The following is a 144,179-nucleotide window of genomic DNA, read 5'->3' as shown; positions in this document are numbered from 1 at the left end:
ATCAACTTAAGGAGATTGGAAAATATAAGAGCGTCTGAAACGTATAAGTACAGTACAGGTGGACGTAAAAGTAGTTAAACAGTTTTTGTATTATTATAAATTATTATAAATTGTAATTTATACAATTAGTTGCAATAGTGGAAACAATTTGGTTTTATTCGAATGTCTCGAAACCAGACATGCTGAAACGCTGTAGGTTTAGAATCGAGACTGGGGAGAATAACGTCTTGTGAGAAAATCTGTTTACCTAACGATTAGATCCTGTAAATCCCTTGTAGCCTCCCTAAGTCTGTCCCAGTCCAGTGGATAAAAATGTACTGTTAATGGAGTGTTGGTTTCTCTGTTAGGGGATACTGGAGCACTACTGTCCTGCTTGTTTCACTCCTCTGTTCAACAGTGTACTATAGAGCAATGTATATGGGAAGATGGCAGGAGGCCACAGGAGTATTGGGACAGCAAGTTTTACTTGCCGAGTACCAGATTTTAATGGGTGGTTTTATTCCAGATCTATTGGGTTGGAATATTATGCATTACAAAGAATGACTATGCAGAACAGGGTATCACGTGGCTTCAACTGGCTGTGATCACTCAGTATGTTGATGGTATTCTGAGTGCTTCCCCTGACGAGGAAACCCACAAGTCTGAGTTGCTTCAGCTTTTGAGTGTCTAATAGAAGCAGTTATGATAAGGCCCTATTGTGTCTAGCAATGTGAAATTTTAACAGGGCCTGGGTGCAATGTTTTTTACAGGGTGAGCACAACTCTTAACAGATCTGCTTAAGGGGGGAGTGCAGTACAAGGACAAGATTGCCTTGGTTCCTGCAGCAAAAGCCGCCTTTAATAATTTGAAACAAGTTCTCTTACAGGTGCTGAGACTGGGGTTTCCTCAGATGGATCAACCATTCCTTTGTATTATTGCAAGTAGCTGACAGAGGCCACCCAAGGAGCCCGCGAACAGGTCCTGGAGGCGTGGGGACCACCACCTGAAGGAGGGCACAACCTCATCCCAGGAGAGTGGGTGTGAATCAGGAAATTTCCTTCACAGGTTCTCCAGCCCAGGTGGGACGGACCCTACCAGATCCTGTTGACAACCGAGTCTGCGGTTCGAGTGGAAGGAAAAGATCGCTGGATCCACGCGTCACACTGCCGACGAGCCTCATCCCCATTTACAGACCCAGAATGAAATCATTTCTGTCAATAATGATAATTGTTGCTGTAAAACTATGTTCCGCAGGGATTAATGATCATCTCTCCCACAAAGGAGAACATGGAATTAATTCCTTTTTAGGCCTCTCCTATCTGACAGCTAAGAAAACCAACCAAAGTGCCTGCTGGGTGTGTGCAGCATTACCCAAATATGTACAGGGAGGACTTCCTATGGGAGCCATTCCTTGGCGTCTCGAGGAAGTCATAGGCATGATCATTTGGAGGGATAATTTAGGAGATTTTAATATGACAAACTATGGGGGGTTGCCATAACACGACTTTAACCTGCACAACATTACAATATCTACAGGAGCGAGGCTTAGAGCCCACGAGTTTCACAGGCTCTTACGCTCCTAAATATAACAGAAGCCATACACCACCATACCTGACTCTAAATAAGGAACGTGAGGGAAACATATGTTTTCAGCACACTAATTGGTCTGCACTTGGTTGGATGGAGTCGTTGCAACCTTACCATCGCTGCAAATATATCCACCTCTACCTTCCAAATTCCAGGATGGGATCGGCACACCCCACAATTCGGTATAAGTTTCTTATTTTCAGAGGCATGGGGAGCACCAAACGGAACATATTTCATTTGTGGAAAACGAGCCTACCCATGGTTGCCAGCCCAGTGGTCTGGCTCATGTTATTTAGGATATGTGGTTCCTCATATCCGTGTTCAAACCCACACCCCCTTCGGACCTCACCACAGACCACAAAGAAAATTGGCTGATTGGGAATATTATTTAGGTATAATATTTTCACAAGCCGGCATGAACTTTCTGAGTCGAGAGTTAATTCAAATGGCCTCGACTTTAGAAGAATTAGCAAATTCTACCTCATCTAGTCTGAAGGCTGTTAATGATGAGATGGTACCCCTCAGAACAGTGGCCATGCAGAACCGACTAGCTTTAAATTATGTACTGGCGGCCCAAGGAGGAACTTGTGCAGTAATTGGCACTGAATGCTGCACATATATCCCTGATAATTCTGAGCACATCTCAGATCCGGCCCAACACATTTACAATGAGGGACAGAAATATTAGGACTATTATACTGAAAATTGGGGAATTGGATCTTGGGTAAAGTCTGTGTTTGGGGCCTGGGGCGGAACTTTTTTACAGTGTTTATTTGTAGGAATAGTATTGTTTATATGTATAATTGTAATCATCACGTGCACAAAAACATGTATCACATCTTGCCATAACCGTGGAACGTACAATGTCATGGCAATACATACCTGTTCGCCAAGAAAGGAAAGATCTGCCCTGACATTGTATGTATAAAAATAGGCTACACTGGCGTATGCCATATTTTATAAGGGGGGAATGAAGAAAGATGTGAAGACAGGGGTTTGAATTTAATCTTTTCTGTAGGGGGTTTAGACTTCCAAGTCACAAGCTGGGGTTTATGGCAGGAAAGGGGGTTAACTGATAAGGATTGCAGATGCCAGCTAGGAACCCCCCTGGGTGTAATGTTAAACTGACCATTTGCCCAGAACATCATAAACTGGCCAAATACCATGAACCCCCCTCTTTACCATCATACCGAGTGACGTCAGAAACGGAGAAGAAAACACTATATAACCCAAAAGTTTGTAACAGTACGTTGAACAATACTTCGGTTTTGTTGTTTCTTGCGGGAAACAAGACTTCGGCTTTATTGTTCCTTGCATGCAATAAACTCATCTGTTTTACTTCATCTCGGGATCAAGAACCTTATTTCTTCTGTTACAACATATCCAAACCAGTTGATATCAATTTAATTCCTAAGAGTTATGTACTTGTTTTGAGTATCTAATGTAGAAGTTGTAACCAAGTTCACTTTACGAAACGGTCTTAATGAATGATATACTGAACGTATGTCCTCTTGATATGTGTAACTCTTTGTAACTGACCGAATATACCTTTTGTATTCTGATAACCCTCTCGATAAGATCTGTTAGGTTTATATGCATATTCTATGTATTAATCAATGTATCCTCGTGTATTAGTACCTGTGTGTGTGCGTTGTTTGAGTTATGTTGCATGATTGGATTCTAAAGCCATCAAAAAAATCAACTTTGTGATTTACTGCTACAATTAATAATTGTCTCAGTAAATGCCCAAACCCTACAGAACTGGCGCCTTCAGAGAGCCACTATGATTACATATTTGGCGTCCCTGAGCCGGTTTTCCCTTCACTGGTGTGTATTTTTGTACCAAGACCAGCCATATACAGTTTACATACTGTAATACTGTATGTTTATGTTCCAAAATTAATATCGGTTATGGCCTTCACACGCGTTATGCTCCTATTCTTTTTATGCTCAGCTACTAAGATTTCCCTTCAGTGGTAAAATTCCATATAAATATTTAATACTTAAATGGGCACAGTAAAGACATTAAATATACATATACATACTGTATACAGTACAGTTTGCATACAGTAATATGTTTATGTTCCTAAATCAATATCTCTTATGAGCACGCAAAAGGCATGGTGCATTGGAGATTCTCAAAAATGACTGTACTTTGCATGATTGGAAACAAATGCGTGATTGGATCAACGAAATGCTGTGGTGTTACTTTTACAAAGACGGTCAATGAAAAAAAGAATGTGGACCAGGGCAATACTTTGAGTTTACAGCTTGTCCAAGGTCATTCATTAGAACATGTGGTATAATGCGGTACTATGCGAGAATACACAGTATTAATATGGTAACTTGTGTTACACCGCGATAAGCACACCGCAAAATAATGCGGTATCGCCCGCTTGTTTTGAATGGCTGCATCTGTATATCCCTGCTAGTGATGATGACCATGGTCACCTCACTCTCGCAATACACCGGCTGAAAGAACTTAAGAACAGGGTAAATCAAGAACAGGGCATTGGCAATGAGTTCCCCTTCTTTTCATGGTTAAAATCATTTTTTGGGTCTTGGGGACTGTTTTTCTTAAAGCTATTCATGCCTGTTGTAGTGTTTTTGCTGTTGTGCTGTTGTCTGACTTGGGTGACCCCTATGAGGACTCTGTGGTATGAACACATTTAAGGATAAAAAGGAGGGAATGTAATGAAAAGTTACTGAGAAAAAGTGTTTTATTCTATGTTGTTTACGGACGGAGCTGTGCTGCAGAAGCAGCTGGATACTTAGAACAAAGTGTGATAGCACCCAACTTGTCAAGGGCACAGGATGTTTTAATACTGTTTATCTCGGCTGCTTGAAGAAGGGAGTGTGAGAAACCATTTGAATAACTGCTCTTCTTTGCTTAAAGCAAAAACCTATAAGGAATGGAAAATGACTGCTTTGCCTGTCCTTGAAATGTTGCATCAGCTTAAAAAAGATATTAAACAAGGGGTCTCCCTGCTTGCTTTTGAATCAGCTTTCACTTCTCTGCGCAGACAGGTGATGGCTTTTTCCCGTTTGCAAAATGAATAAAGACCTTACTGAGTGAATGAGAATACTCTCCTGGCTAAATCCCTTACAACTTGTTCGAAATGCAGTACGGCCATATTTCATATCAACCCACAGATGCATTGCATAAACACTAGAATTCTGGTTGTACTTAAATTGACCTTATACGTTTTGGATTATGTTTAACCTTCTTCAATTTCTTCAACCATATTTTGAGATGATTACGTTTACAGAAGCAAATATTATTCAGTGCTTTTTCTTCACTCCTTTAATCAAACCCACATTTCTATAAGGAGGGCCATTGTGAAACTCCCCAATGGCCCTCCTTATAGAATTAATCTTTGAGCTGAATTAATCTTTTATTCTTCACACCTGCAAAGTCATTCCTTCATTGTGTAATATGAAGGCCTTTCATTATTCACGTATACTACAACATCTGAAAATAATAGGTCTTGAAATAGTTGAATGAAAGAAAATCCTGAATAACTCCTCCAAATGCGTGTTACACTTTCATCAGGTACACACACTTTGAATGTGATGAACTATAAAAAGTTATTTTAACCATACCCAATGGAGCTCGGGAGTGCGATTACATACACAATCATGTTTTCAGTGTTTGGACATCAGCCGTACATCAGAACAATCATTTCACTAACACAGCTCCATGTTGAGTGGCTTCCCTCCAAAAACACAAAGTCACTTTCCCTTAGCAATTATTGCATGGACTTAGATTATCTGCCTTCTGCATCAAGCCCTGTATGATATAGTGTACAAAGCCAAGCATTGGGATAGTGCTTTGTTTGGATCCTTGTCTTGATCCTTTTGGATCCCAGGCTGCTCATTTGCAAATGAGTTTTGACATTAATTATAGTGACTATAGCAATGAGGTGGCACTGAGGTTCACAGAGCTGGGGTCCTGGGTTCAATTCCTGGGGTGCAGTCTGGATGGAATTGTATGTTCTCCCTTCATTTGTGTGGATTTCTTCCAGGTGCTCCAGTTTCTTCCCACAGTCCAAAGACATACAGTACTAGTAGGTTAAGGTGGAACTAGAGTCCCAATTTTGCAGACACAAAAGTATTTAATGTCAGTCACAAAATAAAATCATTGACATTATAGAAAAACTTTACAAACTCAAAATTGAGCACAAAATCATGAATTTTGTGAAAGTACTGTAAGTTACGCCATGTTCTAACAAATTCGCATTCAAGTTCCACACAAATTGCGATGTGATGCAGCCTTTCCTGCTCACTAATCACTATAATGACTAATGCAATTTGATGTAGGAGAGAAAAGGTATAGGTTATGCAGCAAACATTTCACTGCAAAAAACGTTCCATTCCAAGGTTCTTTATGCAGAGTTAACAATGTAATATTATTTATTGGCAAAAACGTAAAAAAGTTGAGAGCAATATTTCCATTGGATTAAACGAGATGTATTCACAAACCTGCTCCTTTACAATGTCACAGGGCCACATCAGATTACAGGAAGTTTTGCTGCCTCGTTCTGAATCGCAGAACATGGTAATTCTTTAACCTTGAAATGTAGTCTATTTTGTGATGTAAATTGGAGGTTTTACAAGTTATTGTGTGTTCCCCTTTAGATGGCTTCTGGGAAAACTGGCCTCAACACTGTATTGGATAAGGCACTTAGAAAACAGATTCATGCGTGGACCACAGCAATGTCCCTTTACTGAGAGCCAGCAATCAACGGATGTGTCTGATCGTGAATGGTTTTCCCTGTTGTTTGTTGTATTACTCTGTGTTGCATTTTAAGCTGTGCATGAGGCAGGACCCGGAGGCTGCTGCTTCTGCTGGGATTGAGGAAGAGCTGAGCGCCATGTAAGGCAAAGACACTGCGTTCCACTTTATCAGGTGCCTGGAGTGTAAGAGCTGCAGATAATATTGAGTCACATTAATCCCAACATATTTCAAATATTATGTAAATTAAATAAATTAAATCAAATAACTTTAATTAAAAAAATCAATCACTCTTTACCTTGCTTTTTCAGTTGTTTTAAAGGAAAATTGATGCAGAGAATGTGTGAATACTACTTTTTGATGGTTCCAAGGCCAATGTGACCTGTTCTATTGCCTGCTAATTGTACGTTCCAGGTTGAACAATTATTTTTAGGAGGTCAAGGTGTATGAATGATAAGAACAGCTTGAAATTTATTTCCCCCTACTGAATGAGCTGTTACCTCACACACGACAAAAGTAAATCTTAAAGAAACCAAACATGTGTGCTAATTGGGTGTTTGAGAAAGTGGTGGAAGTATCTGATTACATATCGGAAAAGTGTAAATTGACTGAAAGGGAAGAGAAATATAGGAAGAAGCTGAGTCTGTCTGCGAAACACACATTTTCGCAAGGGAAAAAAACTGAAATAACCACAGTTACGCAAACACCAGTCCACCAAAAAAAAATCATTTTATTAAAACAAGGTAACATTTTTTTTATCATCATACGGATGAACTGTGCTAAATATATTTCTAAAAAGAAAAAGCAGGACGTGAGTCGTGAGCCAAGATCATGACTCTTTTACTCTTCTTCACATCAGTTTTCATCTGTGAGGAGGAGGAGGGGGGCGGCTCCTGATGTGCTGACACTTGGGGATGTGCCTCTGTGCCGGCCTGAGGGCAAAGCGCCGGCCGCAGTGAGGGCAGGGCACGTAGTCGGGGTTTGGATTCGCGGGGGGCTGGGGCAGGTTCACAACCTTCCCTCCTTGCGTGATCACCTGCAAGGTGCACTCCCTGGCCTATTTGATGCTCCGAATGAAATCCTCGTGCTTCTGCCTCCAGTTGTTCTTTCTCAGCTGGGAACAGGAAATGAAACCAATGAAACAGCTTCCAGAAAAAGTCCAGACTAGCACTGCGTACACAGTCTGGTCGCAAACCATTCACAAGGCAAGAAAATATCAATACAGTAATAACGTAGCTTTCTGGGCCTACCTTTCATGTCATTGGGTAGAGAGTACAATTTAGTTATGGTTTTGTTTCCCGTGAGTGCTATTTGCTTGATATCTCATGTAGATTTTTACAACAGAATTCAGAAGTCACTAAGACCCATTTATTCTGTCTGGCAAATGTGCCTTTGCGGCAGTTTTTCAGAAGAGTACTTCATAAAACACTTATTTATTGTTTACATTGATTTATAAGCTGAGTCTGACTCTAGGAGAAAACAAAGGAAGCTTGGAAAGAGTTTAAGGATAGCCCTTACCACGATTGGCGGTCTAACCTTCTTCTTATGGATGTATGTCTCCAGTTCTGTTCCCTTGGCCCTGTGCTTGAAAGAGTCAAAAACCTTCCTCTTTGAATTCTGAAGCTTCTTGCAGATCTTGCTGTGTTTCTCCAACCTCTCTACAGCAAACTTCCTGTGACACAGTTCACAGGGCACCAGCTGAGGGTTTCCACTCTGGCTATTCTCATATGGAAATTGCTCAGCGATAGGGCACATCAGACTTGTAGGGGACAAATATCTGTTTTCCACTGACAGAGTTTGTTCATCCAGACATGCGGTGTTATTTCTGAAGTGGGCCTGCGCGGCCTGTGCCACTGACACGTCACTTTCAGGGAGCCTTGCTTTCTTGAGGTACTTTCTCCTTCCACAGGGGACGTCTTCTAGCCCACGGCTGCAAGGGCTCACTTGACGTCTCTCCTGATGGGAAAGCGCAGAGGGAAAGTGCGATTCTGCGCATCCGCCGTCTTCCATTGGAGAACCATAATCAAGGTTGTCTCCTTTGAAAGGAAGGGCTTTCCTTGGAGTGAAGGCTTTTTGCTTCTCCATTCTGCAGGTCAGAAGAGGCACGGCCTTAGAGCGGTGGTTGGCCCACGGTCCTATGGGGCGAAGCTCGCTCTGCCTCGCCTGGAGTGTCTTCCTTCGGGTCAGGAGTCCTCTATTTTCCCTTCCGGCCACCTCTCTGGAGTCTTCCATCTCTCTCTGAACCATCCTCAGCTCCTCCTGAGCTGTAAAGAGCTTCGCCTGCATCATGGCCTCCTTCTGGCGAATCTCGTCCTTCATCATGGCCTCCTTCCGGCGCATCACATCCTGCAGACTGGCCTCCCTCCGGCAATGCTCCTCCTTCAGCGCGGCCTCTGCCTCGGCCACTTTTCGTAGCTCCTCTTGCAACTGAAAGTGCTCCTTCCCATTGGCATGAGAAGGGCATTGCCCTGGAGGGGTCGCCACCATGGGGAGGACAGTCCTGTCCTTAGGTTTACGTACTCTTGAGCCCCTCCTGCCCGGCCTCTCGCAGGGCCTCTCATGACCATCCTGAGGCGGGGTGGGGGCAAACAAGGAATCACTCTGTGCTTCCGGGCGGTCCACAGCCCGAACCTCACCAGGGCCGGAGACTTTCCTGTTACCCATAGGCTTCAGGGGGTAAGACCGATCATACCCCACAATGTTCTTCTCGGGGCCCTGTTGGGTTTGGAAGCGATAGCTGTTCCCCGTCTTCTTCTCCGCAGCGTATTTGACATATTGGAAAGATTTTCTCATCTTCTGTAGAGCCGCCTCCTGCCGTCGATTGTATATGGCGATCATTTTTTTCTCCTTTTCCTGCATCAGTTTCTCTTGGAAGGTGTCCTTCAGAAGCTGTATCTTGGGAGGCGGGCAGTACGTGGAGATCAGATCCTGTCGCCTTAAGGGCGCGGGTCGATTCGAGTCTGTGTCCTTCGGGGAGGGGGACAGAGCACCAGGCTTAGGACTGGGCTCCATTGGCAAATGAGATATGAGCTTTGTTTCCCAGGTATCTGGAAAAGGCAAAAATGGCAAATAAATGATATCCTGCACAGTCTAGTATGGTCTAATAGAAAAGAATAAAAAAAACAATTCAGGAAATACACAACTTTTTAATATTAAACCTAATGGTGTTGAATGCTGCATGCTGACTCAGTAGGAGACAGATCCTAAACATAAACATTATAATAAACATTTGTTTCCCAAATAACATTCTCAATGTTCAGAATGCTTAAAGTCATGAGCTTTTTTAAAAATGTTTAACTGAAACCTGGAAATGTACTATTTCATTTCAAAGCTTGTATTATATCTATGATATAAATGTTTTTTATATAAAATTAATCCATTATGCAACAGGGGTTTGAGCAAAAGTCACTGTGAATAAGAGAATTTATCAATATTAATTAGCCGTTTCACTACATTATAGATAGCTGAAGGATTATGATACAGTATATCGATTTCGCTACAAATTGACAAGAATATTTGATGACACTTACCAAACAAGTCTCAAACAGCGGAGAAATAGTTCACCACGACGATAGCAATGCAATGTTTGACTGCATCTCCCTATGTGATATATCTGTATTTGGGTAAATACAGATCACGTAATTCAGGGAGCACTGTTACGTCAGGTCACCAACCATTATTACGACGCTCATATGTCATAGAGCTCCTTAGGATGTTTGTATAATCTTTATCCAAATTTTCATATGGCCGCAGTTACGGCGTTTATTTTACAGTTAATGTAACAGGGTGTCATTATATTTTTCTGTCTTTATGGTGGCAGACCACTTAACTAAATCTGAGTAGGCGGTTTCTACAAATGGGTCAGATAAAATATTAAATATACAATAAAAGCTCACACCTATTCATACCCTTTATGTACTGTATATCTACAATTACGTATACTGTATAATACGATAACTACCATTACAAAATGTCTCCCTTTTGATTTGAAGTGGTTCTTTTAAATAAGTAAATTGCAATCACTTAGCCTACATCTGAGCTCCTAATTCATCGCGACGACGGACTGAAACTCCAGTTGGATTTGTGAGAAGTAAAGGGGTGTGCCTGTTTTAAAACCGATTCATACGTCTTAAACACATGGACATTGATAGCAGTCTGTGTTATATAATTTATCTTTTTATTTTATTTAAATTTAAGTATCACATACACATTTTCAAAGTAACTGTACCCCTTTTAATTATGATCCCCATCGCTCACAGCTCCGAAGCTGAGACGAGGGCTACTTCAGATGGGATTTCCAACATTTCTCTCTTAGCTTGTATACCGGTGGAAAGGAGAGCGCTCTTAAAACGTGTTGATAGTAAGATTGGGATGTATTTGCAGTCTAGATATAGTTTTTTAATGTTCGGAGCCGCCACAGATTCATTTTCTTACGACTGCTTTTCTGGATGACAATAACAATGCAAACGATGGTGTTAAGGCGAGGCTGTGCCTTAACGCTCCTCTGCTTACAATATTCAGCGCGTAAATCGCAAACGAGCGCCTCTCTTACGATGAAAATGCGGCAAATAAGAACACGAGATTTAAACCTACAGCTTACAAATTTATTCGTAAACACTAAAACCGTATCTTTAGCAAAACTGGCGAGACAATGTGTTTTATCATTTAAAAAAGTACTGGAAAATAATTAAAGGTTATCACGATAAACAGAGGTTACTGATCTACTACTGTACGCTGTGACCATGAATGAGAGTCCCCCGATCCTCGCAGCCTTCATGCTTTGGTCTTGGCCTGGCCGTTTTTTTAAGATAATGGGGTCAAGTTAAGAAATTATGCAAGTTTCTAATCAAATCCAAGTGCGCCTCGATCTCCTAAACATCTTTAGAAGGCCGACGGACCAAACTGCACGGTCCGGGTCCGGGCCCTGACCCGGTTCTGGATAATGCCAGCTTAAAGTGAAAAATTCTACTGTACATATTATGTTTCTTATTATGGTATATATGTATAATATAGCGCGACCGCTTCACGAAGCTAGAAAGAAAGTTATCCGCCATTTTTATTTTACCTGCAATTGAATTTGCCATTAAAATCATTATTAATACCGCAGCTGCTAAATTACTTACCTAAAAGCGTTCAGATACAAAAGCACTTGAGCTGTAATGTTTATATACTGTTGGCCCGATGACCTACTTCGAGAAGAATTGTTACATAGACCGCCAAGGACTGTCATCACACTTTACGTCATAAAGCGCTTTAAAACTTTTGACAAGTTCAACACCTCATATTTTGTACTGTTTATCATGGTAAAAGCAACTCAAAGCAATTCTAAAAATGATCGAAAGGTAAAAATACAAGCTTATACGAGCTGTCGTTTTAACATTTATAACATATATTTAAACAAAACATATATAATCTATTTTAATAAAATAGAAAAGTGTTCTTAGTCTTCACTTAAAAGCTGTTAGAAGCTGCCTTTCTGACAAGAGAGTTCTGTGAGTTCCACAGTCTCAGTGCATTAAAGTCAAAACCAGTTGCTTTTTATTTCCTGTTTTACGATAGAGCAAGGAGGGTGTCCACAGACCACTGTGCACCTGCAGACTGATATGGGGGTAAAAAGTCTAGAAGTTAGTAAATAAGATTTTAGCACATGTTCTAAAACAAACCGGACACCTGTACAGTGATGCCAACACAGTGCTCTGAGCTCCTTCTTTGAGTTAAATCCTAGCATCTGCATTTTTTACAAGTTGTTGCTATGGCAGAGCATGACCAGAGCATAACAGAAACCACCCATTTTCTAACCGCTTCATCCAATTCAGGGTCAGGGGGTCAGGGGGTCGCGGGGCACGGGGGAGCCAGAGCCTCAGAAAGTAATAAGCAGGAGATACCTGGGACTGGATGGTAGTCCAATGCAGGGAAGACACAGACACTCACCAATTATCCCAGAAGCCAATTAACCTACCAGTAGTTCTTTGAAGTGTGGGAGGAAGCCGGAGCACCCAAAGCAAACTCATGCAAACATGGGGAGAACATACAAGCTCCATACAGATAGCACCCCAGGTCCAGAAGTGTACCCAGGGCCTCAGCACTGTGAGCTAGCAATGCTAAACGCTGGGCTACTGTGCATGCTAATTTCTAGGCATCAGGTGATCAATCAGGTAGTGTTTCTCAGATAAAAGGACACCAGTAATTTAGTATGAGATTCAAATTGACCTCAGAACAAAATATAACTTATGTTATATAACTTATATAGAACTTACTACAGCATAACTGTCTTATTTGGCTCTTGTAGAAAATATTAACAGCATGCCTATTAAACATACAGTATCTAGCAATCAGCAATCAAAATAAAAACATTTCCAAACATGGAAACTGCCCAGTTAATGAAGCATTTCAAAGACATTAATCTATTCAATAATTACAGTTTCAAGTAGATAACAGATTTATATTCAGATTACGAAAGTATCATAACAACGGCTGCTTGTGTAAGGAATCCACGAATACCACTGTACATGAGAATTCCACACCTATTTGTAATCAATACACAAAATCCTATTGAATTTCAGGTACTTGTTTATTCAGCATTGCTTGACTCCGCGGACTCCTTGTTGTTTCAATATTCTAGCAATAGGACTAATCGCCAATACAGTGCCGTTGTAATCTATTCCTTCTGCCAGCAGAGGACGGTATTCGCACAGCCCGTTCAGGATAAGATACGGTCCTCGCAGTTCACAGTACAACTGGCCACAGCCGTACTCGGAATATGCTCTCGATAACCTCGTTTAGTTTAAGTACGGCCGTATTTCATATCAACCCACAGATGCATTGCATAAACACTAGAATTCTGGTTGTACTTAAATTGACCTTATACGTTTTGGATTATGTTTAACCTTCTTCAATTTCTTCAACCATATTTTGAGATGATTACGTTTACAGAAGCAAATATTATTCAGTGCTTTTTCTTCACTCCTTTAATCAAACCCACATTTCTATAAGGAGGGCCATTGTGAAACTCCCCAAAGTGAGCTGAATTAATCTTTTATTCTTCACACCTGCGAAGTCATTCCTTCATTGTGTAATATGAAGGCCTTTCATTATTCACGTATACTACAACATCTGAAAATAATGGGTCTTGAAATAGTTGAATGAAAGAAAATCCTGAATAACTCCTCCAAATGCGTGTTACACTTTCATCAAGTACACACACTTTGAATGTGATGAACTATAAAAAGTTATTTTAACCATACCCAATGGAGCTCGGGAGTGCGATTGCATACACAATCATGTTTTCAGTGTTTGGACATCAGCCGTACATCAGAACAATCATTTCACTAACACAGCTCCGTGTTGAGTGATATATCTGTATTTGGGTATATACAGATCATGTAATTCAGGGAGCACTGTTACGTCAGGTCACCAACCATTATTACGACGCTCATATGTCATAGAGCTCCTTAGGATGTTTGTATAATTTTTATCCAAATTTTCATATGGCCGCAGTTACGGCGTTTATTTTACAGTTAATGTAACAGGGTGTCATTATATTTTTCTGTCTTTATGGTGGCAGACCACTTAACTAAATCTGAGTAGGCGGTTTCTACAAGTGGGTCAGATAAAATATTAAATATACAGTAAAAGCTCACACCTATTCATACCCTTTATGTACTGTATATCTACAATTACGTATACTGTATAATACGATAACTACCATTACAAAATGGCTCCCTTTTGATTTGAAGTGGTTCTTTTAAATAAGTAAAATGCAATCACTTAGCCTACATCTGAGCTCCTAATTCATCTCGACGACGGACTGAGACTCCAGTTGGATTTGTGAGAAGTAAAGGGGTGTGCCTGTTTTAAAACCGATTCATACGTCTTAAACACATGGACATAGATAGCAGTCTGTGTTATATAATTTATCTTTTTATTTTATTTAAATTTAAGTATCACATACACATTTTCAAAGTAACTGTACCCCTTTTAATTTTGATCCCCATCGCTCACAACTCCGAAGGTGAGACGAGGGCTACTTCAGATGGGATTTCCAATATTTCTCTCTTAGCTTGTATACCGGTGGAAAGGAGAGCGCTCTTAAAACGTGTTGATAGTAAGATTGGGATGTATTTGCAGTCTAGATATAGTTTTTTTAATGTTCGGAGCCGGCACAGATTCATTTTCTTACGACTGCTTTTCTGGATGACAATAACAATGCAAACGATGGTGTTAAGGCGAGGCTGTGCCTTAAGGCTCCTCTGCTTACAATATTCAGCGCGTAAATCGCAAACGAGCGCCTCTCTTACGATGAAAATGCGGCAAATAAGAACACGAGATTTAAACCTACGGCTTACAAATTTATGCGTAAACACTAAAACCGTATCTTTAGCAAAACTGGCGAGACAATGTGTTTTATCATTTAAAAAAGTACTGGAAAATAATTAAAGGTTATCACGATAAACAGAGGTTACTGATCTACTACTGTACGCTGTGACCAAAAATGAGAGTCCCCCGATCCTCGCAGCCTTCATGCTTTGGTCTTGACCTGGCCGTTTTTTTTTTAAGATAATGGGGTCAAGTTAAGAAATTATGCAAGTTTCTAATCAAATCCAAGGGAGCCCCGATCTCCTAAACATCTTTAGAAGGCCGACGGACCACACTGCACGGTCCGGGTCCGGGCCCTGACCCGGTTCTGGTTAATGCCAGCTTAAAGTGAAAAATTCTACTGTACATATTATGTTTCTTATTATGGTATATATGTATAATGTGGCGCGACCGCTTCACGAAGCTAGAAAGAAAGTTATCCGCCATTTTTATTTTACCTGCAATTGAATTTGCCATTAAAATCACGATTAATACCGCAGCTGCTAAATTACTTACCTAAAAGCGTTCAGATACAAAAGCACTTGAGCTGTAATGTTTATATACTGTTGGCCCGATGATCTACTTCAAGAAGAATTGTTACATAGACCGCCAAGGACTGTCATCACACTTTACGTCATAAAGCGCTTTAAAACTTTTGACAAGTTCAACACCTCATATTTTGTACTGTTTATCATGGTAAAAGCAACTCAAAGCAATTCTAAAAATGATCGAAAGGTAAAAATACAAGCTTATACGAGCTGTCGTTTTAACATTTATAACATATATTTAAACAAAACATATATAATCTATTTTAATAAAATAGAAAAGTGTTCTTAGTCTTCACTTAAAAGCTGTTAGAAGCTGCCTTTCTGACAAGAGAGTTCTGTGAGTTCCACAGTCTCAGTGCATTAAAGTCAAAACCAGTTGCTTTTTATTTCCTGTTTTACGACAGAGCAAGGAGGGTGTCCACAGACCACTGTGCACCTGCAGGCTGATATGGGGGGTAAAAAGTCTAGAAGTGAGTAAATAAGATTTTAGCACATGTTCTAAAACACACCGGACACCTGTACAGCGATGCCAACACAGTGATCTGAGCTCCTTCTTTGAGTTAAATCCTAGCATCTGCATTTTTTACAAGTTGTTGCTATGGCAGAGCATGACCAGAGCATAAAAGAAACCACCCATTTTCTAACCGCTTCATCCAATTCAGGGTCAGGGGGTCAGGGGGTCGCGGGGCACGGGGGAGCCAGAGCCTCAGAAAGTAATAAGCAGGAGATACCTGGGACTGGATGGTAGTCCAATGCAGGGAAGACACAGACACTCACCAATTATCCCAGAAGCCAATTAACCTACCAGTAGTTCTTTGAACTTTGGGAGGAAGCCGGAGCACCCAAAGCAAACTCATGCAAACATGGGGAGAACATACAAGCTCCATACAGATAGCACCCCAGGTCCAGAAGTGTACCCAGGGCCTCAGCACTGTGAGCTAGCAATGCTAAACGCTGGGCTACTGTGCATGCTAATTTCTAGGCATCAGGTGATCAATCAGGTAGTGTTTCTCAGATAAAAGGACACCAGTAATTTAGTATGAGATTCAAATTGACCTCAGAACAAAAAACTGTATAACTTATGTTATATAACCTATGTATAACTTACTACTGCATAACTGTCTTATTTGGCTCTTGTAGAAAATATTAACAGCATGCCTATTAAACATACAGTATCTAGCAATCAGCAATCAAAATAAAAACATTTCCAAACATGGAAACTGCCCAGATAATGAAGCATTTCAAAGACATTAATCTATTCAATAATTACAGTTTTAAGTAGATAACAGATTTATATTCAGATTACGAAAGTATCATAACAACGGCTGCTTGTGTAAGGAATCCATGAATAGCACTGTACATGAGAATTCCACACCTATTTGTAATCAATACACAAAATCCTATTGAATTTCAGGTACTTGTTTATTCAGCATTGCTTGACTCCGCGGACTCCTTGTTGTTTCAATATTCTAGCAATAGGACTAATCGCCAATACAGTGCCGTTGTAATCTATTCCTTCTGCCAGCAGAGGACAGTATTCGCACAGCCCGTTCAGGATAAGATACGGTCCTCGCAGTTCACAGTACAACTGGCCACAGCCGTACTCGGAATATGCTCTCGATAACCTCGTTTAGTTTAAGTACGGCCGTATTTCATATCAACCCACAGATGCATTGCATAAACACTAGAATTCTGGTTGTACTTAAATTGACCTTATACGTTTTGGATTATGTTTAACCTTCTTCAATTTCTTCAACCATATTTTGAGATGATTACGTTTACAGAAGCAAATATTATTCAGTGCTTTTTCTTCACTCCTTTAATCAAACCCACATTTCTATAAGGAGGGCCATTGTGAAACTCCCCAAAGTGAGCTGAATTAATCTTTTATTCTTCACACCTGCGAAGTCATTCCTTCATTGTGTAATATGAAGGCCTTTCATTATTCACGTATACTACAACATCTGAAAATAATAGGTCTTGAAATAGTTGAATGAAAGAAAATCCTGAATAACTCCTCCAAATGCGTGTTACACTTTCATCAAGTACACACACTTTGAATGTGATGAACTATAAAAAGTTATTTTAACCATACCCAATGGAGCTCGGGAGTGCGATTGCATACACAATCATGTTTTCAGTGTTTGGACATCAGCCGTACATCAGAACAATCATTTCACTAACACAGCTCCGTGTTGAGTGATATATCTGTATTTGGGTATATACGGATCATGTAATTCAAGGAGCACTGTTACGTCAGGTCACCAACCATTATTACGACGCTCATATGTCATAGAGTTCCTTAGGATGTTTGTATAATTTTTATCCAAATTTTCATATGGCCGCAGTTACGGCGTTTATTTTACAGTTAATGTAACAGGGTGTCATTATATTTTTCTGTCTTTATGGTGGCAGACCACTTAACTAAATCTGAGTAGGCGGTTTCTACAAGTGGGTCAGATAAAATATTAAATATACAGTAAAAGCTCACACCTATTCATACCCTTTATGTACTGTATATCTACAATTACGTATACTGTATAATACGATAACTACCATTACAAAATGGCTCCCTTTTGATTTGAAGTGGTTCTTTTAAATAAGTAAATTGCAATCACTTAGCCTACATCTGAGCTCCTAATTCATCGCGACGACGGACTGAGACTCCAGTTGGATTTGTGAGAAGTAAAGGGGTGTGCCTGTTTTAAAACCGATTCATACGTCTTAAACACATGGACATAGATAGCAGTCTGTGTTATATAATTTATCTTTTTATTTTATTTAAATTTAAGTATCACATACACATTTTCAAAGTAACTGTACCCCTTTTAATTATGATCCCCATCGCTCACAACTCCGAAGGTGAGACGAGGGCTACTTCAGATGGGATTTCCAACATTTCTCTCTTAGCTTGTATACCGGTGGAAAGGAGAGGGCTCTTAAAACGTGTTGATAGTAAGATTGGGATGTATTTGCAGTCTAGATATAGTTTTGTTAATGTTCGGAGCCGCCACAGATTCATTTTCTTACGACTGCTTTTCTGGATGACAATGACAATGCAAACGATGGTGTTAAGGCGAGGCTGTGCCTTAAGGCTCCTCTGCTTACAATATTCAGCGCGTAAATCGCAAACGAGCGCCTTCCCTTACGATGAAAATGCAGAAAATAAGACCACGAGATTTAAACCTACGGCTTACAAATTTATGCGTAAACACTAAAACCGTATCTTTAGCAAAACTGGCGAGACAATGTGTTTTATCATTTAAAAAAGTACTGGAAAATAATTAAAGGTTATCACGATAAACAGAGGTTACTGATCTACTACTGTACGCTGTGACCAAAAATGAGAGTCCCCCGATCCTCGCAGCCTTCATGCTTTGGTCTTGGCCTGGCCGTTTTTTTTTTAAGATAATGGGGTCAAGTTAAGAAATTATGCAAGTTTCTAATCAAATCCAAGGGCGCCTCCATCTCCTAAACATCTTTAGAAGGCCGACGGACCACACTGCACGGTCCGGGTCCGGGCCCTGACCCGGTTCTGGATAATGCCAGCTTAAAGTGAAAAATTCTACTGTACATATTATGTTTCTTATTATGGTATATATGTATAATATAGCGCGACCGCTTCACGAAGCGAGAAAGAAAGTTATCCGCCATTTTTATTTTACCTGCAATTGAATTTGCCATTAAAATCATTATTAATACCGCAGCTGCTAAATTACTTACCTAAAAGCGTTCAGATACAAAAGCACTTGAGCTGTAATGTTTATATACTGTTGGCCCGATGACCTACTTCAAGAAGAATTGTTACATAGACCGCCAAGGACTGTCATCACACTTTACGTCATAAAGCGCTTTAAAACTTTTGACAAGTTCAACACCTCATATTTTGTACTGTTTATCGTGGTAAAAGCAACTCAAAGCAATTATAAAAATGACCGAAAGGTAAAAATACAAGCTTATACGAGCTGTCATTTTAACATTTATAACATATATTTAAACAAAATATATATAATCTATTTGAATAAAATAGAAAAGTGTTCTTAGTCTTCACTTAAAAGCTGTTAGAAGCTGCCTTTCTGACAAGAGAGTTCTGTGAGTTCCACAGTCTCAGTGCATTAAAGTCAAAACCAGTTGCTTTTTATTTCCTGTTTTACGACAGAGCAAGGAGGGTGTCCACAGACCACTGTGCACCTGCAGACTGATATGGGGGGTAAAAAGTCTAGAAGTGAGTAAATAAGATTTTAGCACATGTTCTAAAACACACCGGACACCTGTACAGCGATGCCAACACAGTGATCTGAGCTCCTTCTTTGAGTTAAATCCTAGCATCTGCATTTTTTACAAGTTGTTGCTATGGCAGAGCATGACCAGAGCATAACAGAAACCACCCATTTTCTAACCACTTCATCCAATTCAGGGTCAGGGGGTCAGGGGGTCGCGGGGCACGGGGGAACCAGAGCCTCAGAAAGTAATAAGCAGGAGATACCTGGGACTGGATGGTAGTCCAATGCAGGGAAGACACAGACACTCACCAATTATCCCAGAAGCCAATTAACCTACCAGTAGTTCTTTGAAGTGTGGGAGGAAGCCGGAGCACCCAAAGCAAACTCATGCAAACATGGGGAGAACATACAAGCTCCATACAGATAGCACCCCAGGTCCAGAAGTGTATCCAGGGCCTCAGCACTGTGAGCTAGCAATGCTAAACGCTGGGCTACTGTGCATGCTAATTTCTAGGCATCAGGTGATCAATCAGGTAGTGTTTCTCAGATAAAAGGACACCAGTAATTTAGTATGAGATTCAAATTGACCTCAGAACAAAATATAACTTATGTTATATAACTTATATAGAACTTACTACAGCATAACTGTCTTATTTGGCTCTTGTAGAAAATATTAACAGCATGCCTATTAAACAAAATAAAAACATTTCCAAACATGGAAACTGCCCAGTTAATGAAGCATTTCAAAGACATTAATCTATTCAATAATTACAGTTTCAAGTAGATAACAGATTTATATTCAGATTACGAAAGTATCATAACAACGGCTGCTTTTGTAAGGAATCCATGAATACCACTGTACATGAGAATTTCACACCTATTTGTAATCAATACACAAAATCCTATTGAATTTCAGGTACTTGTTCATTCAGCATTGCTTGACTCCGCGGACTCTTTGTTGTTTCAATATTCTAGCAATAGGACCAATCGCCAATACAGTGCCGTTGTAATCTATTCCTTCTGCCAGCAGAGGACGGTATTCGCACAGCCAGTTCAGGATAAGATACGGTCCTCGCAGTTCACAGTACAACTGGCCACAGCCGTACTCGGAATATGCTCTCGATAACCTCGTTTAGTTTAAGAACGGCCGTATTTCATATCAACCCACAGATGCATTGCATAAACACTAGAATTCTGGTTGTACTTAAATTGACCGTATACGTTTTGGATTATGTTTAACCTTCTTCAATTTCTTCAACCATATTTTGAGATGATTACGTTTACAGAAGCAAATATTATTCAGTGCTTTTTCTTCACTCCTTTAATCAAACCCACATTTCTAAAAGGAGGGCCATTGTGAAACTCCCCAAAGTGAGCTGAATTAATCTTTTATTCTTCACACCTGCGAAGTCATTCCTTCATTGTGTAATATGAAGGCCTTTCATTATTCACGTATACTACAACATCTGAAAATAATGGGTCTTGAAATAGTTGAATGAAAGAAAATCCTGAATAACTCCTCCAAATGCGTGTTACACTTTCATCAAGTACACACACTTTGAATGTGATGAACTATAAAAAGTTATTTTAACCATACCCAATGGAGCTCGGGAGTGCGATTGCATACACAATCATGTATTCAGTGTTTGGACATCAGCCGTACATCAGAACAATCATTTCACTAACACAGCTCCATGTTGAGTGACTTCCCTCCAAAAACACAAAGTCACTTTCCCTTAGCAATTATTGCATGGACTTAGATTATCTGCCTTCTGCATCAAGCCCTGTATGATATACTGTACAAAGCCAAGCTTTGGGATAGTGCTTTGTTTGGATCCTTGTCTTGATCCTTTTGGATCCCAGGCGGCTCATTTGCAAATGAGTTTTGACATTAATTATAGTGACTATAGCAATGAGGTGGCACTGTGGTTCACAGAGCTGGGGTCCTGGGTTCAATTCCTGGGGTGCAGTCTGGATGGAATTGTATGTTCTCCCTTCATTTGTGTGGATTTCTTCCAGGTGCTCCAGTTTCTTCCCACAGTCCAAAGACATACAGTACTAGAAGGTTAAGGTGGAACTACAGTCCCAATTTTGCAGACACAAAAGTATTTAATTTCAGTCACAAAATAAAATCATTGACATTATAGAAAAACTTTACAAACTCAAAATTGAGCACAAAATCATGAATTTTGTGAAAGTACTGTAAGTTACGCCATGTTGTAACAAATTCGCATTCAAGTTCCACACAAATTGCGATGTGATGCAGCCCTTCCTGCTCACTAATCACTGTAATGACTAATGCAATGTGATGTAGGAGAGAAAAGGTATAGGTTATGCAGCAAACATTTCACTGCAAAAAACGTTCCATTCCAAGGTTCTTTATGCAGAGTTAACAATGTAATATTATTTATTGGCAAAAACGTAAAAAAGTTGAGAGCAATATTTCCATTGGATTAAACGAGATGTAGCCTGCTTCTTTACAATGTCACAGGGCCACATCAGATTACAGGAAGTTTTGCTGCCTCGTTCTGAATCGCAGAACATGGTAATTCTTTAACCTTGAAATGTAGTCTATTTTGTGATGTAAATTGGAGGTTTTACAAGTTATTGTGTGTTCCCCTTTAGATGGCTTCTGGGAAAACTGGCCTCAACACTGTATTGGATAAGGCACTTGGAAAACAGATTCATGCGTGGACCACAGCAATGTCCCTTTACTGAGAGCCAGCAATCAACGGATGTGTCTGATCGTGAATGGTTTTCCCTGTTGTTTGTTGTATTACTCGGCGTTGCATTTTAAGCTGTGCATGAAGCAGGACCCGGAGGCTGCTGCTTCTGCTGTGATTGAGGAAGAGCTGAGCGCCATGTAAGGCAAAGACACTGCGTTCCACTTTATCAGGTGCCTGGAGTGTAAGAGCTGCAGATAATATTGAGTCACATTAATCCCAACATATTTCAAATATTATGAAAATTAAATAAATTAAATCAAATAACTTTAATTAAAAAAATCAATCACACTTTACCTTGCTTTTTCAGTCGTTTTAAAGGAAAATTGATGCAGAGAATGTGTGAATACTACTTTTTGATGGTTCCAAGGCCAATGTGACCTTTTCTATTGCCTGCTAATTGTACGTTCCAGGTTGAACAATTATTTTTAGGAGGTCAAGGTGTATGAATGATAAGAACAGCTTGAAATTTATTTTCACGGTCGACACACATTTTCGCAAGGGAAAAAACTGAAATAACCACAGTTACGCAAACACCAGTCCACCAAAAAAAAATCATTTTATTAAAACAAGGTAACATTTTTTTTATCATCATACGGATGAACTGTGCTAAATATATTTCTAAAAAGAAAAAGCAGGACGTGAGTCGTGAGCCAAGATCATGACTCTTTTACTCTTCTTCACATCAGTTTTCATCTGTGAGGAGGAGGAGGAGGGCGGCTCCTGATGTGCTGATACTTGGGGATGTGCCTCTGTGCCGGCCTGGGGGCAAAGCGCCGGCCGCAGTGAGGGCAGGGCACGTAGTCGGGGTTTGGATTCGCGGGGGGCTGGGGCAGGTTCACAACCTTCCCTCCTTGCGTGATCACCTGCTGCACCTCCCTGGCCTATTTGATGCTCCGAATGAAATCCTCGTGCTTCTGCCTCCAGTTGTTCTTTCTCAGCTGGGAACAGGAAATGAAACCAATGAAACAGCTTCCAGAAAAAGTCCAGACTAGCACTGCGTACACAGTCTGGTCGCAAACCATTCACAAGGTAAGAAAATTTCAATACAGTAATAACGTAGCTTTCTGGGCCTACCTTTCATGTCATTGGGTAGAGAGTACAATTTAGTTATGGTTTTGTTTCCCGTGAGTGCTATTTGCTTGATATCTCATGTAGATTTTTACAACAGAATTCAGAAGTCACTAAGACCCATTTATTCTGTCTGGCAAATGTGCCTTTGCGGCAGTTTTTCAGAAGAGTACTTCATAAAACACTTATTTATTGTTTACATTGATTTATAAGCTGAGTCTGACTCTAGGAGAAAACAAGGGAAGCTTGGAAAGAGTTTAAGGATAGCCCTTACCACGATTGGCGGTCTAACCTTCTTCTTATGGATGTATGTCTCCAGTTCTGTTCCCTTGGCCCTGTGCTTGAAAGAGTCAAAAACCTTCCTCTTTGAATTCTGAAGCTTCTTGCAGATCTTGCTGTGTTTCTCCAACCTCTCTACAGCAAACTTCCTGTGACACAGTTCACAGGGCACCAGCTGAGGGTTTCCACTCTGGCTATTCTCATATGGAAATTGCTCAGCGATAGGGCACATCAGACTTGTAGGGGACAAATATCTGTTTTCCACTGACAGAGTTTGTTCATCCAGACATGCGGTGTTATTTCTGAAGTGGGCCTGCGCAGCCTGTGCCGCTGACACGTCACTTTCAGGGAGCCTTGCTTTCTTGAGGTACTTTCTCCTTCCACAGGGGACGTCTTCTAGCCCACGGCTGCAAGGGCTCACTTGACGTCTCTCCTGATGGGAAAGCGCAGAGGGAAAGTGCGATTCTGCGCATCCGCCGTCTTCCATTGGAGAACCATAATCAAGGTTGTCTCCTTTGAAAGGAAGGGCTTTCCTTGGAGTGAAGGCTTTTTGCTTCTCCATTCTGCAGGTCAGAAGAGGCACAGCCTTAGAGCGGTGGTTGGCCCACAGACCTCTGGGGCGAAGCTCGCTCTGCCTCGCCTGGAGTGTCTTCCTTCGGGTCAGGAGTCCTCTATTTTCCCTTCCGGCCACCTGTCTGGAGTCTTCCATCTCTCTCTGAACCATCCTCAGCTCCTCCTGAGCTCTGAAGAGCTTCGCCTGCATCATGGCCTCCTTCTGGCGAATCTCGTCCTTCATCATGGCCTCCTTCCGGCGCATCTCATCCTGCAGGCTGGCCTCCCTCCGGCGATGCTCCTCCTTCAGCGCGGCCTCTGCCTCGGCCACTTTTCGTAGCTCCTCTTGCAACTGAAAGTGCTCCTTCCCATTGGCATGAGAAGGGCATTGCCCTGGAGGGGTCGCCACCATGGGGAGGACAGTCCTGTCCTTAGGTTTGCGTACTCTTGAGCCCCTCCTGCCCGGCCTCTCGCAGGGCCTCTCATGACCATCCTGAGGTGGGGTGGGGGCAAACAAGGAATCACTGTGTGCTTCCGGGCGGTCCACAGCCCGAACCTCACCAGGGCTGGAGACTTTCCTGTTACCCATAGGCTTCAGGGGGTAAGACCGATTATACCCCACAATGTTCTTCTCGGGGCCCTGTTGGGCTTGGAAGCAATAGCTGTTCCCCGTCTTCTTCTCCGCAGCGTATTTGACATATTGGAAAGATTTTCTCATCTTCTGTAGAGCTGCCTCCTGCCGCCGAATGTACATGACGATCATTTTTTTTCTCCTTTTCCTGCATCAGTTTCTCTTGGAAGGTGTCCTTCAGAAGCTGTATCTTGGGAGGCGGGCAGTACGTGGAGATCAGATCCTGTTGCCTTAAGGGCGCGGGTCGATTCGAGTCTGTGTCCTTCGGGGAGGGGGACAGAGCACCAGGCTTAGGACTGGGCTCCATTGGCAAATGAGATATGAGCTTTGTTTCCCAGGTATCTGGAAAAGGCAAAAATGGCAAATAAATTATATGCTGCACAGTCTAGTATGGTCTAATAGAAAAGAATAAAAAAAACAATTCAGGAAATACACAACTTTTTAATATTAAACCTAATGGTGTTGAATGCTGCATGCTGACTCAGTAGGAGACAGATCCTAAACATAAACATTATAATAAACATTTGTTTCCCAAATAACATTCTCAATGTTCAGAATGCTTAAAGTCATGAGCTTTTTTAAAAATGTTTAACTGAAACCTGGAAATGAAATTATTTATATGATATAAATGTTTTTTATATAAAATTAACCCATTATGCAACAGGGGTTTGAGCAAAAGTCACTGTGCATAAGGGAATTTATCAATATTAATTAGCTGTTTCACTACATTATAGATAGCTGAAGGATTATGATACAGTATATCGATTTCGCTACAAATTGACAAGCATATTTGATGACACTTACCAAACAAGTTTTAAACAGCGGAGAAATAGTTCACCACGACGATAGCAATGCAATGTTTGACTGCATCTCCCTATGTGATATATCTGTATTTGGGTATATACAGATCACGTAATTCAGGGAGCAATGTTACGTCAGGTCACCAACCATTATTTCGACGCTCATATGTCATAGAGCTCCTTAGGATGTTTGTATAATCTTTATCCAAATTTTCATATGGCCGCAGTTACGGCGTTTATTTTACAGTTAATGTAACAGGGTGTCATTATATTTTTCTGTCTTTATGGTGGCAGACCACTTAACTAAATCTGAGTAGGCGGTTTCTACAAATGGGTCAGATAAAATATTAAATATACAGTAAAAGCTCACACCTATTCATACCCTTTATGTACTGTATATCTACAATTACGTATACTGTATAATACGATAACTACCATTACAAAATGTCTCCCTTTTGATTTGAAGTGGTTCTTTTAAATAAGTAAATTGCAATCACTTAGCCTACATCTGAGCTCCTATTTCATCACGATGACGGACTGAGACTCCAGTCGGATTTGTGAGAAGGGGTGTGCCTGTTTTAAAACCGATTCATACGTCTTAAACACATGGACGTAGATAGCACAGTATGTGTTATATAATTTATCTTTTTATTTTATTTAAATTTAAGTATCACATACACATTTTCAAAGTAACTGTACCCCTTTTAATTATGATCCCCATCGCTCACAGCTCCGAAGGTGAGACGAGGGCTACTTCAGATGGGATTTCCAATATATCTCTCATAGCTTGTATACCGGTGGAAAGGAGAGGGCTCTTAAAATGTGTTGATAGTAAGATTGGGATGTATTTGCAGTCTAGATATAGATTTTTTAATGTTCGGAGCCGCCACAGATTCATTTTCTTACGACTGCTTTTCTGGATGACAATGACAATGCAAACGATGGTGTTAAGGCGAGGCTGTGCCTTAAGGCTCCTCTGCTTACAATGTTCAGCGCGTAAATCGCAAACTAGCGCCTTCCCTTATGATGAAAATGCAGAAAATAAGACCACGAGATTTAAACCTACGGCTTACAAATTTACGCGTAAACACTAAAACCTCGGTTTTACGGATGAGACGTAAAACCGAGGTCCTGACTCTCTGTGGTCATTAAAAATCCCAGGGCGCTTCTCGAAAAGAGTAGGGGTGTAACCCCGGTGTCCTGGCCAAATTTCCCCCCTGGCCTTTACCCCATCATGGCCTCCTAATAATCCCCCTCTATGAATTGGCTACATTACTCTGCTCTCCTCCCCACTGATAGCTGATGTGTGGTGAGCGTTCTGGCGCACTATGGCTGCCGTCGCATCATCCAGGTGGATGCTGCACATTGGTGGTGGTGGAGGGGAGACCCCAATACCTGTAAAGCGCTTTGAGTGGAGTGTCCAGAAAAGCGCTATATAAGTGTAAGCAATTATTATTATTAATTAAAACCGTATCTTTAGCAAAACTGGCGAAACAATGTGTTTTATCATTGAAAAAGTACTGGAAAATAATTAAAGGTTATCACGATAAACAGAGGTTACTGATCTACTACTGTACGCTGTGACCAAAAATGAGAGTCCCCCGATCCTCTCAGCCTTCATGCTTTGGTCTGGGCCTGGCCGTTTTTTTTTAAGATAATGGGGTCAAGTTAAGAAATTATGCAAGTTTCTAATCAAATCCAAGGGCGCCTCGATCTCCTAAACATCTTTAGAAGGCCGACGGACCACACTGCACGGTCCGGGTCCGGGCCCTGACCCGGTTCTGGATAATGCAAGCTTAAAGTGAAAAATTCTACTGTACATATTATGTTTCTTATTATGGTATATATGTATAATATGGCACGACCGCTTCACGAAGCTAGAAAGAAAGTTATCCGCCATTTTTATTTTACCTGCAATTGAATTTGCCATTAAAATCATTATTAATACCGCAGCTGCTAAATTACTTACCTAAAGCGTTCAGATACAAAAGCACTTGAGCTGTAATGTTTGTATACTGTTGGCCCGATGACCTACTTCGTGTGTGGTCTGACGCAGTGGTGGCACCTGTGTGATGCCGTGGTGGCTGGGCATGGTGAGGTGCGCTGGTAGATGTGTGATGCAGCTGTGGCAGGGTTCAGTGAGGTGCGCTGGCAGCTGTGTGACGCAGTTGTGGTCTTGTACGGTGAGGTGCGCTGGCGGCTGTGTGGTGTGACGCAGTGGTGGCCTGGCACAGTGAGGTGCGCTGGCAGCTGTGTGGTGTGACGCATTGGTGGCCGGGTACTTTGAGGTGCGCTGGCAGCTGTGTGGTGTGACGCAGTGGTGGCCTGGTATGGTGAGGTGCGCGGCAGCTGTGTGACGCAGTGGTGGCCTGGCATGGTGAAGTACGCTTGCAGCTGTGTTGTGTGACGCAGTGGTTATCTGGCACGGTGAGGTGCGATGGCAGCTGTGTGACGCAGTGGTGGTCTAGCACTGTGAGGTGCGCTGGGATCTCTGTGGTGTGACGCAGTGGTGGCCGGGCACGGTGAGGTGCGTTGGCATCTGTGTGACGCAGTGGTGGCCTTGCATGGTCAGGTGCGCTGGCAGCTGTATGATGAAGAGGTGGCCGGGCACGGTGAGGTGCACTTGCAGCTGTGTGGTGTGATGCAGTTGTGGCCGGGCAGGGTGAGTTTCGCTGGTAGCTGGGTGACGCATTGGTGGCCTGGAACGGTGAGGTGCGCTGCCAGCTGTGTGGTGTGACGCAGTGGTGGCCTGGCACGGTGAGGTGTGCTTGCAGCTGTGTGACGCAGTGGTGGCCTGGTACGGTGAGGTGCGCTGGCAGTTGTGTGATGCAGTGGTGGCCGGGCACAGTGAGGTGCTCTCGCAGCTGTGTGGTGTGACGCAGTGGTGTTCATCAGGCACAAGTTCATCAGTGAAAAGACCACTGGCATTTTTCCTTCCCCCTACATTCTCAGAGCAGAATCGAATTTAATATTAGCATAATTTATTACAGTGCTAAGTTTAATATTATTTATTATTAATAGTTTATGCTAACACCTAACTTTTTTAACGCGAGAAGTACTAATGTAAGTACCTACTGTACTGTACTTAAGTACTACCATAAGAAGTACTGCTGTATGCAAAAAAAATAAAGGAGTGGTGAAACAGCCCTACTCATACAGTATCAGTATCAAAAGACATTGTATCAGTATCAGTTCTTGCTTTGTGCTGGGTTTAGCAGTTTTCCAAACATAGTCTTTCAGCGAATGCCATACCATCTCTATTGGATTTAAATCTGGAGATTCGGCTGGAGTTTTCACCCAGTTCACTCGTTCTTCTGTAAGCCTCGCCCTTGCTGCTTTGTGTTTTGGATCGTTGTCTTGAAAGAGACGGTGCCTTGATCCAATGTGCTCCCTGATATATGGGGCGGCATGCTGTGTGACCACGACTTCCTCGAAGAATTCCCGATCCATAATTCCTTCGAAATAAAATTGTTTTTCAAGCAATGTAATGCAAGGTGCTTTCTAACGTTGGGCAATGTGTTTTTTCTCGAAATTTTGTTTCGAGAGACTAGATAAGTAATTCAAGTGTTTATGATATGTCGCTGTTGTGAATGTCTGTGGAGTGTATCTTATTAGCCTGTCCTGACTGGTGGAGCTCATCCAGCTGTGTCTGGATATCTTGGTCAAATATTCGGGTAGTATGTTTTGTCTGTTTAGGGTTCTGTAGCATTTCACATGGCTGGGCAGCTTGTTCCCCCCTCCCTCCCCTCTCTGTGTACAGTAGAGCCTCCTGTCCTGGCTGGTAGAGCTCATCCGGCTGTGTCTGGCTAATATTAAAGCCAGTACTTTAATATTGTTTTATGTATGTTTATCAATAGTGGGTACTGCCCTAATTCGGTCCTGCACCCGTTGTTAGGTGTTTTTTAGGTGTTGTTAGGGCTTCTACCAAATATGAACACATGGCTTTAAAATGTATACAATTCTAATATTTCCTTTTTTCCCATTGAAAGTATAACATATGTGGTGTGAGAAAGAGGTCCTCATTTAAGTGCATAAAACTCAGGCACTGGCGCAACAAACTGAACAAAGTTCAAGGGGGTATACGCTTTCTGTAGACACTTTATTTCCTCTTTTTCCATACTTTAAGAAATGATTTGGGAAACCTGTGGGACACTGGAGGTCATTATACATGAGCCTCTTTATGCACCTTTTAAGCTATTGAAACCTAGTTGCCTTGTTAAAAGGTCTAATATTACAGTAGGTGTGGTTTCTGTCTCCTAATTTCTGAGAATGATCAAATTGGGGAATAAGTTGTAGGGAATACCACTCTTGCACTTCTAAGAAAAGACTATCTCAAATGAAACTCGCTATAGAAAGACATCTTGTTGAAAAATTCTTTATTTTTTGTAATTGCTAAAGAAAAAACATTCATCAAGTCCTTCACAAATGTTTTGTTTGTGACTTTCTCTGTCGTTCCCTCAACTGAACTATGTGTTATGTCTTGTAAACGTAATCAAACATTTCACTTAGGTGTGTGGGTTAACACAAACCCATATTGTATGAAACATTCAGTTTTTCATTCACGTTTTTTCTAACAATTGCATCCATGCTAGGACTACAGTAAACAACACTTTTTACTAAAGTAAATGAAATTGTTCATTAAACAAGACACATTGTTTTAAATGTATGCAATACGACGACACTAAAAACAACACTGAAACTTTTCATTGAAATACTGGACGAGATTGTGCATATTCAATGGATTTCTCCTGGTGCTTTTTTTCATCAGTCTTTTCATATTCTTGTTCTCTACTCAGGTGTCTCCTGTTCCTTTGGTGATGTCTGCTGTACACACATGGTATCATACACTTGAGCAAAGTGTGATACCACCGTTTGTTCTTCTCCTAAAATAAAGATGAACATTGACAAAAGTCAGAAGCACTCTTTTCTTTGACAGACGAACAAAACAATGCAAGAATAACCATACTCTCTGTTCCTTACTCATTTCTACCTACCTGTTTGACCACTTTGTCTGCTTCAGTCAGGAAAGGGTCCTGGGGCTGACTCTGAGCAATCTGAGAAGAGCTCTCTGTGATCTTCTCCCCTACAGTGGCTACATTGTACTCTGTTTGAAATCCAGGTATCGCCTCCGGTAAGTTCCTCGATCCTTTTTGGGACTTGAAAGGGTAGAATCATTTTGTGACTACATTTCATTGTCATGCACTGATATGTTCTGGTTTGTGTTCGATTACTGCAGGCGTTCAAGTACTTTCTTTTTGTTCTAGATTGGCAGTGTTTGAGATGGTAGGAAGTTGTCATATTCTCAACTTATTTTCTCTATGAGACTCTGAATGCTCTGTAAACATACTATTTTAGCAATTCTTAGAAATCTGAAAGCAGTGTTACCTGTATCATTTTTTGTCTTGGTAGTAGTATTGCAGCTCCAACATCAGCACTTAAATAATGGTTTGTGATGTTACTTGTCCTTGGAGTTAGTATACTCCTGAGAAGTCAAGAGAAATCTTACGTAAGCATTATGTTTCACTTTTGAAAGCAAAGTACGTGTCAAGTACTTTGAAGGCATTTGTTGATACTTTTAAGCGCTTTCGTTGATTATTATTATCCTTCAATTAGTTATTACAAGTCCAACATTCTTACATGATCTCACTCCATATTCAGAATGTGGGAATACAGTTGTTTTAAGGAAATGCCACTGAATAGATAGTAGCTGCACTCTACAAAGATGAATTTGCTAATTAATCAGTCAGGGACACAGCTTATACTTCAGTAGTCTTAGATCATGTAATGATGATTATTGTACTTTATAACTAGCAAAATCCCCATATCCTGTTCATTGCCCCTTTTTCAGTCATGTGGATTGACTTGTGCCTGAAGTGGTTAATTCTCACCTTGACATCTCATAGAACAACTGAATCTCTACCAAGGGTGAATGTGTCCTTCCTCTTAATGTCTAAAAGAAAAGGTTAAAATTAATTGAAACAAAATGCAACAACCCAAAATGTTGGGGAAGTCGTTTCCACAGTTATTTCATATGACAGTGCTTGGAGTGAAACTACATGACCATGGTGAAGAAGTAAAAACACTTTACCTTGTTCCTCCTGACTGATGTCCTTATGCGTGTTTTGCACAGTTGAGCGTTTTGTGTCTTGTCGTCTGTGTAGGCAACAGCCCTCTTCCCTGGGATAGAACTAGATGATATTTAGACACGTTAATTTGACTTCTCCATTGCTCACATTGATGTGGATATGATTATAATGCTCGGTTTTGTGGGCTTCCCAAGAAAACAATAAATCCCTTACTACTTGTTCGAAATGCAGTAGCACAGATCCTAACAAATACAAGAAAGAGAATATCATTCCTGTTTTGAAAAAACTTCACTGGTCACCTGTATTATCTAGGATAAATTTGAAAGTTCTTTTACTTGTTTTTAAAGCTTTAAGCGACCTAGCACGTCTGTACCTTACTGAATGTCTGTCTTCATATGTTCCTATACGTGACCTGAGATCTGCACATTCTGGCCTACTGCAAATACCACATGTGAAATGCAGAAAGAGTGGAGAGGCTGCTTTTTGTTTTTATGCTTCTAAATTATGAAACTCACTTCCACTTTTTATTAGGCAGTCAAGCTCGGTACATTGTTTTAAAAAACATTTGAAAATGTTGCTTTTAGTTAAAGTGGTTTTTTGTTCTTTCTATTTATGTTTCTTTTTTTAGTTCTCTTTAATTGTTCTTATTTTATTACGACTTTCCTAATTTTTATTTATTTAATTGACATGTATGTTGCTTTACTGTATTGCTGTATTTTCCTTTACAACTGAAAGTATATCTCTCAATTTTAATATTTTATTTTACGCTTGGTTTTTAAAGCACCAAAGCACTATTTGTATGAAAGGTGCTCTATAAATAAAGTTTATTATTATTATTTTTAATATTATTATTATACTTTGTTACATTTTTGGTTAGGACAAAGATTCTAGTAGAGGTGGCCTCTTTTACCCCGTTCCAAAAAATTGGAAAACTACCTTCAGAATACACTGACAATGACCATCTACTGTCTCCTCTAACTGTGTATTGTCATCATGCATATCTTGTGTATTATTTATTGTAGTTGGTTTTGTCATTCTGTAAAGAAGCCACCTTTCAAGGCACTATATAAAATAATGTTTGTTATTATTATTTACATTTTTCATCGTAAAATCTGGCGAAGATTCTTAAGAGAATATCAAAGAACACGTTGCTCTTACCTTTCCATTCCAAGAAATGCCCTCAGCTCGGATTGCAGAGATTGACCTCTCTGTCTCAAATTCTGAGAAACATAGACTCGATTGAAAAATGACCATTTCCTAAGATTCACATAACATCACCAGTCAACATTTGCCACTTGACATCAATAGAAACCATAAAGTACATGACATTTCCAATCAGTTTTCTTTCAAGGTACAATACCAATCGCCTTGCTAGAAGAGTTATACTGCGGTAGATAAATATTACAAATGTCAGATACACGCAGAGTTGTTTGGATTACTATGAAAAGATTGGCAAATATATTTATGTTCATTATATTTCTTGGAGTGACAGAGCTAAAGAGAAAAAAATACTTACCTTTATCTCTGCAGACAGGATTGCAAGGGATTCCCTTATACTGGGTTTCTATATAACAAATAATACATTATTCAAAAAACATGATATTTCTCTGTCCATTGGCAGCATGATTGTTTATCATTACAGTTTTAGTTAGCTTTAATTTTGTAAACCCCAAGTAAACATAGTTCGTGCCTTTCTCTGAACTTTTTGGCATTTCAATTCAGTTGTTTGTAAGCTTATTTTACAGTTGCTAGGTTGATGAAGTTCCTGAACTGTGCAGTATTTCTTTTGGGTTTGGTGCGAATCATATTCTAGCGGTTGGGGGAAAAAAGCACAGGTGCCATCCCACCATTAAACCCTGAAACTTACCTTAGCCGATTCTTCAACTAAACCAGACATGTTAACTAAGTGTTACAGTATGTTTCAAAGTGTGTATTTTAGCAAACACAACTGAAGTTCTGTTGTCTCCTTGGAGACACCTGGAACTGGTGTGATGCTGGTTCTATGACAACAATCGTTCTAAATGTAAATGCAGGTGTTGGCACAACATAGTAAATTGATGTAAAGTTATGGATCCATTTATGATTTTCACTCAGTTTGAAAGAGTTCCTGTCGTGTGGTTAAACTTTGTGTTACGGAGGGTTAACTGGGGTTCTGGCTACTAGTTAGGCTTGGTCATTCAGTCATCTGGTTCATGAAATAGGAAGCTAAGAGATCTGTGTTTTAGTTTTACTGTTTGTTTTTGTTCCATAGAATAAGAAATGTTTCATTAATATTAGTAATAGAGTAGCTGTTTCTCTAAACAGTGTGTGTCAGTTTGCACTGCAGGTGTGCCAGGTAGAGACCATTTAAGAACCCAAAAATATGCTGTCATTTACTGCCGTGGCTAATTTCTGTTAACCTTGTCTCTCACTCACTTTGATGAGCAAAATGTTCATACATAAAGCATACATTTCTGATTGGTCAGAAGAAGCTTCTTAACATATAAGGTATAAAGAAAGTCAGAAAGTTAGGCACTTAGGTCAGCCTTAGGCAGTTAACCAAGACCATAATCCGATAAGAAGCTATTCCCTTTCATGTTGCTAAATCACATGTAGGATACATGAGTTACACCTCCACTTAAGAGACCTTAAAGAGACCTTGGCCAGCCAGGAGTGTAGAAAACCGTAAAACAGTTCTTGAGGACCTAATTGTTAACTCTTAACAGGCAAAGGTTCCTTCAGTCCTATGAGAAATATTTTAGAATTGAACTAAAGTGTGTTTCCGATACAGGAGCATATGTCTGTCAGGGCCTGTTGGAGAGGCCCTGCGTGAGAACCCCTGGCTGCAGTTCCACATCCCCCTGAAAGTAAATAGAGCCATAAGCACGGAGCTAAGGACACTGCTCCAGGACATGCTGGCTGTCGATCCTGACCAGCGACCAGAAGCCATCCAGCTGGAGAAGCAAGTCAGGCAAGCCATGGCACGAGAGAAAACATCTTTGTAGTGACTGATAGCAAGATGTCCGTGACCAAGGGCAATTCGTCTGAGTAAAGTCTGATTTCATTTTTATGTCCCGAAAGGCCACTGCCTTTGTGCTGTAGACTTCTGATTTCTATGGACAACTTTGACTTTTCTGTGGGTCCAATGAAAATAAGTTTTTTAACTTATTCTTTGTTACAGTTTTCGAAAGTTTAAAGACATTCACTGAGTTGATGATAAAGGAAAAGTTTCATCTTTCACCTCTTCGATGGTAGGCTGGTCAGAGGTATATGTGTCTACATGTCTTCATTCTCCATGTTTGTAAGTATGGAGATTTTGTATTGTGTGCTTTTGCACTGTTCTGCTTTATTGAAAGAAATCAGATGCTCTTCCTGAAGTCTGAATTTTTGGTGGGGGATTTAAAAACTTTTTTACAATTTTAACTGTTTCAAAACATTTTAAGGTATAATACCATTCATCTTGCCAGAAAATATATACTCCAGTAGATTAAACGTAGAAATGTCAGATGCATGTAGAGTTTGTTTATACAGATGCAGCCATTCAGAGTTCGCGATACAAACCCGTACCGCTGTGCATCTACGCCCTACCGCGGTACGTGATTGGCTGGCCAAAATGACCGACGGGCACTCGTGGTGCGTTGGTCGGTCGTGGAAGGATCTAATCATATAATGTCTTTACTGTGAATTTTTTTATCCGCTTAGTATTGAGTATTTATATGGAATTGTACCACTGTAGGGAAATTTTAGTAGCTGAGCATAAAAAGAATAGGAGCATAACGCATGTGAAGGCCATAAACAATATTAATTTTGGAACATAAACATATTATGTAAACTGTATATGGCTGGTCTCGGTACATTAAAGAAAAAATACACAGCAGTCTTCCATTTCTCCCTAAACATTTTAAGCATCAAAATTTTCAAAAACGGTCCCCAAATATGCGATTGCTGTATAGAATGAATTTTAATTTAAAAAAATTATTTAACACGAAAATTAAGCTTTTTACGTTCCTCCGCCTGAGAATATAGTCCCTTGTTGCTGCGCAACGCAGAAACACAGCCACGAGTAAGTAGCAAAGAGAGGACACTAGCTAGCCAATATGATAAAGGAATAAACTACTTTTTTTATTTCTTCAGCACATTTATTTGAACATTTCCATCAATTCTACAAGCACTGAAAAACTGTCCAATCCCTAGTTCGTGAGGAATTTTCTTTTACCATAACAGACATAAAAACTTCCTTGCTTTTAACAGAGCATTTCATAATTTCTAACAACGCAAATGATTTACACTGCGACACTTATCATTCAACGAGAGCTCAAAATATCACAAGTATCCTCAAGAATGCAACAGACAGCAGCAAAACATACATGAGAATCCAAGGTTTTTTATCTACGCTAAGACGTAGTCTTAAAGATTTCTTTATCAAACAGTGAAGTCAAAATTCCGGTGTGCGTATATTAGAGAATATAGCACTCCTTCGAATGTGTTTCAGCCAATCAGATTTTAGGACCGGAATTATTGGTTTTGTAATAGGGAATATAGTATGGAATCACGTATCTAAAGACATGAATAATGATATTAATTAGGATCTGAATCTAAAAAAGTTTCACACAACAAGGCAAGACTGTGAAAGGTCAATAGGCCTGACTAGTGTGCACAACACGGTGCAGTGTGCTGGCAGCTGTGTGTTGTGACGCAGTGGTGGCCTGGCACGGTATGGTGCGCTGGTAGCTGTGTGATGCAGCTGTGGCCGGGCACGGTGAGGTGCGCTGGCAGCTGTGTGATGCAGTGGTAGCAGGGCACAGTGAGGTGCACTGGTAGCTGTGTGGTGTGACGCAGTGGTGGGCTGGCACGGTGAGGTGCGCTGGCAGCTGTGTGGTATGACGCCTTGGTGGCCTGGTACAGTGAAGTGCGCTGGCAGCTGTGTGATGCAGTGGTGGCCTGGCACATTGAGGTGCGCTGGCAGCTGTGTGACGCAGTGGTGGCTGGGTACAGTGAGGTGCGCTTGCAGCTGTGTGGTTTGACGCAGTGGTGGGCTGGCATGGTGAGGTGCGCTGGCAGCTGTGTGGTGTGACGCAGTGGTGGCCTGGTACAGTGAGGTGCACTGGCAGATGCGTGACGCAGTGGTGGCCTGGCACAGTGAGGTGTGCTGGCAGTTGTGTAGTGTGACGCAGTGGTGGCCTGGCACGGTGAGGTGCGCTGGCAGTGGTTTAGTGTGACGCAGTGGTGGCCTGGTATGGTGAGGTGCGCTGGCAGCTTTGTGATGGAGTGGTGGCCTGGCACGGTGAGGTGCGCTGGCAGCTGTGTGGTGTGATAGAGTGGTGGCCTGGCACGGTGAGGTGCACTGGTAGCTGTGTGGTGTGACGTAGTGCTGGCCTGGCACGTTGAGGTGCGCTGGCAGCTGTGTGACGCAGTGGTGGGCTGGCACGGTGAGGTACGCTGGCAATTTTGTGACGCAGTGGTGGCCTGGCACAGTGTGGTGTGCTGGCAGATGTGTGGTATGACACACTGGTGGCCTTTCATGGTCAGGTGCGTTGGCAGTTGTGTAGTGTGACGCAGTGGTGACCTGGCACGGTGAAGTGCACTGGCAGCTGTGTAGTGTGTCGCAGTGGTGGGCTGGCAGGTGTGTGACGCTGTGGTGCCTCGTACGGTGAGGTATGCTGGCAGCTGTGTGACGCAGTGGTGGCCTGGCACAGTGTGGTGTGCTGGCAGCTGTGTGGTATGACGCTGTGGTGGCTTTGCACGGTGAGGTGCGTTGGCAGTTGTGTAGTGTGACGCAGTGGTGGGCTGGCATGGTGAGCTGCGCTGGGAACTGTATGACACAATGGTGGCCGGGCACGGTGAGCTGCACTGCCAGCTGTGTGGTGTGACGCAGTGGTGGCCGGGCACGGTGAGGTGCGCTGGCAGTTGTGTAGTGTGATTCAGTGGTAGCCTGGCACAGTGAGGTGCACTGGCAGCTGTGTGCTGTGAAGCAGAGGTGGCCTGGCACGGTGAGGAGCGCTTGCAGCTCTGTGACGCAGTGGTGGCCTGGCACGGTGAGGTGCGCTGGCAGCTGTGTGATTCAGTGTTGGCTGGGCAGCTGTGAAGTGTGTCGCAGTGGTGGGCTGGCATGGTGAGGTGCGCTGGGAACTGTATAACGCAGTGGTGGTCTGGTACGGTGATGTGTGCTGGCAGCTGTGGGACGCAGTGGTGGCCTGGCACGGTGAGGTGCTCTGGCGGCTGTGTGGTGTGACGCAGTGGTGGTCTGGTACGGTGAGGTGCGATGACGGGTGTGTGATGCAGTTGTGGCCGGGTACGGTGAGGTGTGCTGGCAGCTGTGTGATATGTTATGCAGTGGTGGCCTGGCACTGTGAGGTGCGCTGGCAGCTGTGTGGTGTGACGTAGTGCTGGCAAGGTAAGGTGCGCTGGCACTTGTGAGACGCAGTGGTGGCCTGGTATGGTGAGATGCACTGGCAGATGTGTGATATGTGATGCAGTGAGTGGTGGCTTGGCACTGTGAGTTGCACTGGCAATTGTGTGGTGTGAGGGAGTGGTGGCCTGGTACGGTGAGATGCGCTGGCAGCTGTGTGATGCAGTGGTGGCCGGGTACAGTGAGGTGCACTGGCAGCTGTGTTGTGTGATGCAGTGGTGGCCTGGCACTGTGAGTTGCACTGGCAATTGTGTGGTGTGAGGCAGTGGTGGCCTGGCACGTTGAGGTGCGCTGGCAGCTGTGTGACGCGGTGGTGGCTGGGCACAGTGAGGTGCACTGGCAATTGTGTGTGTGACGTAGTGGTGGGCTGGCACGGTAAGGTGCGCTGGCAGTTGTGTAGTGTAACTCAGTGGTGGCCTGGCACGGTGAGGTGCACTGGCAGTTGTGTAGTGCGACACAGTGGTGGCCTGACACAGTGAGGTGCGCTTGCAGCTTGTGATGCATTGGTGGCTGGGCACAGTGAGGTGCACTGGCAATTGTGTATGTGACGCAGTGGTGGCCTTTCATGGTGAGGTGCATTGGCAGTTGTGTAGTGTGACGCAGTGGTGGGCTGGCATCGTGAGGTGTGCTGGCAGCTGTGTGCTGTGACGCAGTGGTGGCCTGGTACAGTGAGATGTGCTGGCAGCTGCGTGATGCAGTGGTGGCCGGGTACAGTGAGGTGCACTGGCAGCTGTGTGGTGTGATGCAGTGGTGGCCTGGCTCTGTGAGGTGCACTGGCAGATGTGTGATGCAGTGGTGGCCTGACTTGGTGAAGTGCACTGGCAGATGTGTGATATGTGACGCAGTGGTGGCCTGGCACTGTGAGGTGCGTTGGCAGCTGTGTGATGCACTGGTGGCTGGGCACAGTGAGGTGCTACTGGTAATTGTGTGTGTGACGCAGTGGTGGCCTGGTACGGTGAGGTGCGCTTGCAGCTGTGTAATGCAGTGGTGGCCGGGTACAGTGAGGTGCACTGGCAGCTGTGTGGTGTGATGCAGTGGTGGCCTGGTACGGTGAGGTGCGCTGGCAGCTGTGTGATGCATTGGTTGCCTGGCACAGTGTGGTGTGCTGACAGCTGTGTGGTATGACGCAGTGGTGGCTTTGCATGGTGAGGTGCGCTGGCAGGTGTGTGACGCTGTGGTGCCTGGTACGGTGAGGTATGCTGGCAGCTGTGTGATTCAGTGGTAGAACGATCACAGTGAGGTGCACTGGCAACTGTGTGGTGTGACATAGTGCTGGCCTGGCACGTTGAGGTACGCTGGAAGCTGTGTGACTCAGTGGTGGGCTGGCACGGTGAGGTGTGCTGGCAGCTGTGTGGTGTGACGCAGCTGTGGCCGGGCACGGTGAGGTGCGCTTGCAGCTGTGTGGTTTGACGCAGTGGTGGGCTGGCATGGTGAAGTGCGCTGGCAGCTGTCTGGTGTGACCCAGTGGTGGCCTGGTATGGTGAGGTGCACTCGTAGATGTGAGATATGTGATGCAGTGGTGGCCTGGCACTGCGTGGTGCACTGGCAGTTGTGTGATGGATTGGTGGCTTGGCACAGTGAGGTGCACTTCCAATTGTGTGGTGTGACGCAGTGGTGGCCTGGCACGGTGAGATGCACTGGCAACTGTGTGGTGTGACATAGTGCTGGCCTGGCACGTTGAGGTACGCTGGAAGCTGTGTGACTCAGTGGTGGGCTGGCACGGTGAGGTGTGCTGGCAGCTGTGTGGTGTGACGCAGCTGTGGCCGGGCACGGTGAGGTGCGCTTGCAGCTGTGTGGTTTGACGCAGTGGTGGGCTGGCATGGTGAAGTGCGCTGGCAGCTGTCTGGTGTGACCCAGTGGTGGCCTGGTATGGTGAGGTGCACTCGTAGATGTGAGATATGTGATGCAGTGGTGGCCTGGCACTGCGTGGTGCACTGGCAGTTGTGTGATGGATTGGTGGCTTGGCACAGTGAGGTGCACTTCCAATTGTGTGGTGTGACGCAGTGGTGGCCTGGCACGGTGAGATGCGCTGGGAACTGTGTGGTGTGACATAGTGCTTGCCTGGCACGTTGAGGTACGCTGGCAGCTGTGTGACTCAGTGGTGGGCTGGCACGGTGAGGTGTGCTGGCAGCTGTGTGGTGTGACGCAGCTGTGGCCGGGCACGGTGAGGAGCGCTGGCAGCTATGTTAATATTTGGTAGAGGCCCTTTTCACAGCAATTTCAGCTGTGAGTCTGTTGGTAATGGGCTCCACCACCTCTGCACCAACAAGATTTGATAATATTTGAGAATTTCAGAAGTCTGTCTGGTTTAGCTGAAGAATCAGCTAAGGTAAGTTTCAGGAAGAGCATCTGATTTCTTTCAATAAAGCAGAACAGAGAAAAAACACACAATACAAAATCATGAGAATTTGTATCCATATGACACTTTGACTCAAATACTTTTATCAGACCTACACAGAGTATATACTGTACACACTTTTTCAGCCCAGGTTTATACATTTGATACATTTGGAACTGCCACTTGTAGGTGTTTTTGTGTCTTAGCTCAACACTGTGAAACCTGTAGTTACAAACATGGAGGATGAAGACATGAAGACATATATTGTACCTCTGACCGGCCTACCTTCGAAGAGGTGAAAGATGAAACTTTTCCTTTATCGTCAACTCAGTGAATGTCTTTAAACTTTCGAAAACTGTAACAAAGAATAAGTTAAAAAACTTATTTTCATTGGACCCACAGAAAAGTCAAAGTTGTCCATAGAAATGCCCGTCTAAATCAGAAATCTACAGCACAAAGGCAGTGGCCTTTCGGGACATAAAAATGAAATCAGACTTTACTCAGACGAATTGCCCTCACGGACATCTTGCTATCGGTCACTACAAAGATGTTTTCTCTCGTGCCATGGCTTGCCTGACTTGCTTCTTCAGCTGGATGGCTTCTGGTCGCTGGTCAGGATCGACAGCCAGCATGTCCTGGAGCAGTGTCCTTAGCTCCGTGCTTATGGCACTATTTACTTTCAGGGGGATGTGGAACTGCAGCCAGGGGTTCTCATGCAGGGCCTCTCCAACAGGCCCTGACAGACATATGCTCCTGTATCGGAAACACACTTTAGTTCAATTCTAAAATATTTCTCATAGGACTGAAGGAACCTTTGCCTGTTAAGAGTTAACAATTAGGTCCTCAAGAACTGTTTTACGGTTTTGTACACTCCTGGCTGGCCAAGGTCTCTTTAAGGTCTCTTAAGTTGAGGTGTAACTCATGTATCCTACATGTGATTTAGCAACATGAAAGGGAATAGCTTCTTATCGGATTATGGTCTTGGTTAACTGCCTAAGGCTGACCTAAGTGCCTAACTTTCTGACTTTCTTTATACCTTATATGTTAAGAAGCTTCTTCTGACCAATCAGAAATGTATGCTTTATGTATGAACATTTTGCTCATCAAAGTGAGTGAGAGACAAGGTTAACAGAAATTAGCCACGGCAGTAAATGACAGCATATTTTTGGGTTCTTAAATGGTCTCTACCTGGCACACCTGCAGTGCAAACTGACACACACTGTTTAGAGAAACAGCTACTCTATTACTAATTTTAATGAAACATTTCTTATTCTATGGAACAAAAACAAACAGTAAAACTAAAACATAGATCTCTTAGCTTCCTATTTCATGAACCAGATGACTGAATGACCAAGCCTAACTAGTAGCCAGAACCCCAGTTAACCCTCCGTAACACAAAGTTTAACTACACGACAGGAACTCTTTCAAACTGAGTGAAAATCATAAATGGATCCATAACTTTACACCAATTTACTATGTTGTGCCAATACCTGCATTTACATTTAGAATGAATGATGTCATAGAACCAGCATCACACCAGTTCCAGGTGTCTCCAAGGAGACAACAGAACTTCAGTTGTGTTTGCTAAAATACACACTTTGAAACATACTGTAACACCTAGTTAACATGTCTGGTTTAGTTGAAGAATCGGCTAAGGTAAGTTTCAGGGTTTAATGGTGGGATGGCACCTGTGCTTTTTTCCCCCAACCGCTAGAATATGATTCGCACCAAACCCAAAAGAAATACTGCACAGTTCAGGAACTTCATCAACCTAGCAACTGTAAAATAAGCTTACAAACAACTGAATTGAAATGCCAAAAAGTTCAGAGAAAGGCACAAACTATGTTTACTTGGGGTTTACAAAATTAAAGCTAACTAAAACTGTAATGATAAAAAATCATGCTGCCAATGGACAGAGAAATATCATGTTTTTTTAATAATGTATTATTTGTTATATAGGAACCCAGTATAAGGGAATCCCTTGCGATCCTGTCTGCAGAGATAAAGGTAAGTATTTTTTTCTCTTTAGCTCTGTCACTCCAAGAAATATAATGAACATAAATATATTTGCCAATCTTTTCATAGTAATCCAAACAACTCTGCGTGTATCTGACATTTGTAATATTTATCTACCGCAGTATAACTCTTCTGGCAAGGGGATTGGTATTGTACCTTGGAAGAAAACTGATTGGAAATGTCATGTACTCTATGGTTTCTATTGATGTCAAGTGGCAAATGTTGACTGGTGATGTTATGTGAATCTTAGGAAATGGTCATTTTTCAATCGAGTCTATGTTTCTCAGAATTTGAGACAGAGAGGTCAATCTCTGCAATCCGAGCTGAGGGCATTTCTTGGAATGGAAAGGTAAGAGCAACGGGTTCTTTGTTATTCTCTTAAGACTCTTCGCCAGATTTGACGATGAAAAATGTAAATAATAATAACAAACATTATTTTATATAGTGCCTTGAAAGGTGGCTTCTTTACAGAATGACAAAACCAACTACAATAAATAATACACAAGATATGCATGATGACAATACACAGTTAAAGGAGACAGTAGATGGTCATGGTCAGTGTATTCTGAAGGTAGTTTTCCAATTTTTTGGAAAGGGGTAAAAGAGGTCACCTCTACTAGAATCTTTGTCCTAACCAAAAATGTAACAAAGTATAATAATGATATTAAAAATAATAATAATAAACTTTATTTATAGAGCACCTTTCATACAAATAGTGCTTTGGTGCTTTAAAAACCAAGCGTAAAAGTAAAATATTAAAATTGAGAGATATACTTTCAGTTGTCAAGGAAAATACAGCAATACAGTAAAGCAACATACATGTCAACTAAATAAATAAAAATTAGGAAAGTCGTAATAAAATAAGAACAATTAAAGAGAACTAAAAAAAGAAACAGAAATAGAAAGAACAAAGAACCACTTTAACTAAAAGCAACATTTTCAAATGTTTTTTAAAACAATGTACCAAGCTTGACTGCCTAATAAAAAGTGGAAGTGAGTTTCATAATTTGGAAGCATAAAAACAAAAAGCAGCCTCTCCACTCTTTCTGCATTTCACATGTGGTATTTGCAGTAGGCCAGTATGTGCAGATCTCAGGTCACGTATAGGAACATATGAAGACAGACATTCAGTAAGGTACAGACGTGCTAGGTCGCTTAAAGCTTTAAAAACAAGTAAAAGAACTTTCAAATTTATCCTAGATAATACAGGTGACCAGTGAAGTTTTTTCAAAACAGGAATGATATTCTCTTTCTTGTATTTGTTAGGATCTGTGCTACTGCATTTCGAACAAGTAGTAAGGGATTTATTGTTTTCTTGGGAAGCCCACAAAACAGAGCATTATAATCATATCCACATCAATGTGAGCAATGGAGAAGTCAAATTAACGTGTCTAAATATCATCTAGTTCTATCCCAGGGAAGAGGGCTGTTGCCTACACAGACGACAAGACACAAAACGCTCAACTGTGCAAAACACGCATAAGGACATCAGTCAGGAGGAACAAGGTAAAGTGTTTTTTCTTCTTCACCATGGTCATGTAGTTTCACTCCAAGCACTGTCATATGAAATAACTGTGGAAACGACCTCCCCAACATTTTGGGTTGTTGCATTTTGCTTCAATGAATTTTAACCTTTTCTTTTAGACATTAAGAGGAAGGACACATTCACCCTTGGTAGAGATTCAGTTGTTCTATGAGATGTCAAGGTGAGAATTAACCACTTCAGGGATAAGTCAATCCACATGACTGAAAAAGGGGCAATGAACAGGATATGGGGATTTTGCTAGTTATAAAGTACAATAATCATCATTACATGATCTAAGACTACTGAAGTATAAGCTGTGTCCCTGACTGATTAATTAGCAAATTCATCTTTGTAGAGTGCAGCTACTATCTATTCAGTGGCATTTCCTTAAAACAATTGTATTCCCACATTCTGAATATGGAGTGAGATCATGTAGAGAATGTTGGACTTGTAATAACTAATTGAAGGATAATAATAATCAACGAAAGTGCTTAAAAGTATCAACAAATGCCTTCAAAGTACTTGACACGTACTTTGCTTTCAAAAGTGAAACATAATTAATGCTTACGTAAGATTTCTCTTGACTTCTCAGGAGTATACTAACTCCAAGGACAAGTAACATCACAAACCATTATTTAAGTGCTGATGTTGGAGCTGCAATACTACTACCAAGACAAAAAATGATACAGGTAACACTGCTTTCAGATTTCTAAGAATTGCTAAAATAGTATGTTTACAGAGCATTCAGAGTTGAGAATATGACAAGTTCCTACCATCTCAAACACTGCCAATCTAGAACAAAAAGAAAGTACTTGAACGCCTGCAGTAATCGAACACAAACCAGAACATATCAGTGCATGACAAGGAAATGTAGTCACAAAATGATTCTACCCTTTCAAGTCCCAAAAAGGACCGAGGAACTTATCGGAGGCGATACCTGGATTTCAAACAGAGTACAATGTAGCCACTGTAGGGGAGAAGATCACAGAGAGCTCTTCTCAGATTGCTCAGAGTCAGCCCCAGCACCCTGTCCTGACTGAAGCAGACAAAGTGGTCAAACAGGTAGGTAGAAATGAGTAAGGAACAGAGAGTATAGTTATTCTTGCATTGTTTTGTTCGTCTGTCAAAGAAAAGAGTGCTTCTGACTTTTGTCAATGTTCATCTTTATTTTAGGAGAAGAACAAACGGTGGTATCACACTTTGCTCAAGTGTATGATACCATGTGTGTACAGCAGACATCACCAAAGGAACAGGAGACACCTGAGTAGAGAACAAGAATATGAAAAGACTGATGAAAAAAAGCACCAGGAGAAATCCATTGAATATGCACAATCTCGTCCAGTATTTCAATGAAAAGTTTCAGTGTTGTTTTTAGTGTCGTCGTATTGCATACATTTAAAACAATGTGTCTTGTTTAATGAACAATTTCATTTACTTTAGTAAAACGTGTTGTTTACTGTAGTCCTAGCATGGATGCAATTGTTAGAAAAAACTTGAATGAAAAACTGAATGTTTCATACAATATGGGTTTGTGTTAACCCACACACCTAAGTGAAATGTTTGATTACGTTTACAAGACATAACACATAGTTCAGTTGAGTGTGAAAGGGAACAACAGAGAAAGTCACAAACAAAACATTTGTGAAGGACTTGATGAATGTTTTTTCTTTAGAAATGACAAAAAATAAAGAATTTTTCAACAAGATGTCTTTCTATAGCGAGTTTCATTTGAGATAGTCTTTTCTTAGAAGTGCAAGAGTGGTATTCCCTACAACTTATTCCCCAATTTGATCATTCTCAGAAATTAGGAGACGGAAACCACACCTACTGTAATATTAGACCTTGTAACAAGGCAACTAGGTTTCAATGGCTTAAAAGGTGCAGAAAGAGGCTCATGTATAATGACCTCCAGTGTCCCACAGGTTTCCCAAATCATTTCTTAGAGTATGGAAAAAGAAGAAATAAAATGTGTCTACAGAAAGCGTATACCCCCTTGAACTTTGTTCAGTTTGTTGCGCCAGTGCCAGAGTTTCATGCAATTAAATGAGGACCTCTTTCTCACACCACATATGTTATACTTTCAATGGGAAAAAAGGAAATATTACAATTGTATACATTTTCACCCACATGTTAATATTTGGTAGAAGCCCTTTTCACAGCAATTTCAGCTGTGAGTCTGTTGGTAATGGGCTCCACCACCTCTGCACCAACAAGATTTGATAATATTTGAGAATTTCAGAAGTCTGTCTGGTTTAGCTGAAGAATCAGCTAAGGTAAGTTTCAGGAAGAGCATCTGATTTCTTTCAATAAAGCAGAACAGAGAAAAAACACACAATACAAAATCATGAGAATTTGTATCCATATGACACTTTGACTCGAATACTTTTATCAGACCTACACAGAGTATATACTGTACACACTTTTTCAGCCCAGGTTTATACATTTGATACATTTGGAACTGCCATTTGTAGGTGTTTTTGTGTCTTAGCTCAACACTGTGAAACCTGTAGTTACAAACTTGGAGGATGAAGACATGAAGACATATATTGTACCTCTGACCGGCCTACCTTCCAAGAGGTGAAAGATGAAACTTTTCCTTTATCGTCAACTCAGTGAATGTCTTTAAACATTCGAAAACTGTAACAAAGAATAAGTTAAAAAACTTATTTTCATTGGACCCACAGAAAAGTCAAAGTTGTCCATAGAAATGCCCGTCTAAATCAGAAATCTACAGCACAAAGGCAGTGGCCTTTCGGGACATAAAAATGAAATCAGACTTTACTCAGACGAATTGCCCTTGGTCACGGACATCTTGCTATCAGTCACTACAAAGATGTTTTCTCTCGTGCCATGGCTTGCCTGACTTGCTTCTTCTGCTGGATGGCTTCTGGTCGCTGGTCAGGATCGACAGCCAGCATGTCCTGGAGCAGTGTTCTTAGCTCCGTGCTTATGGCTCTATTTACTTTCAGGGGGATGTGGAACTGCAGCCAGGGGTTCTCTTGCAGGGCCTCTCCAACAGGCCCTGACAGACATATGCTCCTGTATCGGAAACACACTTTAGTTCAATTCTAAAATATTTCTCATAGGACTGAAGGAACCTTTGCCTGTTAAGAGTTAACAATTAGGTCCTCAAGAACTGTTTTACGGTTTTCTACACTCCTGGCTGGCCAAGGTCTCTTTAAGGTCTCTTAAGTGGAGGTGTAACTCATGTATCCTACATGTGATTTAGCAACATGAAAGGGAATAGCTTCTTATCGGATTATGGTCTTGGTTAACTGCCTAAGGCTGACCTAAGTGCCTAACTTTCTGACTTTGTTTATACCTTATGAAGAAAGATGTGAAGACGGCGGTTTGAATTTAATCCTTTCTGTAGGGGGTTTAGACTTCTAAGTCACAAGCTGGGTTTATGGCAGGAAAGGGGATTAACTGATAAGGACTGCAGATGCAAGCTAGGAACCCCCCTGGGTGTAATGTTAAACTGACCATTTGCCCAGAACATCGTAAACTGGCCAAATACCATGAACCCCCCTCTTTACCATGAGACCGAGTGACGTCAGAAACGGAGAAGAAAACACTATATAACCCAAAAGTTTGTAACAGTATGGCGAACAATACTTCGGTTTTGTTGTTTCTTGCGGGAAACAAGACTTCGGCTTTATTGTTCCTTGCATGCAATAATCTCATCTGTTTTACTTCATCTCGGGATCAAGAACCTTATTTCTTCTGTTACAACAAATTTGGCGTAGTCGGCGGATGCTCCAGAAGGCGCAGAACTTCCCATCTGCAGGAGAGACGGTCAGCGCTCACATTACTAAGAGGTAAGGACTCCTCTTTTTTAAAAAAAAGTCCCGACTCTCTCTGACCGATTGGGAAATCTCTGCTCCCTGCGAGAATCGCCCGAGATGACGGAGTAAACGTGAGTTTCTGAATTCCTCTGGCCCGGGGAAGACACCGGTGTATGTAATGGGTTGTTTGCTGTAAGCCCAGAATTTGGTCTGGCAGGGGTTCCGCGGTATTGTGTACAGGCGTTCGAAGCTGGTGTATGCCTTAATTGCGCGTGGAGTTTTGAACGGGTTTTGGACCCTTACCGTGAAGTTCAGGACTGGTGTGGGCCTTAATTGCGCCCGGAGTTCTGAAGGTCAGAACTGGTTTGGGCCTTAATTGCGCCCGGAGTTCTGAGGCTCAGAATCGGTGTGGGCCTTAATTGCGCCCGGGGTTCTAGAGCAAGTGGTGCATTAAATGCACGTATAATCCAGGATTGGTGTGGGCCTTAATTGCGCCCAGGGTCCTGAGATTAGCTACGCCTTGATCGTGCACAGATTGGAGTGGCGTGGTTTCTGGCGTGGCGTGGTTTTTTTTTGTTTTAAAGGAAACAGGAGTAGAAGAGATATATGTATGCATGTTTTTGGTGTTTTCCTTGTTTGTGAAATACATATACACACGCACGACACTAACATAAACACACCTCATAATAAAAGAGCAAAGCATTAAGTAGCAGGATTTAAAGGACGTTGAGACCCGAGAATCGCCCTGATTGAGCTCAGTGCGTAAGTCCACCCTGGGGCAAAAGCAGCGATGCTGGCGTTCTGGGGATGGTGAATTATTGATCAAGAAAGGGGGTTTTCGAGGTCTCGTTTCTTACCTGTGAACAGTGCGGTGTAAGTCCTCTCTAAAGTCTCGGAGAGGCATTTAGATCTGGAGGTAACAGACGCCCTTAGCTGAATGAGTGCAGTAATGCACAGGTTTTTCCAAGTGAAAACATCCCCCTACTGAATGAGCTGTGACCTCACACACGACAAAAGTAAATCTTAAAGAGACCGAACATGTGTGCTAACTGATGGTTTGAGAAAGTGGTGGAAGGGTCCGTTTAAATATCGGAAAAGTGTAAGTTGACGGAAAAGAAGGAGAAAAATATGGAAAAAACATGACGAAAAAGAAAGAAATTGGGATGTGACTTAAAAGTGTGTTTACGGGGAAAATAAAAACCCGGAAGAAAATATACTTTACTCGCTACGAAAGAGTATAGAAAAAAAGTTAAAAGAGGCAGTACAGGAGAATGAGAAACTAAAGAAGGAATTAACTCCTGGTCAAGGTGCACTGGTTAATGTGCTGCAGCCAGCGAGTAAGTTATATCCTGCTCTCCCACAGGGGAACAAACAGGAAGGAAACGAAAATAATTGGGATCAATTCCCTCAGTGGCCATATGGAGAAGGGGGGTCTGATTGGGATAACACTTGGTATGAGTGTGATTAAGACGGATCAGGGTCTCCCCTGTTAGAGGGAGGGCGCCCGCAGATCTGTACTCTCACTCGAAGTGGGAAAGGACTTGATGTAGCAGGGGCTGGCGCCGTTGATGACAGCGCCACTCTAACACTGTCTCGCACTCCGTCGAGGGGGTCTGCAATCGCACCTACCTTCCCTGATTTCCCCCATACGATCAAATCCAAAACCGTAAGATATTGACCGGTGGGCTAAAGTACCGCACCCGAAATTAGAAATGCAGCGAACCTGGAGTGCGCTTCAGGAATTAAAAGGATTCATGTAGAAGTAAAACAAGAATACAGCACATTGTATTACGAAGAGAAAAATATATTCTCGATGTGTATGTGTGTTTTATGAATTTGTGTGCCGGCATGTATGTGTGTAACTGTGAGTTTTGGTCTACTAAATGACGGTGTGAGTGTGTTTAGCCAGCGGGACTGGCTAGAGACGTAACTAAAGAGACTTGACGAAAATCAACTTAAGGAGATTGGAAAATATAAGAGCATCTGAAACGTATAAGTAAAGTACAGGTGGACGTAAAAGTAGTTAAACAGTTTTTGTATTTTTTATACAATTAGTTGCAATAATGGAAACAATTTGGTTTTATTCGAATGTCTCGAAACCAGACATGCTGAAACGCTGTAGGTTTAGAATCGAGACTGGGGAAAATAACGTCTTGTGAGAAAATCTGTTTACCTAACGATTAGATCCTGTAAATCCCTTGTAGCCTCCCTAAGTCTGTCCCAGTCCAGTGGATAAAAATGTACTGTTAATGGAGTGTTGGTTTCTCTGTTAGGGGATACTGGAGCACTACTGTCCTGCTTGTTTCACTCCTCTGTTCAACAGTGTACTATAGAGCAATGTATATGGGAAGATGGCAGGAGGCCACAGGAATATTGGGACAGCAAGTTTTACTTGCCGAGTACCAGATTTTAATGGGTGGTTTTATTCCAGATCTATTGGGTTGGAATATTATGCATTACAAAGAATGACTATCCAGAACAGGGTATCACGTGGCTTCAACTGGCTGTGATCACTCAGTATGTTGATGGTATTCTGAGTGCTTCCCCTGACGAGGAAACCCACAAGTCTGAGTTGCTTCAGCTTTAGAGTGTCTAATAGAACCAGTTATGATAAGGCCCTTTTGTGTCTAGCATTGTGAAATTTTAACAGGGCCTGGATGCAATGTTTTTTACAGGGTGAGCACAACTCTTAACAGATCTGCTTAAGGGGGGAGTGCAGTACAAGGACAAGATTGCCTTGGTTCCCACAGCAAAAGCCGCCTTTAATAATTTGAAACAAGTTCTCTTACAGGTGCTGAGACTGGGGTTTCCTCAGATGGATCAACCATTCCTTTGTATTATTGCAAGTTGCTGACAGAGGCCACCCAAGGAGCCCGCGAGCAGGTCCTGGAGGCGTGGGGACCACCACCTGAAGGAGGGCACAACCTCATCCCAGGAGAGTGGGTGTGAATCAGGAAATTTCCTTCACAGGTTCTCCAGCCCAGGTGGGACGGACCCTACCAGATCCTGTTGACAACCAAGTCTGCGAGTGGAAGGAAAAGATCGCTGGATCCACGCGCCACACTGCCGACGAGCCTCATCCCCATTTACAGACTCAGAATGAAATCATTTATGTTAATAACAATAATTGTTGCTGTAGGACTATGTTCCGCAGGAATTAATGATCATCTCTCCCACAAAGGAGAACATGGAATTAATTCCTTTTTAGGCCTCTCCTATCTGACAGTTAAGAAAACCAACCAAAGTGCCTGCTGGGTGTGTGCCGCATTACCCAAATATGTACAGGGAGGACTTCCTATGGGAGCCATTCCTTGGCGTCTCGAGGAAGTCATAGGCATGATCATTTGGAGGGATAATTTAGGAGATTTTAATATGACAAACTATGGGGGGTTGCCATAACATGACTTTAACCTGACAAGACATTACAACATCTACAGGAGCGAGGCTTAGAGCCCACGAGTTTCACAGGCTCTTACGCTCCTAAATATAACAGAAGCCATACACCACCATACCTGACTCTCAATAAGGAACGTGAGGGAAACATATGTTTTCAGCACACTAATGGTCTGCACTTGGTTGGATGGAGTCGTTGCAACCTTACCATCGCTGCAAATATATCCACCTCTACCTTCCAAATTCCAGGATGGGATCGGCACACCCCACAATTCGGTATAAGTTTCTTATTTTCAGAGGCATGGGGAGCGCCAAACGGAACATATTTCATTTGTGGAAAACGAGCCTACCCATGGTTACCAGCCCAGTGGTCTGGCTCATGTTATTTAGGATATGTGGTTCCTCATATCCGTGTTCAAACCCACAGCCCCTTCGGACCTAAACCACAGACCACAAAGAAAATTGGCTGATTGGGAATATTATTTAGGTATAATATTTCCACAAGCCGGCATGAACTTTCTGAGTCGAGAGTTAATTCAAATGGCCTCGACTTTAGAAGAATTAGCAAATTCTACCTCATCTAGTCTGAAGGCTGTTAATGATGAGATGGTAGCCCTCAGAACAGTGGCCATGCAGAACCTACTAACTTTAGATTATGTACTGGCGGCCCAAGGAGGAACTTGTGCAGTAATTGGCACTGAATGCTGCACATATATCCCTGATAATTCTGAGCACATCTCAGATCTGGCCCAACACATTTACAATGAGGGACAGAAATATCAGGACTATTATACTGAAAATTGGGGAATTGGATCTTGGGTAAAGTCTGTGTTTGGGGCCTGGGGTGGAACCTTTTTATAGTGTTTATCTGTAGGAGTAGTATTGTTTATATGTATAATTGTAATCATCACATTCACAAAAACATGTATCACATCTTGCTCTAACCGTGGAACGTACAATGTCATGGCAATACATACCTGTTCGCCAAGAAAGGAAAGATCTGCCCTGACATTGTATGTATAAAAATAGGCTACACTGACGTATGCCATATTTTATAAGGGGGGAATGAAGAATGATGTGAAGACGGGGGTTTGAATTTAATCCTTTCTGTAGGGGGTTTAGACTTCTAAGTCACAAGCTGGGGTTTATGGCAGGAAAGGGGGTTAACTGATAAGGACTGCAGATGCAAGCTAGGAACCCCCCTGGGTGTAATGTTAAACTGACCATTTGCCCAGAACATCGTAAACTGGCCAAATACCATGAACCCCCCTCTTTACCATCAGACCAAGTGACGTCAGAAACGGAGAAGAAAACACTATATAACCCAAAAGTTTGTAACAGTACGGCGAACAATACTTCGGTTTTGTTGTTTCTTGCGGGAAACAAGACTTCGGCTTTATTGTTCCTTGCATGCAATAATCTCATCTGTTTTACTTCATCTCGGGATCAAGAACCTTATTTCTTCTGTTACAACAAATTTGGCGTAGTCGGCGGATGCTCCAGAAGGCGCAGAACTTCCCATCTGCAGGAGAGACGGTCAGCGCTCACATTACTAAGAGGTAAGGACTCCTCTTTTTTAAAAAAAAGTCCCGACTCTCTCTGACCGATTGGGAAATCTCTGCTCCCTGCGAGAATCGCCCGAGATGACGGAGTAAACGTGAGTTTCTGAATTCCTCTGGCCCGGGGAAGACACCGGTGTATGTAATGGGTTGTTTGCTGTAAGCCCAGAATTTGGTCTGGCAGGGGTTCCGCGGTATTGTGTACAGGCGTTCGAAGCTGGTGTATGCCTTAATTGCGCGTGGAGTTTTGAACGGGTTTTGGACCCTTACCGTGAAGTTCAGGACTGGTGTGGGCCTTAATTGCGCCCGGAGTTCTGAAGGTCAGAACTGGTTTGGGCCTTAATTGCGCCCGGAGTTCTGAGGCTCAGAATCGGTGTGGGCCTTAATTGCGCCCGGGGTTCTAGAGCAAGTGGTGCATTAAATGCACGTATAATCCAGGATTGGTGTGGGCCTTAATTGCGCCCAGGGTCCTGAGATTAGCTACGCCTTGATCGTGCACAGATTGGAGTGGCGTGGTTTCTGGCGTGGCGTGGTTTTTTTTTGTTTTAAAGGAAACAGGAGTAGAAGAGATATATGTATGCATGTTTTTGGTGTTTTCCTTGTTTGTGAAATACATATACACACGCACGACACTAACATAATCACACCTCATAATAAAAGAGCAAAGCATTAAGTAGCAGGATTTAAAGGACGTTGAGACCCGAGAATCGCCCTGATTGAGCTCAGTGCGTAAGTCCACCCTGGGGCAAAAGCAGCGATGCTGGCGTTCTGGGGATGGTGAATTATTGATCAAGAAAGGGGGTTTTCGAGGTCTCGTTTCTTACCTGTGAACAGTGCGGTGTAAGTCCTCTCTAAAGTCTCGGAGAGGCATTTAGATCTGGAGGTAACAGACGCCCTTAGCTGAATGAGTGCAGTAATGCACAGGTTTTTCCAAGTGAAAACATCCCCCTACTGAATGAGCTGTGACCTCACACACGACAAAAGTAAATCTTAAAGAGACCGAACATGTGTGCTAACTGATGGTTTGAGAAAGTGGTGGAAGGGTCCGTTTAAATATCGGAAAAGTGTAAGTTGACGGAAAAGAAGGAGAAAAATATGGAAAAAACATGACGAAAAAGAAAGAAATTGGGATGTGACTTAAAAGTGTGTTTACGGGGAAAATAAAAACCCGGAAGAAAATATACTTTACTCGCTACGAAAGAGTATAGAAAAAAAGTTAAAAGAGGCAGTACAGGAGAATGAGAAACTAAAGAAGGAATTAACTCCTGGTCAAGGTGCACTGGTTAATGTGCTGCAGCCAGCGAGTGAGTTATATCCTGCTCTCCCACAGGGGAACAAACAGGAAGGAAACGAAAATAATTGGGATCAATTCCCTCAGTGGCCATATGGAGAAGGGGGGTCTGATTGGGATAACACTTGGTATGAGTGTGATTAAGACGGATCAGGGTCTCCCCTGTTAGAGGGAGGGCGCCCGCAGATCTGTACTCTCACTCGAAGTGGGAAAGGACTTGATGTAGCAGGGGCTGGCGCCGTTGATGACAGCGCCACTCTAACACTGTCTCGCACTCCGTCGAGGGGGTCTGCAATCGCACCTACCTTCCCTGATTTCCCCCATACGATCAAATCCAAAACCGTAAGATATTGACCGGTGGGCTAAAGTACCGCACCCGAAATTAGAAATGCAGCGAACCTGGAGTGCGCTTCAGGAATTAAAAGGATTCATGTAGAAGTAAAACAAGAATACAGCACATTGTATTACGAAGAGAAAAATATATTCTCGATGTGTATGTGTGTTTTATGAATTTGTGTGCCGGCATGTATGTGTGTAACTGTGAGTTTTGGTCTACTAAATGACGGTGTGAGTGTGTTTAGCCAGCGGGACTGGCTAGAGACGTAACTAAAGAGACTTGACGAAAATCAACTTAAGGAGATTGGAAAATATAAGAGCATCTGAAACGTATAAGTAAAGTACAGGTGGACGTAAAAGTAGTTAAACAGTTTTTGTATTTTTTTATACAATTAGTTGCAATAATGGAAACAATTTGGTTTTATTCGAATGTCTCGAAACCAGACATGCTGAAACGCTGTAGGTTTAGAATCGAGACTGGGGAAAATAACGTCTTGTGAGAAAATCTGTTTACCTAACGATTAGATCCTGTAAATCCCTTGTAGCCTCCCTAAGTCTGTCCCAGTCCAGTGGATAAAAATGTACTGTTAATGGAGTGTTGGTTTCTCTGTTAGGGGATACTGGAGCACTACTGTCCTGCTTGTTTCACTCCTCTGTTCAACAGTGTACTATAGAGCAATGTATATGGGAAGATGGCAGGAGGCCACAGGAATATTGGGACAGCAAGTTTTACTTGCCGAGTACCAGATTTTAATGGGTGGTTTTATTCCAGATCTATTGGGTTGGAATATTATGCATTACAAAGAATGACTATCCAGAACAGGGTATCACGTGGCTTCAACTGGCTGTGATCACTCAGTATGTTGATGGTATTCTGAGTGCTTCCCCTGACGAGGAAACCCACAAGTCTGAGTTGCTTCAGCTTTAGAGTGTCTAATAGAACCAGTTATGATAAGGCCCTTTTGTGTCTAGCATTGTGAAATTTTAACAGGGCCTGGGTGCAATGTTTTTTACAGGGTGAGCACAACTCTTAACAGATCTGCTTAAGGGGGGAGTGCAGTACAAGGACAAGATTGCCTTGGTTCCCACAGCAAAAGCCGCCTTTAATAATTTGAAACAAGTTCTCTTACAGGTGCTGAGACTGGGGTTTCCTCAGATGGATCAACCATTCCTTTGTATTATTGCAAGTTGCTGACAGAGGCCACCCAAGGAGCCCGCGAGCAGGTCCTGGAGGCGTGGGGACCACCACCTGAAGGAGGGCACAACCTCATCCCAGGAGAGTGGGTGTGAATCAGGAAATTTCCTTCACAGGTTCTCCAGCCCAGGTGGGACGGACCCTACCAGATCCTGTTGACAACCAAGTCTGCGAGTGGAAGGAAAAGATCGCTGGATCCACGCGCCACACTGCCGACGAGCCTCATCCCCATTTACAGACTCAGAATGAAATCATTTATGTTAATAACAATAATTGTTGCTGTAGGACTATGTTCCGCAGGAATTAATGATCATCTCTCCCACAAAGGAGAACATGGAATTAATTCCTTTTTAGGCCTCTCCTATCTGACAGTTAAGAAAACCAACCAAAGTGCCTGCTGGGTGTGTGCCGCATTACCCAAATATGTACAGGGAGGACTTCCTATGGGAGCCATTCCTTGGCGTCTCGAGGAAGTCATAGGCATGATCATTTGGAGGGATAATTTAGGAGATTTTAATATGACAAACTATGGGGGGTTGCCATAACATGACTTTAACCTGACAAGACATTACAACATCTACAGGAGCGAGGCTTAGAGCCCACGAGTTTCACAGGCTCTTACGCTCCTAAATATAACAGAAGCCATACACCACCATACCTGACTCTCAATAAGGAACGTGAGGGAAACATATGTTTTCAGCACACTAATGGTCTGCACTTGGTTGGATGGAGTCGTTGCAACCTTACCATCGCTGCAAATATATCCACCTCTACCTTCCAAATTCCAGGATGGGATCGGCACACCCCACAATTCGGTATAAGTTTCTTATTTTCAGAGGCATGGGGAGCGCCAAACGGAACATATTTCATTTGTGGAAAACGAGCCTACCCATGGTTACCAGCCCAGTGGTCTGGCTCATGTTATTTAGGATATGTGGTTCCTCATATCCGTGTTCAAACCCACAGCCCCTTCGGACCTAAACCACAGACCACAAAGAAAATTGGCTGATTGGGAATATTATTTAGGTATAATATTTCCACAAGCCGGCATGAACTTTCTGAGTCGAGAGTTAATTCAAATGGCCTCGACTTTAGAAGAATTAGCAAATTCTACCTCATCTAGTCTGAAGGCTGTTAATGATGAGATGGTAGCCCTCAGAACAGTGGCCATGCAGAACCTACTAACTTTAGATTATGTACTGGCGGCCCAAGGAGGAACTTGTGCAGTAATTGGCACTGAATGCTGCACATATATCCCTGATAATTCTGAGCACATCTCAGATCTGGCCCAACACATTTACAATGAGGGACAGAAATATCAGGACTATTATACTGAAAATTGGGGAATTGGATCTTGGGTAAAGTCTGTGTTTGGGGCCTGGGGTGGAACCTTTTTATAGTGTTTATCTGTAGGAGTAGTATTGTTTATATGTATAATTGTAATCATCACATTCACAAAAACATGTATCACATCTTGCTATAACCGTGGAACGTACAATGTCATGGCAATACATACCTGTTCGCCAAGAAAGGAAAGATCTGCCCTGACATTGTATGTATAAAAATAGGCTACACTGACGTATGCCATATTTTATAAGGGGGGAATGAAGAATGATGTGAAGACGGGGGTTTGAATTTAATCCTTTCTGTAGGGGGTTTAGACTTCTAAGTCACAAGCTGGGGTTTATGGCAGGAAAGGGGGTTAACTGATAAGGACTGCAGATGCAAGCTAGGAACCCCCCTGGGTGTAATGTTAAACTGACCATTTGCCCAGAACATCGTAAACTGGCCAAATACCATGAACCCCCCTCTTTACCATCAGACCAAGTGACGTCAGAAACGGAGAAGAAAACACTATATAACCCAAAAGTTTGTAACAGTACGGCGAACAATACTTCGGTTTTGTTGTTTCTTGCGGGAAACAAGACTTCGGCTTTATTGTTCCTTGCATGCAATAATCTCATCTGTTTTACTTCATCTCGGGATCAAGAACCTTATTTCTTCTGTTACAACAAATTTGGCGTAGTCGGCGGATGCTCCAGAAGGCGCAGAACTTCCCATCTGCAGGAGAGACGGTCAGCGCTCACATTACTAAGAGGTAAGGACTCCTCTTTTTTAAAAAAAAGTCCCGACTCTCTCTGACCGATTGGGAAATCTCTGCTCCCTGCGAGAATCGCCCGAGATGACGGAGTAAACGTGAGTTTCTGAATTCCTCTGGCCCGGGGAAGACACCGGTGTATGTAATGGGTTGTTTGCTGTAAGCCCAGAATTTGGTCTGGCAGGGGTTCCGCGGTATTGTGTACAGGCGTTCGAAGCTGGTGTATGCCTTAATTGCGCGTGGAGTTTTGAACGGGTTTTGGACCCTTACCGTGAAGTTCAGGACTGGTGTGGGCCTTAATTGCGCCCGGAGTTCTGAAGGTCAGAACTGGTTTGGGCCTTAATTGCGCCCGGAGTTCTGAGGCTCAGAATCGGTGTGGGCCTTAATTGCGCCCGGGGTTCTAGAGCAAGTGGTGCATTAAATGCACGTATAATCCAGGATTGGTGTGGGCCTTAATTGCGCCCAGGGTCCTGAGATTAGCTACGCCTTGATCGTGCACAGATTGGAGTGGCGTGGTTTCTGGCGTGGCGTGGTTTTTTTTTGTTTTAAAGGAAACAGGAGTAGAAGAGATATATGTATGCATGTTTTTGGTGTTTTCCTTGTTTGTGAAATACATATACACACGCACGACACTAACATAAACACACCTCATAATAAAAGAGCAAAGCATTAAGTAGCAGGATTTAAAGGACGTTGAGACCCGAGAATCGCCCTGATTGAGCTCAGTGCGTAAGTCCACCCTGGGGCAAAAGCAGCGATGCTGGCGTTCTGGGGATGGTGAATTATTGATCAAGAAAGGGGGTTTTCGAGGTCTCGTTTCTTACCTGTGAACAGTGCGGTGTAAGTCCTCTCTAAAGTCTCGGAGAGGCATTTAGATCTGGAGGTAACAGACGCCCTTAGCTGAATGAGTGCAGTAATGCACAGGTTTTTCCAAGTGAAAACATCCCCCTACTGAATGAGCTGTGACCTCACACACGACAAAAGTAAATCTTAAAGAGACCGAACATGTGTGCTAACTGATGGTTTGAGAAAGTGGTGGAAGGGTCCGTTTAAATATCGGAAAAGTGTAAGTTGACGGAAAAGAAGGAGAAAAATATGGAAAAAACATGACGAAAAAGAAAGAAATTGGGATGTGACTTAAAAGTGTGTTTACGGGGAAAATAAAAACCCGGAAGAAAATATACTTTACTCGCTACGAAAGAGTATAGAAAAAAAGTTAAAAGAGGCAGTACAGGAGAATGAGAAACTAAAGAAGGAATTAACTCCTGGTCAAGGTGCACTGGTTAATGTGCTGCAGCCAGCGAGTGAGTTATATCCTGCTCTCCCACAGGGGAACAAACAGGAAGGAAACGAAAATAATTGGGATCAATTCCCTCAGTGGCCATATGGAGAAGGGGGGTCTGATTGGGATAACACTTGGTATGAGTGTGATTAAGACGGATCAGGGTCTCCCCTGTTAGAGGGAGGGCGCCCGCAGATCTGTACTCTCACTCGAAGTGGGAAAGGACTTGATGTAGCAGGGGCTGGCGCCGTTGATGACAGCGCCACTCTAACACTGTCTCGCACTCCGTCGAGGGGGTCTGCAATCGCACCTACCTTCCCTGATTTCCCCCATACGATCAAATCCAAAACCGTAAGATATTGACCGGTGGGCTAAAGTACCGCACCCGAAATTAGAAATGCAGCGAACCTGGAGTGCGCTTCAGGAATTAAAAGGATTCATGTAGAAGTAAAACAAGAATACAGCACATTGTATTACGAAGAGAAAAATATATTCTCGATGTGTATGTGTGTTTTATGAATTTGTGTGCCGGCATGTATGTGTGTAACTGTGAGTTTTGGTCTACTAAATGACGGTGTGACAGTGTTTAGCCAGCGGGACTGGCTAGAGACGTAACTAAAGAGACTTGACGAAAATCAACTTAAGGAGATTGGAAAATATAAGAGCATCTGAAACGTATAAGTAAAGTACAGGTGGACGTAAAAGTAGTTAAACAGTTTTTGTATTTTTTATACAATTAGTTGCAATAATGGAAACAATTTGGTTTTATTCGAATGTCTCGAAACCAGACATGCTGAAACGCTGTAGGTTTAGAATCGAGACTGGGGAAAATAACGTCTTGTGAGAAAATCTGTTTACCTAACGATTAGATCCTGTAAATCCCTTGTAGCCTCCCTAAGTCTGTCCCAGTCCAGTGGATAAAAATGTACTGTTAATGGAGTGTTGGTTTCTCTGTTAGGGGATACTGGAGCACTACTGTCCTGCTTGTTTCACTCCTCTGTTCAACAGTGTACTATAGAGCAATGTATATGGGAAGATGGCAGGAGGCCACAGGAATATTGGGACAGCAAGTTTTACTTGCCGAGTACCAGATTTTAATGGGTGGTTTTATTCCAGATCTATTGGGTTGGAATATTATGCATTACAAAGAATGACTATCCAGAACAGGGTATCACGTGGCTTCAACTGGCTGTGATCACTCAGTATGTTGATGGTATTCTGAGTGCTTCCCCTGACGAGGAAACCCACAAGTCTGAGTTGCTTCAGCTTTAGAGTGTCTAATAGAACCAGTTATGATAAGGCCCTTTTGTGTCTAGCATTGTGAAATTTTAACAGGGCCTGGGTGCAATGTTTTTTACAGGGTGAGCACAACTCTTAACAGATCTGCTTAAGGGGGGAGTGCAGTACAAGGACAAGATTGCCTTGGTTCCCACAGCAAAAGCCGCCTTTAATAATTTGAAACAAGTTCTCTTACAGGTGCTGAGACTGGGGTTTCCTCAGATGGATCAACCATTCCTTTGTATTATTGCAAGTTGCTGACAGAGGCCACCCAAGGAGCCCGCGAGCAGGTCCTGGAGGCGTGGGGACCACCACCTGAAGGAGGGCACAACCTCATCCCAGGAGAGTGGGTGTGAATCAGGAAATTTCCTTCACAGGTTCTCCAGCCCAGGTGGGACGGACCCTACCAGATCCTGTTGACAACCAAGTCTGCGAGTGGAAGGAAAAGATCGCTGGATCCACGCGCCACACTGCCGACGAGCCTCATCCCCATTTACAGACTCAGAATGAAATCATTTATGTTAATAACAATAATTGTTGCTGTAGGACTATGTTCCGCAGGAATTAATGATCATCTCTCCCACAAAGGAGAACATGGAATTAATTCCTTTTTAGGCCTCTCCTATCTGACAGTTAAGAAAACCAACCAAAGTGCCTGCTGGGTGTGTGCCGCATTACCCAAATATGTACAGGGAGGACTTCCTATGGGAGCCATTCCTTGGCGTCTCGAGGAAGTCATAGGCATGATCATTTGGAGGGATAATTTAGGAGATTTTAATATGACAAACTATGGGGGGTTGCCATAACATGACTTTAACCTGACAAGACATTACAACATCTACAGGAGCGAGGCTTAGAGCCCACGAGTTTCACAGGCTCTTACGCTCCTAAATATAACAGAAGCCATACACCACCATACCTGACTCTCAATAAGGAACGTGAGGGAAACATATGTTTTCAGCACACTAATGGTCTGCACTTGGTTGGATGGAGTCGTTGCAACCTTACCATCGCTGCAAATATATCCACCTCTACCTTCCAAATTCCAGGATGGGATCGGCACACCCCACAATTCGGTATAAGTTTCTTATTTTCAGAGGCATGGGGAGCGCCAAACGGAACATATTTCATTTGTGGAAAACGAGCCTACCCATGGTTACCAGCCCAGTGGTCTGGCTCATGTTATTTAGGATATGTGGTTCCTCATATCCGTGTTCAAACCCACAGCCCCTTCGGACCTAAACCACAGACCACAAAGAAAATTGGCTGATTGGGAATATTATTTAGGTATAATATTTCCACAAGCCGGCATGAACTTTCTGAGTCGAGAGTTAATTCAAATGGCCTCGACTTTAGAAGAATTAGCAAATTCTACCTCATCTAGTCTGAAGGCTGTTAATGATGAGATGGTAGCCCTCAGAACAGTGGCCATGCAGAACCTACTAACTTTAGATTATGTACTGGCGGCCCAAGGAGGAACTTGTGCAGTAATTGGCACTGAATGCTGCACATATATCCCTGATAATTCTGAGCACATCTCAGATCTGGCCCAACACATTTACAATGAGGGACAGAAATATCAGGACTATTATACTGAAAATTGGGGAATTGGATCTTGGGTAAAGTCTGTGTTTGGGGCCTGGGGTGGAACCTTTTTATATTGTTTATCTGTAGGAGTAGTATTGTTTATATGTATAATTGTAATCATCACATTCACAAAAACATGTATCACATCTTGCTATAACCGTGGAACGTACAATGTCATGGCAATACATACCTGTTCGCCAAGAAAGGAAAGATCTGCCCTGACATTGTATGTATAAAAATAGGCTACACTGACGTATGCCATATTTTATAAGGGGGGAATGAAGAATGATGTGAAGACGGGGGTTTGAATTTAATCCTTTCTGTAGGGGGTTTAGACTTCTAAGTCACAAGCTGGGGTTTATGGCAGGAAAGGGGGTTAACTGATAAGGACTGCAGATGCAAGCTAGGAACCCCCCTGGGTGTAATGTTAAACTGACCATTTGCCCAGAACATCGTAAACTGGCCAAATACCATGAACCCCCCTCTTTACCATCAGACCAAGTGACGTCAGAAACGGAGAAGAAAACACTATATAACCCAAAAGTTTGTAACAGTACGGCGAACAATACTTCGGTTTTGTTGTTTCTTGCGGGAAACAAGACTTCGGCTTTATTGTTCCTTGCATGCAATAATCTCATCTGTTTTACTTCATCTCGGGATCAAGAACCTTATTTCTTCTGTTACAACAAATTTGGCGTAGTCGGCGGATGCTCCAGAAGGCGCAGAACTTCCCATCTGCAGGAGAGACGGTCAGCGCTCACATTACTAAGAGGTAAGGACTCCTCTTTTTTAAAAAAAAGTCCCGACTCTCTCTGACCGATTGGGAAATCTCTGCTCCCTGCGAGAATCGCCCGAGATGACGGAGTAAACGTGAGTTTCTGAATTCCTCTGGCCCGGGGAAGACACCGGTGTATGTAATGGGTTGTTTGCTGTAAGCCCAGAATTTGGTCTGGCAGGGGTTCCGCGGTATTGTGTACAGGCGTTCGAAGCTGGTGTATGCCTTAATTGCGCGTGGAGTTTTGAACGGGTTTTGGACCCTTACCGTGAAGTTCAGGACTGGTGTGGGCCTTAATTGCGCCCGGAGTTCTGAAGGTCAGAACTGGTTTGGGCCTTAATTGCGCCCGGAGTTCTGAGGCTCAGAATCGGTGTGGGCCTTAATTGCGCCCGGGGTTCTAGAGCAAGTGGTGCATTAAATGCACGTATAATCCAGGATTGGTGTGGGCCTTAATTGCGCCCAGGGTCCTGAGATTAGCTACGCCTTGATCGTGCACAGATTGGAGTGGCGTGGTTTCTGGCGTGGCGTGGTTTTTTTTTGTTTTAAAGGAAACAGGAGTAGAAGAGATATATGTATGCATGTTTTTGGTGTTTTCCTTGTTTGTGAAATACATATACACACGCACGACACTAACATAAACACACCTCATAATAAAAGAGCAAAGCATTAAGTAGCAGGATTTAAAGGACGTTGAGACCCGAGAATCGCCCTGATTGAGCTCAGTGCGTAAGTCCACCCTGGGGCAAAAGCAGCGATGCTGGCGTTCTGGGGATGGTGAATTATTGATCAAGAAAGGGGGTTTTCGAGGTCTCGTTTCTTACCTGTGAACAGTGCGGTGTAAGTCCTCTCTAAAGTCTCGGAGAGGCATTTAGATCTGGAGGTAACAGACGCCCTTAGCTGAATGAGTGCAGTAATGCACAGGTTTTTCCAAGTGAAAACATCCCCCTACTGAATGAGCTGTGACCTCACACACGACAAAAGTAAATCTTAAAGAGACCGAACATGTGTGCTAACTGATGGTTTGAGAAAGTGGTGGAAGGGTCCGTTTAAATATCGGAAAAGTGTAAGTTGACGGAAAAGAAGGAGAAAAATATGGAAAAAACATGACGAAAAAGAAAGAAATTGGGATGTGACTTAAAAGTGTGTTTACGGGGAAAATAAAAACCCGGAAGAAAATATACTTTACTCGCTACGAAAGAGTATAGAAAAAAAGTTAAAAGAGGCAGTACAGGAGAATGAGAAACTAAAGAAGGAATTAACTCCTGGTCAAGGTGCACTGGTTAATGTGCTGCAGCCAGCGAGTGAGTTATATCCTGCTCTCCCACAGGGGAACAAACAGGAAGGAAACGAAAATAATTGGGATCAATTCCCTCAGTGGCCATATGGAGAAGGGGGGTCTGATTGGGATAACACTTGGTATGAGTGTGATTAAGACGGATCAGGGTCTCCCCTGTTAGAGGGAGGGCGCCCGCAGATCTGTACTCTCACTCGAAGTGGGAAAGGACTTGATGTAGCAGGGGCTGGCGCCGTTGATGACAGCGCCACTCTAACACTGTCTCGCACTCCGTCGAGGGGGTCTGCAATCGCACCTACCTTCCCTGATTTCCCCCATACGATCAAATCCAAAACCGTAAGATATTGACCGGTGGGCTAAAGTACCGCACCCGAAATTAGAAATGCAGCGAACCTGGAGTGCGCTTCAGGAATTAAAAGGATTCATGTAGAAGTAAAACAAGAATACAGCACATTGTATTACGAAGAGAAAAATATATTCTCGATGTGTATGTGTGTTTTATGAATTTGTGTGCCGGCATGTATGTGTGTAACTGTGAGTTTTGGTCTACTAAATGACGGTGTGACAGTGTTTAGCCAGCGGGACTGGCTAGAGACGTAACTAAAGAGACTTGACGAAAATCAACTTAAGGAGATTGGAAAATATAAGAGCATCTGAAACGTATAAGTAAAGTACAGGTGGACGTAAAAGTAGTTAAACAGTTTTTGTATTTTTTATACAATTAGTTGCAATAATGGAAACAATTTGGTTTTATTCGAATGTCTCGAAACCAGACATGCTGAAACGCTGTAGGTTTAGAATCGAGACTGGGGAAAATAACGTCTTGTGAGAAAATCTGTTTACCTAACGATTAGATCCTGTAAATCCCTTGTAGCCTCCCTAAGTCTGTCCCAGTCCAGTGGATAAAAATGTACTGTTAATGGAGTGTTGGTTTCTCTGTTAGGGGATACTGGAGCACTACTGTCCTGCTTGTTTCACTCCTCTGTTCAACAGTGTACTATAGAGCAATGTATATGGGAAGATGGCAGGAGGCCACAGGAATATTGGGACAGCAAGTTTTACTTGCCGAGTACCAGATTTTAATGGGTGGTTTTATTCCAGATCTATTGGGTTGGAATATTATGCATTACAAAGAATGACTATCCAGAACAGGGTATCACGTGGCTTCAACTGGCTGTGATCACTCAGTATGTTGATGGTATTCTGAGTGCTTCCCCTGACGAGGAAACCCACAAGTCTGAGTTGCTTCAGCTTTAGAGTGTCTAATAGAACCAGTTATGATAAGGCCCTTTTGTGTCTAGCATTGTGAAATTTTAACAGGGCCTGGGTGCAATGTTTTTTACAGGGTGAGCACAACTCTTAACAGATCTGCTTAAGGGGGGAGTGCAGTACAAGGACAAGATTGCCTTGGTTCCCACAGCAAAAGCCGCCTTTAATAATTTGAAACAAGTTCTCTTACAGGTGCTGAGACTGGGGTTTCCTCAGATGGATCAACCATTCCTTTGTATTATTGCAAGTTGCTGACAGAGGCCACCCAAGGAGCCCGCGAGCAGGTCCTGGAGGCGTGGGGACCACCACCTGAAGGAGGGCACAACCTCATCCCAGGAGAGTGGGTGTGAATCAGGAAATTTCCTTCACAGGTTCTCCAGCCCAGGTGGGACGGACCCTACCAGATCCTGTTGACAACCAAGTCTGCGAGTGGAAGGAAAAGATCGCTGGATCCACGCGCCACACTGCCGACGAGCCTCATCCCCATTTACAGACTCAGAATGAAATCATTTATGTTAATAACAATAATTGTTGCTGTAGGACTATGTTCCGCAGGAATTAATGATCATCTCTCCCACAAAGGAGAACATGGAATTAATTCCTTTTTAGGCCTCTCCTATCTGACAGTTAAGAAAACCAACCAAAGTGCCTGCTGGGTGTGTGCCGCATTACCCAAATATGTACAGGGAGGACTTCCTATGGGAGCCATTCCTTGGCGTCTCGAGGAAGTCATAGGCATGATCATTTGGAGGGATAATTTAGGAGATTTTAATATGACAAACTATGGGGGGTTGCCATAACATGACTTTAACCTGACAAGACATTACAACATCTACAGGAGCGAGGCTTAGAGCCCACGAGTTTCACAGGCTCTTACGCTCCTAAATATAACAGAAGCCATACACCACCATACCTGACTCTCAATAAGGAACGTGAGGGAAACATATGTTTTCAGCACACTAATGGTCTGCACTTGGTTGGATGGAGTCGTTGCAACCTTACCATCGCTGCAAATATATCCACCTCTACCTTCCAAATTCCAGGATGGGATCGGCACACCCCACAATTCGGTATAAGTTTCTTATTTTCAGAGGCATGGGGAGCGCCAAACGGAACATATTTCATTTGTGGAAAACGAGCCTACCCATGGTTACCAGCCCAGTGGTCTGGCTCATGTTATTTAGGATATGTGGTTCCTCATATCCGTGTTCAAACCCACAGCCCCTTCGGACCTAAACCACAGACCACAAAGAAAATTGGCTGATTGGGAATATTATTTAGGTATAATATTTCCACAAGCCGGCATGAACTTTCTGAGTCGAGAGTTAATTCAAATGGCCTCGACTTTAGAAGAATTAGCAAATTCTACCTCATCTAGTCTGAAGGCTGTTAATGATGAGATGGTAGCCCTCAGAACAGTGGCCATGCAGAACCTACTAACTTTAGATTATGTACTGGCGGCCCAAGGAGGAACTTGTGCAGTAATTGGCACTGAATGCTGCACATATATCCCTGATAATTCTGAGCACATCTCAGATCTGGCCCAACACATTTACAATGAGGGACAGAAATATCAGGACTATTATACTGAAAATTGGGGAATTGGATCTTGGGTAAAGTCTGTGTTTGGGGCCTGGGGTGGAACCTTTTTATAGTGTTTATCTGTAGGAGTAGTATTGTTTATATGTATAATTGTAATCATCACATTCACAAAAACATGTATCACATCTTGCTATAACCGTGGAATGTACAATGTCATGGCAATACATACCTGTTCGCCAAGAAAGGAAAGATCTGCCCTGACATTGTATGTATAAAAATAGGCTACACTGACGTATGCCATATTTTATAAGGGGGGAATGAAGAATGATGTGAAGACGGGGGTTTGAATTTAATCCTTTCTGTAGGGGGTTTAGACTTCTAAGTCACAAGCTGGGGTTTATGGCAGGAAAGGGGGTTAACTGATAAGGACTGCAGATGCAAGCTAGGAACCCCCCTGGGTGTAATGTTAAACTGACCATTTGCCCAGAACATCGTAAACTGGCCAAATACCATGAACCCCCCTCTTTACCATCAGACCAAGTGACGTCAGAAACGGAGAAGAAAACACTATATAACCCAAAAGTTTGTAACAGTACGGCGAACAATACTTCGGTTTTGTTGATTCTTGCGGGAAACAAGACTTCGGCTTTATTGTTCCTTGCATGCAATAAACTCATCTGTTTTACTTCATCTCGGGATCAAGAACCTTATTTCTTCTGTTACACTTATATGTTAAGAAGCTTCTTCTGACCAATCAGAAATGTATGCTTTATGTATGAACATTTTGCTCATCAAAGTGAGTGAGAGACAAGGTTAACAGAAATTAGCCACGGCAGTAAATGACAGCATATTTTTGGGTTCTTAAATGGTCTCTACCTGGCACACCTGCAGTGCAAACTGACACACACTGTTTAGAGAAACAGCTACTCTATTACTAATATTAATGAAACATTTCTTATTCTATGGAACAAAAACAAACAGTAAAACTAAAACACAGATCTCTTAGCTTCCTATTTCATGAACCAGATGACTGAATGACCAGGCCTAACTAGTAGCCAGAACCCCAGTTAACCCTCCGTAACACAAAGTTTAACCACACGACAGGAACTCTTTCAAACTGAGTGAAAATCATAAATGGATCCATAACTTTACATCAATTTACTATGTTGTGCCAATACCTGCATTTACATTTAGAACGAATGATGTCATAGAACCAGCATCACACCAGTTCCAGGTGTCTACAAGGAGACAACAGAACTTCAGTTGTGTTTGCTAAAATACACACTTTGAAACATACTGTAACACTTAGTTAACATGTCTGGTTTAGTTGAAGAATCGGCTAAGGTAAGTTTCAGGGTTTAATGGTGGGATGGCACCTGTGCTTTTTTCCCCCAACCGCTAGAATATGATTCGCACCAAACCCAAAAGAAATACTGCACAGTTCAGGAACTTCATCAACCTAGCAACTGTAAAATAAGCTTACAAACAACTGAATTGAAATGCCAAAAAGTTCAGAGAAAGGAACAAACTATGTTTACTTGGGGTTTACAAAATTAAAGCTAACTAAAACTGTAATGATAAACAATCATGCTGCCAATGGACAGAGAAATATCATGTTTTTTGAATAATGTATTATTTGTTATATAGGAACCCAGTATAAGGGAATCCCTTGCGATCCTGTCTGCAGAGATAAAGGTAAGTATTTTTTTCTCTTTAGCTCTGTCACTCCAAGAAATATAATGAACATAAATATATTTGCCAATCTTTTCATAGTAATCCAAACAACTCTGCGTGCATCTGACATTTGTAATATTTATCTACCGCAGTATAACTCTTCTGGCAAGGCGATTGGTTTTGTACCTTGAAAGAAAACTGATTGGAAATGTCATGTACTCTATGGTTTCTATTGATGTCAAGTGGCAAATGTTGACTGGTGATGTTATGTGAATCTTAGGAAATGGTCATTTTTCAATCGTGTCTATGTTTCTCAGAATTTGAGACAGAGAGGTCAATCTCTGCAATCCGAGCTGAGGGTATTTCTTGGAATGGAAAGGTAAGAGCAACGTGTTCTTTGATATTCTCTTAAGACTCTTCGCCAGATTTAACGATGAAAAATGTAAATAATAATAACAAACATTATTTTATATAGTGCCTTGAAAGGTGGCTTCTTTACAGAATGACAAAACCAACTACAATAAATAATACACAAGATATGCATGATGACAATACACAGTTAGAGGAGACAGTAGATGGTCATTGTCAGTGTATTCTGAAGGTAGTTTTCCAATTTTTTGGAACGGGGTAAAAGAGGCCACCTCTACTAGAATCTTTGTCCTAACCAAAAATGTAACAAAGTATAATAATAATATTAAAAATAATAATAATAAACTTTATTTATAGAGCACCTTTCATACAAATAGTGCTTTGGTGCTTTAAAAACCAAGCGTAAAATAAAATATTAAAATTGAGAGATATACTTTCAGTTGTCAAGGAAAATACAGCAATACAGTAAAGCAACATACATGTCAATTAAAGAAATAAAAATTAGGAAAGTCGTAATAAAATAAGAACAATTAAAGAGAACTAAAAAAAGAAACAGAAATAGAAAGAACAAAGAACCACTTTAACTAAAAGCAACATTTTCAAATGTTTTTTAAAACAATGTACCGAGCTTGACTGCATAATAAAAAGTGGAAGTGAGTTTCATAATTTAGAAGCATAAAAACAAAAAGCAGCCTCTCCACTCTTTCTGCATTTCACATGTGGTATTTGCAGTAGGCCAGTATGTGCAGATCTCAGGTCACGTATAGGAACATATGAAGACAGACATTCAGTAAGGTACAGACGTGCTAGGTCGCTTAAAGCTTTAAAAACAAGTAAAAGAACTTTCAAATTTATCCTAGATAATACAGGTGACCAGTGAAGTTTTTTCAAAACAGGAATGATATTCTCTTTCTTGTATTTGTTAGGATCTGTGCTACTGCATTTCGAACAAGTAGTAAGGGATTTATTGTTTTCTTGGGAAGCCCACAAAACAGAGCATTATAATCATATCCACATCAATGTGAGCAATGGAGAAGTCAAATTAACGTGTCTAAATATCATCTAGTTCTATCCCAGGGAAGAGGGCTGTTGCCTACACAGACGACAAGACACAAAACGCCCAACAGTGCAAAACACGCATAAGGACATTAGTCAGGAGGAACAAGGTAAAGTGTTTTTACTTCTTCACCATGGTCATGTAGTTTCACTCCAAGCACTGTCTTATGAAATAACTGTGGAAACGACCTCCCCAACATTTTGGGTTGTTGCATTTTGCTTCAATTAATTTTAACCTTTTCTTTTAGACATTAAGAGGAAGGACACATTCACCCTTGGTAGAGATTCAGTTGTTCTACGAGATGTCAAGGTGAGAATTAACCACTTCAGGCATAAGTCAATCCACATGACCGGAAATGGGGCAATGAACAGGATATGGGGATTTTGCTAGTTATAAAGTACAATAATCATCATTAAATGATCTAAGACTACCGAAGTATAAGCTGTGTCCCTGACTGATTAATTAGCAAATTCATTTTCGTAGAGTGGAGCTACACTGAATATGGAGTGAGATCATGTAGGGAATGTTGGACTTGTAATAACTAATTGAAGGATAATAATAATCAATGAAAGTGCTTAAAAGTATCAACAAATGCCTTCAAAGTACTTGACACGTACTTTGCTTTCAAAAGTGAAACATAATTAATGCTTACGGAAGATTTCTCTTGACTTCTCAGGAGTATACTAACTCCAAGGACAAGTAACATCACAAACCATTATTTAAGTGCTGATGTTGGAGCTGCAATACTACTACCAAGACAAAAAATGATACAGGTAACACTGCTTTCAGATTTCTAAGAATTGCTAAAATAGTATGTTTACAGAGCATTCAGAGTTGAGAATATGACAAGTTCCTACCATCTCAAACACTGCCAATCGAGAACAAAAAGAAAGTACTTGAACGCCTGCAGTAATCGAACACAAACCAGAACATATCAGTGCATGACAAGGAAATGTAGTCACAAAATGATTCTACCCTTTCAAGTCCCAGAAAGGACCGAGGAACTTACCGGAGGCGATACCTGGATTTCAAACAGAGTACAATGTAGCCACTGTAGGGGAGAAGATCACAGAGAGCTCTTCTCAGATTGCGCAGAGTCAGCCCCAGCACCCTGTCCTGACTGAAGCAGACAAAGTGGTCAAACAGGTAGGTAGAAATGAGTAAGGAACAGAGAGTATGGTTATTCTTGCATTGTTTTGTTCGTCTGTCAAAGAAAAGAGTGCTTCTGACTTTTGTCAATGTTCATCTTTATTTTAGGAGAAGAACAAACGGTGGTATCACACTTTGCTCAAGTGTATGATACCATGTGTGTACAGCAGACATCACCAAAGGAACAGGAGACACCTGAGTAGAGAACAAGAATATGAAAAGACTGATGAAAAAAAGCACCAGGAGAAATCCATTGAATATGCACAATCTCGTCCAGTATTTCAATGAAAAGTTTCAGTGTTGTTTTTAGTGTCGTCGTATTGCATACATTTAAAACAATGTGTCTTGTTCAATGAACAATTTCATTTACTTTAGTAAAAAGTGTTGTTTACTGTAGTCCTAGCATGGATGCAATTGTTAGAAAAAACGGGAATGAAAAACTGAATGTTTCATATAATATGGGTTTGTGTTAACCCACACACCTAAGTGAAATGTTTGATTACGTTTACAAGACATAACACATAGTTCAGTTGAGTGTGAAAGGGAACAACAGAGAAAGTCACAAACAAAACATTTGTGAAGGACTTGATGAATGTTTTTTCTTTAGAAATGACAAAAAATAAAGAATTTTTCAACAAGATGTCTTTCTATAGCGAGTTTCATTTGAGATAGTCTTTTCTTAGAAGTGCAAGAGTGGTATTCCCTACAACTTATTCCCAAATTTGATCATTCTCAGAAATTAGGAGACGGAAACCACACCTACTGTAATATTAGACCTTGTAACAAGGCAACTAGGTTTCAATGGCTTAAAAGGTGCAGAAAGAGGCTCATGTATAATGACCTCCAGTGTCCCACAGGTTTCCCAAATCATTTCTTAGAGTATGGAAAAAGAGGAAATAAAGTGTCTACAGAAAGCGTATACCCCCTTGAACTTTGTTCAGTTTGTTGCGCCAGTGCCAGAGTTTCATGCAATTAAATGAGGACCTCTTTCTCACACCACATATGTTATACTTTCAAAGGGAAAAAAGGAAATATTACAATTGTATACATTTTAAAGCCATGTGTTCATATTTGGTAGAAGCCCTAACAACACCTAAAAAACACCTAACAACGGGTGCAGGACCGAATTAGGGCAATACCCACTATTGATAAACATACAGAAAACAACATTAAAGTACTGGCTTTAATATTAGCCAGACACAGCTGGATGAGCTCTACCAGCCAGGACAGGAGGCTCTACTGTACACAGAGAGGGGAGGGAGGGGGGAACAAGCTGCCCAGCCGTGTGGAATGCTACAGAACCCTAAACAGACAATACATACTACCCGAATATTTGACCAAGATATCCAGACACAGCTGGATGAGCTCCACCAGTCAGGACAGGCTAATAAGATACACTCCACAGACATTCACAACAGTGACTTATCATAAACACTTGAATTACTTATCTAGTCTCTCGAAACAAAATTTCGAGAAAAAACACATTGCCCAACGTTAGAAAGCACCTTGCATTACATTGCTTGAAAAACAATTTTATTTCGAAGGAATTATGGATCGGGAATTCTTCGAGGAAGTCGGGGTCACACAGCATGCCGCCCCATATATCAGGGAGCACATTGGATCAAGGCACAGTCTCTTTCAAGACAACGATCCGAAACACACAGCAGCAAGGGCGAGGCTTATAGCAGAACGAGTGAACTGGGTGAAAACTCCAGCCGAATCTCCAGATTTAAATCCAATAAGGATGGTATGGCATTAGCTGAAAGACTATGTTTGGAAAACTCCAAAACCCAGCACAAAGCAAGAAGTGATACTGATACAATGTCTGTTGATACTGATACTGTATGAGTAGGGCTGTTTCACCACTCCTTTTTTTTTGTTGCATACAGCACTACTTCTTATGGTAGAACTTAAGTACAGTACAGTAGGTACTTACATTAGTACTTCTCACGTTAAAAAAGTTAGGTGTTAGCATAAACTATTAGTAAATAAAAAATATTAAACTTAGCACTGTAATAAATTATGCTAATATTAAATTCGATTCTGCTCTGAGAATGTAGGGGGAAGGAAAAATGCCAGTGGTCTTTTCACTGATGAACTTGTGCCTGATGAACACCACTGCGTCACACCACACAGCTGCGAGTGCACCTCACCGTACCAGGCCACCACTGCGTCACACAGCTGCAAGCACACCTCACCGTGCAAGGCCACCACGGCGTCACAACACACAGCTGCCAGCGCACCTCACCATGCCAGGCCACCACTGTGTCACACCACACAGCTGCCAGCGCACCTCAAAGTACCCGGCCACCACTGCGTCACACCACACAGCTGCCAGCGCAGCTCACCATGCCAGGCCAGCACTGAATCACACCATACAGCTGCCAGCGCACCTCACCGTGCCAGGCCACCACTGCCTCACACCACACAGCCGCCAGCGCAGCTCACTGTGCCAGGCCACCACTGCGTCACACAGCTGAAAGCGCACTTCACCGTGCCAAGCCACCACTGCGTCACACAGCTGCCAGCACACCTCACCGTACCAGGCCACAACTACGTCACACAGCTGCCAGCGCAACTCACTGAACCCTGCCACAGCTGCGTCACACATCTACCAGCGCACCTCACCATGCCCAGCCACCACTGCATCACACAGCTGCAAGCGCACCTCAAAGTTCCCGGCCACTACTGAATCACACCACACAGGTGGCAGCGCACCGTACCAGACCACCACTGCGTCACACAGGTGCCAGTGCACCTCACCGTGCCCGGCCACCACTTCATCATACAACTGCCAGTACACCTGACCGTGCAAGGCCACCACTGAGTCACACAGCTGCCAGCACACTTCACCATGCCAGGCCACCACTGTGTCACACCACACACCCGCCAGTGCACCTCACCGTGCCAAGCCACCACTGCGTCACACAGCTGCCAGCACACCTCACCGTACCAGGCCACAACTGCGTCACACAGCTGCCAGCACACCTCACCGAGCACGGCCACAGCTGCATCACGCAGCTGCCAGCGCACCTCACCGTATTATGCCACAGCTGCGTCACACAGCTGCCAGCGCACCTCACCGTGCCAGGCCACCACTACGTCACACATCTGCCAACGCACCTCACCGTGCCAGGCCACCACTGCGTCACACAGCTGCCAGCGCACCTCACCGTGCCAGGCCACCACTGCGTCACACAGCTGCCAGCACACCTCAAGGTGCCAGGCCACCACTGCGTCAAACCACACAGGTGCCAGTGCACCTCACTGTGCCTAGCAGCCACTGCATCACACAGCTGAAAGCACAACTCACCGTACCAGGACACCACTGTGTCACACCACACAGCTGCCAGTGCACCTCACCATGCCAGGCCACCACTGCGTCACACCACACAGCTGCCAGTACACCTCACCATGCCAGGCACCCACAGAGTCACACCACACATCTGCCAGCACACCTCACCGTGCCAGGCCACCACTGCGTCACACCACACAGCCGCCAGTGCACCTCAGCGTGCCAGGCCGCCACTGAGTCACACCACACAGCCACCAGCGCACCTCACCGTGCCAGGCCAGCACTGAGTCACGCCACACAGCCACCAGCGCACCTCACCGTGCCAGGCCACCACTGCGTCACACATCTGCCAACGCACCTCACCGTGCCAGGCCACCACTACGTCAAACCACACAGCCGCCAGTGCACCTCACCGTGACAGGCCACCACTGAGTCACACCACACAGCCGCCAGCGCACCTCACTGTGCCAGGCCACCACTGCGTCACACAGCTGAAAGCGCACCTCACCGTGCCAAGCCACCACTGCATCACACAGCTGCCAGCACACCTCACCGTACCAGGCCACAACTGCGTCACACAGATGCCAGCACACCTCACCGTACCAGGCCACAACTGCGTCACACAGATGCCAGCGCACCTCACCGAGCCCGGCCACAGCTGCATCACACAGCTGCCAGCGCACCTCACCGTGCCAGGCCACCACTGCGTCACACCACACAGCTGCCAGCGCACCTCACCGTGCCAGGCCACCACTGCGTCAGACCACACACAGCTGAAAGCGCACCTCAACGTGCCAGGCCACAACTGCATCCCACAGCTGCCAGCACACCTCATGCCTTGTTATGTGAAACTTTAATTCTCTTTTTAGGAGAATTACAATTCGTGAACCACAATTCACGCTCAACCACATCACTGATCTACTACACACACCTCAGGATGGTGACGTCACTGCCTTTCATATGGAAACATTTTGACACCGCGCTCAACAATCTTAGGAAGATCACAAAAGAAGCCTGCTAGCCTGGATTTTACCTAAAAAAATCACGCCCGAGAAAGTGAAGTACTGTAGCATTAACTAGCAAAGGTGTATTGCAGACATAGGCATAGTACGTAATACAGGCTTTATGAACTCTAATAATATTGTTTCGGCTGTGAATCCTTCTTCAGCTGTGAGGGTCTTCAGCTCATAATGAAACGCTTGGAGTTTGCAATGTACGGCGCTCTGAACGAGTTCAACTTTAATGCAGGTAAAATGGATTTCCCAGAAGCTATACTGATTCTTATGGAAGCCCGTTTCTGCCAGGGAGTAGAAAAAATGCGCCCTGGTATTCTCTGGGATGCAGTGCAGTTAAAACTGTTCACTGTTACTGACCATACTGCCTGCCTGCGGGCACTTTTCCTTTCCGTGGGGGAGGGTGGACTGTCTTTCATTAGAAGGTTAGCCTATTCTACTCGGAGAATGTAGAGGGGGTGGAAAGTGCCCGCGGTCATTTAATTAGTATTACAATTCGCACTGATTCCCCTGCGAAGATATGGACATAAGAATATTCGTGTGTGGTCAAAAAATGCCATAAAAACGACAAAATGAAGGCTGTGAAAACATTCACAATGTGCTGTATACACAAAGCACGTGTTCTCACAACTCGAGGAGGTTTCGTGAAAACTTTATATCGTCACACAAAATAAAGTTTTTTTGTTTACAAAGACGATTACAAAGAATGTGGACCAGGGTAATACTTTGAGTTTACAGCTTGTCCAAGGTCATTCATTATTAATACTATTAGGGATATCTTCGGTAAAGACTGACAGCAGGAACATTCCTGTTCTTTACTCAGCAGCTTATTAAAAACAGGGTGTTCAAAACGTCTTTTTTTACCCAGAAGAGTGACACAGCTTCGCGTTGTGAATCTGTTATTCCGTATTTACAAAGAAAGTGGAATACAGTAATACTACCTGCTATATAGATACATATTTTTAGATATTCAGATCCTTAAATTAATATCATTATTCATTTCTTTAGATACGTGATTCCATACTATATTCCCTATTACAAAACCAATAATTCCAGTCCTGAAATCTGATTGGCTGACACACATTCGAAGAACATACTGTAACACTTAGTTAACATGTCTGGTTTAGTTGAAGAATTGGCTAAGGTAAGTTTCAGGGTTTAATGGTGGGATGGCACCTGTGCTTTTTCCCCACAACCGTTAGAATATGATTTGCACAAAACCCAAAAGAAATACTGCACAGTTCAAGAACCTAGCAACTGTAAAATAAGCTTAAAAACAACTGAACTGAAATGCAAAAAAGTTCAGAGAAAGGCACAAAATATGTTTACTTGGGGTTTAAAAAATTAAAACTAACTAAAACATTCCAAACAGAAGCCGGCCTACCTTCTTTTCTTTGTACCTGATAAAGATGAGGATGGCTTTAAAGATACAGCTAAACTTTTGCAGAACCATTCAAGCGCATTGTTACTGTTTGTTGTAGAAGCCAAAAATATGAGAATCTCAAAATCTAAAAATCTCATTGCGTCAGAATGTACAACTTTAAAAAAATAAATAATAATAATAAACATTAATTTATATAGCGCCTTGAAAGGTGGCGTCTTAATAGAATGACAAAACCAACAACAATAAATAATACACAAGATATGCATGCTGACAATACACAGTTAGAGGAGACAGTAGATGGCGGTAATAAACACAGTGAGAGCAGAAAGATAAAGAACAGGGGTGAGTTTCCCGAAAACAACTAATCTTGGAGACTTTCAAGCAACTTTACGATGTACGTATGTACGTATGTAAACAATCGATTGACAATTCTTTCATTATATGGTGTCGGTTTTGGTCCTTCAGTGGGATGAAATAAAGTTGTGAAAAGGAATATGAAGTAAACTTGACATCATAGTTTAAGCAAAAGCATATAGATAGGCACAAAAAGGGACCTTATTGTTTCTAAGAGCAAAGAAAAGAAATGACTGACATGCCGTAAAAGAAAACCAAGATTAACTGCGTGGACAGTGTATGCGTCCCGCACGACGTCCTTGATTTAAAGCAATATTTTTTGGCGCGCTGCCATAGTTAAGAATCAATATTTCATGAGAAAAACTGTTATTTATAGTTATTGGGTGTACTGGAACTCAATGGAAACATTAACTACTAAGCTTGGCATGTGTCACTCAACAAATACAGGACCTATAATCAAATTTAAAAACAAGTAGATCTAAGCTTTACCGTCAACAATCACGACAGAACATCAAACGGTGTTGAACTACGCGGTATCGACCGCGGGTTTGGGTACGGAATGGAGCAGGCGTGGGACTCAGGACTGGGGCTGAACAACACATTTATTAACTCGAATCGGGAAAGGTACACACACAGGACAGGGGTTACAGCGCTGCACCTTCACTAACACACACACACACCTGAAGGGAAGAGACTGTATCCCAGCCTCCGTCCCGCTATACAGTCCGGTAGAACCCAGGTGCTGTTCTCAGCCCGCCCTGCGTTTCATACTGAAAATAATATCATCTAGTCAAGTATAAAAATGAATATGAAATATACCCAAGATGACTCATAAATTCATGAGTATAAATAAATGTTCTTTTTTCGAATTTCCTCTGACACAGTACAACACAATATCAAAGTCCTTCATATAAACTCTTAGTGTCCTGTATTCCCAGAGGATGCCCCTGCCGTGAAGTGACTGTGCTCTGTCTGGCGATCTCTGGCGCTCAGGGTGGGCAGGAGGAGGCCAGTTTAAGAAGCACTTAGTGATGAACGAGCGGGTCGGGGAGCACGTAGATGACGAAGGATTTAACGTGCTACTTCAGTTACGATGGGTTTTGGGAAACACTCGTCAATTAACGATCGAGCTTAAGAGCGAGTTTACGATGTTCTTAGCGCTACGATGCTTTCGGGAAACAGAATCATAATATCTAGAAGGATTACCATATATAAAAATAGAAAGAATGATATATGATATATACAAGTAATTATATCATATCATATATTATTAACACCATACCCACCATCTATGTACATTCACATGACCACACATATCAGATCAATATCAAATCAATCACAATGATTAGAATGCGCGCAGAAATCGCCCCTTTCTCTTCCCATCTTTCAGCACATTATACGTCCTCTCCACGATACAAGCCGATATCCGTTATCTTACTCTACAATGCACCTTTTCCCGTGTTGTACGTTAACATTTGGTTCATAAAATCGACACACCTGAAATACTAAATAAGAAAGAAAACAATTATAACACAACGGATGACAGAGCCTCTAGAACAGAAAACCCGTTGGCGTCACACACGCTGAATGTCTCTCTCTCTCCTGCTCAGCAAAACACAACATGTGGGTCAACACCGTGTGAGGCAGTAAACATCACCTTCGTGCATTACCGCGATTCATCTGGCACACAACTGTACTACTACAGAAATAATATATATAATGTCGCCACACGAATCTGTAATGAAAATAAAATTAAAAATGCCGCTGGCGTCTCACCCGACTGGCGGCCACAGCGCGTCTGAGGGCTCCCCAGAGAAACGAGCCGCCTGTGACCCCAGGGGCACCTTCACAAACCCCAAGGGCTGTCGCAAAGCCAACTCCATACAGAAAAACGGAACTCATCTGGGGGAAGTTCACAAAATAAAATAATAAAATAAAAGATGACATCATATAACCACGGCTCAACGCAGCTGGCTACACGTGTGAGAAGGTGCAGTACTTGAAGTGCGCTGGGCAAACTTCCGAGGTCAAATTCTTCCAGCACGGTTGTACCTTTAAAGCGGAGACGACGGCACCGACATTTTTTGGCGCGCCTTCTCTTTAAAGCCCTGGCCAAATATGAAGACAGTACGTACAGTTATAATTCAAACGGAATTAAAAACTACACATCCCAGTTACCATGGTGGTGCTTGTGATCATTGCGTTTAACCAACGAAACAGGGCGAAAAATCAGTCACATGAATTTGGGGCAGAGTTTCGAAAGCTTAACCTATCAGCAACAAAGCGAAATTTACACGATAGGCTACCTCAAACTGTCAGTTACACGACTGTGTATGTCGCTTAAGCCACTCCTATTTGGCATTTTAGTTATGGAGGCGAGAAGACGCCCCCCCCCCCCCCTCTGGGTGCCTGATTTGCCGCCATCTTTAACCGCTTCGTGTCCAAATCGCAGTAGCTACGCGTACGAAATAAAGTTCATCCCAGCTACAAAACATATATATTTTTGTGGTAAGAGGGAGCAAAACATCAGTATTCACTGCTATTAATTAGTGTACGATTTATAGTTGAAATCTGAGCCTAAATATAAAGTTAAAATCTCGACAAAGCAATGTAGGAAATACAGAGAAAATAAATCCTTTCTGACATCTAAAATCAGTTTCGATCAAGGTCTCTAAAACGAACAAGAAAAAGAGGATTTTCGGAGGGCAATTACGGTGTATTTATATAGAATAAGTGATTTATGAGCAATCTAATTTCTTGTTCGTTTAAAACAGTGAAATGTCAGCTGCAAAATATCGCACCAGAAACAGCACTCTCTCTGCCTGTCATAGACGTTCAGGAAAGGCTGAATGAAGTCATGGTGATCAATAATAACAGTTGTAGGACAAGAAACAAAAGATAGTGAAAACTTAAGATTTTTAAGGCTAAAACTCAAATTCATTCTACAAATTAAGGCAAATGAAAATTCAGGACGTTAAAGTGCTAGAGGTGTAAAAAAATACAAAAATGCACATGAGCAAAAAGTTTTAGAAATGGAGCAAACAGAATAAAAGCCATGCCTATAGTGCAGAAGAGGGATGCAGGAAGACTGGCTTAGATATACAACAACATTATTTTATTAAACCTTTACAATTTCTTGCATTCGTAATTATCTTTTCGCATACCCCAGCTTGCTCTCCATGAGATACACAGACACACAGATGAAAGAGATAGGGAGAGAGCCTGTGGTCAGAGTACAGGGTCAGCCATTGTACAGCGCCCCTGGAGCAGTTGGGGTTAAGGGCCTTGCTCAGCAGCCCAACGGAGTAGGATTCTTCTGCTGGGTGCGGGATTTATTGTTAAATTATTACTTTAAATGAATACTTTGAGTTACTGAAACAGCCTGCTAATAAAATTGTCGCAATTTTGTTCTCGTTTGGAAGAGAGAATCAAAAATTAGACATAATGATGGTTTCCGGCTTAGACCTTTAAAGGTACCCCCATCACGGAAGAATTTGACCTCGGAACGTTTACCCAGCGTAATATTGTATTTCATTTCACTTTGACCGATTGTCTTTAAATCAATTGTCAGAATATCCCCACCTCCAAACAAGAACAAAATTGCAACGATTTTATTAACTGGCTGTTTCAGTAACTTAAAGTACATATTTAAAGTAATAATTTAACAAGATATGTAAATGTTTTAAGATATGTATATGTTGTGAATGTCTGTAGATTGTATCTTATGATTTAAATACTTTTATTTTTTCACAATCTGGCAATGCCAGACAGAATTCAAATGGCCTTGCAGATCAGAAAATCAAGGAACAAAACAATTATTGCGCCCAGCTCCTCAATGGGATAGCTTTAACTTGCTAATGCGTTGGTGTAACAGTCCGGGTGTGGCAAGCTTCTAATGTCTCCAGACTTCGCGAAAGGAACCCGTCTTTCATAGGCACTCTTTCCCCTAGTTTAACAGTCTGTCCAGAAACAAAACATTCCTGTTAAACAAGAGGAATGTAAAACAAATTGTACAAAAGTAAAAAACAATTACTTTTTGACAATGAAAACTGGTGTGTATCTCTCTCTTTGCTGGCGCGCGGTCACATTAAAGTGACCCTTTCCATTCAATGGGTGTCTGAGTTGCTGTGTCCTATCTTCTGACAGTCGCTGTTGTGAATGTCTGCAGAGTGTGTCTTATTTTTAGCATTGTAGCGCTTTCGCCCTGGGGGGCGGCTGAAGAACACCCGGCTGGGGTGTGCGGTGAGGGGCAGGACAGGAGTGGTCAGGGCGGGGTTTAGGTAGGCCGCTGACTATTGCAGCTGCCACACAGTGAAAGGGGCATACGGGCTGGGGAGATCGCCCGTTTTCCATGAAAATAGTTCCCTGGTTCCGCACCCCTCTCTCCCTCCCTCTCCAGATACAGCTGTATGAGCTCCACCAGTCAGGACTGGAGGCTCTACTGTACGCACAGAGGGGTGGTAGAGGGGAACAAGTTGCAAGCCGTGGGGTTGAAGCTGATACCCTGGATCTCTCCAGACACAGCTGTATGAGCTCCACCAGTCAAGACAGGAGGCTCTACTGTACACAGAGAGGGGCGGGAGGGGGGAACAAGCTACCCAGCCATGGGGTTGAAGCTGATACCCTGGATCTCTCCAGACACAGCTGTATGAGCTCCACCAGTCAAGACAGGAGGCTCTACTGTACACAGAGAGGGGCGGGAGGGGGGAACAAGCTACCCAGCCATGGGGTTGAAGCTGATACCCTGGATCCTCTAGAGACACAGCTGTATGAGCTCCACCAGTCATGAGAGAATGCTCTACTGTACACAGAGGGGGGCAGGAGGGGGGAACAAGCTGCCCAGCCGTAGGTTTGAAGCTGATACCCCGCTTGATCCTCTCCAGATACAGCTGAATGAGCTCCACCAGTCAAGACAGGAGGCTCTACTGTACACAGAGAGGTGCAGGGGGGGAAACAAGCTGCATAGCCATGGGGTTGACCCTGATACCATGGATCCTCTCCAGACACAGTTGTATGAGCTCCACCAGTCAGGACAGGAGCCTCAACTGTACAGAGAGAGGTGCGGGAGGGGGGAACAAGCTGATACCCTGGCTTCTCACACAAACCTTAAAATCACGTAATAGGTTTATTCCATGCTGAAAAAAAGAAGAAAGAATACACATTCCATAGGAATCAGTGCCTTTATATAGCGCCTTTAAAGGTGGCTTCTCAAAGTGCCTTACGGGATAAAAACAACAAAAACAAAAACAATATTGTTTTCCATTACACTTTGACAGATCATCTTTAAATCAATTGTTGATTTAAAGTTTGACAGTAAATGTTTATATTGTAAAGCATACAGCCACCATTTCTTTCTAAAAATTAAAAAAATTGTTTGCGCAGTCTAAGAGGGGGGGGGGGTCTGCTGACAATCCCCCATACACTCAAGTGAAATATGAATAACCCCAATGTAAACAGCATATTTACAATTTGTTGATAATAAAAATGTTAAGTTCTCTAAGACTTTGTGATACTTTACCCAGGGAGCTGTGTAAGCATGCGTGGTGACTATTCATTGTTATTAAAAAATGACTTAGATTCGAACATGTTGTGATATTTAGAAATATAAAAAGTCAATTAATTGTCCATAATATTGCTATTTTATTTCTTCAAAGAAATGCTTGTTAAAAGAAAAGTCATGGCACAGGCTGGATTTGAACAGTCAACCTCTCGCTTACAAGTTCAGCACATGAATAGAATTATATCATTATTAATTTCTTTAGATATGCGATTCCATATTATATTCCCTATTAATCAAATTCTTAAAGTATGCTTGTTTGCTCCTGTATTGAGCGTATTTGCAGAAAAGCTTAAAACTACCACTTTTTATACACACGTTATTTCACATGTTAGTTAAAGACTTCGATGCTTAATATTGTTTAGGGAGAAATGGAATACTGGTGTGTATTTTTGTACCGAGACCAGCCATATACAGTTTACATACTGTAATACTGTATGTTTATGTTCCAAAATGGCCTTCACACGCGTTATGCTCCTATTCTTTTTATGCTCAGCTACTAAGATTTCCCTTCAGTGGTAAAATTCCATATAAATATTTAATACTTAAACGGGCACAGTAAAGACATTAAATATACATATACATACTGTATACAGTACAGTTTGCATACAGTAATATGTTTATGTTCCTAAATCAATATCTCTTATGAGCATGCAAAAGGCATGGTGAATTGGAGATTCTCAAAAATGACTGTACTTTGCATGATTGGAAACAAATGCGTGATTGGATCAACGAAATGCTGTGGTGTTACTTTTACAAAGACGGTCAATGAAAAAAAGAATGTGGACCAGGGCAATACTTTGAGTTTACAGCTTGTCCAAGGTCATTCATTAGAATATGTGGTATTATGCGGTACTATGCGAGAATACACGGTATTAATATGGTAACTTGTGTTACACCGCGATAAGCACACCGCAAAATAATGCGGTATCGCCCGCTTGTTTTGAATGGCTGCATCTGTATATCCCTGCTAGTGATGATGACCATGGTCACCTCACCCTCGCAATACACCGGCTGAAAGAACTTAAGAACAGGGTAAATCAAGAACAGGGCATTGGCAATGAGTTCCCCTTCTTTTCATGGTTAAAATCATTTTTTGGGTCTTGGGGACTGTTTTTCTTAAAGCTATTCATGCCTGTTGTAGTGTTTTTGCTGTTGTGCTGTTGTCTGACTAGGGTGACCCCTATGAGGACTCTGTGGTTTGAACACATTTAAGGATAAAAAGGAGGGAATGTAATGAAAAGTTACTGAGAAAAAGTGTTTTATTCTATGTTGTTTACGGACAGAGCTGTGCTGCAGAAGCAGCTGGATACTTAGAACAAAGTGTGATAGCACCCAACTTGTCAAGGGCACAGGATGTTTTAATACTGTTTATCTCGGCTGCTTGAAGAAGGGAGTGTGAGAAACCATTTGAATAACTGCTCTTCTTTGCTTAAAGCAAAAACCTATAAGGAATGGAAAATGACTGCTTTGCCTGTCCTTGAAGTGTTGCATCAGCTTAAAAAAGATATAAAACAAGGGGTCTCCCTGCTTGCTTTTGAATCAGCTTTCACTTCTCTGCGCAGACAGGTGATGGCTTTTTCCCATATTGCAAAATGAATAAAGACCTTACTGAGTGAATGAGAATACCTCTCCTGGCTAAATCCCTTACAACTTGTTCGAAATGCAGTACGGCCAAATTTCATATCAACCCACAGATGCATTGCATAAACACTAGAATTCTGGTTGTACTTAAATTGACCTTATACGTTTTGGATTATGTTTAACCTTCTTCAATTTCTTCAGCCATATTTTGAGATGATTACGTTTACAGAAGCAAATATTATTCAGTGCTTTTTCTTCACTCCTTTAATCAAACCCACATTTCTTTAAGGAGGGCCATTGTGAAACTCCCCAAAGTGAGCTGAATTAATCTTTTATTCTTCACACCTGCGAAGTCATTCCTTCATTGTGTAATATAAAGGCCATTCATTATTCACGTATACTACAACATCTGAAAATAATGGGTCTTGAAATAGTTGAATGAAAGAAAATCCTGAATAACTCCTCCAAATGCGTGTTACACTCTCATCAGGTACACACACTTTGAATGTGATGAACTATAAAAAGTTATTTTAACCATACCCAATGGAGCTCGGGAGTGCGATTGCATACACAATCATGTTTTCAGTGTTTGGACATCAGCCGTACATCAGAACAATCATTTCACTAACACAGCTCCATGTTGAGTGACTTCCCTCCAAAAACACAAAGTCACTTTCCCTAAGCAATTATTGCATGGACTTAGATTATCTGCCTTCTGCATCAAGCCCTGTATGATATACTGTACAAAGCCAAGCTTTGGGATAGTGCTTTGTTTGGATCCTTGTCTTGATCCTTTTGGATCCCAGGCTGCTCATTTGCAAATGAGTTTTGACATTAATTATAGTGACTATAGCAATGAGGTGGCACTGTGGTTCACAGAGCTGGGGTCCTGGGTTCAATTCCTGGGGTGCAGTCTGGATGGAATTGTATGTTCTCCCTTCATTTGTGTGGATTTCTTCCAGGTGCTCCAGTTTCTTCCCACAGTCCAAAGACATACAGTACTAGTAGGTTAAGGTGGAACTACAGTCCCAATTTTGCAGACACAAAAGTATTTAATTTCAGTCACAAAATAAAATCATTGACATTATAGAAAAACTTTACAAACTCAAAATTGAGCACAAAATCATGAATTTTGTGAAAGTACTGTAAGTTACGCCATGTTGTAACAAATTCGCATTCAAGTTCCACACAAATTACGATGTGATGCAGCCCTTCCTGCTCACTAATCACTGTAATGACTAATGCAATGTGATGTAGGAGAGAAAAGGTATAGGTTATGCAGCAAACATTTCACTGCAAAAAACGTTCCATTCCAAGGTTCTTTATGCAGAGTTAACAATGTAATATTATTTATTGGCAAAAACGTTAAAAAGTTGAGAGCAATATTTCCATTGGATTAAACGAGATGTATTCACAAGCCTGCTCCTTTACAATGTCACAGGGCCACATCAGATTACAGGAAGTTTTGCTGCCTCGTTCTGAATCGCAGAACATGATAATTCTTTAACCTTGAAATGTAGTCTATTTTGTGATGTAAATTGGAGGTTGTACAAGTTATTGTGTGTTCCCCTTTAGATGGCTTCTGGGAAAACTGGCCTCAACACTGTATTGGATAAGGCACTTAGAAAACAGATTCATGCGTGGACCACAGCAATGTCCCTTTACTGAGAGCCAGCAATCAACGGATGTGTCTGATCGTGAATGGTTTTCCCTGTTGTTTGTTGTATTACTCGGTGTTGCATTTTAAGCTGTGCATGAGGCAGGACCCGGAGGCTGCTGCTTCTGCTGGGATTGAGGAAGAGCTGAGCGCCATGTAAGGCAAAGACACTGCGTTCCACTTTATCAGGTGCCTGGAGTGTAAGAGCTGCAGATAATATTGAGTCACATTAATCCCAACATATTTCAAATATTATGAAAATTAAATAAATTAAATCAAATAACTTTCATTAAAAAAATCAATCACACTTTACCTTGCTTTTTCAGTTGTTTTAAAGGAAAATTGATGCAGAGAATGTGTGAATACTACTTTTTGATGGTTCCAAGGCCAATGTGACCTGTTCTATTGCCTGCTAATTGTACGTTCCAGGTTGAACAATTATTTTTAGGAGGTCAAGGTGTATGAATGATAAGAACAGCTTGAAATTTATTTTCACGATCGACACACATTTTCGCAAGGGAAAAAAACTGAAATAACCACATTTACGCAAACACCAGTCCACCAAAAAAAAATAATTTTATTAAAACAAGGTAACATTTTTTTTATCATCATACGGATGAACTGTGCTAAATATATTTCTAAAAAGAAAAAGCAGGACGTGAGTCGTGAGCCAAGATCATGACTCTTTTACTCTTCTTCACATCAGTTTTCATCTGTGAGGAGGAGGAGGGGGGCAGCTCCTGATGTGCTGACACTTGGGGATGTGCCTCTGTGCCGGCCTGGGGGCAAAGCGCCGGCCGCAGTGAGGGCAGGGCACGTAGTCGGGGTTTGGATTCGCGGGGGGCTGGGGCAGGTTCACAACCTTCCCTCCTTGTGTGATCACCTGCTGCACCTCCCTGGCCTATTTGATGCTCCGAATGAAATCCTCGTGCTTCTGCCTCCAGTTGTTCTTTCTCAGCTGGGAACAGGAAATGAAACCAATGAAACAGCTTCCAGAAAAAGTCCAGACTAGCACTGCGTACACAGTCTGGTCGCAAACCATTCACAAGGCAAGAAAATATCAATACAGTAATAACTTAGCTTTCTGGGCCTACCTTTCATGTCATTGGGTAGAGAGTACAATTTAGTTATGGTTTTGTTTCCCGTGAGTGCTATTTGCTTGATATCTCATGTAGATTTTTACAACAGAATTCAGAAGTCACTAAGACCCATTTATTCTGTCTGGCAAATGTGCCTTTGCGGCAGTTTTTCAGAAGAGTACTTCATAAAACACTTATTTATTGTTTACATTGATTTATAAGCTAAGTCTGACTCTAGGAGAAAACAAGGGAAGCTTGGAAAGAGTTTAAGGATAGCCCTTACCACGACTGGCGGTTTAACCTTCTTCTTATGTCTCCAGTTCTGTTCCCTTGGCCCTGTGCTTGAAAGAGTCAAAAACCTTCATCTTTGAATTCTGAAGCTTCTTGCAGATCTTGCTGTGTTTCTCCAACCTCTCTACAGCAAACTTCCTGTGACACAGTTCACAGGGCACCAGCTGAGGGTTTCCACTCTGGCTATTCTCATATGGAAATTGCTAAGCGATAGGGCACATCAGACTTGTAGGGGACAAATATCTGTTTTCCACTGACAGAGTTTGTTCATCCAGACATGCGGTGTTATTTCTGAAGTGGGCCTGCGCGGCCTGTGCCGCTGACACGTCACTTTCAGGGAGCCTTGCTTTCTTGAGGTACTTTCTCCTTCCACAGGGGACGTCTTCTAGCCCACGGCTGCAAGGGCTCACTTGACGTCTCTCCTGATGGGAAAGCGCAGAGGGAAAGTGCGATTCTGCGCATCCGCCGTCTTCCATTGGAGAACCATAATCAAGGTTGTCTCCTTTGAATGGAAGGGCTTTCCTTGGAGTGAAGGCTTTTTGCTTCTCCATTCTGCAGGTCAGAAGAGGCACGGCCTTAGAGCGGTGGTTGACCCACGGTCCTCTGGGGCGAAGCTCACTCTGCCTCGCCTGGAGTGTCTTCCTTCGGGTCAGGAGTCCTCTATTTTCCCTTCCGGCCACCTCTCTGGAGTCTTCCATCTCTCTCTGAACCATCCTCAGCTCCTCCTGAGCTCTAAAGAGCTTCGCCTGCATCATGGCCTCCTTCTGGCGAATCTCGTCCTTCATCATGGCCTCCTTCCGGCGCATCACATCCTGCAGACTGGCCTCCCTCCGGCGATGCTCCTCCTTCAGCGCGGCCTCTGCCTCGGCCACTTTTCGTAGCTCCTCTTGCAACTGAAAGTGCTCCTTCCCATTGGCATGAGAAGGGCATTGCCCTGGAGGGGTCGCCACCATGGGGAGGACAGTCCTGTCCTTAGGTTTGCGTACTCTTGAGTCCCTCCTGCCCGGCCTCTCGCAGGGCCTCTCATGACCATCCTGAGGCGGGGTGGGGGCAAACAAGGAATCACTCTGTGCTTCCGGGCGGTCCACAGCCCGAACCTCACCAGGGCCGGAGACTTTCCTGTTACCCATAGGCTTCAGGGGGTAAGACCGATCATACCCCACAATGTTCTTCTCGGGGCCCTGTTGGGTTTGGAAGCGATAGCTGTTCCCCGTCTTCTTCTCCGCAGCATATTTGACATATTGGAAAGATTTTCTCATCTTCTGTAGAGCCGCCTCCTGCCGTCGATTGTATATGGCGATCATTTTTTTCTCCTTTTCCTGCATCAGTTTCTCTTGGAAGGTGTCCTTCAGAAGCTGTATCTTGGGAGGCGGGCAGTACGTGGAGATCAGATCCTGTCGCCTTAAGGGCGCGGGTCGATTCGAGTCTGTGTCCTTCGGGGAGGGGGACAGAGCACCAGGCTTAGGACTGGGCTCCATTGGCAAATGAGATATGAGCTTTGTTTCCCAGGTATCTGGAAAAGGCAAAAATGGCAAATAAATGATATCCTGCACAGTCTAGTATGGTCTAATAGAAAAGAATAAAAAAAACAATTCAGGAAATACACAACTTTTTAATATTAAACCTAATGGTGTTGAATGCTGCATGCTGACTCAGTAGGAGACAGATCCTAAACATAAACATTATAATAAACATTTGTTTCCCAAATAACATTCTCAATGTTCAGAATGCTTAAAGCTTTTTTAAAAATGTTTAACTGAAACCTGGAAATGTACTATTTCATTTCAAAGCTTGTATTATATCTTTGATATAAATGTTTTTTATATAAAATTAACCCATTATGCAACAGGGGTTTGAGCAAAAGTCACTGTGAATAAGGGAATTTATCAATATTAATTAGCCGTTTCACTACATTATACATAGCTGAAGGATTATGATACAGTATATCGATTTCGCTACAAATTCACAAGAATATTTGATGACACTTACCAAACAAGTCTCAAACAGCGGAGAAATAGTTCACCACGACGATAGCAATGCAATGTTTGACTGCATCTCCCTATGTGATATATCTGTATTTGGGTAAATACAGATCACGTAATTCAGGGAGCACTGTTACGTCAGGTCACCAACCATTATTACGACGCTCATATGTCATAGAGCTCCTTAGGATGTTTGTATAATCTTTATCCAAATTTTCATATGGCCGCAGTTACGGCGTTTATTTTACAGTTAATGTAATAGGATGTCATTATATTTTTCTGTCTTTATGGTGGCAGACCACTTAACTAAATCTGAGTAGGCGGTTTCTACAAATGGGTCAGATAAAATATTAAATATACAGTAAAAGCTCACACCTATTCATACCCTTTATGTACTGTATATCTACAATTACGTATACTGTATAATACGATAACTACCATTACAAAATGTCTCCCTTTTGATTTGAAGTGGTTCTTTTAAATAAGTAAATTGCAATCACTTAGCCTACATCTGAGCTCCTAATTCATCGCGACGACGGACTGAGACTCCAGTTGGATTTGTGAGAAGTAAAGGGGTGTGCCTGTTTTAAAACCGATTCATACGTCTTAAACACATGGACATTGATAGCAGTCTGTGTTATATAATTTATCTTTTTATTTTATTTAAATTTAAGTATCACATACACATTTTCAAAGTAACTGTACCCCTTTTAATTATGATCCCCATCGCTCACAGCTCCGAAGGTGAGACGAGGGCTACTTCAGATGGGATTTCCAATATTTCTCTCTTAGCTTGTATACCGGTGGAAAGGAGAGCGCTCTTAAAACGTGTTGATAGTAAGATTGGGATGTATTTGCAGTCTAGACATAGTTTTTTTAATGTTCGGAGCCGCCACAGATTCATTTTCTTACGACTGCTTTTCTGGATGACAATGACAATGCAAACGATGGTGTTAAGGCGAGGCTGTGCCTTAAGGCTCCTCTGCTTACAATATTCAGCGTGTAAATCGCAAACGAGCGCCTCTCTTACGATGAAAATGCAGAAAATAAGACCACGAGATTTAAACCTACGGCTTACAAATTTATGCGTAAACACTAAAACCGTATCTTTAGCAAAACTGGCGAGACAATGTGTTTTATCATTTAAAAAAGTACTGGAAAATAATTAAAGGTTATCACGATAAACAGAGGTTACTGATCTACTACTGTACGCTGTGACCAAAAATGAGAGTCCCCCGATCCTCGCAGCCTTCATGCTTTGGTCTGGGCCTGGCCGTTTTTTTTTTAGGATAATGGGGTCAAGTTAAGAAATTATGCAAGTTTCTAATCAAATCTAAGGGCGCCCCGATCTCCTAAACATCTTTAGAAGGCCGACGGACCACACTGCACGGTCCGGGTCCGGGCCCTGACCCGGTTCTGGATAATGCCAGCTTAAAGTGAAAAATTCTACTGTACACATTATGTTTCTTATTATGGTATATATGTATAATGTGGCGCGACCGCTTCACGAAGCTAGAAAGAAAGTTATCCGCCATTTTTATTTTACCTGCAATTGAATTTGCCATTAAGATCACGATTAATACCGCAGCTGCTAAATTACTTACCTAAAAGCGTTCAGATACAAAAGCACTTGAGCTGTAATGTTTATATACTGTTGGCCCGATGACCTACTTCAAGAAGAATTGTTACATAGACCGCCAAGGACTGTCATCACACTTTACGTCATAAAGCGCTTTAAAACTTTTGACAAGTTCAACACCTCATATTTTGTACTGTTTATCATGGTAAAAGCAACTCAAAGCAATTCTAAAAATGATCGAAAGGTAAAAATACAAGCTTATACGAGCTGTCGTTTTAACATTTATAACATATATTTAAACAAAACATATATAATCTATTTTAATAAAATAGAAAAGTGTTCTTAGTCTTCACTTAAAAGCTGTTAGAAGCTGCCTTTCTGACAAGAGAGTTCTGTGAGTTCCACAGTCTCAGTGCATTAAAGTCAAAACCAGTTGCTTTTTATTTCCTGTTTTACGACAGAGCAAGGAGGGTGTCCACAGACCACTGTGCACCTGCAGACTGATATGGGGGGTAAAAAGTCTAGAAGTTAGTAAATAAGATTTTAACATATGTTCTAAAACACACCGGACACCTGTACAGTGATGCCAACACAGTGATCTGAGCTCCTTCTTTAAGTTAAATCCTAGCATCTGCATTTTTTACAAGTTGTTGCTATGGCAGAGCATGACCAGAGCATAACAGAAACCACCCATTTTCTAACCGCTTCATTCAATTCAGGGTCAGGTGGTCAGGGGGTCGGGGGGTCACGGGGGAGCCAGAGCCTCAGAAAGTAATAAGCAGGAGATACCTGGGACTGGATGGTAGTCCAATGCAGGGAAGACACAGACACTCACCAATTATCCCAGAAGCCAATTAACCTACCATTAGTTCTTTGAACTTTGGGAGGAAGCCGGAGCACCCAAAGCAAACTCATGCAAACATGGGGAGAACATACAAGCTCCATACAGATAGCACCCCAGGTCCAGAAGTGTACCCAGGGCCTCAGCACTGTGAGCTAGCAATGCTAAACGCTGGGCTACTGTGCATGCTAATTTCTAGGCATCAGGTGATCAATCAGGTAGTGTTTCTCAGATAAAAGGACACCAGTAATTTAGTATGAGATTCAAATTGACCTCAGAACAAAATATAACTTATGTTATATAACTTATATAGAACTTACTACAGCATAACTGTCTTATATGGCTCTTGTAGAAAATATTAACAGCATGCCTATTAAACATACAGTATCTAGCAATCAGCAATCAAAATAAAAACATTTCCAAACATGGAAACTGCCCAGTTAATGAAGCATTTCAAAGACATTAATCTATTCAATAATAACAGTTTCAAGTAGATAACTGATTTATATTCAGATTACGAAAGTATCATAACAACGGCTGCTTGTGTAAGGAATCCATGAATACCACTGTACATGAGAATTTCACACCTATTTGTAATCAATACACAAAATCCTATTGAATTTCAGGTACTTGTTCATTCAGCATTGCTTGACTCCGCGGACTCCTTGTTGTTTCAATATTCTAGCAATAGGACTAATCGCTAATACAGTGCCGTTGTAATCTATTCCTTCTGCCAGCAGAGGACGGTATTCGCACAGCCAGTTCAGGATAAGATACGGTCCTCGCAGTTCACAATACAACTGGCCACAGCCGTACTCGGAATATGCTCTCGATAACCTCGTTTAGTTTAAGAACGGCCGTATTTCATATCAACCCACAGATGCATTGCATAAACACTAGAATTCTGGTTGTACTTAAATTGACCTTATACGTTTTGGATTATGTTTAACCTTCTTCAATTTCTTCAACCATATTTTGAGATGATTACGTTTACAGAAGCAAATATTATTCAGTGCTTTTTCTTCACTCCTTTAATCAAACCCACATTTCTTTAAGGAGGGCCATTGTGAAACTCCCCAAAGTGAGCTGAATTAATCTTTTATTCTTCACACCTGCGAAGTCATTCCTTCATTGTGTAATATGAAGGCCTTTCATTATTCACGTATACTACAACATCTGAAAATAATGGGTCTTGAAATAGTTGAATGAAAGAAAATCCTGAATAACTCCTCCAAATGCGTGTTACACTTTCATCAGGTACACACACTTTGAATGTGATGAACTATAAAAAGTTATTTTAACCATACCCAATGGAGCTCGGGAGTGCGATTGCATACACAATCATGTTTTCAGTGTTTGGACATCAGCCGTACATCAGAACAATCATTTCACTAACACAGCTCCATGTTGAGTGACTTCCCTCCAAAAACACAAAGTCACTTTCCCTAAGCAATTATTGCATGGACTTAGATTATCTGCCTTCTGCATCAAGCCCTGTATGATATACTGTACAAAGCCAAGCTTTGGGATAGTGCTTTGTTTGGATCCTTGTCTTGATCCTTTTGGATCCCAGGCTGCTCATTTGCAAATGAGTTTTGACATTAATTATAGTGACTATAGCAATGAGGTGGCACTGTGGTTCACAGAGCTGGGGCCCTGGGTTCAATTCCTGGGGTGCAGTCTGGATGGAATTGTATGTTCTCCCTTCATTTGTGTGGATTTCTTCCAGGTGCTCCAGTTTCTTCCCACAGTCCAAAGACATACAGTACTAGTAGGTTAAGGTGGAACTACAGTCCCAATTTTGCAGACACAAAAGTATTTAATTTCAGTCACAAAATAAAATCATTGACATTATAGAAAACTTTACAAACTCAAAATTGAGCACAAAATCATGAATTTTGTGAAAGTACTGTAAGTTACGCCATGTTGTAACAAATTCGCATTCAAATTCCACACAAATTGCGATGTGATGCAGCCCTTCCTGCTCACTAATCACTGTAATGACTAATGCAATGTGATGTAGGAGAGAAAAGGTATAGGTTATGCAGCAAACATTTCACTGCAAAAAACGTTCCATTCCAAGGTTCTTTATGCAGAGTTAACAATGTAATATTATTTATTGGCAAAAACGTTAAAAAGTTGAGAGCAATATTTCCATTGGATTAAACGAGATGTATTCACAAGCCTGCTCCTTTACAATGTCACAGGGCCACATCAGATTACAGGAAGTTTTGCTGCCTCGTTCTGAATCGCAGAACATGATAATTCTTTAACCTTGAAATGTAGTCTATTTTGTGATGTAAATTGGAGGTTGTACAAGTTATTGTGTGTTCCCCTTTAGATGGCTTCTGGGAAAACTGGCCTCAACACTGTATTGGATAAAGCACTAAGAAAACAGATTCATGCGTGGACCACAGCAATGTCCCTTTACTGAGAGCCAGCAATCAACGGATGTGTCTGATCGTGAATGGTTTTCCCTGTTGTTTGTTGTATTACTCGGTGTTGCATTTTAAGCTGTGCATGAGGCAGGACCCGGAGGCTGCTGCTTCTGCTGGGATTGAGGAAGAGCTGAGCGCCATGTAAGGCAAAGACACTGCGTTCCACTTTATCAGGTGCCTGGAGTGTAAGAGCTGCAGATAATATTGAGTCACATTAATCCCAACATATTTCAAATATTATGAAAATTAAATAAATTAAATCAAATAACTTTCATTAAAAAATCAATCACACTTTACCTTGCTTTTTCAGTTGTTTTAAAGGAAAATTGATGCAGAGAATGTGTGAATACTACTTTTTGATGGTTCCAAGGCCAATGTGACCTGTTCTATTGCCTGCTAATTGTACGTTCCAGGTTGAACAATTATTTTTAGGAGGTCAAGGTGTATGAATGATAAGAACAGCTTGAAATTTATTTTCACGGTCAACACACATTTTCGCAAGGGAAAAAAACTGAAATAACCACAGTTACGCAAACACCAGTCCACCAAAAAAAAATCATTTTATTAAAACAAGGTAACATTTTTTTTATCATCATACGGATGAACTGTGCTAAATATATTTCTAAAAAGAAAAAGCAGGACGTGAGTCGTGAGCCAAGATCATGACTCTTTTACTCTTCTTCACATCAGTTTTCATCTGTGAGGAGGAGGAGGAGGGCGGCTCCTGATGTGCTGACACTTGGGGATGTGCCTCTGTGCCGGCCTGGGGGCAAAGCGCCGGCCGCAGTGAGGGCAGGGCACGTAGTCGGGGTTTGGATTCGCGGGGGGCTGGGGCAGGTTCACAACCTTCCCTCCTTGCGTGATCACCTGCTGCACCTCCCTGGCCTATTTGATGCTCCGAATGAAATCCTCGTGCTTCTGCCTCCAGTTGTTCTTTCTCAGCTGGGAACAGGAAATGAAACCAATGAAACAGCTTCCAGAAAAAGTCCAGACTAGCACTGTGTACACAGTCTGGTCGCAAACCATTCACAAGGCAAGAAAATATCAATACAGTAATAACGTAGCTTTCTGGGCCTACCTTTCATGTCATTGGGTAGAGAGTACAATTTAGTTATGGTTTTGTTTCCCGTGAGTGCTATTTGCTTGATATCTCATGTAGATTTTTACAACAGAATTCAGAAGTCACTAAGACCCATTTATTCTGTCTGGCAAATGTGCCTTTGCGGCAGTTTTTCAGAAAAGTACTTCATAAAACACTTATTTATTGTTTACATTGATTTATAAGCTGAGTCTGACTCTAGGAGAAAACAAGGGAAGCTTGGAAAGAGTTTAAGGATAGCCCTTACCACGATTGGCGGTCTAACCTTCTTCTTATGGATGTATGTCTCCAGTTCTGTTCCCTTGGCCCTGTGCTTGAAAGAGTCAAAAACCTTCCTCTTTGAATTCTGAAGCTTCTTGCAGATCTTGCTGTGTTTCTCCAACCTCTCTACAGCAAACTTCCTGTGACACAGTTCACAGGGCACCAGCTGAGGGTTTCCACTCTGGCTATTCTCATATGGAAATTGCTCAGCGGTAGGGCACATCAGACTTGTAGGGGACAAATATCTGTTTTCCACTGACAGAGTTTGTTCATCCAGACATGCGGTGTTATTTCTAAAGTGGGCCTGCGCGGCCTGTGCCGCTGACACGTCACTTTCAGGGAGCCTTGCTTTCTTGAGGTACTTTCTCTTGAGGTCCTCTGGGGCGAAGCTCGCTCTGCCTCGCCTGGAGTGTCTTCCTTCGGGTCAGGAGTCCTCTATTTTCCCTTCCGGCCACCTCTCTGGAGTCTTCCATCTCTCTCTGAACCATCCTCAGCTCCTCCTGAGCTCTAAAGAGCTTCGCCTGCATCATGGCCTCCTTCTGGCGAATCTCGTCCTTCATCATGGCCTCCTTCCGGCGCATCACATCCTGCAGACTGGCCTCCCTCCGGCGATGCTCCTCCTTCAGCGCGGCCTCTGCCTCGGCCACTTTTCGTAGCTCCTCTTGCAACTGAAAGTGCTCCTTCCCATTGGCATGAGAAGGGCATTGCCCTGGAGGGGTCGCCACCATGGGGAGGACAGTCCTGTCCTTAGGTTTGTGTACTCTTGAGTCCCTCCTGCCCGGCCTCTCGCAGGGCCTCTCATGACCATCCTGAGGCGGGGTGGGGGCAAACAAGGAATCACTCTGTGCTTCCGGGCGGTCCACAGCCCGAGCCTCACCAGGGCCGGAGACTTTCCTGTTACCCATAGGCTTCAGGGGGTAAGACCGATCATACCCCACAATGTTCTTCTCGGGGCCCTGTTGGGTTTGGAAGCGATAGCTGTTCCCCGTCTTCTTCTCCGCAGCGTATTTGACATATTGGAAAGATTTTCTCATCTTCTGTAGAGCCGCCTCCTGCCGTCGATTGTATATGGCGATCATTTTTTTCTCCTTTTCCTGCATCAGTTTCTCTTGGAAGGTGTCCTTCAGAAGCTGTATCTTGGGAGGCGGGCAGTACGTGGAGATCAGATCCTGTCGCCTTAAGGGCGCGGGTCGATTCGAGTCTGTGTCCTTCGGGGAGGGGGACAGAGCACCAGGCTTAGGACTGGGCTCCATTGGCAAATGAGATATGAGCTTTGTTTCCCAGGTATCTGGAAAAGGCAAAAATGGCAAATAAATGATATCCTGCACAGTCTAGTATGGTCTAATAGAAAAGAATAAAAAAAACAATTCAGGAAATACACAACTTTTTAATATTAAACATAATGGTGTTGAATGCTGCATGCTGACTCAGTAGGAGACAGATCCTAAACATAAACATTATAAAAAACATTTGTTTCCCAAATAACATTCTCAATGTTCAGAATGCTTAAAGTCATGAGCTTTTTTAAAAATGTTTAACTGAAACCTGGAAATGTACTATTTCATTTCAAAGCTTGTATTATATCTATGATATAAATGTTTTTTATATAAAATTAACCCATTATGCAACAGGGGTTTGAGCAAAAGTCACTGTGAATAAGGGAATTTATCAATATTAATTAGCCGTTTCACTACATTATAGATAGCTGAAGGATTATGATACAGTATATCTATTTCGCTACAAATTGACAAGAATATTTGATGACACTTACCAAACAAGTCTCAAACAGCGGAGAAATAGTTCACCACGACGATAGCAATGCAATGTTTGACTGCATCTCCCTGTGATATATCTGTATTTGGGTAAATACAGATCACGTAATTCAGGGAGCACTGTTACGTCAGGTCACCAACCATTATTACGACGCTCATATGTCATAGAGCTCCTTAGGATGTTTGTATAATCTTTATCCAAATTTTCATATGGCCGCAGTTACGGCGTTTATTTTACAGTTAATGTAACAGGATGTCATTATATTTTTCTGTCTTTATGGTGGCAGACCACTTAACTAAATCTGAGTAGGCGGTTTCTACAAATGGGTCAGATAAAATATTAAATATACAGTAAAAGCTCACACCTATTCATACCCTTTATGTACTGTATATCTACAATTACGTATACTGTATAATACGATAACTACCATTACAAAATGTCTCCCTTTTGATTTGAAGTGGTTCTTTTAAATAAGTAAATTGCAATCACTTAGCCTACATCTGAGCTCCTAATTCATCGCGACGACGGACTGAGACTCCAGTTGGATTTGTGAGAAGTAAAGGGGTGTGCCTGTTTTAAAACCGATTCATACGTCTTAAACACATGGACATTGATAGCAGTCTGTGTTATATAATTTATCTTTTTATTTTATTTAAATTTAAGTATCACATACACATTTTCAAAGTAACTGTACCCCCTTTTAATTATGATCCCCATCGCTCACAGCTCCGAAGCTGAGACGAGGGCTACTTCAGATGGGATTTCCAACATTTCTCTCTTAGCTTGTATACCGGTGGAAAGGAGAGGGCTCTTAAAACGTGTTGATAGTAAGATTGGGATGTATTTGCAGTCTAGATATAGTTTTTTAATGTTCGGGGCCGCCACAGATTCATTTTCTTACGACTGCTTTTCTGGATGACAATAACAATGCAAACGATGGTGTTAAGGCGAGGCTGTGCCTTAAGGCTCCTCTGCTTACAATATTCAGCGCGTAAATCGCAAACGAGCGCCTCTCTTACGATGAAAATGCGGCAAATAAGAACACGAGATTTAAACCTACGGCTTACAAATTTATGCGTAAACACTAAAACCCTATGTTTAGCAAAACTGGCGAGACAATGTGTTTTATCATTTAAAAAAGTACTGGAAAATAATTAAAGGTTATCACGATAAACAGAGGTTACTGATCTACTACTGTACGCTGTGACCAAAAATGAGAGTCCCCCGATCCTCGCAGCCTTCATGCTTTGGTCTGGGCCTGGCCGTTTTTTTTTTAGGATAATGGGGTCAAGTTAAGAAATTATGCAAGTTTCTAATCAAATCCAAGGGCGCCTCGATCTCCTAAACATCTTTAGAAGGCCGACGGACCACACTGCACGGTCCGGGTCCGGGCCCTGACCCGGTTCTGGATAATGCCAGCTTAAAGTGAAAAATTCTACTGTACATATTATGTTTCTTATTATTGTATATATGTATAATGTGGCGCGACCGCTTCACGGAGCTAGAAAGAAAGTTATCCGCCATTTTTATTTTACCTGCAATTGAATTTGCCATTAAAATCACGATTAATACCGCAGCTGCTAAATTACTTACCTAAAAGTGTTCAGATACAAAAGCACTTGAGCTGTAATGTTTATGTACTGTTAGCCCGATGACCTACTTCAAGAAGAATTGTTACATAGACCGCCAAGGACTGTCATCACACTTTACGTCATAAAGCGCTTTAAAACTTTTGACAAGTTCAACACCTCATATTTTGTACTGTTTATCATGGTAAAAGCAACTCAGAGCAATTCTAAAAATGATCGAAAGGTAAAAATACAAGCTTATACGAGCTGTCGTTTTAACATTTATAACATATATTTAAACAAAACATATATAATCTATTTTAATAAAATAGAAAAGTGTTCTTAGTCTTCACTTAAAAGCTGTTAGAAGCTGCCTTTCTGACAAGAGAGTTCTGTGAGTTCCACAGTCTCAGTGCATTAAAGTCAAAACCAGTTGCTTTTTATTTCCTGTTTTACGACAGAGCAAGGAGGGTGTCCACAGACCACTGTGCACCTGCAGACTGATATGGGGGGTAAAAAGTCTAGAAGTTAGTAAATAAGATTTTAACATATGTTCTAAAACACACCGGACACCTGTACAGTGATGCCAACACAGTGATCTGAGCTCCTTCTTTGAGTTAAATCCTAGCATCTGCATTTTTTACAAGTTGTTGCTATGGCAGAGCATGACAAGAGCATAACAGAAACCACCCATTTTCTAACCGCTTCATCCAATTCAGGGTCAGGGGGTCAGGGGGTCAGGGGGTCGCGGGGCACGGGGGAGCCAGAGCCTCAGAAAGTAATAGGCAGGAGATACCTGGGACTGGATGGTAGTCCAATGCAGGGAAGACACAGACACTCACCAATTATCCCAGAAGCCAATTAACCTACCAGTAGTTCTTTGAACTGTGGGAGGAAGCCGGAGCACCCAAAGCAAACTCATGCAAACATGGGGAGAACATACAAGCTCCATACAGATAGCACCCCAGGTCCAGAAGTGTACCCAGGGCCTCAGCACTGTGAGCTAGCAATGCTAAACGCTGGGCTACTGTGCATGCTAATTTCTAGGCATCAGGTGATCAATCAGGTAGTGTTTCTCAGATAAAAGGACACCAGTAATTTAGTATGAGATTCAAATTGACCTCAGAACAAATTATAACTTATGTTATTTAACTTATATAGAACTTACTACAGCATAACTGTCTTATTTGGCTCTTGTAGAAAATATTAACAGCATGCCTATTAAACATACAGTATCTAGCAATCAGCAATCAAAATAAAAACATTTCCAAACATGGAAACTGCCCAGTTAATGAAGCATTTCAAAGACATTAATCTATTCAATAATTACAGTTTCAGGTAGATAACAGATTTATATTCAGATTACGAAAGTATCATAACAACGGCTGCTTGTGTAAGGAATCCATGAATACCACTGTACATGAGAATTTCACACCTATTTGTAATCAATACACAAAATCCTATTGAATTTCAGGTACTTGTTCATTCAGCATTGCTTGACTCCGCGGACTCCTTGTTGTTTCAATATTCTAGCAATAGGACTAATCGCTAATACAGTGCCGTTGTAATCTATTCCTTCTGCCAGCAGAGGACGGTATTCGCACAGCCAGTTCAGGATAAGATACGGTCCTCACAGTTCACAGTAGAACTGGCCACAGCCGTACTCGGAATATGCTCTCGATAACCTCGTTTAGTTTAAGAACGGCCGTATTTCATATCAACCCACAGATGCATTGCATAAACACTAGAATTCTGGTTGTACTTAAATTGACCGTATACGTTTTGGATTATGTTTAACCTTCTTCAATTTCTTCAACCATATTTTGAGATGATTACGTTTACAGAAGCAAATATTATTCAGTGCTTTTTCTTTACTCCTTTAATCAAACCCACATTTCTATAAGGAGGGCCATTGTGAAACTCCCCAAAGTGAGCTGAATTAATCTTTTATTCTTCACACCTGCAAAGTCATTCCTTCATTGTGTAATATGAAGGCCTTTCATTATTCACGTATACTACAACATCTGAAAATAATGGGTCTTGAAATAGTTGAATGAAAGAAAATCCTGAATAACTCCTCCAAATGCGTGTTACACTTTCATCAGGTACACACACTTTGAATGTGATGAACTATAAAAAGTTATTTTAACCATACCCAATGGAGCTCAGGAGTGCGATTGCATACACAATCATGTTTTCAGTGTTTGGACATCAGCCGTACATCAGAACAATCATTTCACTAACACAGCTCCATGTTGAGTGACTTCCCTCCAAAAACACAAAGTCACTTTCCCTTAGCAATTATTGCATGGACTTAGATTATCTGCCTTCTGCATCAAGCCCTGTATGATATACTGTACAAAGCCAAGCTTTGGGATAGTGCTTTGTTTGGATCCTTGTCTTGATCCTTTTGGATCCCAGGCGGCTCATTTGCAAATGAGTTTTGACATTAATTATAGTGACTATAGCAATGAGGTGGCACTGTGGTTCACAGAGCTGGGGTCCTGGGTTCAATTCCTGGGGTGCAGTCTGGATGGAATTGTATGTTCTCCCTTCATTTGTGTGGATTTCTTCCAGGTGCTCCAGTTTCTTCCCACAGTCCAAAGACATACAGTACTAGTAGGTTAAGGTGGAACTACAGTCCCAATTTTGCAGACACAAAAGTATTTAATTTCAGTCACAAAATAAAATCATTGACATTATAGAAAAACTACAAACTCAAAATTGAGCACAAAATCATGAATTTTGTGAAAGTACTGTAAGTTACGCCATGTTGTAACAAATTCACATTCAAGTTCCACACAAATTGCAATGTGATGCAGCCCTTCCTGCTCACTAATCACTGTGATGACTAATGCAATGTGATGTAGGAGAGAAAAGGTATAGGTTATGCAGCAAACATTTCACTGCAAAAAACGTTCCATTCCAAGGTTCTTTATGCAGAGTTAACAATGTAATATTATTTATTGGCAAAAACGTAAAAAAGTTGAGAGCAATATTTCCATTGGATTAAACGAGATGTATTCACAAGCCTGCTCCTTTACAATGTCACAGGGCCACATCAGATTACAGGAAGTTTTGCTGCCTCGTTCTGAATCGCAGAACATGGTAATTCTTTAACCTTGAAATGTAGTCTATTTTGTGATGTAAATTGGAGGTTTTACAAGTTATTGTGTGTTCCCCTTTAGATGGCTTCTGGGAAAACTGGCCTCAACACTGTATTGGATAAGGCACTTGGAAAACAGATTCATGCGTGGACCACAGCAATGTCCCTTTACTGAGAGCCAGCAATCAACGGATGTGTCTGATCGTGAATGGTTTTCCCTGTTGTTTGTTGTATTACTCGGTGTTGCATTTTAAGCTGTGCATGAGGCAGGACCCGGAGGCTGCTGCTTCTGCTGGGATTGAGGAAGAGCTGAGCGCCATGTAAGGCAAAGACACTGCGTTCCACTTTATCAGGTGCCTGGAGTGTAAGAGCTGCAGATAATATTGAGTCACATTAATCTCAACATATTTCAAATATTATGAAAATTAAATAAATTAAATCAAATAACTTTCATTAAAAAATCAATCACACTTTACCTTGCTTTTTCAGTTGTTTTAAAGGAAAATTGATGCAGAGAATGTGTGAATACTACTTTTTGATGGTTCCAAGGCCAATGTGACCTGTTCTATTGCCTGCTAATTGTACGTTCCAGGTTGAACAATTATTTTTAGGAGGTCAAGGTGTATGAATGATAAGAACAGCTTGAAATTTATTTTCACGGTCAACACACATTTTCGCAAGGGAAAAAAACTGAAATAACCACAGTTACGCAAACACCAGTCCACCAAAAAAAAATCATTTTATTAAAACAAGGTAACATTTTTTTTATCATCATACGGATGAACTGTGCTAAATATATTTCTAAAAAGAAAAAGCAGGACGTGAGTCGTGAGCCAAGATCATGACTCTTTTACTCTTCTTCACATCAGTTTTCATCTGTGAGGAGGAGGAGGAGGGCGGCTCCTGATGTGCTGACACTTGGGGATGTGCCTCTGTGCCGGCCTGGGGGCAAAGCGCCGGCCGCAGTGAGGGCAGGGCACGTAGTCGGGGTTTGGATTCGCGGGGCGCTGGGGCAGGTTCACAACCTTCCCTCCTTGCGTGATCACCTGCTGCACCTCCCTGGCCTATTTGATGCTCCGAATGAAATCCTCGTGTTTCTGCCTCCAGTTGTTCTTTCTCAGCTGGGAACAGGAAATGAAACCAATGAAACAGCTTCCAGAAAAAGTCCAGACTAGCACTGCGTACACAGTCTGGTCGCAAACCATTCACAAGGCAAGAAAATATCAATACAGTAATAACGTAGCTTTCTGGGCCTACCTTTCATGTCATTGGGTAGAGAGTACAATTTAGTTATGGTTTTGTTTCCCATGAGTGCTATTTGCTTGATATCTCATGTAGATTTTTACAACAGAATTCAGAAGTCACTAAGACCCATTTATTCTGTCTGGCAAATGTGCCTTTGCGGCAGTTTTTCAGAAGAGTACTTCATAAAACACTTATTTATTGTTTACATTGATTTATAAGCTGAGTCTGACTCTAGGAGAAAACAAGGGAAGCTTGGAAAGAGTTTAAGGATAGCCCTTACCACAATTGGCGGTCTAACCTTCTTCTTATGGATGTATGTCTCCAGTTCTGTTCCCTTGGCCCTGTGCTTGAAAGAGTCAAAAACCTCCCTCTTTGAATTCTGAAGCTTCTTGCAGATCTTGCTGTGTTTCTCCAGCCTCTCTACAGCAAACTTCCTGTGACACAGTTCACAGGGCACCAGCTGAGGGTTTCCACTCTGGCTATTCTCATATGGAAATTGATCAGCGGTAGGGCACATCAGACTTGTAGGGGACTGGTGTAACAGAAGAGATAAGGTTCTTGATCCCGAGATGAAGTAAAACAAATGAGTTTATTGCATGCAAAGAACAATAAAGCCGAAGTCTTGTTTCCCGCAAGAAACAACAAAACCGAAGTATTGTTCGCCGTACTGTTACAAACTTTTGGGTTATATAGTGTTTTCTTCTCCGTTTCTGACGTCACTCGGTCTGATGGTAAAGAGGGGGGTTCATGGTATTTGGCCAGTTTACGATGTTCTGGGCAAATGGTCAGTTTAACATTACACCCAGGGGGGTTCCTAGCTTGCATCTGCAGTCCTTATCAGTTAATCCCCTTTCCTGCCATAAACCCCAGCTTGTGACTTAGAAGTCTAAACCCCCTACAGAAAGGATTAAATTCAAACCCCCGTCTTCACATCATTCTTCAATGTCAAGTGGCAAATGTTGACTGGTGATGTTATGTGAATCTTAGGAAATGGTCATTTTTCAATCGAGTCTATGTTTCTCAGAATTTGAGACAGAGAGGTCAATCTCTGCAATCCGAGCTGAGGGCATTTCTTGGAATGGAAAGGTAAGAGCAACTTTGGTAAGAGTTCTTTGATATTCTCTTAAGACCCCTCGCCAGATTTTACGATGAAAAATGGAAATAATAATAACAAACATTATTTGATATAGTGCCTTGAAAGGTGGCTTCTTTACAGAATGACAAAACCAACTACAATAAATAATACACAAGATATGCATGATGACAATACACAGTTAGAGGAGATAGTAGATGGTTATTGTCAGTGTACTCTGAAGGTAGTTTTCCAATTTTTTGGAACGGGGTAAAAGAGGCCACCTCTACTAGAATCTTTGTCCTAACCAAAAATGTAACAAAGTATAATAATAATATTAAAAAGAATAATAATAAACTTTATTTATAGAGCACCTTTCATACAAATAGTGCTTTGGTGCTTTAAAAACCAAGCGTAAAAATACAATATTAAAATTGAGAGATATACTTTCAGTTGTAAAGGAAAATACAGCAATACAGTAAAGCAACATACATGTCAATTAAAGAAATAAAAATTAGGAAAGCCGTAATAAAATAAGAACAATTAAAGAGAACTAAAAAAAGAAACAGAAATAGAAAGAACAAAGAACCACTTTAACTAAAAGCAACATTTTCAAATGTTTTTTAAAACAATGTACCGAGCTTGACTGCCTAATAAAAAGTGGAAGTGAGTTTCATAATTTAGAAGCATAAAAACAAAAAGCAGCCTCTCCACTCTTTCTGCATTTCACATGTGGTATTTGCAGTAGGCCAGTATGTGCAGATCTCAGGTCACGTATAGGAACATATGAAGACAGACATTCAGTAAGGTACAGACGTGCTAGGTCGCTTAAAGCTTTAAAAACAAGTAAAAGAACTTTCAAATTTATCCTAGATAATACAGGTGACCAGTGAAGTTTTTTCAAAACAGGAATGATATTCTCTTTCTTGTATTTGTTAGGATCTGTGCTACTGCATTTCGAACAAGTAGTAAGGGATTTATTGTTTTCTTGGGAAGCTCACAAAACAGAGCAATAAAATCATATCCACATCAATGTGAGCAATGGAGAAGTCAAATTAACGTGTCTAAATATCATCTAGTTCTATCCCAGGGAAGAGGGCTGTTGCCTACACAGACGACAAGACACAAAACGCTCAACTGTGTAAAACACGCATAAGGACATCAGTCAGGAGGAACAGGGTAAAGTGTTTTTACTTCTTCACCATGGTCATTTAGTTTCACTCCAAGCACTGTCATATGAAATAACTGTGGAAACGACCTCCCCAACATTTTGGGTTCTTGCATTTTGCTTCAATGAATTTTAACCTTTTCTTTTAGACATTAAGAGGAAGGACACATTCACCCTTGGTAGAGATTCAGTTGTTCTATGAGATGTCAAGGTGAGAATTAACCACTTCAGGCATAAGTCAATCCACATGACTGAAAAAGGGGCAATGAACAGGATATGGGGATTTTGCTAGTTATAAAGTACAATAATCATCATTAAATGATCTAAGACTACTGAAGTATAAGCTGTGTCCCTAACTGATTAATTAGCAAATTCATCTTTGTAGAATGCAGCTACTATCTATTCAGTGCCATTTCCTTAAAACAACTGTATTCCCACATTCTGAATATGGAGTGAGATCATGTAGAGAATGTTGGACTTGTAATAACTAATTGAAGGATAATAATAATCAACGAAAGTGCTTAAACGTATCAACAAATGCCTTATAAGTACTTGACACGTACTTTGCTTTCAAAAGTGAAACATAATTAATGCTTACGGAAGATTTCTCTTGACTTCTCAGGAGTATACTAACTCCAAGGACAAGTAACATCACAAACCATTATTTAAATGCTGATGTTGGAGCTGCAATACTACTACCAAGACAAAAAATGATACAGGTAACACTACTTTCAGATTTCTAAGAATTGCTAAAATAGTATGTTTACAGAGCATTCAGAGTCTCATAGAGAAAATAAGTTGAGAATATGACAAGTTCCTACCATCTCAAACACTGCCAATCTAGAACAAAAAGAAAGTACTTGAACGCCTACAGTAATGGAACACAAACCAGAACATATCAGTGCATGACAATGAAATGTAGTCACAAAATGATTCAACCCTTTCAAGTCCCAAAAAGGACCAAGGAACTTACCGGAGGCGATACCTGGATTTCAAACAGAGTACAATGTAGCCACTGTAGGGGAGAAGATCACAGAGAGCTCTTCTCAGATTGCTCAGAGTCAGCCCCAGCACCCTGTCCTGACTGAAGCAGACAAAGTGGTCAAACAGGTAGGTAGAAATGAGTAAGGAACAGAGAGTATGGTTATTCTTGCATTGTTTGTTCGTCTGTCAAAGAAAAGAGTGCTTCTGACTTTTGTCAATGTTCATCTTTATTTTAGGAGAAGAACAAACGGTGGTATCACACTTTGCTCAAGTGTATGATGCCATGTGTGTACAGTAGACATCACCAAAGGAACAGGAGACACCTGAGTAGAGAACAAGAATATGAAAAGACTGATGAAAAAAAGCACCAGGAGAAATCCATTGAATATGCACAATCTCGTACAGTATTTCAATAAAAAGTTTCAGTGTTGTTTTTAGTGTCGTCGTATTGCATACATTTAAAACAATTTGTCTTGTTTAATGAACAATTTCATTTACTTTCGTAAAAAGTGTTGTTTACTGTAGTCCTAGCATGGATGCAATTGTTAGAAAAAACGGGAATGAAAAACTGAATGTTTCATACAATATGGGTTTGTGTTAACCCACACACCTAAGTGAAATGTTTGATTACGTTTACAAGACATAACACATAGTTCAGTTGAGTGTGAAAGGGAACAACAGAGAAAGTCACAAACAAAACATTTGTGAAGGACTTGATGAATGTTTTTTCTTTAGAAATTACAAAAAATAAAGAATTTTTCAACAAGATGTCTTTCTATAGCGAGTTTCATTTGAGATAGTCTTTTCTTAGAAGTGCAAGAGTGGTATTCCCTACAATTTATTCCCCAATTTGATCATTCTCAGAAATTAGGAGACGGAAACCACACCTACTGTAATATTAGACCTTGTAACAAGGCAACTAGGTTTCAATGGCTTAAAAGGTGCAGAAAGAGGCTCATGTATAATGACCTCCAGTGTCCCACAGGTTTCCCAAATCATTTCTTAGAGTATGGAAAAAGAGGAAATAAAGTGTCTATAGAAAGCGTATACCCCCTTGAACTTTGTTCAGTTTGTTGCGCCAGTGCCAGAGTTTCATGCAATTAAATGAGGACCTCTTTCTCACACCACATATGTTATACTTTCAATGGGAAAAAAGGAAATATTACAATTGTATACATTTTCACCCACATGTTAATATTTGGTAGAAGCCCTTTTCACAGCAATTTCAGCTGTGAGTCTGTTGGTAATGGGCACCACCACCTCTGCACCAACAAGATTTGATAATATTTGAGAATTTCAGAAGTCTGTCTGGTTTAGCTGAAGAATCAGCTAAGGTAAGTTTCAGGAAGAGCATCTGATTTCTTTCAATAAAGCAGAACAGAGAAAAAACACACAATACAAAATCATGAGAATTTGTATCCATATGACACTTTGACTCGAATACTTTTATCAGACCTACACAGAGTATATACTGTACACACTTTTTCAGCCCAGGTTTATACATTTGGAACTGCCATTTGTAGGTGTTTTTGTGTCTTAGCTCAACACTGTGAAACCTGTAGTTACAAACATGGAGGATGAAGACATGAAGACATATATTGTACCTCTGACCGGCCTACCTTCCAAGAGGTGAAAGATGAAACTTTTCCTTTATCGTCAACTCAGTGAATGTCTTTAAACTTTCGAAAACTGTAACAAAGAATAAGTTAAAAAACTTATTTTCATTGGACCCACAGAAAAGTCAAAGTTGTCCATAGAAATGCCCGTCTAAATCAGAAATCTACAGCACAAAGGCAGTGGCCTTTCGGGACATAAAAATGAAATCAGACTTTACTCGGACGAATTGCCCTTGGTCACGGACATCTTGCTATCACTCACTACAAAGATGTTTTCTCTCGTGCCATGGCTTGCCTGACTTGCTTCTTCTGCTGGATGGCTTCTGGTCGCTGGTCAGGATCGACAGCCAGCATGTCCTGGAGCAGTGTCCTTAGCTCAGTGCTTATGGCTCTATTTACTTTCAGGGGGATGTGGAACTGCAGCCAGGGGTTCTCATCCAGGGCCTCTCCAACAGGCCCTGACAGACATATGCTCCTGTATCGGAAACACACTTTAGTTCAATTCTAAAATATTTCTCATAGGACTGAAGGAACCTTTGCCTGTTAAGAGTTAACAATTAGGTCCTCAAGAACTGTTTTACGGTTTTCTACACTCCTGGCTGGCCAAGGTCTCTTTAAGGTCTCTTAAGTGGAGGTGTAACTCATGTATCCTACATGTGATTTAGCAACATGAAAGGGAATAGCTTCTTATCGGATTATGGTCTTGGTTAACTGCCTAAGGCTGACCTAAGTGCCTAACTTTCTGACTTTCTTTATACCTTATATGTTAAGAAGCTTCTTCTGACCAATCAGAAATGTATGCTTTATGTATGAACATTTTGCTCATCAAAGTGAGTGAGAGACAAGGTTAACAGAAATTAGCCACGGCAGTAAATGACAGCATATTTTTGGGTTCTTAAATGGTCTCTACCTGGCACACCTGCAGTGCAAACTGACACACACTGTTTAGAGAAACAGCTACTCTATTACTAATATTAATGAAACATTTCTTATTCTATGGAACAAAAACAAACAGTAAAACTAAAACACAGATCTCTTAGCTTCCTATTTCATGAACCAGATGACTGAATGACCAAGCCTAACTAGTAGCCAGAACCCCAGTTAACCCTCCGTAACACAAAGTTTAACCACACGACAGGAACTCTTTCAAACTGAGTGAAAATCATAAATGGATCCATAACTTTACATCAATTTACTATGTTGTGCCAATACCTGCATTTACATTTAGAACGAATGATGTCATAGAACCAGCATCACACCAGTTCCAGGTGTCTCCAAGGAGACAACAGAACTTCAGTTGTGTTTGCTAAAATACACACATACTGTAACACTTAGTTAACATGTCTGGTTTAGTTGAAGAATCGGCTAAGGTAAGTTTCAGGGTTTAATGGTGGGATGGCACCTGTGCTTTTTTCCCCCAACCGCTAGAATATGATTCGCACCAAACCCAAAAGAAATACTGCACAGTTCAGGAACTTCATCAACCTAGCAACTGTAAAATAAGCTTACAAACAACTGAATTGAAATGCCAAAAAGTTCAGAGAAAGGCACAAACTATGTTTACTTGGGGTTTACAAAATTAAAGCTAACTAAAACTGTAATGATAAACAATCATGCTGCCAATGGACAGAGAAATATCATGTTTTTTGAATAATGTATTATTTGTTACATAGGAACCCAGTATAAGGGAATCCCTTGCGATCCTGTCTGCAGAGATAAAGGTAAGTATTGTTTTCTCTTTAGCTCTGTCACTCCAAGAAATATAATGAACATAAATATATTTGCCAATCTTTTCATAGTAATCCAAACAACTCTGCGTGTATCTGACATTTGTAATATTTATCTACCGCAGTATAACTCTTCTGGCAAGGCGATTGGTATTGTACCTTGAAAGAAAACTGATTGGAAATGTCATGTACTCTATGGTTTCTATTGATGTCAAGTGGCAAATGTTGACTGGTGATGTTATGTGAATCTTAGGAAATGGTCATTTTTCAATCGAGTCTATGTTTCTCAGAATTTTAGACAGAGAGGTCAATCTCTGCAATCCGAGCTGAGGGCATTTCTTGGAATGGAAAGGTAAGAGCAACGTGTTCTTTGTTATTCTCTTAAGACTCTTCGCCAGATTTTACGATGAAAAATGTAAATAATAATAACAAACATTATTTTATATAGTGCCTTGAAAGGTGGCTTTTTTACAGAATGACAAAACCAACTACAATAAATAATACACAAGATATGCATGATGACAATACACAGTTAGAGGAGACAGTAGATGGTCATTGTCAGTGTATTCTGAAGGTAGTTTTCCAATTTTTTGGAACGGGGTAAAAGAGGCCACCTCTACTAGAGTCTTTGTCCTAACCAAAAATGTAACAAAGTATAATAATAATATTAAAAATAATAATGATAAACTTTATCCATAGAGCACCTTTCATACAAATAGTGCTTTGGTGCTTTAAAAACCAAGCGTAAAAATAAAATATTAAAATTGAGAGATATACTTTCAGTTGTAAAGGAAAATACAGCAATACAGTAAAGCAACATACATGTCAATTAAATAAATAAAAATTAGGAAAGTCGTAATAAAATAAGAACAATTAAAGAGAACTAAAAAAAGAAACATAAACAGAAAGAACAAAGACCCACTTTAACTAAAAGCAACATTTTCAAATGTTTTTTAAAACAATGTACCGAGCTTGACTGCCTAATAAAAAGTGGAAGTGAGTTTCATAATTTGGAAGCATAAAAACAAAAAGCAGCCTCTCCACTCTTTCTGCATTTCACATGTGGTATTTGCAGTAGGCCAGTATGTGCAGATCTCAGGTCACGTATAGGAACATATGAAGACAGACATTCAGTAAGGTACAGACGTGCTAGGTCGCTTAAAGCTTTAAAAACAAGTAAAAGAACTTTCAAATTTATCCTAGATAATACAGGTGACCAGTGAAGTTTTTTCAAAACAGGAATGATATTCTCTTTCTTGTATTTGTTAGGATCTGTGCTACTGCATTTCGAACAAGTAGTAAGGGATTTATTGTTTTCTTGGGAAGCCCACAAAACAGAGCATTATAATCATATCCACATCAATGTGAGCAATGGAGAAGTCAAATTAACGTGTCTAAATATCATCTAGTTCTATCCCAGGGAAGAGGGCTGTTGCCTACACAGACGACAAGACACAAAACGCTCAACTGTGCAAAACACGCATAAGGACATCAGTCAGGAGGAACAAGGTAAAGTGTTTTTTCTTCTCCACCATGGTCATGTAGTTTCACTCCAAGCACTGTCATATGAAATAACTGTGGAAACGACCTCCCCAACATTTTGGGTTGTTGCATTTTGCTTCAATGAATTTTAACCTTTTCTTTTAGACATTAAGAGGAAGGACACATTCACCCTTGGTAGAGATTCAGTTGTTCTATGAGATGTCAAGGTGAGAATTAACCACTTCAGGGATAAGTCAATCCACATAATTGAAAAAGGGGCAATGAACAGGATATGGGGATTTTGCTAGTTATAAAGTACAATAATCATCATTACATGATCTAAGACTACTGAAGTATAAGCTGTGTCCCTCACTGATTAATTAGCAAATTCATCTTTGTAGAGTGCAGCTACTATCTATTCAGTGGCATTTCCTTAAAACAATTGTATTCCCACATTCTGAATATGGAGTGAGATCATGTAGAGAATGTTGGACTTGTAATAACTAATTGAAGGATAATAATAATCAACGAAAGTGCTTAAAAGTATCAACAAATGCCTTCAAAGTACATGACACGTACTTTGCTTTCAAAAGTGAAACATAATTAATGCTTACGTAAGATTTCTCTTGACTTCTCAGGAGTATACTGACTCCAAGGACAAGTAACATCAAAAACCATTATTTAAGTGCTGATGTTGGAGCTGCAATACTACTACCAAGACAAAAAATGATACAGGTAACACTGCTTTCAGACTTCTAAGAATTGCTAAAATAGTATGTTTACAGAGCATTCAGAGTTGAGAATATGACAAGTTCCTACCATCTCAAACACTGCCAATCTAGAACAAAAAGAAAGTACTAGAACGCCTGCAGTAATCGAACACAAACCAGAACATATCAGTGCATGACAAGGAAATGTAGTCACAAAATGATTCTACCCTTTCAAGTCCCAAAAAGGACCGAGGAACTTACCGGAGGCGATACCTGGATTTCAAACAGAGTACAATGTAGCCACTGTAGGGGAGAAGATCACAGAGAACTCTTCTCAGATTGCTCAGAGTCAGCCCCAGCACCGTCCTGACTGAAGCAGACAAAGTGGTCAAACAGGTAGGTAGAAATGAGTAAGGAACAGAGAGTATGGTTATTCTTGCATTGTTTGTCAAAGAAAAGTGTGCTTCTGACTTTTGTCAATGTTCATCTTTATTTTAGGAGAAGAACAAACGGTGGTATCACACTTTGCTCAAGTGTATGATACCATGTGTGTACAGCAGACATCACCAAAGGAACAGGAGACACCTGAGTAGAGAACAAGAATATGAAAAGACTGATGAAAAAAAGCACCAGGAGAAATCCATTGAATATGCACAATCTCGTACAGTATTTCAATGAAAAGTTTCAGTGTTGTTTTTAGTGTCGTCGTATTGCATACATTTAAAACAATGTGTCTTGTTTAATGAACAATTTCATTTACTTTAGTAAAAAGTGTTGTTTACTGTAGTCCTAGCATGGATGCAATTGTTAGAAAAAACTTGAATGAAAAACTGAATGTTTCATACAATATGGGTTTGTGTTAACCCACACACCTAAGTGAAATGTTTGATTACGTTTACAAGACATAACACATAGTTCAGTTGAGTGTGAAAGGGAACAACAGAGAAAGTCACAAACAAAACATTTGTGAAGGACTTGATGAATGTTTTTTCTTTAGAAATGACAAAAAATAAAGAATTTTTCAACAAGATGTCTATCTATAGCGAGTTTCATTTAAGATAGTCTTTTCTTAGAAGTGCAAGAGTGGTATTCCCTACAACTTATTCCCCAATTTGATCATTCTCAGAAATTAGGAGACAGAAACCACACCTACTGTAATATTAGACCTTGTAACAAGGCAACTAGGTTTCAATGGCTTAAAAGGTGCAGAAAGAGGCTCATGTATAATGACCTCCAGTGTCCCACAGGTTTCCCAAATCATTTCTTAGAGTATGGAAAAAGAGGAAATAAAGTGTCTACAGAAAGCGTATACCCCCTTGAACTTTGTTCAGTTTGTTGCGCCAGTGCCAGAGTTTCATGCAATTAAATGAGGACCTCTTTCTCACACCACATATGTTATACTTTCAATGGGAAAAAAGGAAATATTACAATTGTTTACATGTTCACCCACATGTTAATATTTGGTAGAAGCCCTTTTCACAGCAATTTCAGCTGTGAGTCTGTTGGTAATGGGCTCCACCACCTCTGCACCAACAAGATTTGATAATATTTGAGAATTTCAGAAGTCTGTCTGGTTTAGCTGAAGAATCAGCTAAGGTAAGTTTCAGGAAGAGCATCTGATTTCTTTCAATAAAGCAGAACAGAGAAAAAACACACAATACAAAATCATGAGAATTTGTATCCATATGACACTTTGACTCGAATACTTTTATCAGACCTACACAGAGTATATACTGTACACACTTTTTCAGCCCAGGTTTATACATTTGATACATTTGGAACTGCCACTTGTAGGTGTTTTTGTGTCTTAGCTCAACACTGTGAAACCTGTAGTTACAAACATGGAGGATGAAGACATGAAGACATATATTGTACCTCTGACCGGCCTACCTTCCAAGAGGTGAAAGATGAAACTTTTCCTTTATCGTCAACTCAGTGAATGTCTTTAAACTTTCGAAAACTGTAACAAAGAATAAATTAAACTTATTTTCATTGGACCCACAGAAAAGTCAAAGTTGTCCATAGAAATGCCCGTCTAAATCAGAAATCTACAGCACAAAGGCAGTGGCCTTTCGGGACATAAAAATGAAATCAGACTTTACTCGGACGAATTGCCCTTGGTCACGGACATCTTGCTATCACTCACTACAAAGATGTTTTCTCTCGTGCCATGGCTTGCCTGACTTGCTTCTTCTGCTGGATGGCTTCTGGTCGCTGGTCAGGATCGACAGCCAGCATGTCCTGGAGCAGTGTCCTTAGCTCAGTGCTTATGGCTCTATTTACTTTCAGGGGCATGTGGAACTGCAGCCAGGGGTTCTCATCCAGGGCCTCTCCAACAGGCCCTGACAGACATATGCTCCTGTATCGGAAACACACTTTAGTTCAATTCTAAAATATTTCTCATAGGACTGAAGGAACCTTTGCCTGTTAAGAGTTAACAATTAGGTCCTCAAGAACTGTTTTACGGTTTTCTACACTCCTGGCTGGCCAAGGTCTCTTTAAGGTCTCTTAAGTGGAGGTGTAACTCATGTATCCTACATGTGATTTAGCAACATGAAAGGGAATAGCTTCTTATCGGATTATGGTCTTGGTTAACTGCCTAAGGCTGACCTAAGTGCCTAACTTTCTGACTTTCTTTATACCTTATATGTTAAGAAGCTTCTTCTGACCAATCAGAAATGTATGCTTTATGTATGAACATTTTGCTCATCAAAGTGAGTGAGAGACAAGGTTAACAGAAATGAGCCACGGCAGTAAATGACAGCATATTTTTGGGTTCTTAAATGGTCTCTACCTGGCACACCTGCAGTGCAAACTGACACACACTGTTTAGAGAAACAGCTACTCTATTACTAATATTAATGAAACATTTCTTATTCTATGGAACAAAAACAAACAGTAAAACTAAAACACTGATCTCTTAGCTTCCTATTTCATGAACCAGATGACTGAATGACCAAGCCTAACTAGTAGCCAGAAGCCCAGTTAACCCTCCGTAACACAAAGTTTAACCACACGACAGGAACTCTTTTAAACTGAGTGACAATCATAAATGGATCCATAACTTTACATCAATTTACTATGTTGTGCCAATACCTGCATTTACATTTAGAACGAATGATGTCATAGAACCAGCATCACACCAGTTCCAGGTGTCTCCAAGGAGACAACAGAACTTCAGTTGTGTTTGCTAAAATACACACTTTGAAACATACTGTAACACTTAGTTAACATGTCTGGTTTAGTTGAAGAATCGGCTAGGGTAAGTTTCAGGGTTTAATGGTGGGATGGCACCTGTGCTTTTTTCCCCCAACCGCTAGAATATGATTCGCACCAAACCCAAAAGAAATACTGCACAGTTCAGGAACTTCATCAACCTAGCAACTGTAAAATAAGCTTACAAACAACTGAATTGAAATGCCAAAAAGTTCAGAGAAAGGCACAAACTATGTTTACTTGGGGTTTACAAAATTAAAGCTAACTAAAACTGTAATGATAAACAATCATGCTGCCAATGGACAGAGAAATATCATGTTTTTTGAATAATGTATTATTTGTTACATAGGAACCCAGTATAAGGGAATCCCTTGCGATCCTGTCTGCAGAGATAAAGGTAAGTATTGTTTTCTCTTTAGCTCTGTCACTCCAAGAAATATAATGAACATAAATATATTTGCCAATCTTTTCATAGTAATCCAAACAACTCTGCGTGTATCTGACATTTGTAATATTTATCTACCGCAGTATAACTCTTCTGGCAAGGCGATTGGTATTGTACCTTGAAAGAAAACTGATTGGAAATGTCATGTACTCTATGGTTTCTATTGATGTCAAGTGGCAAATGTTGACTGGTGATGTTATGTGAATCTTAGGAAATGGTCATTTTTTAATCGAGTCTATGTTTCTCAGAATTTGAGACAGAGAGGTCAATCTCTGCAATCCGAGCTGAGGGCATTTCTTGGAATGGAAAGGTAAGAGCAACGTGTTCTTTGTTATTCTCTTAAGACTCTTCGCCAGATTTTACGATGAAAAATGTAAATAATAATAACAAACATTATTTTATATAGTGCCTTGAAAGGTGGCTTTTTTACAGAATGACAAAACCAACTACAATAAATAATACACAAGATATGCATGATGACAATACACAGTTAGAGGAGACAGTAGATGGTCATTGTCAGTGTATTCTGAAGGTAGTTTTCCAATTTTTTGGAACGGGGTAAAAGAGGCCACCTCTACTAGAATCTTTGTCCTAACCAAAAATGTAACAAAGTATAATAATAATATTAAAAATAATAATGATAAACTTTATCCATAGAGCACCTTTCATACAAATAGTGCTTTGGTGCTTTAAAAACCAAGCGTAAAAATAAAATATTAAAATTGAGAGATATACTTTCAGTTGTAAAGGAAAATACAGCAATACAGTAAAGCAACATACATGTCAATTAAATAAATAAAAATTAGGAAAGTCGTAATAAAATAAGAACAATTAAAGAGAACTAAAAAAAGAAACATAAACAGAAAGAACAAAGACCCACTTTAACTAAAAGCAACATTTTCAAATGTTTTTTAAAACAATGTACCGAGCTTGACTGCCTAATAAAAAGTGGAAGTGAGTTTCATAATTTGGAAGCATAAAAACAAAAAGCAGCCTCTCCACTCTTTCTGCATTTCACATGTGGTATTTGCAGTAGGCCAGTATGTGCAGATCTCAGGTCACGTATAGGAACATATGAAGACAGACATTCAGTAAGGTACAGACGTGCTAGGTCGCTTAAAGCTTTAAAAACAAGTAAAAGAACTTTCAAATTTATCCTAGATAATACAGGTGACCAGTGAAGTTTTTTCAAAACAGGAATGATATTCTCTTTCTTGTATTTGTTAGGATCTGTGCTACTGCATTTCGAACAAGTAGTAAGGGATTTATTGTTTTCTTGGGAAGCCCACAAAACAGAGCATTATAATCATATCCACATCAATGTGAGCAACGGAGAAGTCAAATTAACGTGTCTAAATATCATCTAGTTCTATCCCAGGGAAGAGGGCTGTTGCCTACACAGACGACAAGACACAAAACGCTCAACTGTGCAAAACACGCATAAGGACATCAGTCAGGAGGAACAAGGTAAAGTGTTTTTTCTTCTCCACCATGGTCATGTAGTTTCACTCCAAGCACTGTCATATGAAATAACTGTGGAAACGACCTCCCCAACATTTTGGGTTGTTGCATTTTGCTTCAATGAATTTTAACCTTTTCTTTTAGACATTAAGAGGAAGGACACATTCACCCTTGGTAGAGATTCAGTTGTTCTATGAGATGTCAAGGTGAGAATTAACCACTTCAGGGATAAGTCAATCCACATAATTGAAAAAGGGGCAATGAACAGGATATGGGGATTTTGCTAGTTATAAAGTACAATAATCATCATTACATGATCTAAGACTACTGAAGTATAAGCTGTGTCCCTCACTGATTAATTAGCAAATTCATCTTTGTAGAGTGCAGCTACTATCTATTCAGTGGCATTTCCTTAAAACAATTGTATTCCCACATTCTGAATATGGAGTGAGATCATGTAGAGAATGTTGGACTTGTAATAACTAATTGAAGGATAATAATAATCAACGAAAGTGCTTAAAAGTATCAACAAATGCCTTCAAAGTACTTGACACGTACTTTGCTTTCAAAAGTGAAACATAATTAATGCTTACGTAAGATTTCTCTTGACTTCTCAGGAGTATACTGACTCCAAGGACAAGTAACATCACAAACCATTATTTAAGTGCTGATGTTGGAGCTGCAATACTACTACCAAGACAAAAAATGATACAGGTAACACTGCTTTCAGATTTCTAAGAATTGCTAAAATAGTATGTTTACAGAGCATTCAGAGTTGAGAATATGACAAGTTCCTACCATCTCAAACACTGCCAATCTAGAACAAAAAGAAAGTACTTGAACGCCTGCAGTAATCGAACACAAACCAGAACATATCAGTGCATGACAAGGAAATGTAGTCACAAAATGATTCTACCCTTTCAAGTCCCAAAAAGGACCGAGGAACTTACCGGAGGCGATACCTGGATTTCAAACAGAGTACAATGTAGCCACTGTAGGGGAGAAGATCACAGAGAGCTCTTCTCAGATTGCTCAGAGTCAGCCCCAGCACCCTGTCCTGACTGAAGCAGACAAAGTGGTCAAACAGGTAGGTAGAAATGAGTAAGGAACAGAGAGTATGGTTATTCTTGCATTGTTTTGTTCGTCTGTCAAAGAAAAGTGTGCTTCTGACTTTTGTCAATGTTCATCTTTATTTTAGGAGAAGAACAAACGGTGGTATCACACTTTGCTCAAGTGTATGATACCATGTGTGTACAGCAGACATCACCAAAGGAACAGGAGACACCTGAGTAGAGAACAAGAATATGAAAAGACTGATGAAAAAAAGCACCAGGAGAAATCCATTGAATATGCACAATCTCGTACAGTATTTCAATGAAAAGTTTCAGTGTTGTTTTTAGTGTCGTCGTATTGCATACATTTAAAACAATGTGTCTTGTTTAATGAACAATTTCATTTACTTTAGTAAAAAGTGTTGTTTACTGTAGTCCTAGCATGGATGCAATTGTTAGAAAAAACTTGAATGAAAAACTGAATGTTTCATACAATATGGGTTTGTGTTAACCCACACACCTAAGTGAAATGTTTGATTACGTTTACAAGACATAACACATAGTTCAGTTGAGTGTGAAAGGGAACAACAGAGAAAGTCACAAACAAAACATTTGTGAAGGACTTGATGAATGTTTTTTCTTTAGAAATGACAAAAAATAAAGAATTTTTCAACAAGATGTCTTTCTATAGCGAGTTTCATTTGAGATAGTCTTTTCTTAGAAGTGCAAGAGTGGTATTCCCTACAACTTATTCCCCAATTTGATCATTCTCAGAAATTAGGAGACAGAAACCACACCTACTGTAATATTAGACCTTGTAACAAGGCAACTAGGTTTCAATGGCTTAAAAGGTGCAGAAAGAGGCTCATGTATGATGACCTCCAGTGTCCCACAGGTTTCCCAAATCATTTCTTAGAGTATGGAAAAAGAGGAAATAAAGTGTCTACAGAAAGCGTATACCCCCTTGAACTTTGTTCAGTTTGTTGCGCCAGTGCCAGAGTTTCATGCAATTAAATGAGGACCTCTTTCTCACACCACATATGTTATACTTTCAATGGGAAAAAAGGAAATATTACAATTGTTTACATTTTCACCCACATGTTAATATTTGGTAGAAGCCCTTTTCACAGCAATTTCAGCTGTGAGTCTGTTGGTAATGGGCTCCACCACCTCTGCACCAACAAGATTTGATAATATTTGAGAATTTCAGAAGTCTGTCTGGTTTAGCTGAAGAATCAGCTAAGGTAAGTTTCAGGAAGAGCATCTGATTTCTTTCAATAAAGCAGAACAGAGAAAAAACACACAATACAAAATCATGAGAATTTGTATCCATATGACACTTTGACTCGAATACTTTTATCAGACCTACACAGAGTATATACTGTACACACTTTTTCAGCCCAGGTTTATACATTTGGAACTGCCATTTGTAGGTGTTTTTGTGTCTTAGCTCAACACTGTGAAACCTGTAGTTACAAACATGGAGGATGAAGACATGAAGACATATATTGTACCTCTGACCGGCCTACCTTCCAAGAGGTGAAAGATGAAACTTTTCCTTTATCGTCAACTCAGTGAATGTCTTTAAACTTTCGAAAACTGTAACAAAGAATAAATTAAACTTATTTTCATTGGACCCACAGAAAAGTCAAAGTTGTCCATAGAAATGCCCGTCTAAATCAGAAATCTACAGCACAAAGGCAGTGGCCTTTCGGGACATAAAAATGAAATCAGACTTTACTCGGACGAATTGCCCTTGGTCACGGACATCTTGCTATCACTCACTACAAAGATGTTTTCTCTCGTGCCATGGCTTGCCTGACTTGCTTCTTCTGCTGGATGGCTTCTGGTCGCTGGTCAGGATCGACAGCCAGCATGTCCTGGAGCAGTGTCCTTAGCTCAGTGCTTATGGCTCTATTTACTTTCAGGGGGATGTGGAACTGCAGCCAGGGGTTCTCATCCAGGGCCTCTCCAACAGGCCCTGACAGACATATGCTCCTGTATCGGAAACACACTTTAGTTCAATTCTAAAATATTTCTCATAGGACTGAAGGAACCTTTGCCTGTTAAGAGTTAACAATTAGGTCCTCAAGAACTGTTTTACGGTTTTCTACACTCCTGGCTGGCCAAGGTCTCTTTAAGGTCTCTTAAGTGGAGGTGTAACTCATGTATCCTACATGTGATTTAGCAACATGAAAGGGAATAGCTTCTTATCGGATTATGGTCTTGGTTAACTGCCTAAGGCTGACCTAAGTGCCTAACTTTCTGACTTTCTTTATACCTTATATGTTAAGAAGCTTCTTCTGACCAATCAGAAATGTATGCTTTATGTATGAACATTTTGCTCATCAAAGTGAGTGAGAGACAAGGTTAACAGAAATTAGCCACGGCAGTAAATGACAGCATATTTTTGGGTTCTTAAATGGTCTCTACCTGGCACACCTGCAGTGCAAACTGACACACACTGTTTAGAGAAACAGCTACTCTATTACTAATATTAATGAAACATTTCTTATTCTATGGAACAAAAACAAACAGTAAAACTAAAACACAGATCTCTTAGCTTCCTATTTCATGAACCAGATGACTGAATGACCAAGCCTAACTAGTAGCCAGAAGCCCAGTTAACCCTCCGTAACACAAAGTTTAACCACACGACAGGAACTCTTTCAAACTGAGTGAAAATCATAAATGGATCCATAACTTTACATCAATTTACTATGTTGTGCCAATACCTGCATTTACATTTAGAACGAATGATGTCATAGAACCAGCATCACACCAGTTCCAGGTGTCTCCAAGGAGACAACAGAACTTCAGTTGTGTTTGCTAAAATACACACTTTGAAACATACTGTAACACTTAGTTAACATGTCTGGTTTAGTTGAAGAATCGGCTAAGGTAAGTTTCAGGGTTTAATGGTGGGATGGCACCTGTGCTTTTTTCCCCCAACCGCTAGAATATGATTCGCACCAAACCCAAAAGAAATACTGCACAGTTCAGGAACTTCATCAACCTAGCAACTGTAAAATAAGCTTACAAACAACTGAATTGAAATGCCAAAAAGTTCAGAGAAAGGCACAAACTATGTTTACTTGGGGTTTACAAAATTAAAGCTAACTAAAACTGTAATGATAAACAATCATGCTGCCAATGGACAGAGAAATATCATGTTTTTTGAATAATGTATTATTTGTTACATAGGAACCCAGTATAAGGGAATCCCTTGCGATCCTGTCTGCAGAGATAAAGGTAAGTATTGTTTTCTCTTTAGCTCTGTCACTCCAAGAAATATAATGAACATAAATATATTTGCCAATCTTTTCATAGTAATCCAAACAACTCTGCGTGTATCTGACATTTGTAATATTTATCTACCGCAGTATAACTCTTCTGGCAAGGCGATTGGTATTGTACCTTGAAAGAAAACTGATTGGAAATGTCATGTACTCTATGGTTTCTATTGATGTCAAGTGGCAAATGTTGACTGGTGATGTTATGTGAATCTTAGGAAATGGTCATTTTTCAATCGAGTCTATGTTTCTCAGAATTTGAGACAGAGAGGTAAATCTCTGCAATCCGAGCTGAGGGCATTTCTTGGAATGGAAAGGTAAGAGCAACGTGTTCTTTGATATTCTCTTAAGACTCTTCGCCAGATTTGACGATGAAAAATGTAAATAATAATAACAAACATTATTTTATATAGTGCCTTGAAAGGTGGCTTCTTTACAGAATGACAAAACCAACTACAATAAATAATACACAAGATATGCATGATGACAATACACAGTTAGAGGAGACAGTAGATGGTCATTGTCAGTGTATTCTGAAGGTAGTTTTCCAATTTTTTGGAACGGGGTAAAAGAGGCCACCTCTACTAGAATCTTTGTCCTAACCAAAAATGTAACAAAGTATAATAATAATATTAAAAATAATAATGATAAACTTTATCTATAGAGCACCTTTCATACAAATAGTGCTTTGGTGCTTTAAAAACCAAGCGTAAAAATAAAATATTAAAATTGAGAGATATACTTTCAGTTGTAAAGGAAAATACAGCAATACAGTAAAGCAACATACATGTCAATTAAATAAATAAAAATTAGGAAAGTCGTAATAAAATAAGAACAATTAAAGAGAACTAAAAAAAGAAACAGAAATAGAAAAAACAAAGAACCACTTTAACTAAAAGCAACATTTTCAAATGTTTTTTAAAACAATGTACCGAGCTTGACTGCCTAATAAAAAGTGGAAGTGAGTTTCATAATTTGGAAGCATAAAAACAAAAAGCAGCCTCTCCACTCTTTCTGCATTTCACATGTGGTATTTGCAGTAGGCCAGTATGTGCAGATCTCAGGTCACGTATAGGAACATATGAAGACAGACATTCAGTAAGGTACAGACGTGCTAGGTCGCTTAAAGCTTTAAAAACAAGTAAAAGAACTTTCAAATTTATCCTAGATAATACAGGTGACCAGTGAAGTTTTTTCAAAACAGGAATGATATTCTCTTTCTTGTATTTGTTAGGATCTGTGCTACTGCATTTCGAACAAGTAGTAAGGGATTTATTGTTTTCTTGGGAAGCCCACAAAACAGAGCATTATAATCATATCCACATCAATGTGAGCAATGGAGAAGTCAAATTAACGTGTCTAAATTTCATCTAGTTCTATCCCAGGGAAGAGGGCTGTTGCCTACACAGACGACAAGACACAAAACGCTCAACTGTGCAAAACACGCATAAGGACATCAGTCAGGAGGAACAAGGTAAAGTGTTTTTTCTTCTCCACCATGGTCATGTAGTTTCACTCCAAGCACTGTCATATGAAATAACTGTGGAAACGACCTCCCCAACATTTTGGGTTGTTGCATTTTGCTTCAATGAATTTTAACCTTTTCTTTTAGACATTAAGAGGAAGGACACATTCACCCTTGGTAGAGATTCAGTTGTTCTATGAGATGTCAAGGTGAGAATTAACCACTTCAGGGATAAGTCAATCCACATAACTGAAAAAGGGGCAATGAACAGGATATGGGGATTTTGCTAGTTATAAAGTACAATAATCATCATTACATGATCTAAGACTACTGAAGTATAAGCTGTGTCCCTGACTGATTAATTAGCAAATTCATCTTTGTAGAGTGCAGCTACTATCTATTCAGTGGCATTTCCTTAAAACAATTGTATTCCCACATTCTGAATATGGAGTGAGATCATGTAGAGAATGTTGGACTTGTAATAACTAATTGAAGGATAATAATAATCAACGAAAGTGCTTAAAAGTATCAACAAATGCCTTCAAAGTACTTGACACGTACTTTGCTTTCAAAAGTGAAACATAATTAATGCTTACGTAAGATTTCTCTTGACTTCTCAGGAGTATACTAACTCCAAGGACAAGTAACATCACAAACCATTATTTAAGTGCTGATGTTGGAGCTGCAATACTACTACCAAGACAAAAAATGATACAGGTAACACTGCTTTCAGATTTCTAAGAATTGCTAAAATAGTATGTTTACAGAGCATTCAGAGTTGAGAATATGACAAGTTCCTACCATTTCAAACACTGCCAATCTAGAACAAAAAGAAAGTACTTGAACGCCTGCAGTAATCGAACACAAACCAGAACATATCAGTGCATGACAAGGAAATGTAGTCACAAAATGATTCTACCCTTTCAAGTCCCAAAAAGGACCGAGGAACTTACCGGAGGCGATACCTGGATTTCAAACAGAGTACAATGTAGCCACTGTAGGGGAGAAGATCACAGAGAGCTCTTCTCAGATTGCTCAGAGTCAGCCCCAGCACCCTGTCCTGACTGAAGCAGACAAAGTGGTCAAACAGGTAGGTAGAAATGAGTAAGGAACAGAGAGTATGGTTATTCTTGCATTGTTTGTTCGTCTGTCAAAGAAAAGAGTGCTTCTGACTTTTGTCAATGTTCATCTTTATTTTAGGAGAAGAACAAACGGTGGTATCACACTTTGCTCAAGTGTATGATACCATGTGTGTACAGCAGACATCACCAAAGGAACAGGAGACACCTGAGTAGAGAACAAGAATATGAAAAGACTGATGAAAAAAAGCACCAGGAGAAATCCATTGAATATGCACAATCTCGTACAGTATTTCAATGAAAAGTTTCAGTGTTGTTTTTAGTGTCGTCGTATTGCATACATTTAAAACAATGTGTCTTGTTTAATGAACAATTTCATTTACTTTAGTAAAAAGTGTTGTTTACTGTAGTCCTAGCATGGATGCAATTGTTAGAAAAAACTTGAATGAAAAACTGAATGTTTCATACAATATGGGTTTGTGTTAACCCACACACCTAAGTGAAATGTTTGATTACGTTTACAAGACATAACACATAGTTCAGTTGAGTGTGAAAGGGAACAACAGAGAAAGTCACAAACAAAACATTTGTGAAGGACTTGATGAATGTTTTTTCTTTAGAAATGACAAAAAATAAAGAATTTTTCAACAAGATGTCTTTCTATAGCGAGTTTCATTTGAGATAGTCTTTTCTTAGAAGTGCAAGAGTGGTATTCCCTACAACTTATTCCCCAATTTGATCATTCTCAGAAATTAGGAGACAGAAACCACACCTACTGTAATATTAGACCTTGTAACAAGGCAACTAGGTTTCAATGGCTTAAAAGGTGCAGAAAGAGGCTCATGTATAATGACCTCCAGTGTCCCACAGGTTTCCCAAATCATTTCTTAGAGTATGGAAAAAGAGGAAATAAAGTGTCTACAGAAAGCGTATACCCCCTTGAACTTTGTTCAGTTTGTTGCGCCAGTGCCAGAGTTTCATGCAATTAAATGAGGACCTCTTTCTCACACCACATATGTTATACTTTCAATGGGAAAAAAGGAAATATTACAATTGTTTACATTTTCACCCACATGTTAATATTTGGTAGAAGCCCTTTTCACAGCAATTTCAGCTGTGAGTCTGTTGGTAATGGGCTCCACCACCTCTGCACCAACAAGATTTGATAATATTTGAGAATTTCAGAAGTCTGTCTGGTTTAGCTGAAGAATCAGCTAAGGTAAGTTTCAGGAAGAGCATCTGATTCCTTTCAATAAAGCAGAACAGAGAAAAAACACACAATACAAAATCATGAGAATTTGTATCCATATGACACTTTGACTCGAATACTTTTATCAGACCTACACAGAGTATATACTGTACACACTTTTTCAGCCCAGGTTTATACATTTGATACATTTGGAACTGCCATTTGTAGGTGTTTTTGTGTCTTAGCTCAACACTGTGAAACCTGTAGTTACAAACATGGAGGATGAAGACATGAAGACATATATTGTACCTCTGACCGGCCTACCTTCCAAGAGGTGAAAGATGAAACTTTTCCTTTATCGTCAACTCAGTGAATGTCTTTAAACTTTCGAAAACTGTAACAAAGAATAAATTAAACTTATTTTCATTGGACCCACAGAAAAGTCAAAGTTGTCCATAGAAATGCCCGTCTAAATCAGAAATCTACAGCACAAAGGCAGTGGCCTTTCGGGACATAAAAATGAAATCAGACTTTACTCGGACGAATTGCCCTTGGTCACGGACATCTTGCTATCAGTCACTACAAAGATGTTTTCTCTCGTGCCATGGCTTGCCTGACTTGCTTCTTCTGCTGGATGGCTTCTGGTCGCTGGTCAGGATCGACAGCCAGCATGTCCTGGAGCAGTGTCCTTAGCTCAGTGCTTATGGCTCTATTTACTTTCAGGGGGATGTGGAACTGCAGCCAGGGGTTCTCATCCAGGGCCTCTCCAACAGGCCCTGACAGACATATGCTCCTGTATCGGAAACACACTTTAGTTCAATTCTAAAATATTTCTCATAGGACTGAAGGAACCTTTGCCTGTTAAGAGTTAACAATTAGGTCCTCAAGAACTGTTTTACGGTTTTCTACACTCCTGGCTGGCCAAGGTCTCTTTAAGGTCTCTTAAGTGGAGGTGTAACTCATGTATCCTACATGTGATTTAGCAACATGAAAGGGAATAGCTTCTTATCGGATTATGGTCTTGGTTAACTGCCTAAGGCTGACCTAAGTGCCTAACTTTCTGACTTTCTTTATACCTTATATGTTAAGAAGCTTCTTCTGACCAATCAGAAATGTATGCTTTATGTATGAACATTTTGCTCATCAAAGTGAGTGAGAGACAAGGTTAACAGAAATTAGCCACGGCAGTAAATGACAGCATATTTTTGGGTTCTTAAATGGTCTCTACCTGGCACACCTGCAGTGCAAACTGACACACACTGTTTAGAGAAACAGCTACTCTATTACTAATATTAATGAAACATTTCTTATTCTATGGAACAAAAACAAACAGTAAAACTAAAACACAGATCTCTTAGCTTCCTATTTCATGAACCAGATGACTGAATGACCAAGCCTAACTAGTAGCCAGAAGCCCAGTTAACCCTCCGTAACACAAAGTTTAACCACACGACAGGAACTCTTTCAAACTGAGTGAAAATCATAAATGGATCCATAACTTTACATCAATTTACTATGTTGTGCCAATACCTGCATTTACATTTAGAACGAATGATGTCATAGAACCAGCATCACACCAGTTCCAGGTGTCTCCAAGGAGACAACAGAACTTCAGTTGTGTTTGCTAAAATACACACTTTGAAACATACTGTAACACTTAGTTAACATGTCTGGTTTAGTTGAAGAATCGGCTAAGGTAAGTTTCAGGGTTTAATGGTGGGATGGCACCTGTGCTTTTTTCCCCCAACCGCTAGAATATGATTCGCACCAAACCCAAAAGAAATACTGCACAGTTCAGGAACTTCATCAACCTAGCAACTGTAAAATAAGCTTACAAACAACTGAATTGAAATGCCAAAAAGTTCAGAGAAAGGCACAAACTATGTTTACTTGGGGTTTACAAAATTAAAGCTAACTAAAACTGTAATGATAAACAATCATGCTGCCAATGGACAGAGAAATATCATGTTTTTTGAATAATGTATTATTTGTTACATAGGAACCCAGTATAAGGGAATCCCTTGCGATCCTGTCTGCAGAGATAAAGGTAAGTATTGTTTTCTCTTTAGCTCTGTCACTCCAAGAAATATAATGAACATAATTATATTTGCCAATCTTTTCATAGTAATCCAAACAACTCTGCGTGTATCTGACATTTGTAATATTTATCTACCGCAGTATAACTCTTCTGGCAAGGCGATTGGTATTGTACCTTGAAAGAAAACTCATTGGAAATGTCATGTACTCTATGGTTTCTATTGATGTCAAGTGGCAAATGTTGACTGGTGATGTTATGTGAATCTTAGGAAATGGTCATTTTTCAATCGAGTCTATGTTTCTCAGAATTTGAGACAGAGAGGTCAATCTCTGCAATCCGAGCTAAGGGCATTTCTTGGAATGGAAAGGTAAGAGCAACGTGTTCTTTGTTATTCTCTTAAGACTCTTCGCCAGATTTGACGATGAAAAATGTAAATAATAATAACAAACATTATTTTATATAGTGCCTTGAAAGGTGGCTTTTTTACAGAATGACAAAACCAACTACAATAAATAATACACAAGATATGCATGATGACAATACACAGTTAGAGGAGACAGTAGATGGTCATTGTCAGTGTATTCTGAAGGTAGTTTTCCAATTTTTTGGAACGGGGTAAAAGAGGCCACCTCTACTAGAATCTTTGTCCTAACCAAAAATGTAACAAAGTATAATAATAATATTAAAAATAATAATGATAAACTTTATCTATAGAGCACCTTTCATACAAATAGTGCTTTGGTGCTTTAAAAACCAAGCGTAAAAATAAAATATTAAAATTGAGAGATATACTTTCAGTTGTAAAGGAAAATACAGCAATACAGTAAAGCAACATACATGTCAATTAAATAAATAAAAATTAGGAAAGTCGTAATAAAATAAGAACAATTAAAGATAACTAAAAAAAGAAACAGAAATAGAAAGAACAAAGAACCACTTTAACTAAAAGCAACATTTTCAAATGTTTTTTAAAACAATGTACCGAGCTTGACTGCCTAATAAAAAGTGGAAGTGAGTTTCATAATTTAGAAGCATAAAAACAAAAAGCAGCCTCTCCACTCTTTCTGCATTTCACATGTGGTATTTGCAGTAGGCCAGTATGTGCAGATCTCAGGTCATGTATACGAACATATGAAGACAGACATTCAGTAAGGTACAGACGTGCTAGGTCGCTTAAAGCTTTAAAAACAAGTAAAAGAACTTTCAAATTTATCCTAGATAATACAGGTGACCAGTGAAGTTTTTTCAAAACAGGAATGATATTCTCTTTCTTGTATTTGTTAGGATCTGTGCTACTGCATTTCGAACAAGTAGTAAGGGATTTATTGTTTTCTTGGGAAGCCCACAAAACAGAGCATTATAATCATATCCACATCAATGTGAGCAATGGAGAAGTCAAATTAACGTGTCTAAATATCATCTAGTTCTATCCCAGGGAAGAGGGCTGTTGCCTACACAGACGACGAGACACAAAACGCTCAACTGTGCAAAACACGCATAAGGACATCAGTCAGGAGGAACAAGGTAAAGTGTTTTTTCTTCTTCACCATGGTCATGTAGTTTCACTCCAAGCACTGTCATATGAAATAACTGTGGAAACGACCTCCCCAACATTTTGGGTTGTTGCATTTTGCTTCAATGAATTTTAACCTTTTCTTTTAGACATTAAGAGGAAGGACACATTCACCCTTGGTAGAGATTCAGTTGTTCTATGAGATGTCAAGGTGAGAATTAACCACTTCAGGGATAAGTCAATCCACATAATTGAAAAAGGGGCAATGAACAGGATATGGGGATTTTGCTAGTTATAAAGTACAATAATCATCATTACATGATCTAAGACTACTGAAGTATAAGCTGTGTCCCTCACTGATTAATTAGCAAATTCATCTTTGTAGAGTGCAGCTACTATCTATTCAGTGGCATTTCCATAAAACAATTGTATTCCCACATTCTGGATATGGAGTGAGATCATGTAGAGAATGTTGGACTTGTAATAACTAATTGAAGGATAATAATAATCAACGAAAGTGCTTAAAAGTATCAACAAATGCCTTCAAAGTACTTGACACGTACTTTGCTTTCAAAAGTGAAACATAATTAATGCTTACGTAAGATTTCTCTTGACTTCTCAGGAGTATACTGACTCCAAGGACAAGTAACATCACAAACCATTATTTAAGTGCTGATGTTGGAGCTGTATTACTACTACCAAGACAAAAAATGATACAGGTAACACTGCTTTCAGATTTCTAAGAATTGCTAAAATAGTATGTTTACAGAGCATTCAGAGTTGAAAATATGACAAGTTCCTACCATCTCAAACACTGCCAATCTAGAACAAAAAGAAAGTACTTGAACGCCTGCAGTAATCGAACACAAACCAGAACATATCAGTGCATGACAAGGAAATGTAGTCACAAAATGATTCTACCCTTTCAAGTCCCAAAAAGGACCGAGGAACTTACCGGAGGCGATACCTGGATTTCAAACAGAGTACAATGTAGCCACTGTAGGGGAGAAGATCACAGAGAGCTCTTCTCAGATTGCTCAGAGTCAGCCCCAGCACCCTGTCCTGACTGAAGCAGACAAAGTGGTCAAACAGGTAGGTAGAAATGAGTAAGGAACAGAGAGTATGGTTATTCTTGCATTGTTTTGTTCGTCTGTCAAAGAAAAGTGTGCTTCTGACTTTTGTCAATGTTCATCTTTATTTTAGGAGAAGAACAAACGGTGGTATCACACTTTGCTCAAGTGTATGATACCATGTGTGTACAGCAGACATCACCAAAGGAACAGGAGACACCTGAGTAGAGCACAAGAATATGAAAAGACTGATGAAAAAAAGCACCAGGAGAAATCCATTGAATATGCACAATCTCGTACAGTATTTCAATGAAAAGTTTCAGTGTTGTTTTTAGTGTCGTCGTATTGCATACATTTAAAACAATGTGTCTTGTTTAATGAACAATTTCATTTACTTTAGTAAAAAGTGTTGTTTACTGTAGTCCTAGCATGGATGCAATTGTTAGAAAAAACTTGAATGAAAAACTGAATGTTTCATACAATATGGGTTTGTGTTAACCCACACACCTAAGTGAAATGTTTGATTACGTTTACAAGACATAACACATAGTTCAGTTGAGTGTGAAAGGGAACAACAGAGAAAGTCACAAACAAAACATTTGTGAAGGACTTGATGAATGTTTTTTCTTTAGAAATGACAAAAAATAAAGAATTTTTCAACAAGATGTCTTTCTATAGCGAGTTTCATTTGAGATAGTCTTTTCTTAGAAGTGCAAGAGTGGTATTCCCTACAACTTATTCCCCAATTTGATCATTCTCAGAAATTAGGAGACAGAAACCACACCTACTGTAATATTAGACCTTGTAACAAGGCAACTAGGTTTCAATGGCTTAAAAGGTGCAGAAAGAGGCTCATGTATAATGACCTCCAGTGTCCCACAGGTTTCCCAAATCATTTCTTAGAGTATGGAAAAAGAGGAAATAAAGTGTCTACAGAAAGCGTATACCCCCTTGAACTTTGTTCAGTTTGTTGCGCCAGTGCCAGAGTTTCATGCAATTAAATGAGGACCTCTTTCTCACACCACATATGTTATACTTTCAATGGGAAAAAAGGAAATATTACAATTGTTTAGATTTTCACCCACATGTTAATATTTGGTAGAAGCCCTTTTCACAGCAATTTCAGCTGTGAGTCTGTTGGTAATGGGCTCCACCACCTCTGCACCAACAAGATTTGATAATATTTGAGAATTTCAGAAGTCTGTCTGGTTTAGCTGAAGAATCAGCTAAGGTAAGTTTCAGGAAGAGCATCTGATTTCTTTCAATAAAGCAGAACAGAGAAAAAACACACAATACAAAATCATGAGAATTTGTATCCATATGACACTTTGACTCGAATACTTTTATCAGACCTACACAGAGTATATACTGTACACACTTTTTCAGCCCAGGTTTATACATTTGGAACTGCCATTTGTAGGTGTTTTTGTGTCTTAGCTCAACACTGTGAAACCTGTAGTTACAAACATGGAGGATGAAGACATGAAGACATATATTGTACCTCTGACCGGCCTACCTTCCAAGAGGTGAAAGATGAAACTTTTCCTTTATCGTCAACTCAGTGAATGTCTTTAAACTTTCGAAAACTGTAACAAAGAATAAGTTAAAAAACTTATTTTCATTGGACCCACAGAAAAGTCAAAGTTGTCCATAGAAATGCCCGTCTAAATCAGAAATCTACAGCACAAAGGCAGTGGCCTTTCGGGACATAAAAATGAAATCAGACTTTACTCGGACGAATTGCCCTTGGTCACGGACATCTTGCTATCACTCACTACAAAGATGTTTTCTCTCGTGCCATGGCTTGCCTGACTTGCTTCTTCTGCTGGATGGCTTCTGGTCGCTGGTCAGGATCGACAGCCAGCATGTCCTGGAGCAGTGTCTTTAGCTCAGTGCTTATGGCTCTATTTACTTTCAGGGGGATGTGGAACTGCAGCCAGGGGTTCTCATCCAGGGCCTCTCCAACAGGCCCTGACAGACATATGCTCCTGTATCGGAAAAACACACTTTAGTTCAATTCTAAAATATTTCTCATAGGACTGAAGGAACCTTTGCCTGTTAAGAGTTAACAATTAGGTCCTCAAGAACTGTTTTACGTTTTTCTACACTCCTGGTTGGCCAAGGTCTCTTTAAGGTCTCTTAAGTGGAGGTGTAACTCATGTATCCTACATGTGATTTAGCAACATGAAAGGGAATAGCTTCTTATCGGATTATGGTCTTGGTTAACTGCCTAAGGCTGACCTAAGTGCCTAACTTTCTGACTTTCTTTATACCTTATATGTTAAGAAGCTTCTTCTGACCAATCAGAAATGTATGCTTTATGTATGAACATTTTGCTCATCAAAGTGAGTGAGAGACAAGGTTAACAGAAATTAGCCACGGCAGTAAATGACAGCATATTTTTGGGTTCTTAAATGGTCTCTACCTGGCACACCTGCAGTGCAAACTGACACACACTGTTTAGAGAAACAGCTACTCTATTACTAATATTAATGAAACATTTCTTATTCTATGGAACAAAAACAAACAGTAAAACTAAAACACAGATCTCTTAGCTTCCTATTTCATGAACCAGATGACTGAATGACCAAGCCTAACTAGTAGCCAGAAGCCCAGTTAACCCTCCGTAACACAAAGTTTAACCACACGACAGGAACTCTTTCAAACTGAGTGAAAATCATAAATGGATCCATAACTTTACATCAATTTACTATGTTGTGCCAATACCTGCATTTACATTTAGAACGAATGATGTCATAGAACCAGCATCACACCAGTTCCAGGTGTCTCCAAGGAGACAACAGAACTTCAGTTGTGTTTGCTAAAATACACACTTTGAAACATACTGTAACACTTAGTTAACATGTCTGGTTTAGTTGAAGAATCGGCTAAGGTAAGTTTCAGGGTTTAATGGTGGGATGGCACCTGTGCTTTTTTCCCCCAACCGCTAGAATATGATTCGCACCAAACCCAAAAGAAATACTGCACAGTTCAGGAACTTCATCAACCTAGCAACTGTAAAATAAGCTTACAAACAACTGAATTGAAATGCCAAAAAGTTCAGAGAAAGGCACAAACTATGTTTACTTGGGGTTTACAAAATTAAAGCTAACTAAAACTGTAATGATAAACAATCATGCTGCCAATGGACAGAGAAATATCATGTTTTTTGAATAATGTATTATTTGTTACATAGGAACCCAGTATAAGGGAATCCCTTGCGATCCTGTCTGCAGAGATAAAGGTAAGTATTGTTTTCTCTTTAGCTCTGTCACTCCAAGAAATATAATGAACATAATTATATTTGCCAATCTTTTCATAGTAATCCAAACAACTCTGCGTGTATCTGACATTTGTAATATTTATCTACCGCAGTATAACTCTTCTGGCAAGGCGATTGGTATTGTACCTTGAAAGAAAACTCATTGGAAATGTCATGTACTCTATGGTTTCTATTGATGTCAAGTGGCAAATGTTGACTGGTGATGTTATGTGAATCTTAGGAAATGGTCATTTTTCAATCGAGTCTATGTTTCTCAGAATTTGAGACAGAGAGGTCAATCTCTGCAATCCGAGCTAAGGGCATTTCTTGGAATGGAAAGGTAAGAGCAACGTGTTCTTTGTTATTCTCTTAAGACTCTTCGCCAGATTTGACGATGAAAAATGTAAATAATAATAACAAACATTATTTTATATAGTGCCTTGAAAGGTGGCTTTTTTACAGAATGACAAAACCAACTACAATAAATAATACACAAGATATGCATGATGACAATACACAGTTAGAGGAGACAGTAGATGGTCATTGTCAGTGTATTCTGAAGGTAGTTTTCCAATTTTTTGGAACGGGGTAAAAGAGGCCACCTCTACTAGAATCTTTGTCCTAACCAAAAATGTAACAAAGTATAATAATAATATTAAAAATAATAATGATAAACTTTATCTATAGAGCACCTTTCATACAAATAGTGCTTTGGTGCTTTAAAAACCAAGCGTAAAAATAAAATATTAAAATTGAGAGATATACTTTCAGTTGTAAAGGAAAATACAGCAATACAGTAAAGCAACATACATGTCAATTAAATAAATAAAAATTAGGAAAGTCGTAATAAAATAAGAACAATTAAAGATAACTAAAAAAAGAAACAGAAATAGAAAGAACAAAGAACCACTTTAACTAAAAGCAACATTTTCAAATGTTTTTTAAAACAATGTACCGAGCTTGACTGCCTAATAAAAAGTGGAAGTGAGTTTCATAATTTAGAAGCATAAAAACAAAAAGCAGCCTCTCCACTCTTTCTGCATTTCACATGTGGTATTTGCAGTAGGCCAGTATGTGCAGATCTCAGGTCATGTATACGAACATATGAAGACAGACATTCAGTAAGGTACAGACGTGCTAGGTCGCTTAAAGCTTTAAAAACAAGTAAAAGAACTTTCAAATTTATCCTAGATAATACAGGTGACCAGTGAAGTTTTTTCAAAACAGGAATGATATTCTCTTTCTTGTATTTGTTAGGATCTGTGCTACTGCATTTCGAACAAGTAGTAAGGGATTTATTGTTTTCTTGGGAAGCCCACAAAACAGAGCATTATAATCATATCCACATCAATGTGAGCAATGGAGAAGTCAAATTAACGTGTCTAAATATCATCTAGTTCTATCCCAGGGAAGAGGGCTGTTGCCTACACAGACGACGAGACACAAAACGCTCAACTGTGCAAAACACGCATAAGGACATCAGTCAGGAGGAACAAGGTAAAGTGTTTTTTCTTCTTCACCATGGTCATGTAGTTTCACTCCAAGCACTGTCATATGAAATAACTGTGGAAACGACCTCCCCAACATTTTGGGTTGTTGCATTTTGCTTCAATGAATTTTAACCTTTTCTTTTAGACATTAAGAGGAAGGACACATTCACCCTTGGTAGAGATTCAGTTGTTCTATGAGATGTCAAGGTGAGAATTAACCACTTCAGGGATAAGTCAATCCACATAATTGAAAAAGGGGCAATGAACAGGATATGGGGATTTTGCTAGTTATAAAGTACAATAATCATCATTACATGATCTAAGACTACTGAAGTATAAGCTGTGTCCCTCACTGATTAATTAGCAAATTCATCTTTGTAGAGTGCAGCTACTATCTATTCAGTGGCATTTCCATAAAACAATTGTATTCCCACATTCTGGATATGGAGTGAGATCATGTAGAGAATGTTGGACTTGTAATAACTAATTGAAGGATAATAATAATCAACGAAAGTGCTTAAAAGTATCAACAAATGCCTTCAAAGTACTTGACACGTACTTTGCTTTCAAAAGTGAAACATAATTAATGCTTACGTAAGATTTCTCTTGACTTCTCAGGAGTATACTGACTCCAAGGACAAGTAACATCACAAACCATTATTTAAGTGCTGATGTTGGAGCTGTATTACTACTACCAAGACAAAAAATGATACAGGTAACACTGCTTTCAGATTTCTAAGAATTGCTAAAATAGTATGTTTACAGAGCATTCAGAGTTGAAAATATGACAAGTTCCTACCATCTCAAACACTGCCAATCTAGAACAAAAAGAAAGTACTTGAACGCCTGCAGTAATCGAACACAAACCAGAACATATCAGTGCATGACAAGGAAATGTAGTCACAAAATGATTCTACCCTTTCAAGTCCCAAAAAGGACCGAGGAACTTACCGGAGGCGATACCTGGATTTCAAACAGAGTACAATGTAGCCACTGTAGGGGAGAAGATCACAGAGAGCTCTTCTCAGATTGCTCAGAGTCAGCCCCAGCACCCTGTCCTGACTGAAGCAGACAAAGTGGTCAAACAGGTAGGTAGAAATGAGTAAGGAACAGAGAGTATGGTTATTCTTGCATTGTTTTGTTCGTCTGTCAAAGAAAAGTGTGCTTCTGACTTTTGTCAATGTTCATCTTTATTTTAGGAGAAGAACAAACGGTGGTATCACACTTTGCTCAAGTGTATGATACCATGTGTGTACAGCAGACATCACCAAAGGAACAGGAGACACCTGAGTAGAGCACAAGAATATGAAAAGACTGATGAAAAAAAGCACCAGGAGAAATCCATTGAATATGCACAATCTCGTACAGTATTTCAATGAAAAGTTTCAGTGTTGTTTTTAGTGTCGTCGTATTGCATACATTTAAAACAATGTGTCTTGTTTAATGAACAATTTCATTTACTTTAGTAAAAAGTGTTGTTTACTGTAGTCCTAGCATGGATGCAATTGTTAGAAAAAACTTGAATGAAAAACTGAATGTTTCATACAATATGGGTTTGTGTTAACCCACACACCTAAGTGAAATGTTTGATTACGTTTACAAGACATAACACATAGTTCAGTTGAGTGTGAAAGGGAACAACAGAGAAAGTCACAAACAAAACATTTGTGAAGGACTTGATGAATGTTTTTTCTTTAGAAATGACAAAAAATAAAGAATTTTTCAACAAGATGTCTTTCTATAGCGAGTTTCATTTGAGATAGTCTTTTCTTAGAAGTGCAAGAGTGGTATTCCCTACAACTTATTCCCCAATTTGATCATTCTCAGAAATTAGGAGACAGAAACCACACCTACTGTAATATTAGACCTTGTAACAAGGCAACTAGGTTTCAATGGCTTAAAAGGTGCAGAAAGAGGCTCATGTATAATGACCTCCAGTGTCCCACAGGTTTCCCAAATCATTTCTTAGAGTATGGAAAAAGAGGAAATAAAGTGTCTACAGAAAGCGTATACCCCCTTGAACTTTGTTCAGTTTGTTGCGCCAGTGCCAGAGTTTCATGCAATTAAATGAGGACCTCTTTCTCACACCACATATGTTATACTTTCAATGGGAAAAAAGGAAATATTACAATTGTTTAGATTTTCACCCACATGTTAATATTTGGTAGAAGCCCTTTTCACAGCAATTTCAGCTGTGAGTCTGTTGGTAATGGGCTCCACCACCTCTGCACCAACAAGATTTGATAATATTTGAGAATTTCAGAAGTCTGTCTGGTTTAGCTGAAGAATCAGCTAAGGTAAGTTTCAGGAAGAGCATCTGATTTCTTTCAATAAAGCAGAACAGAGAAAAAACACACAATACAAAATCATGAGAATTTGTATCCATATGACACTTTGACTCGAATACTTTTATCAGACCTACACAGAGTATATACTGTACACACTTTTTCAGCCCAGGTTTATACATTTGGAACTGCCATTTGTAGGTGTTTTTGTGTCTTAGCTCAACACTGTGAAACCTGTAGTTACAAACATGGAGGATGAAGACATGAAGACATATATTGTACCTCTGACCGGCCTACCTTCCAAGAGGTGAAAGATGAAACTTTTCCTTTATCGTCAACTCAGTGAATGTCTTTAAACTTTCGAAAACTGTAACAAAGAATAAGTTAAAAAACTTATTTTCATTGGACCCACAGAAAAGTCAAAGTTGTCCATAGAAATGCCCGTCTAAATCAGAAATCTACAGCACAAAGGCAGTGGCCTTTCGGGACATAAAAATGAAATCAGACTTTACTCGGACGAATTGCCCTTGGTCACGGACATCTTGCTATCACTCACTACAAAGATGTTTTCTCTCGTGCCATGGCTTGCCTGACTTGCTTCTTCTGCTGGATGGCTTCTGGTCGCTGGTCAGGATCGACAGCCAGCATGTCCTGGAGCAGTGTCTTTAGCTCAGTGCTTATGGCTCTATTTACTTTCAGGGGGATGTGGAACTGCAGCCAGGGGTTCTCATCCAGGGCCTCTCCAACAGGCCCTGACAGACATATGCTCCTGTATCGGAAAAACACACTTTAGTTCAATTCTAAAATATTTCTCATAGGACTGAAGGAACCTTTGCCTGTTAAGAGTTAACAATTAGGTCCTCAAGAACTGTTTTACGTTTTTCTACACTCCTGGTTGGCCAAGGTCTCTTTAAGGTCTCTTAAGTGGAGGTGTAACTCATGTATCCTACATGTGATTTAGCAACATGAAAGGGAATAGCTTCTTATCGGATTATGGTCTTGGTTAACTGCCTAAGGCTGACCTAAGTGCCTAACTTTCTGACTTTCTTTATACCTTATATGTTAAGAAGCTTCTTCTGACCAATCAGAAATGTATGCTTTATGTATGAACATTTTGCTCATCAAAGTGAGTGAGAGACAAGGTTAACAGAAATTAGCCACGGCAGTAAATGACAGCATATTTTTGGGTTCTTAAATGGTCTCTACCTGGCACACCTGCAGTGCAAACTGACACACACTGTTTAGAGAAACAGCTACTCTATTACTAATATTAATGAAACATTTCTTATTCTATGGAACAAAAACAAACAGTAAAACTAAAACACAGATCTCTTAGCTTCCTATTTCATGAACCAGATGACTGAATGACCAAGCCTAACTAGTAGCCAGAACCCCAGTTAACCCTCCGTAACACAAAGTTTAACCACACGACAGGAACTCTTTCAAACTGAGTGAAAATCATAAATGGATCCATAACTTTACATCAATTTACTATGTTGTGCCAATACCTGCATTTACATTTAGAACGAATGATGTCATAGAACCAGCATCACACCAGTTCCAGGTGTCTCCAAGGAGACAACAGAACTTCAGTTGTGTTTGCTAAAATACACACTTTGAAACATACTGTAACACTTAGTTAACATGTCTGGTTTAGTTGAAGAATCGGCTAAGGTAAGTTTCAGGGTTTAATGGTGGGATGGCACCTGTGCTTTTTTCCCCCAACCGCTAGAATATGATTCGCACCAAACCCAAAAGAAATACTGCACAGTTCAGGAACTTCATCAACCTAGCAACTGTAAAATAAGCTTACAAACAACTGAATTGAAATGCCAAAAAGTTCAGAGAAAGGCACAAACTATGTTTACTTGGGGTTTACAAAATTAAAGCTAACTAAAACTGTAATGATAAATAATCATGCTGCCAATGGACAGAGAAATATCATGTTTTTTGAATAATGTATTATTTGTTACATAGGAACCCAGTATAAGGGAATTCCTTTGCGATCCTGTCTGCAGAGATAAAGGTAAGTATTGTTTTCTCTTTAGCTCTGTCACTCCAAGAAATATAATGAACATAAATATATTTGCCAATCTTTTCATAGTAATCCAAACAACTCTGCTTGCATCTGACATTTGTAATATTTATCTACCGCAGTATAACTCTTCTGGCAAGGCGATTGGTATTGTACCTTGAAAGAAAACTGATTGGAAATGACATGTACTCTATGGTTTCTATTGATGTCAAGTGGCAAATGTTGACTGGTGATGTTATGTGAATCTTAGGAAATGGTCATTTTTCAATCGAGTCTATGTTTCTCAGAATTTGAGACAGAGAGGTCAATCTCTGCAATCCGAGCTGAGGGCATTTCTTGGAATGGAAAGGTAAGAGCAACGTGTTCTTTGATATTCTCTTAAGACTCTTCGCCAGATTTGACGATGAAAAATGTAAATAATAATAACAAACATTATTTTATATAGTGCCTTGAAAGGCGGCTTCTTTACAGAATGACAAAACCAACTACAATAAATAATACACAAGATATGCATGATGACAATACACAGTTAGAGGAGACAGTAGATGGTCATTGTCAGTGTATTCTGAAGGTAGTTTTCCAATTTTTTGGAACGGGGTAAAAGAGGCCACCTCTACTAGAATCTTTGTCCTAACCAAAAATGTAACAAAGTATAATAATAATATTAAAAATAATAATGATAAACTTTATCTATAGAGCACCTTTCATACAAATAGTGCTTTGGTGCTTTAAAAACCAAGCGTAAAAATAAAATATTAAAATTGAGAGATATACTTTCAGTTGTAAAGGAAAATACAGCAATACAGTAAAGCAACATACATGTCAATTAAATAAATAAAAATTAGGAAAGTCGTAATAAAATAAGAACAATTAAAGATAACTAAAAAAAGAAACAGAAATAGAAAGAACAAAGAACCACTTTAACTAAAAGCAACATTTTCAAATGTTTTTTAAAACAATGTACCGAGCTTGACTGCCTAATAAAAAGTGGAAGTGAGTTTCATAATTTAGAAGCATAAAAACAAAAAGCAGCCTCTCCACTCTTTCTGCATTTCACATGTGGTATTTGCAGTAGGCCAGTATGTGCAGATCTCAGGTCATGTATACGAACATATGAAGACAGACATTCAGTAAGGTACAGACGTGCTAGGTCGCTTAAAGCTTTAAAAACAAGTAAAAGAACTTTCAAATTTATCCTAGATAATACAGGTGACCAGTGAAGTTTTTTCAAAACAGGAATGATATTCTCTTTCTTGTATTTGTTAGGATCTGTGCTACTGCATTTCGAACAAGTAGTAAGGGATTTATTGTTTTCTTGGGAAGCCCACAAAACAGAGCATTATAATCATATCCACATCAATGTGAGCAATGGAGAAGTCAAATTAACGTGTCTAAATATCATCTAGTTCTATCCCAGGGAAGAGGGCTGTTGCCTACACAGACGACAAGACACAAAACGCTCAACTGTGCAAAACACGCATAAGGACATCAGTCAGGAGGAACAAGGTAAAGTGTTTTTTCTTCTTCACCATGGTCATGTAGTTTCACTCCAAGCACTGTCATATGAAATAACTGTGGAAACGACCTCCCCAACATTTTGGGTTGTTGCATTTTGCTTCAATGAATTTTAACCTTTTCTTTTAGACATTAAGAGGAAGGACACATTCACCCTTGGTAGAGATTCAGTTGTTCTATGAGATGTCAAGGTGAGAATTAACCACTTCAGGGATAAGTCAATCCACATAACTGAAAAAGGGGCAATGAACAGGATATGGGGATTTTGCTAGTTATAAAGTACAATAATCATCATTACATGATCTAAGACTACTGAAGTATAAGCTGTGTCCCTGACTGATTAATTAGCAAATTCATCTTTGTAGAGTGCAGCTACTATCTATTCAGTGGCATTTCCTTAAAACAATTGTATTCCCACATTCTGAATATGGAGTGAGATCATGTAGAGAATGTTGGACTTGTAATAACTAATTGAAGGATAATAATAATCAACGAAAGTGCTTAAAAGTATCAACAAATGCCTTCAAAGTACTTGACACGTACTTTGCTTTCAAAAGTGAAACATAATTAATGCTTACGTAAGATTTCTCTTGACTTCTCAGGAGTATACTAACTCCAAGGACAAGTAACATCACAAACCATTATTTAAGTGCTGATGTTGGAGCTGCAATACTACTACCAAGACTAAAAATGATACAGGTAACACTGCTTTCAGATTTCTAAGAATTGCTAAAATAGTATGTTTACAGAGCATTCAGAGTTGAGAATATGACAAGTTCCTACCATCTCAAACACTGCCAATCTAGAACAAAAAGAAAGTACTTGAACGCCTGCAGTAATCGAACACAAACCAGAACATATCAGTGCATGACAAGGAAATGTAGTCACAAAATGATTCTACCCTTTCAAGTCCCAAAAAGGACCGAGGAACTTACCGGAGGCGATACCTGGATTTCAAACAGAGTACAATGTAGCCACTGTAGGGGAGAAGATCACAGAGAGCTCTTCTCAGATTGCTCCGAGTCAGCCCCAGCACCCTGTCCTGACTGAAGCAGACAAAGTGGTCAAACAGGTAGGTAGAAATGAGTAAGGAACAGAGAGTATGGTTATTCTTGCATTGTTTTGTTCGTCTGTCAAAGAAAAGAGTGCTTCTGACTTTTGTCAATGTTCATCTTTATTTTAGGAGAAGAACAAACGGTGGTATCACACTTTGCTCAAGTGTATGATACCATGTGTGTACAGCAGACATCACCAAAGGAACAGGAGACACCTGAGTAGAGAACAAGAATATGAAAAGACTGATGAAAAAAAGCACCAGGAGAAATCCATTGAATATGCACAATCTCGTACAGTATTTCAATGAAAAGTTTCAGTGTTGTTTTTAGTGTCGTCGTATTGCATACATTTAAAACAATGTGTCTTGTTTAATGAACAATTTCATTTACTTTAGTAAAAAGTGTTGTTTACTGTAGTCCTAGCATGGATGCAATTGTTAGAAAAAACTTGAATGAAAAACTGAATGTTTCATACAATATGGGTTTGTGTTAACCCACACACCTAAGTGAAATGTTTGATTACGTTTACAAGACATAACACATAGTTCAGTTGAGTGTGAAAGGGAACAACAGAGAAAGTCACAAACAAAACATTTGTGAAGGACTTGATGAATGTTTTTTCTTTAGAAATGACAAAAAATAAAGAATTTTTCAACAAGATGTCTTTCTATAGCGAGTTTCATTTGAGATAGTCTTTTCTTAGAAGTGCAAGAGTGGTATTCCCTACAACTTATTCCCCAATTTGATCATTCTCAGAAATTAGGAGACAGAAACCACACCTACTGTAATATTAGACCTTGTAACAAGGCAACTAGGTTTCAATGGCTTAAAAGGTGCAGAAAGAGGCTCATGTATAATGACCTCCAGTGTCCCACAGGTTTCCCAAATCATTTCTTAGAGTATGGAAAAAGAGGAAATAAAGTGTCTACAGAAAGCGTATACCCCCTTGAACTTTGTTCAGTTTGTTGCGCCAGTGCCAGAGTTTCATGCAATTAAATGAGGACCTCTTTCTCACACCACATATGTTATACTTTCAATGGGAAAAAAGGAAATATTACAATTGTTTACATTTTCACCCACATGTTAATATTTGGTAGAAGCCCTTTTTCACAGCAATTTCAGCTGTGAGTCTGTTGGTAATGGGCTCCACCACCTCTGCACCAACAAGATTTGATAATATTTGAGAATTTCAGAAGTCTGTCTGGTTTAGCTGAAGAATCAGCTAAGGTAAGTTTCAGGAAGAGCATCTGATTTCTTTCAATAAAGCAGAACAGAGAAAAAACACACAATACAAAATCATGAGAATTTGTATCCATATGACACTTTGACTCGAATACTTTTATCAGACCTACACAGAGTATATACTGTACACACTTTTTCAGCCCAGGTTTATACATTTGGAACTGCCATTTGTAGGTGTTTTTGTGTCTTAGCTCAACACTGTGAAACCTGTAGTTACAAACATGGAGGATGAAGACATGAAGACATATATTGTACCTCTGACCGGCCTACCTTCCAAGAGGTGAAAGATGAAACTTTTCCTTTATCGTCAACTCAGTGAATGTCTTTAAACTTTCGAAAACTGTAACAAAGAATAAGTTAAAAAACTTATTTTCATTGGACCCACAGAAAAGTCAAAGTTGTCCATAGAAATGCCCGTCTAAATCAGAAATCTACAGCACAAAGGCAGTGGCCTTTCGGGACATAAAAATGAAATCAGACTTTACTCGGACGAATTGACCTTGGTCACGGACATCTTGCTATCAGTCACTACAAAGATGTTTTCTCTCGTGCCATGGCTTGCCTGACTTGCTTCTTCTGCTGGATGGCTTCTGGTCGCTGGTCAGGATCGACAGCCAGCATGTCCTGGAGCAGTGTCCTTAGCTCAGTGCTTATGGCTCTATTTACTTTCAGGGGGATGTGGAACTGCAGCCAGGGGTTCTCATACAGGGCCTCTCCAACAGGCCCTGACAGACATATGCTACTGTATCGGAAACACACTTTAGTTCAATTCTAAAATATTTCTCATAGGACTGAAGGAACCATTGCCTGTTAAGAGTTAACAATTAGGTCCTCAAGAACTGTTTTATGGTTTTCTACACTCCTGGCTGGCCAAGGTCTCTTTAAGGTCTCTTAAGTGGAGGTGTAACTCATGTATCCTACATGTGATTTAGCAACATGAAAGGGAATAGCTTCTTATCGGATTATGGTCTTGGTTAACTGCCTAAGGCTGACCTAAGTGCCTAACTTTCTGACTTTCTTTATACCTTATATGTTAAGAAGCTTCTTCTGACCAATCAGAAATGTATGCTTTATGTATGAACATTTTGCTCATCAAAGTGAGTGAGAGACAAGGTTAACAGAAATTAGCCACGGCAGTAAATGACAGCATATTTTTGGGTTCTTAAATGGTCTCTACCTGGCACACCTGCAGTGCAAACTGACACACACTGTTTAGAGAAACAGCTACTCTATTACTAATATTAATGAAACATTTCTTATTCTATGGAACAAAAACAAACAGTAAAACTAAAACACAGATCTCTTAGCTTCCTATTTCATGAACCAGATGACTGAATGACCAAGCCTAACTAGTAGCCAGAACCCCAGTTAACCCTCCGTAACACAAAGTTTAACCACACGACAGGAACTCTTTCAAACTGAGTGAAAATCATAAATAGATCCATAACTTTACATCAATTTACTATGTTGTGCCAATACCTGCATTTACATTTAGAACGAATGATGTCATAGAACCGGCATCACACCAGTTCCAGGTGTCTCCAAGGAGACAACAGAACTTCAGTTGTGTTTGCTAAAATACACACTTTGAAACATACTGTAACACTTAGTTAACATGTCTGGTTTAGTTGAAGAATCGGCTAAGGTAAGTTTCAGGGTTTAATGGTGGGATGGCACCTGTGCTTTTTTCCCCCAACCGCTAGAATATGATTCGCACCAAACCCAAAAGAAATACTGCACAGTTCAGGAACTTCATCAACCTAGCAACTGTAAAATAAGCTTACAAACAACTGAATTGAAATGCCAAAAAGTTCAGAGAAAGGCACAAACTATGTTTACT

General features: G+C 40.7%; 1 protein-coding gene across 1 annotated transcript; it reads right to left on the bottom strand.

Annotated features, from left to right (window-relative positions):
- Positions 1 to 7,056: 7,056 nt before the first annotated feature.
- On the bottom strand, positions 7,057 to 9,368 carry LOC138229261 (zinc finger C2HC domain-containing protein 1C-like). Its single transcript, XM_069186412.1, has 2 exons — positions 7,820 to 9,368; positions 7,057 to 7,415 (listed from the first exon to the last, which is right to left on the bottom strand). The coding sequence occupies exons 1-2, from the start codon at positions 9,311 to 9,313 to the stop codon at positions 7,359 to 7,361; spliced, it is 1,551 nt and encodes a 516-aa protein (XP_069042513.1). The 5' UTR covers positions 9,314 to 9,368; the 3' UTR covers positions 7,057 to 7,358.
- Positions 9,369 to 144,179: the final 134,811 nt, after the last annotated feature.

Source organism: Lepisosteus oculatus, unplaced genomic scaffold, assembly GCF_040954835.1.
Source record: "Lepisosteus oculatus isolate fLepOcu1 unplaced genomic scaffold, fLepOcu1.hap2 HAP2_SCAFFOLD_42, whole genome shotgun sequence".
NCBI lineage: Eukaryota > Metazoa > Chordata > Actinopteri > Semionotiformes > Lepisosteidae > Lepisosteus > Lepisosteus oculatus.
The sequence above is the reverse complement of the archived record's forward strand: the minus strand, read 5'-3'. Positions and strand labels throughout refer to the sequence as shown.

What these genes read in the sequence shown, in the direction of transcription:
- LOC138229261 (XM_069186412.1), bottom strand. Translation starts at nt 9,313, where the DNA reads ATGGAGCCCAGTCCTAAGCCTGGTGCTCTGTCCCCCTCCCCGAAGGAC. An exon ending in AGGTTAGACCGCCAATCGTG is followed by an intron (nt 7,416 to 7,819) that starts GTAAGGGCTATC and finishes TCCTGTTCCCAG; the next exon opens with CTGAGAAAGAACAACTGGAG.